Here is a 144,179-nt window from a genome sequence, read left to right on the forward strand (position 1 = left end):
CATAATATATTTGGTTTTTATTTATGCGTGGCCTTGAGCTCGAAAAATTTTATAATTTAGAAAAAAAACTTTGAAAATTGTGTGTGACACCTACCATATTTCTGCAGGGCGAAATCAACACATTTTGGTTGGTATCTCGAAAACTCCTTCGCATATACAACATAGAGCCACTCCCTTTTTAAATACTCATTAACACCTTTCATTTGATACCCATATCGTACAAACACAATATAGAGTCACCCCTGGTCCACCTTTATGGCTACATCTCGAAAAGGCGTCCGCCTATAGAACTAAGGCCCACTCCCTTTTAAAATACTCATTAACACCTTTCATTTGATACCCATATCGTACAAACACATTATAGAGTCACCCCTGGTCCACCTTTATGGCTACATCTCGAAAGGGCGTCCGCCTATAGAACTAAGGCCCACTCCCTTTTGAAATACTCATTAACACCTTTCATTTGATACCCATATCGTATCACCCCTGGTCCACCTTTATTACGAACCTTTATGGCGATATCCCTAAATGGCGTCCACCCATAGAACTATGGCCTAATCCCTCTTAAAATAATAATACCTTCCATTTGATACACATGTCATACAAACACATTCCAGGGTTACCCTAGGTTTATTTTTCTACATGGTGATTTTCCCTTATTTTGTCTCCATAGCTCTCACCTGAGTATGTAATGTTCGGTTACACCCGAACTTAGCCTTCCTTACTTCTTTTATTTTAAGAAACCTTGATACAATTGCTTCCACTCTATTGATAGTTTCGCTGAAGTTTCACCCGACAGACTGGTGTCGAACGAATGCTTTTTTGAAGTGCAATGCTCCAGTAGCAATTATTGTGAAGAGCGGGTGGAGCAGTATTACCTGTGCTGGGTGCTTCAACACTGTCTCCATTTAAGATTCGCTCTTTAATCTGAGCACTCTCTGAACATTGGTTACCATGTCGCCTTTTTCGTTGGGACAGAAAGTTTACCCAGATTTGAAACCTTCCGTCTTTTGCCGAATTTTTGTAGCATTTATAATGTTTGCTATACTCTGTGCCAAATTTTTCGATCGCGTGATCGCCCGTGGCTTTATGGATCTTTTGATGTTTGAACTTTAAGCTGGATATGAAAACATTTCGGGAAACAGTGGGGGTCGATCGTCCTTTCTATGGTTATAAATTATATCGTTTTTGAAGTCGACGCAAAGATTTTCAAAAGATTCCAGCAGCCTTATTAGGCGGTGCCGTGCAGGATAAGAGAGGAGAGAATAGGAGGAGGATAAGAGAGGAGAGGAGAGGAGGAGGAGGAGAGGAGAGGAGAGGAGAGGAGAGGAGATGAGAGGAGAGGAGTGGAGAGGAGAGGAGAGGAGAGGAGAGGAGAGGAGAGGAGTGGAGAGGAGAGGAGAGGAGAGGAGAGGAGAGGAGAGGAGAGGAGAGGAGAGGAGAGGAGAGGAGAGGAGAGGAGAGGAGAGGAGAGGAGAGGAGAGGAGAGGAGAGGAGAGGAGAGGAGAGGAGAAGAGAAGAAAAGGGAAGATAAGATGATATGATGTCAATATTTTGTTTAATCTTTAGTGACATTTCATTGTTCAAAACAGTGGGTCAATCAATTATTTGCAACACATTTTTCGCATGAAATGAATCTGATATAAGCGCAGATATAATGCAAAAAGGGGTTCTGCTTAAGAGTACTATGGATACCGACCCTGGTTTCAGAGCGCTCCAAAGGCATTTTTCAGTTTTTTGGAAATATCTTGACAGAAATAAAATTTTTAATTACCGCTTCGGAAAACTCGTCCAACAATATCGGGAGAGGTGTCAAATGACGCGTCTTTACATTAATATTATAATATATCCAAGAGCGGAAAATATAAAGTGTTTTTTTTACAAGCGTATACGTGCGAGTCAGAGGGCAGTTCCAACAACGAAAGTAGGAGATAAGCCAAAGGGAGATAGCGCTAAGACTCCGGCTTTCTCGGAGGTGCTAAAGGGAGTTAACGCTAAGACTCCGGCTTTCTCGGAGGTGCCAAAGGGAGATAACACTAAAACTCCGGCTTTTCCCGAGAAGATGAGTGACGTGGCAAAGTAGTCACTGACTGTGGCGCTGGTTGATCGTAGCAGTTCTTTCGGACACATGACTACTGAAAGGTGGAGATCTGTAGAAAGGGAGCTTGTTAGAATAATGCTTAAGATAATGCGAGAGAAACAAAGTAAGCCCCTTCCAACCTTTGATTGTGGGGGATGGTATAATGGTGTGAAGATGATAGCGTGTGACAACATCGCGAGCTTGCGGGGGCTGGAGGAAGTGGTTCCAAACCTCCAAAGGTCCATTGGTCCAACATCCATTGAGCTCTGAGCGTGATATATCAAGGTATGATTGGATGGTTCTTGATAGCCCATCTAAAGAGGGTAGAGAAGGGAGGAACCTTTAGAAACCCTAGGTCAACGAACTGAACTAAATTCCAAAAAGAGGTTGAAACAAAACTTGGACATCCCAAAGAGATTGCGAATGTGGAGGAACTGGAGGAGTCAAATGAATTCCTAACAACGACGCTTATGACCGCGTATAACCAAGCTTGCCCTCTAAGAAGATTCAGAGGAAAAGCAAAGCCGCCATGGTGGAGCAATGAGCTGAGTCTTCTAAGAAGACAGGTAAAAGAAATGCAGAAGCTCGTAAAGACCGCGAAAATCGGAGCGTGTCGAAACGAGTACAGGGATCTACTGAGGGTCTACAAGCGTGAAATTTCCAGCGCGAAGAGAATCTAATGGAAAAGTTTCTGTACGGTCATAGAGTGCTCCAGCGAAACAGCACGGTTGAAAAAAGTCCTAACAAGGGGAACATAGTCCAGGGACTAATAAAGAAAGAGAACGGGGAATGGTCACGTAATAGTGAGGAACCCATTGAGGTGCTTTTTGACACACATTTCCAATCAGGAGACGGTTCAGAAGAGCCAGCAAACATCACTCACACTTCGATCACGGAGCGGGTAGTGCCGGGCTTGGTGACCGATAACAAGATCGAATGGCAGTGAAGACGTTTTCTAAGTTTAAATCGCCGGGCCCAGATGGTATATTCCCGGCCGTGCTACAAATTTCAAGTATGGCGGTCGTGGAATGGCTTAAAATAATATTTAATGGGTGCAAAAGGCTGAATCATGTACCGCACTCTTGGAAAACTGCTCGTGTAGCTTTCCTACCAAAGGCGGGGAAGATCGGTCACGTGTATCCCAAAGACTATAGTCCCATCAGCTTAATATCATTTCTGCTCAAAACCTTTGAGGGGCTGATAGATGTGTACATAAAGTCCAACGGGGATGAAAAGTTGCTCTCCACAACACAGCATGCGTACACCAAAGACAAGTCGATAGACACCGCATTGCTTAGGGTGGTAATAAGCATAGAGAAATCTCTGGAATATAAGGAATATACTCTAGGAATCTTCTTGGACATTTCCGGGGTGATTATGGATGGTTTTATTTACATTAATGTACATCCAGCCTTAATCTGAAGGATCGGCTGCATGTCAAATTGCAGGAAGATTACATCACAATGGGGATTGTACGAGGCCACGAAATCAGTGGACAGGGACACGCCGCAGGGAGGGGTGCTATTACGTCTGCTGTGGACGCTGGTCATCAACCAATTGCTCAGGCGATTCGATGATGGACCCGTAAAACTTACGGCTTACGCAGATGACGTTGCAATTGTTATGAGTGGAAAGTGCCTTCCAACGATTAGTTCTTTGATGGATCGGGCGCTTCGGGATATTCATACCTGGGCAACTAATGTCGGGTTGAAAGTCAATGCGGAGAAGACGGATATGGTCTTGTTTACAAAGAGATACAAGGTCCCAAATTGGACCAGGCCTAAGTTAGGAAGGGTCACCTTACAGGAGAAACCTTGCTCAAAAGGTCTAGGAATCATCCTAGACAGTAAGCCGTGATGGAAGTTCAACGTCGAGGAGAGGGTGAAGAAGGCTTCACCGGCACTTTATGCATGTAAAAGAATGCTGGGGTGTACGTGGGGCTTATCGCCCTCTCTTTATCTCTCCCTATTCTATACTATGGAGTTCTTGTTTGGTGGAAAGCCACACAAAAAACAACATACCTCAAAAAATTAGAGAGGGTATACAGACTATCGATGCTTAGCATTACGGGAGCCCTGAAAAAAACCCGACGGCTGCACTTTATACCATTCTGCATATTCCACATGTAGACCTGGTAGCAAAGAACATAGCATTAACAACTGCAACCAGGCTCGGTGCCTCGGGGCAGCTTGAGCGCCGACCATATGGCCATAGTAGTATAGCGTCATCAATCACAAGAGGAACAGACTACCTGATTCCCTATCTGCACTTCGAGGGAGATCTTAAGGCCACTATAGAGGTGGACGGTTGACGCGAGGGTGCGCAAATAACGGACGAGGCGATACATGTGTACACAGATGGTTCCAAAGTAGTGGAATGCGTAGGGTCTGCGGTAAACTGTGCTGATTCGGAAATAAGCAGATCCTACAGGCTGCCAGATTACTGTAGCGTTTTCCAAGCGGAAATATTAGCCGTAACAAAAGCAGTAGAAACCCTGGAAGAGAATAGCTTAAGCTGCAACCGTATTAACTTTTATATTGACAGTCAAGCAGCAATTAAGGCAATAATCTCGCATAGCACAGCATCTAAATGCGTGTTAGAGTGTAAGTAGTCTCTGGAGAGAATCGGTACAGGGAGAAGCATACATCTATATTGGGTCCCAGGGCATATGGGAATAGAAGGGAATGAAAAAGCGGATGAACTAGCTAAAAGGGGCGCATCCCTTGAAGCTTGCTCCGTAGAGGTCCCACTTAGACTGGGCGAGATTAAGCGAAGGCGAGAGGTGCACATGATCGACCAAGCGGGAAAGGCGTAGTTACAAGCGCGGGGCTGTAAAGTGTCGAAGATTATGTGTAGGTCTTACAACCTTAGACTAACAAGGTTGCTTCTATCATTAAAAATAGAGGACTGTATACTCATGACGGATATTCTGACTGGACACTGCCTTCTGACGTTACATGCCTTTATATTAGGCTTGGTCCGTGATAGCATATGTAGGAGGTGCGGGTTGTGCTCGTGCCCTGCACTTGCGAGGCTAATACTCCAGCTATTAGGAGTGATACAGCTGTCATATCTATGAGCAACAAGTGGCTTAAGCCCTAGGAAGCTTCTAGTATTTGCCAAGAGGACAGAGTTGTGGTTTTGATAGGGTTTTTCAGTTTGGTCGTTAAAACAAACTTCTGGTAACACTATGGACTCAATCAGTCTATGTGAGGTCCTCATGGACCGGCCAGTTCAACCTAACCTAACCTAAACGTTTATGCGTGCGCGTAAAAAAACGCTTATCCTTGTTTGGATAATGCTTAGGAGACCCATCTAGCGGCAGTGGTTAAATAACTAGCTACAGAACAGGGTGTACATAAAATCGGAGACTCAAACCTCTGGTGGCCATAATGTATAACATATAGCTGAATCAGTTGTGATGAATAGTGGACACGCAATATTTTAAGAGGTGATACATAGAATTAGTGTAGAGATGAAACATATACACATATTTCAATTACATCTGAGTATAATGTGTGTTGAAATTTAATAATACAAATTTTATAAGCAGCAATTTCAGAAGTTTATTTAAAGGTTGACGCTTAGCAGTCCATAGATGTAAAAAAAAACACAACTAATATCAACACAATTTCTGTCATTTAACTGACGTTCAACATGTTATCAACGTATCAATAAAATTTGTGTTCGCTAGATGCGCCACTGTGTTTAGAGCATTATGCTTTCTCCAAAATTCCGTTATTTGTTTAACCATTTCCTTATAGTGTGGCAACTTTTGTGCACACTGCTCTGCTTAAACAGCTGTTTACCACCATAATCCATGTGCGCTATCAGGCCAGTGGCCATGTTGCTTTGTATTTATTCGCACGGTACAAATGAGTTCGTATAAGAGAGCGAACGAATTTAACAGCAAACGAATAGCGGCTGTGAACAGTGAAAAACGTCAACAAAAGAGAAGCATAAAATCGCCTTCATAATTTTTGCAATACAGTTGCTATTTGATTAAATATACTGTACATAAATACCCAGCAGAAATGTTGAAATAAGTTTGTGCAAGCACCAATTACCAAAAAAATTCATCGTGTAAATGAAAATTAAAGTCATTATATATGCAAAAGTGTGCTTTATCAAAAATACTCCAATCGGAGAGTATGAAGTATTATTTAATCGTTTTATTTGTATGTGCAGTGTAGGCATAGCTCGATATCAAGAGAAAAATACATAAGCAAATGATAAAAGCTGTTCACATTGTATTTTATCTTTTTTACTCATATTACCGTTTTACGTATAGGCAAAGACAAGCAATATTTTGTTTACATAGTCGTGTATTTCCGTAACTACTTAAAATACGGTAGTAACTCAGGTACATTTATATGATCTTAACTGCATAAACAAAGATATGTATGTGTGCATGCATATGAGTCAGTATGAGAATTGGCACCTACAGCAATGTGCGGAAAAATAGAACTAAGCTAACGAAAACAAGGCCGAACAAAAGTTCGAACAGCGGGGATTGGGAACACGTCCTTTTCAACCTCCCATTATATCGCTTCCCCGGTTCAATAATGACGCAAATGTCAATTTTAAAGTTTCGAGATAGCGCACAAAAGCTTTAAAGAGTACTAATCTTTGCTGTGTACAAATTTTAGAATTGTATTACAAATAGTTTCCGCGCTAGACCACTTGCGTCGTTATTGCATTTGCACGGTTTTCTAGTTGGCGCCGGTTCAATAACGACGCAATTGATTAGTTGTGTGAGTTAAAATAATACGCTTTGTTAAAGAGAGTGACGTATATTTTTACAAAACAAGCTACAAGGATGTAGAATGGATACCCCCAGCGGGTTAGGGGATCAGAATATACCGGTGGTAGGTATGCCTGTCGTAAGAGGCGACTAAAGTACCATATTCAAGGGGCTGTGTAGCGCAACCCTTCAGGTTTCCAGCGCAATATATAGCTTCTCCAAACCCAATTTTCAACCTCACCTCAAATTATCTTTGTTCCTACTATATTATATAAGATTATTTGAATTAAAAATAAAATAAATATTTGAATGAAAAAAATGATGGCCACATGTATTACTTGGCGCTTCCCAAGGCAGTCGGTTCTATGTACCGGAGCGACTCGGGATTTTTCCCGACCAAGGACTGTCATTTCAGTGTGACCCCATTTAATTTGTTTCGTCCCTCCCACAAATTGTCATCCTCCCAGCAGCTCCTTGCAGCAGGACTGCTACATATTCTCTTACTCCGGGAAGGTATCGAACCCAATCCGGGTCCGTCTCCTGACCCCGGTCCTGAGAAATGGTTTTGCTGCATTTGCCAGAAAAGAATCTTTTTAGGACGGTCATACTCTGTTCAGTGTGTCTCGTGCAAGGGATGGTTGCATCGGACAGGTTGTTCTGGGCTTGATCCCAAAACCCGACGTCCACGTAACTTTTATAAATCTTTTGTGGCTCCTTGCTGCTCACGCCCAAGGGCGTCCCGAAGTCTACGCCTAAGCGTATCCCCACTACCTTCCAGCAGCTTCGCTGCTCAGCAAGCCACAACAAGTACCCGCTTCTGCTCGCGCCCCACGGCGCCAACAACTCAAACAGCTGATACCACTCATAACTACTACCTTCGTAGTAGAGCTGGTAACAATGCTGAGCATCAGCCCCTGCCCCCGTCTTCTTCTCACCCCCCCCCCCCCCCCCCCCTCTTTTCTGGCAGCAATCGTGCAGGTCAGGGAAAGGTACCCTTAGTCCCTGCCTCCGTTTGCACCGTCTGCCAACACAGAATATATAGGTTTGCGACATCCGCTCAATGCAGCTCCTGCCTTGGGTGGTGCCACTTTCCTAGATGTTCTGGTCTCCGCGACGGCAACCCCTCGACGGGTTTCATCGCGCCATGTTGCCAGGTCGCAAACCCAAATCATCCGGGTACCCCAATGCTTGCCCAAGGGCGCCCAGTCCCAAGGCCACAACAGCAATTGCGTCCTGGCCTTCCACAACCTAGGCGTAGCCACCCCTCACTTACCCCTAGAGTGGCGGCGTCACCCCTCATGCACTTCAGAATTCTGCAGTTAAACTGTAATGGACTAACTGGGAAGATTACGGAGATAGTCGATTTCATGAAGCGGCACAACATCCGCATTGCTGCGATTCAAGAGACTAAACTCACAGCAAGATCTGCATTGCAGACCTGCTCTGGTTATAATGTCCACAGGAAAGACCGCGAGAGCGAAAATGGAGGCGGCCTAGCGTTTATTATACACCACTCTGTGCAATATCATATATTTGATCCTGGCATCGACCGCAGTGACAATGTCTTAGAACGTCAAGGCCTATCTGTCCGGTCAGGCGATGCAAATCTAGAAATCATCAACATCTACATCCCTCCTGTCACCTGTTGCCCCAGTGGATACCGCCCTAATATCGAGGCCTTACTCACTGGCAACAATCGCATTATCTTAGGCGATTTCAATGCCCATCACGACCTATGGCATTCAAACTTGCGGGCGGACAGTAGGGGTGAGATGTTGGCGGATCAAATAGACGAAACGACGTTCTGCAAAATAAATGGAGACGCCCCACACGTATGGTAGGAAGTTGCCATAGCTCGCCAGATATCTCAATCGTGAGCGCAGAACTCGTAAACTGCGTCAACTGGCAGCCGATGGTAACATTGGCATCCGGCCACCTGCCCATACTTATTTCGTTCGAGCGTACCGCCGACTTCATCGTCACCGAAAAACGCACTTTCATAAACTTCAAAAAAGGAAAGTGGGAAGAATATAAATCTGCAACAGACAGCAGCTTTGCTGCCCTCCCTATCCCGACTGATGCCCGCCAAGGGGAGCGTGCCTTCCGTAAGGCCATTGAATCCGCCTCGGCACATTTCATTCCCGCCGGGAGAATTCCCGAAATCCAGCCCCACTTCCCGGCGGAGGCCGGGAGCTTAGCGAGGGAACGCGACCTTATAAGACAGCTTGATCCAGGCGACCCCCAAATAAGGGATATAAACCAACGCATCAGATTGCTTGTGGACGAACACAAGCGGGCGAAATGGGAAGAGCACCTAAGAGGTTGTAACCTCTCTACCGGTGTAGGTAAACTTTGGTCCACCGTAAAGTCCCTATCGAATCCGACTAAGCACAAAGACAAAGTTTCCATCGCCTTTGGCGATAAGGTGCAGTCGGATGCGAAAAAATGCGCGAGCGCTTTCTGCCGACAATATATAATGCATCCTACGGTCGACAAAAATAGACGGAGAGCCAATAGACACGCACATAAACACAAACTCAGTGCGTCACCAATTACCATCACCGCTACAGAGGTTGAGGACGCCATTGGTCGCGCTAAACCATCCAAAGCAGTGGGCCCAGACGGCATAGCCATGCCGATGCTTAAAAACCTAGGGAAAGAGGGTTTCAAATATTTAGCGCATGTCTTCAACCTGTCTTTCCACCTTTGTCATACCCGAGAAATGGAAAATGGCCAAGGTGGTCCCGCTACTAAAGCCTGGGAAACCAGCTAACGTAGGTGAGTCATATCGTCCGATATCTCTCCTATCGCCAGTGGCAAAGACGCTTGAAGCCATTTTGCTCCCTTATTTCCAAGCACATTTGCAGCTAGCCCCTCATCAGCATGGCTTCAGAAAACTCCATAGCACTACCTCCGCGCTAAATGTCATTAGCGCCCAGATAAATTGCGGTTTGAATCAATATCCCCACCATAGAACAGTACTCGTAGCGTTAGACCTATCAAAAGTTTTTGATACGGTCAACCATGGCTCGTTACTGCAAGACCTGGAAGGGTCTACCCTTCCCCCATGTCTTAAAAGGTGGACCGCAAATTATCTGGTTGGTCGGCAGGCATCGGTGCAATTCAGAAACGAAACATCAAAACAAAGGAGAATTAAACAAGGGGTGCCACAGGGTGGTGTCCTATCCCCGCTTTTGTTTAATTTCTACATATCTAAGCTACCTTCACCACCGGAAGGAGTCACAATCGTTTCCTACGCCAATGACTGCACAATAATGGCCACAGGCCCAGGCCCAAAGATCGATGAGCTATGCAATAAAATAAACGGCTATCTCCCTGATCTCTCCAGTTTTTTCGCCTCGCGAAACCTGGCATTGTCACCGACTAAATCTTCCGCGACCTTATTTACAACATGGACGCCCCAAATGTCGACCATATTGAACATCCACGTCGGTGGCACTACGCTACCGACTGTCCTACACCTTAAAATCTTGGGTGTGACGTTTGATCAGGATCTACATTTTGGTGCGCACGCAACCGCAATTGTTCCAAGAATTCAGAGCCGTAATAAAATCCTCAAATCCCTTGCTGGCAGTACCTGGGGAAAAGATAAAGAAACGCTCTTGACCACATACAAAGCAATTAGCCAGCCGATTACGTGCTACGCGTCACCCATATGGTCGCCAAGCCTAAAAACCACCCACTGGAAGAAACTACAGGCCTGCCAAAATACTGCTCTCAGAATCGCCACGGGCTGTCTTCTTATGTCCCCAGAACACCATCTGCATAATGAGGCGAGAATACTCCCCATCAGGGAGAGAAACGAGATGCTGACCAAACAGTTTCTGTTGAATACCCAGAAACCTGGGCATCCCAACAGACATCTGATTGACGAACCAGCACCGCCTAGGGGCCTAAGGAGTAATCTCCGTAAGCATTTTGAGGAAATACGGCACCTGAGAACCCAGCCGTATGAAGCGGAAAAACAGAAGCAGGTCCTTGGTGAACTCCACAGACAGGCGTCGGACCTTTATGCCGGGAATTGCCCGGTGAATCCAGTACTTGAAGAAAAATATCCAGAACTCGCAGAAGAGGAACGCATACTCCCCAGGGAAACGCGTGTCACTCTTGCTCAACTTCGTTCTGGATACTGTAACAGGTTAAACTCTTACCTATCCAGAATCAACCCCGACATACAAAATATATGCCCTGCTTGCAATGTGTCCCCACATGACACCAACCATCTCTTTAATTGTAATGTGGAACCAACGCCTCTAACACCCCTTTCCTTATGGTCCACCCCTGTTGAAACGGCAAGTTTCCTTGGACTCCCGTTAGAGGATATTGATGACAATTTGTGATCGGTCGCGGCTATTAGGTGGGGCGAGCATTGCTACAACAACAACAATACCATACATTTTAGGGGAATAAATCTAGTTCAAGAACGACGCAACTGAAAAAGGGCTGCAAAAAGGGGGTGTATCTTTCTAACTTTAAAAAAATGTGTCAGACTTATCGTAATCATATTTATTAAATCTATTCTTCACAGTATTTAATGTCAATTAAAAAAAAAACAAGCAATTTTATGAGACTTTTTATTAAAATGAACGGATGCAAATATTGAACCTTGCTTCACCAAAACTTAATATTTTACAATTGCGTCATTATTGAACCGGGAAAGCGATATGTTGAGCTGTGTTAATCGGAGACTAATACATTCCGGCAGCTTAAAGTACCAATATAGTTGAAAAATATATGTTCCAAATTTTGTTGCCTTATGCTGAGAGGATTGGAAGCGCGTTCTTTCCAACCATCCTTAAAGGAGTGGCGCCCAGACTCGTCCGTTTGTCACGCTAGTAAATATGCTGATCGGAATCACATGGCATTCCGACAGTATATTCAATAGAAATAAGTGACTTTAACAATGAATTGTATTTAGTAGTTTAAGTTTTAGGGTGTTTTTGCGCGTAAAAAAACGCTTATCCTCGCTTAGATAATGCTTAGGAGACCCATCTAGCGGCATAGTAGCTACAGAACATGTTGTAACGAAAATCGCAGACACAAACCTCTGGTGGCCATAGTGTATGACATATAGCTGAATCAGTTGCGATGAATAGTGGACACACACCATTTGTAGAGGTGATACATAGAATTATCGTAGAGGTGAAACATATACACATATTTCAGTTGCATCTCCGTATAATGTGTATTGAAATTTAGTAGTACTAATTTTATGAACAGCAATTTCAGAAGAGTAGATAAAGTTTGACGCTTAGCAGTCCATAAAAAGTTTAAGCGTAAACGTCTATAGATGTAAAAAAAAACACGGCGAATAATAAATTAAATTAAGTGTGCAGCCAGAGCTCTAAAATGTACTGTACCACTTTAAGATCCGGGTTTTCAGTCCGAATTTAAACTTCAGTTAAAGTTAACTAGTGTTTAACCTTGCCATTTTGTTCGAAAACATAAAATTTTGTTGCTAATTTAAGCAAAGGCGGCCAAAGTGGCAGGGTCAAACTCTAGTAAACTTTGACTAACGTTTAAACTTGCAGTGAGAAACCGGACCTAAGAGCCCTATGCAGTCTTAAGAAAACAAAGAAATTGGTACAAAATGACACTCAAGAAATGCTAAGGAAAATTTCGTTTGTCAAATTTCCCTTGCAGTACGCAGCTATAAATAAATTTCTGCTACTATTTTCTAAAGATCTTTAGGAACAAATTCAACCAGCAACTCTGGTTTTGCAATGAAGTAATTGATTTAACATTGTTAAAAAAATAAAAATAAATAAAAATAGATCTACTCCAGTGAAATGAAAAAAATAAAATCAGCTGTTGAGATGAGCCAACCATATACATAGTTGAGCCATGGAGTAAAAATTAATTTAAATGAACTTTTTCAGAAAAGAAGCTAAATGGACAAAAAAAGCTAAAAATGTAAGGCAACTTTTCAAGCAATTTACTCATTTTTTCATAAAAATCTTAGCATTTTAAACATTTCATACATCTAGTAAAAATTTTAACTAAAAATATTTAAATTAATTAAAAAAATTTAAATTAATTTTTACTAGATGTATGAAATGTTTAAAATGCTAAGATTTTTATGAAAAAATAAGTAAAATGCTTGAAAAGTTGCCTTAAATTTTAAGCTTTTTTTTTTGCCCATTTATCTTCTTTTCTGAATAAGTTCTGGCAACACTGATTACCACATTAACAGGCAGTCGAGGCGTGATGAACTACAAGTATGCTCAGCGAAATTTATTTTTTCGAATTGCGTTTCCTTAAAGATACCATAGCTACGATGGCCCCTATTATTAAACAAATTCGATCTTCGGCTGTGGTCGAAAGAGCTGATCGAACGAATTTACATTCGGTATTATGACACTCATTCGATCAAGACTAGTGTCATTTTTTCGATAATTCGATAAATTCAACCATTCAGAAAAGCACATTCCCATCATCTGTTAAATAAACTAAAAGCAAAATTATTTATTATGAAGAAAAATGCTTAAGTACTGCAACTAGCCAGAAGTATAAAACGCTGAAATGAATTTCAACGCGTAATTGTAGCTTTGTAGACATTGCAACTTTCTCAACATGTTGTTACATGTGTTAAAAACTAAAATTCATAATGACCATAGAAGCGTTCATGGTATTCCAGTAAAGATGAATGGCTGCAACAATGCACAAGGGTAAATAAAGTCTGTTCCAACCTTTTTGAAATTGGCAACAATTCTCAGATTTCGCGCTGGGGAATGTGTCAACTGAACATCGGGAACGAGAATGCACTCGGGATTTTTTCCACCTGATCCTTTCTGCAAATTCCGTTTGTTATAAACGGATTTTGTCCAATTTTTGAAAACAGGCTTCCAAGCAGTTATTTTGTTTTCACGACCTCGGACCTATATGTAGGGTTCTTAAATTATATTGACTCAATTATTTTTATTTAACTTTGTTATTATGTTACTTTGAACTTTGTAATTTTAATATGTTTTACAATATTTAAATTATAAAATTATAATATAACATTTTCTTTTAATTAGTTTTTGTGTGGATATTAATTTTAATAAAAATAAAGCATCCTACAATATATACGATTAATACAAATAGTTTGAAATGACTATTAGGTAGCAACAAAGTAGAAGATAAACACAAAAAACTTACGTTTTAAACAATTTTCTTCTAATTCGATACAGCGCCGATAACAAATTTTTATTCGCTTCAAAATTAGATACACAAAGAAAATTTCGACAGAGATTAGATGTCATAATACCAATTTCAAATTCAGTTTTCGATGTTCGATAGTCAGCGAAGATCGAAGATCGAAAAATGCTCATAATATGTTTTACAATATTTAAATTATAAAATTATAATATAACATTTTCTTTTAATTAGTTTTTTTGTGGATATTAATTTTAATAAAAATAAAGCATCCTACAATATATACCATTAATACAAATAGTTTGAAATGACTATTAGGTAGCAACAAAGTAGAAGATAAACACAAAAAACTTACGTTTTAAACAATTTTCTTCTAATTCGATACAGCGCCGATAACAAATTTCTATTCGCTTCAAAATTAGATACACAAAGAAAATTTCGACATAGATTAGATGTCATAATACCAATTTCAAATTCAGTTTTCGATGTTCTATAGTCAGCGAAGATCGAAGATCGAAAAATGCTCATAATAGGGGCCTATGTTGCAAGAAATTTATTGTACTGTATTATTTGCAACAGAAAATATACAACCTAGGCACGTTTTTTCATGCACCTTCGGTGGCCGCCGTGGTCTGGTGTTAGCGTGCTCCCCTACCACACCGGATATCCTGGGTTCAAATCCCGAGAAAAAATTTGCTGTAATTGGAAAAAGTTTTTGCTAATCGGAGTCGCCCATCGGCAGTAGTTCGGAAAACACTCCGAGTGTATTTCTCTCATGAAAACCATCTCAGTGAAAATGCATCTGCCTTGCTGTGGCCGTTCGGAGTCGGCATAAAACATATGTCCCGTCCCGCCTATTTGTAAGAAAAACTAAATAGGAGCAAATTGGGAGAGAAGTGCGGCCTACAATCTCTTCCGAGGCTATCGCGCCGAGTATTTATTTATTTTATATAGATTAAATTTTGGGGTTGTTTCAATTATTTCAGTATTTTGATAATATGATCACGTTTCTTCTGCGAAAAACAAATCAAAGAAGAGTCTGAAGAGTTTTTCTTTACGAATGTATACATTTATAGGTATGTAAATATACCCAGCAAAAACTGGCTTTAGTGGTTGCAGGATACATGATAAATAGAACCCAACTCTAGTCGATAAATTTTTATTTTACTTGAAAAATTAGAACGCCGATAAAACTAGTTTCAATAAGTCAATATACTTTTTGCTCTTCAGAAGAACTTATAAAAGATATAAATTCCATATTTGTCTATAAATGATCAGCTCTATTTCAAGTCTTTGGTATACATACTGAGGCCGTATCGTGTTATACGATCACGTATGAAGAAACCATTTCACTCAAATGATAAATATGAATCTGTCAAACTATTCGTAAAAATGATAGTAAATTATGGATCTAATGATAAGTTCCTAGTCTCTATTTCACATATTTCCTTAATCCGATCTGAGAGCCATTGCGATATAAAAAATAAGGTAATAGTCTAGTTGAGGGGTCGACTGCTAATACGCTACCAAAAATATCGAGAGAGGTGTCAAACGACGCGTCTTGACATCAGTATTAGTAATCCGAAGGCGGAAAATAAAAATTTTAACGCGTTCAAAAGATATTAACGAAAAACCGAAAAAAGACCCGCGGGTACCTCCGAAACCGGGGGTCGGATCCATAGTATTTTTGCGCAGAACACCTTTCTGCGTTGGCGGCCTTCGGCCCTGGGGCTACGCCATGCCAAGTCCTGGTGTGTGGTATAACCGTGGCTACCGCCACGGTGATGCACAATTGTTTTTGGGGGTACTAACACAACAACAACCACATGGAAATCGCCAACTTCAAATGCAAACATCTCCGGACAGAGATAAAATTTTTCTTTTCCGCCATCGGATTATTGTTCTCGAGATTAATACGCGTCGTTTGACACCTCTCTCGATATTTTTGGTAGCGTATTAGCAGTCGACCCCTCAACTAGACTATTACCAAAAATAACTTTTGTTCACGAACTGTATAACACGATACGGTCCCTGCTTTTTTATCCTTACCACACATTCGCGGGAGCTATGTGTTTCACTCTGACTCGGATTGACATGTGGCAAATGAATTTTCGAAGAAAATATTTTCATAGCTGAGATACACTTTCTGGGATGGCAGAACTAATGTCGATGAGCGATTCGGTTTGGAAAAACTTTCAAAAAGTATTTTTAACTTGAACGTGAATTTTTGATAATAGATAATAGATTACCGGTCTATACTTAAATAAAGTTTTGATGTGATTAAACAGATAAATGGTGATGGTTTCTTATTATAAGTCGTATGTAGACCTTATACATATGTGCAGGAAGACTTTTAATTTGGTTTTAATATGGCGTACATTTCCTCATTCTACCTGATTCATAAACCATGTAATATATTTTTATTTAGTGTACTCAATTTGTCTTAAAATAAAGCCTGATGTAAACCTAATTTTCTTAAGTCCATTAGCCTTTTTAAAATGTGGTGATATTCTACCCAATGGCTTATAATAACTTTTCATGTAAACGTTTTTTATATGGGCTATAAGCCTTTTACATAACGTTATCTTTCAGATAAACCTTATGCCTTTTGACATAAGTACAGCAAAATAAGGATTATTTTAAGGAATACGTCACAGGGCTAATATTTCTGGTGCCATAAGCATTTTGGCTATATGAAATAAGGTTCAAAATTTTTGGTGGGTACTAAAGATATGTATGTACCTATAATCATGTATACTAGCGGTGTCTTTATAATTCAAATAATTAATATTTTTAAACGGTTATCCAGGCTAAAAAAACTATATAAAACAAGTCCCAAAATAGATAATTCTATAATAGCAGATACATATATGTATAATATAAATTAAGATTCCAATTGAACATCGTACACACTTGACTGTCTTGAACCACGATCGAATGGACCCACCCCTTTAGATTAAAGGACTTATAATATTCTTGCGGTCCCGAACGTTCGATGGGTCGAATAAAATCGTTCGCAATCGGGCTGGTAACTAGTAAAAATGTTTGAAAAACTCTACTGAGTAAATTATTTAAGCAATCCACCAGCGATTGGATATGTGATCCAGCCTGTTTACTATTGTGAACGTTCTTTTCAAACATTCGCTACTTGTATGAATTCATAATGATCTTTGTATTACCAGTTGAAGGGTTGAGACTGAAATTGTTTGATTTATGAGCATTACCCTAATATGTATGTACATACGTAAATATTGAGGCGTAAATATGTATGCAAATATTAGTTGACAATACGACAATTTATTTACAAAAACCTAAACACATTTTATTGACTTAACTACTCTTTTGTTTGTATTATATGAACGTCGTACACAAACTGCACAAATGTCTGAGACCCTTTCTACTTGGAAGCGTTGGCTTTATCATTGACATTATTAGTGTCTGGACTATTTATGTATATCCTATTTTGTTCCGCGCTGAAAGTAATATTTTACCACGGTCCCATGACATGATCCCATCGTTCTACGTTCTCTTGGAAGATATTAGACGTTTTCTTGCACCCAGCTCACTAGCTGATTCTAGACCAGGAAATGTAATTCGACATGATTTTGGACACCTTGCAGCCTCACGCTTGGTTTCTCACCTTTCCTGCTTGGTTGTTCATGCGCAGCTACTGCGTTTTTTCCCAGAACATACGCCTTTTCGCTACCATCTTAGCCCATATGACCAGGGTCTTAAAATGAATGTAAGCTTCCCCCTGTTCCAACTCTTCCATGTACTTATTTGCACCCTAGCATAATTCTTGTTACTGGGCTATAAGATAATATCGCCTCAATGACCGCCTGGTTGTCAGTACAAGTGTTTACTGTACTGCGGTTTGCACACATTTCTTCCAGTATCTCTGCTGCTTTGGTTACGCCTTTCACTTACTCCGTCATAGATATTTTAGTGATCTGCCTTTAGTTATCTGCTTGTGGGATGATCTTATTACCGGGCCGGCAGAGTATACCATAGACCATCCCGGTATACTTGCGTATACGTCTTTCGTACCTTCTGACATTTCCACGTCTCCCTGCCCAACCGTTCCACCTGTATGAGGGCTATAAGATTTTCACCGAAGCATTTTTTCAAAGCAATGTAATATACAAATTTGTCTTTGAAAAAGGGTACTTAATCTGTTTAATTATTTAAAAAATTATAAAATAGCTACCCACTCCCTTAAGCGGACACCTCTGTTGAGCGAACAAAAGTTGGCTGACGGTGATTGCCCGTCCAAGGGATAGATAGTAGATGAAAATGCCCAATTTTCATACCCAGCGTGTACTTGTGCACAAGGGTATTATAACTTTGGATAAACGTGGCATAAAGGAAACGAGATACATATAGACTTCCAATTATCAAATCTAGCAGCATCGAAAATATTTTGATTGAGCCATATCCGTGCGTACATCCATCCGTCCGTAAACACGATAACTTGAGCAAAAATTGAGATATCTTTACCAATTATGATGTACCGACCTATCTGGATCCAGAATAGATCTGTATTGAAAATGATTGAACGAAAACAACCCCCACTTTTTCGATATCGAAAATTGCGATAATTCTCTGCCAAAAAGCGTTAAAATAACGAAACTTGGTACGTGAATTGACTTTATGACAAGAAACATAAATTTTTAATAGGCGTGGATCTGCCCACATTTAAAAGAAGAAATTTTCGAGGTTGACCTTGCACTATACATTTATTTTATGAAAATCAACAAAATAGATTAGCGACCTTAAAAAATCAAAATCGAAATTTCGAAAAATCAGTATGTAGGTTGACTTTCGACGAAAAATAGGAATTTGATAAAATTTTGGAAAATGGGGCGTGGTATCACCCACATTTACAAGAAGAAAATTGTTTAGCCTTTAAGCCGTAAATCAAAAGTCGTTCAAGACATCATATCAAAATTTGGCAAGATTGTTGTACGAGGTGTGTTCAGAAAATAACGGGATTTTTTAATTTTCCGCGGGTTTGGAGTGTCCAATTGTCAAAATTTTTTTTTTATAATGTTGATACACATGTCCCTGAAGTATGATAAAATTTTCAGCTGAATTCATTGTTTACTTTGTCAGTGACAGCTGCTAAGGTTAAACGGTTAGGTTTTATAAGGTTAAGTTTTATGAAGTCGGCGATTTTCGTTTGTTAAAAAAATGGATCAAAGGATTTGTATCAAATATTGCCGTAAAGAATGAAGTTAAGTGTAACAAAGTGTGCGAAATGTTAACAAAGGCCTATGGTGAGTCTGCAATGATTAAAACAGTGGAGGCATTCTGGATCGCCAAGCCAGAAAAATGCTCGACAAGTGAGGCTTTTCATGGCTTTTGCACCACGATTATGCACCTGTTCACACTTTATTGCTTGTTCGTGAATTTTTGGCCAAAAACAATAATATAGCGATGCCCCAGCCTCGATATTCACCAGACATAGCTCCTATTCTATTTCCAAAAATTAAGAGAACCTTGAAGGACCGTCGTTTTTCAAGCATAGATGAAATTAAAAGCGCAAAGATTGAGTTTGAGAAGTGTTTCGAGGATTGGAAGAAGCGCTGGCACAAGTGCATAATATCTAATGGGGACTATTTTGAAGGTGACAACATTAATGAAGATGAATAAATAAATACACTGAGCGAAAATAAATGGATTCGGTTGGCCACCACGCCCACCTTAATTAAAATCGATGTAGAAATTTCGAAAAATAGAAAAAATGCGACAATTCATTACCAAATACCAATATAGCATCATGGGTAGCCCCAAATCGATTGAAGTACAATCCGGCCTTAACAAATGCAATGGCGAAGAAGAAAAAGAAGTGGACCTACCTCTATATTTGTATCGTGGTTAGGCTTGAAGTAATTTCGGGTGAAAAATAATATGAACTTCGTTTCGAAGAAAATAGGCTGTTATAAAAATGTCTGATGTTAAAATGATGCCAAATAAAATTGTGGTAGATTTTAAAAAAGACGTGAAATGAGGTGCCAAAAATGTAGTAGGTTTACCAGAATTGTGGTAAAGTGGCTACACTGATGTGAGGTCTTTATAGACCGGCCAGTTCAACATATATGGAGGAAAATCTTAAACACACTTCGGAAAAAAATTTAAAAAATCTATGCAATACCTATAACTAGTACTTTGTTGGAATAAAACTAATCGGGCCAAAACACAGCGTACCAAAAAAAAAAAATTTAGAAAACTTGGAATAGAAAGTTAGAAACTTTCAGATTTCGAAAACGTTTACGAAATTTGCTTCATACAAAAATAGGGAAAATAAATAAAAGGGTTTGATTGGTGATTCGTTGGAAAAAAATTGTCACTGCTATTTTTCTATTCGCTGCTGTACATATGTAGGTACATACATACATAAGCAGAGCTGCTCAACCACTATACACTTGTAGCACTTTTGTTTTTGTTTTGCTCTGTATCATAGGCACAAATTCAAATTCACACTTTGAATATAAAAAAATGTTTCGTAGCACTCCCATATGCCCTCACATATAATTTCGAATCATATGAAAATGCTTGAATTTCTTATGAAAGTGCCAAGAAAAAGCACTCCCGTATGAAGCTCAGGCACTTGTGTATCATGAACCAATAAACAGATCCCGCATTAAAAAATGAGAGAGCAAAAAAATCATATTTGGCTGGGAAATAAATTTTCTTGGCGTGCCGTCACGCTTTTGACATCATGTTTTATTGCTAACTCAGTGTTCAGACTTTATTCCAATCGGAGTATTTTGCTCTGCTCAACCTCTTCTACAACTAGAGTTGAAAACTAAATAGTATCTACCTAATATCTTTTGGTTGAAGTTTTCATTATATACATGCGTATGAAAAGCTGATTGTTTACAAGTGACGATTGGATGAAATGAAGTGAATTCATTGTTCGTGTCTAAAGACATGTTTGTTCACATTTTGCTTACAGTTTTTGTTTATTTTTTATTTCGCACGGAATTAGAATTGAAGAAGTAAAATGTAAGCAAAAAATGTGTCCGAACGTAATCTGAAAATCCTGCCAAAATTCAACATACAGCACTTCTTGAAGTTTTATATAAAAATGAAGAACGTTGAGTTAGTGAGGTCAGCGATAACAGTCGCCAATTGGGAGCACCAAGCGAGGTCAAATCTTCCTCCAACTGTCTCTCGCAACTCAGTGAAGGTCTTTTCTTTCCTCTGTTTCCAAACCGCGGTAACTTTCTTTCTTGGCAGCGTATTCCTCCATGCGCATAACATGTTCTAGCTAGCGAAGCTTCCTGTTTTTATTCGCTGCACTATCGTCATATCTGCGAAAAGCTCATATAGCTCATCATTATACCTCCTTCGGTACTCGCCATCGACATCACGAACAGGAATATTCTTTTCTCGACACCTTCCATGATTCCGAGCCATACATCAGGACAGTTATGATGAGTGACTTGTAGAGCGAGAATTTTGTTCGTCGAGGCAGGACTGTACTTTTCAATTGCTTAAAGAAGCACTTGTTGGCAAGAGGCTGACATTGTTTTTGCTTTTAATGCTGCTTCCCAAATAGACGAAATCCTTCACAGTCTCGAATTTATATCAGTCAACAGTGACGTGGCTACAAAGGCCACGATAACAGCAAGTACTTCGTCTTGTCCACATTTACTGCAAGCCCCACTTTTTTGCTTCTGTATCTTATACCAACTCTTCGCCTCCATGTGTGAGCAGCCCGGCGGGTATCCCGTCATTACTTGGCACCTTGTGATTTCTCAACCGTGATATTGCCATTCTCACTTCGCCAAAGTTGGATGCCGGAGCGTGGTTTTCATCATCGGCGATCGGGGTATCGGCTTCGTCTTCCCCCACACTCTGTATGTCAGGTCACCATTATCATTCCTACAGGAATCTGCCCGGGTCTTGAAGCCTTCTGTCTTTAAAAGAGCATGAAATATGTATGATAAACCGAAAATAATAATAATATTTTTTGCGATAAATATCCGGGGAGATAGAGCCCACTTTTATTGCAGAATGTGGTGTGCTAATGGGAGCATTATTTAGTCATCCTACACGTTTTAGGCCGACTCCATGTGCATCTGATAAGGCAGATAACTTTTTGCTGAGAAACATTACATGGAAAAAACACAATCGAAGGGATTGCCAAGCCACCAAATCAATTTGATGTTGGTTGTTCGCTCGCTATCAAAAAGGAAGAAAAAATATACTCCGAAAATTTTATTTTTACTCCGCGTAGTTGTTTACTCAAGTAACAGTTTTAAATACTCCGAACACTGGTAGCGAAATATGAGAGAAATGTAATAAATCGAAAAACTTCAAAAGCGCAACGTCATCAAACTTTTTAAAATTCGATTACAAATACAACAATTCCGGAATGCGAGATCTTGGCTCATTCGTTTATGCTTGTGTATGATAAAAAAATTTACACTAACAATTTGACAACTAAAAATTATTCAAAAATATTGTAGCACTGAAAAAAATTTGTAATCAAAATTGATTCATAAATTAAATTAAAATAGATACCTAATTGACCTCGGAGCTGATATATATGGGGCATAGTACCAAAGCATATAAGAAAAACTGTACCAAAAGAAGAGGAGCCTATTCTAACTTCATATGATATTAGTTAATTACCCTCAAGGGAACAAAATTCTGGTTCAGAACTAGACCCAGAGGGCCAAATAAGTATTAGTTCGTTAATAGCTAGATTTTGAGTTATAAAATCGACGAAAAAACTCGTACCAGCTTTAACGAGCTGCGGCTACATATGAGTATGCCTCTTTCTCAACACTTTTCCACCAGTAGATACGTAACTATATAAAAAGTATCAAAAAAAATGAGTATATAGTTAGGAACTAGTGCAAAGTTAAAGCAGCGGGGACAATTTCCATAACCATTGACGTAATATTTTAAGCAAATATTTTGTAACATGAAACCAAATATTCAACTTTTTCCGACCTCAAACAATTAAAATTTTTTAGATATGTATATTTTTGGTAATTGTTTACTTTAGCTCACAACTGCTAAAACTCGTCCAAAAATATCAGGAGAGGTTTCAAAAGAACCGTTTTGATCCCAGGATCACGAATCCGAAGGCGGAAATTTTATTTCGTTTCGGAGATATTTGCAAACAAAATTGAAAATTTTCATGTGGTTGTTGTTGTTTTGATGATTTTGTAGTACCCGAAAGAAAAACTGTGGGTAAAAGTGTTTTGCGCGGATATAGTTTTGGTCTCCAAACCGGTGTTGGACCCACCCAGGGTAATTTTTTATAAGCGCGGCCGAAGGCCGCCAATGCAGAAAGGTGTTCTGCGCAAAAATACTATGGATCCCACCGGTTTCGCAGCGCTCCGGGGCCATTTTTCGGTTTTTTGGAAATAACTTTTGACAGAAATAAAATTTTGAATTTCCGCTCTCGGATTCGTGGTCCTGGGATCAAAACGCGTCCTTTGACAGCTCTCCCGATATTTTTGGTCGGGTTTTAGAAGTTGTCAGCTAAAGTAAACAATTACCATATTTTTTAAATACAAAAAAAGTTTCAGTGCACACACAACTTTGAACGGCACTGTACATAAGTGTGGAACAGTATACATTAGCCGTTTTTTTTTTACACGCGTATACGTTTCGTTTGCGCGTGAAAAAAAACGCCTATCCTCGCTTAGATAATGCTTAGGAGACCCATCTAGCGGCAGTGGTTAAACAACTAGCTACAGCTACAGGGTGTACCGAAAAGCGGAGACACAACCTTCTGTTGTATTTCTGTGTATAACATATAGCTGAATCAGTTGTGATAGATAGTGGACGCGCATAGAATACATGGAATTAGTGCAGAGGGTGAAACATGGACACATATTTCAGTTACATCTGAGTATAATGCGTATTGAAATTTAGTAGTACTAATTTCATACGTAGCAATTTCAGAGGTGCATTTAAAGTTTGTCGCTTAGCACTCCATATAAACTTTAAGCGTAAACGTATATAGACGTGAAAAAAAACACAGCTATTATTAATGATTGACAACATCGTTTTTAAATTCTAAAATATTAAAATAAAATATTATTTGGCTTGATAATTTTAAAAATTGTTGAACTTCTTTGTTGCATTGTTCAAACTATAAACGTGAAATAATAGTAAGTAAATAGTGAAGCTATTTTCGAAAACGTGATATTTTGTAAATTCGCTTACTCTTATACATACTTGCATTGGTATAGCTCTATTGAAAACAACAAAAACTTTGACTTTTCCTTCCTCAATTTCTATTTATTCAAGTGTTTCTATTTACATATGTATGTAAATATAAAAGCCGGTTAAAAATGTATGCTCAATTTCAAGTGAAATAACGTGGAAAACAAAAAGAATCACTCTTTTAGTCTCAATAATATGAAAAGTAACGCAACAAAAATTTGAGGCATGCTTAACCAACGAATCGATATCATTTCGTTACGATAATTAACGTTAATAAACGAAACAAAGTCATTTCGTTTCGTTTATTAACGTTAAGAACGTCAAATTAACGAAATGATTTTGTTTCGTTTTCTGCCATATCAAAACGAAATCAAATCGTTTATGCTGATTATTAATTTCAAACTATGCTGGCAAAGCTGATTGATGGCGGAGTCATTAAAGGTGAAAGCATTAGCCAAACTGATTGCAACTTTTCTAATGAATTTTGACAATACGACCATTTCTCAGAGTATTTTTGACATTACCACCAACGAATTACACAAATTACATGGAGTTTGTGTATGTATGTCCGCTCGCTGTTACCACCTTACGGCTTCACCATGGCTATAGCATTGCCAGCACAATTCAAACGTAAATTATCACGTTTTTGTTAACGTTTTTAACGTTAACGAAAGCTTTTCGTTTCGGTTAAAAACGAGATACAATTTATCTTGATAATTTCTTTATCGATAATATTTCGAAGTGTTTCAACGGAAACGGTGGACATTTTTTGATAAACGATTAGCTTAACGTTAAGGTGCATCCCTGAAAAATTTGGTGTAATATCTTGTGAACGAATAAATATGCATTGTAATGCGGCAGTTACCCACCGACGTGTGCCGTACGTAAGGACGTTTGTCGTACGAAGCACGTTTGACCGAACTCGCAAGCCCGTAGGAATCAATGTGTGCGTCCGTGTACATGTACATAACATATTTGTGTGTGTATTGTTTACAGATAAGCACTGTTGCCACTGACCATTTTGCATGTATGCTTATGGAAACATCAACTTTTTCCAATTTAATTTTTGATATTGTAAAAGGCCGGAATACATATTAAATAAGTATAAATAGATTAAATATTTATAATCAGCACTTTTACATAATTATTTCCAATTATTTCCACAATTTTTCAAACTTTAATTAGGTGTTTTTGCATAAAATTGCAAACGGTCAAAAATTAGCGCACAAAAGTTTACTAGGCAACTCTGTCTAGTGAGAGAGCGATCAGCTGACACGTTCTTACGGAAAAAATCAAAATTGTTTTGATTTCTACGTTCCGGGCTACGTACGTACGGGCGTTGCAGGTCGGTGAGTTTTCGTTTACATTGCACACTCATAAGATAGGTCGTGTCAGCTGACACGTTTTTTCTACGTACGTTCGTGGGTAACTGCCGCATAAACCTTAACAAGTAGCGCAACTAACAGCTGATCGCTCAAAATAACCACACACATACACAAACATTACTAATGCCCATATTACGAAAATCTTTAGGAAAATTCACGTTGAATTTCTAAAGAGACATAAACTGTTATAATTTGGGAATTTATAGCATTTAGGACACCTTATTTGCTGTAATTAAGAGAAAATGTTTGCTTAAATTCAAGTTTTTAGTTTTTTTCTACATTTATCTTTAATATTGATGCATAGGTTGAACGTATATTGATGTAATACAACTCTACTCTTCCTGCTGTTCTTCATTCCACTCCATTCTGCTGCCGTTTTTAAGCTGGAGACATTGGTGCTTTATCGGTAACCTTATAACAGCTGATTCTACCAATCTTATGAGAATCAATGCAATCGATTATTGGTGCCGCTAAGGTCATACATAGTACAGGTCTACAAGTAAGATATGTAGCAGCGCGCACATACACAGCCACGCTCACCTGATAAACTGCTTGTTCTTGTTCGTTTTTTGTGTGGATGCTATTTCGCACTGTTGTACTTCTTAGGTCCAAGAAAAGTGTAGTAGCTGCTAACGAAAACTGTCTAAAATTTTTATTGCAAAATTACAAAGAAATATCCTTATTTACTTTCAAATGAGCACTTAATTACATCTTTCTTAAAAATCCATTTGTTTTGGACAATTTTAATTAACAAATTGTGATACTTTAATACCGGGGACGATTGCTACGACACGACCAAAACCGTCGAGGGGGTATTAATAGACGGGTTTTTGCCTCGCTTCCAATAATTCCAATACTTTTTCGCCTTTGAACTATAGATAACAGGACAAAACTCGTCTTTTTATTTCTATTTCCACATTTTTGGACGGGTTATTGCAGTCGACCTCGGTTTCAAACTGTTTTTCGCGGAGAACTTTCGAACGGGTAGAAAAACTTATCACTCGTGTTTCTATTCTTAATATTAATAATTTTATATAATTTTCTGTAGGACCCATATAGGTGCACTAGATTTTCATACTAAATTCGCTCAAAAAAATTTGCCATCACAGCAACCCATATCTGATATTCCGCTCCCTTTTTTGTTTCCCTGCGTCGCTTTCCACGACAGCAACCCCGGTAATTTTGACACTTCGTTCAGTGTCAAACGCATGTTCCACGCAGGTTCCACTGAGTTCCACAATAGTTTTAAACTGACCGAAGTGTCAAACGGCAGTGTGTTAGAAAGAGAAAGGAATTGTTTCCCTCTCATACATATCATACTTGTAAACCTGTACTATGACTAAAGTCGTAACCGTATCGTAGCCAACCAATTGGGTTTTGGTTTACCGTCGTAACGATAAACAGCTGATTACGTTAGGGATACGACTACAGCGATACGACAAACGGCACCAATGACTCCAGCTTTACTTCCTTCCACTCTATTCGCAACATAACCTCAATTTAAGCTGCCAAACTATACAGTAAACAATTAAAGTGTGTGTTGCGCAAAAACAAAAACACCAAATTTAATAAAAATATATAATGGGTTGTATTTTCATGCAAATGTATAATGAGCAATAAATTTAAACCAACGGTTTTTTCAAAATATGTAATAGTGATTGACAGGTCACCTATTTATAAAACATTCATTTACTTAAAGTAGTCACAAAAATATGTTTTGACTAGCATCGAGCTGTGCAAAAGTAAAGTAACATACCAATATTTTGGAAACGGACTCTTCTTTCTTAGAAGGTTATTAGAGTTCCAACCTAAAGGTGTGATTGGGCTTCGTGGAGTGGTCTTAGCTGCTTTGTCGGTGACAATGTGAGGTTGCGCGAGGTGAAGAAACTAGAAAGACCGGAGCTGTTTATTTTTGAAACTAATTCATCCATTGAAGGGCCAGGTCCCGTTGCCATAATCGTGCAGTCGTCGGTATAGGCAATGATTGTAACTCCTGGTATGGAAGAGAGCTTTGATATGTAGAAATTAAACAGAAGCGGGGATAAGAAAACACCCTGTGGTACTCCCTGTTTAATTTTCCTAGGCTCCATCTTTTTAGACAAGGAGGAGGGTATGAGCCTTCTATTTCTTGGAGTTGTTGTTGTTGTTGTTGTTGTAGCAATGCTCGCCCCACCTAATAGCCGCGACCGATCACAAATTGTCATCAATATCCTGTAACGGGAGTCCAAGGAAACTTGCCGTTTCAACAGGGGTGGACCATAAGGAAAGGGGTGTTAGAGGCGTTGGTTCCACATTACAATTAAAGAGATGGTTGGTGTCATGTGGAGACTCATTGCAAGCGGGGCATACATTTTGTATGTCGGGGTTGATTCTGGATAGATAAGAGTTTAACCTGTTACAGTATCCAGAATGAAGTTGAGCAAGAGTGACACGCGTTTCCCTGGGGAGTATGCGTTCCTCTTCCGCGAGTTCTGGATATTTTTCTTCAAGTACTGGATTCACCGGGCAATTCCCGACATAAAGGTCCGACGCCTGTCTATGGAGTTCACCAAGGACCTGCTTGTGTTTTTTCGCTTCATACGGCTGGGTTCTCAGGTGCCGTATTTCCTCAAAATGCTTACGGAAATGACTCCTTAGGCCCCTAGGCGGTGCTGGTTCGTCAATCAGATGTCTGTTGGGATGCCCAGGTTTCTGGGTATTCAACAGAAACTGTTTGGTCAGCATCTCATTTCTCTCCCTGATGGGGAGTATTCTCGCCTCATTATGCAGATGGTGTTCTGGGGACATAAGAAGACAGCCCGTGGCGATTCTGAGAGCAGTATTTTGGCAGGCCTGTAGTTTCTTCCAGTGGGTAGTTTTTAGGCTTGGCGACCATATGGGTGACGCGTAGCACGTAATCGGCTGGCTAATTGCTTTGTATGTGGTCATGAGCGTTTCTTTATATTTTCCCCAGGTACTGCCAGCAAGGGATTTGAGGATTTTATTACGGCTCTGAATTCTCGGAACAATTGCGGTTGCGTGCTCACCAAAATGTAGATCCTGATCAAACGTCATACCCAAGATTTTGGGGTGTAGGACAGTCGGTAGCGTAGTGCCATCGACGTGGATGTTCAATATGGTCGACATTTGCGGCGTCCATGTTGTAAATAAGGTCGCGGAAGATTTAGTCGGTGACAATGCCAGGTTTCGCGAGGCGAAAAAACTGGAAAGATCAGGGAGATAGCCGTTTATTTTATTGCATAGCTCATCGATCTCTGGGCCTGGGCCTGTGGCCATTATTGTGCAGTCATCGGCGTAGGAAACGATTGTGACTCCTTCCGGTGGTGAAGGTAGCTTAGATATGTAGAAATTAAACAAAAGCGGGGATAGGACACCACCCTGTGGCACCCCTTGTTTAATTCTCCTTGGTTTTGATGTTTCGTTTCTGAATTGCACCGATGCCTGCCGACCACCAAGATAATTTGCGGTCCACCTTTTAAGACATGGGGGAAGGGTAGACCCTTCCAGGTCTTGCAGTAATGAGCCATGGTTGACCGTATCAAAGGCTTTTGATAGGTCTAGCGCTACGAGTACTGTTCTATGGTGGGGGTATTGATTCAAACCGCAATTTATCTGGGTGCTAATGACATTTAGCGCGGAGGTAGTGCTATAGAGTTTTCTGAAGCCATGCTGATAAGGGGCTAGCTGCAAATGTGCTTGGAAATAAGGGAGCAAAATGGCTTCAAGCGTCTTTGCCACTGGCGATAGGAGAGATATCGGACGATATGACTCACCTACGTTAGCTGGTTTCCCAGGCTTTAGTAGCGGGACCACCTTGGCCATTTTCCATTTCTCGGGTATGGCAAAGGTGGAGAGGGACAGGTTGAAGACATGCGCTAAATATTTGAAACCCTCTTTCCCTAGGTTTTTAAGCATCGGCATGGCTATGCCGTCTGGGACCACTGCTTTGGATGGTTTAGCGCGACCAATGGCGTCCTCAACCTCTCTAGCGGTGATGGTGATTGGTGACGCGCTGAATTTGTGTTTATGTGCGTGTCTATTGGCTCTCCGCCTATCTTTGTCGACCGTAGGATGCATTATATATTGTCGGCAGAAAGCGCTCGCGCATTTTTCCGCATCCGACAGCACCTTATCGCCAAAGGCGATGGAAACTTTGTCTTTGTGCTTAGTCGGATTCGATAGGGACTTTACGGTGGACCAAAGTTTACCTACACCGCTAGAGAGGTTACAACCTCTTAGGTGCTATTCCCATTTCGCCCGCTTGTGTTAGTCCACAAGCAATCTGATGCGTTGGTTTATATCCCTTATTTGGGGGTCGCCTGGATCAAGCTGTCTTATAAGGTCGCGTTCCCTCGCTAAGCTCGCGGCCTCCGCCGGGAAGTGGGCCGGATTTCGGGAATTCTCCCGGCGGGAATGAAAAGTGCCGAGGCGGATTCAATGACCTTAAGGAAGGCACGCTCCCCTTGGCGGGCATCAGTCGGGATAGGGAGGGCAGCAAAGCTGCTGTCTGTTGCAGATTTATATTCTTCCCACTTTCCTTTTTTGAAGTTTATGAAAGTGCGTTTTTCGGTGACGATGAAGTAGGCGGTACGCTCGAACGAAATAAGTATGGGCAGGTGGTCGGATGCCAATGTTACCATCGGCTGCCAGTTGACGCAGTTTACGAGTTCTGCGGTCACGATTGAGATATCTGGCGAGCTATGACAGCTTCCTACCATACGTGTGGGGGCGTCTCCGTTTATTGTGCAGAACGTCGTTTCTTCTCTTTGATCCGCCAACATCTCACCCCTACTGTCCGCCCGCAAGTTTGAATGCCATAGGTCGTGATGGGCATTGAAATCGCCTAAGATAATGCGATTGTTGCCAGTGAGTAAGGCCTCGATTTTAGAGCGGTATCCACTGGGGCAACAGGTGACAGGAGGGATGTAGATGTTGATGATTTCTAGATTTGCATCGCCTGACCGGACAGATAGGCCTTGACGTTCTAAGACATTGTCCCTGCGGTCGATGCCAGGATCAAATATATGATATTGCACAGAGTGGTGTATAATAAACGCGAGGCCGCCTCCATTTCCGCTCTCGCGGTCCTTCCTGTGGACATTATACCCAGAGCAGGTCTGCAATGCAGATCTTGCTGTGAGTTTAGTCTCTTGAATCGCAGCAATGCGGATGTTGTGCCGCTTCATGAAATCGACTATCTCCGTAATCTTCCCAGTTAGTCCATTACAGTTTAACTGCAGAATTCTGAAGTGCATGCGGGGTGACGCCGCCACTCTAGGGGTAAGTGAGGGGTGACTACGCCTAGGTTGTGGAAGGCCAGGACGCAATTGCTGTTGTGGCCTTGGGACTGGGCGCCCTTGGGCAAGCATTGGGGTACCCGGATGATTTGGGTTAGCGACCTGGCAACATGGCGCGATGAAACCCGTCGAGGAAACCCATCTAGGAAAGCGGCACCACCCAAGGCAGGAGCTGCATTGAGCGGATGTCGCAAACCTATATATTCTGTGCTGGCAGACGGTGCAAACGGAGGTAGGGACTAAGAGTCTGTTTCCCTGACCTGCACGATTGCTGACAGAAAAGAGGGGGGGAGAAGAAGACGGGGGCAGGGGCTGATGCTCAGCATTGCTACCAGCTCTACTACGAAGGTAGTAGTTATGAGTGGTATCAGCTGTTTGAGTTGTTGGCGCCGTGGGGCGCGAGCAGCAGCGGGTACTTGTTGTGGCTTGCTGAGCAGCGAGGCTGCTGGAAGGTAGTGGAGGGGCGCTTAGGCGTAGACTACGGGACGCCCTTGGGCGTGAGCAGCAAGGAGCCACAAAAGATTTATAAAAGTTACGTGGACGTCGGGTTTTGGGATCAAGCCCAGAACAACCTGTCCGATGCAACTATCCCTTGCACGAGACACACTGAACAGAGTATGACCGTCCTAAAAAGATTCTTTTCTGGCAAATGCAGCAAAACCATGGCTCAGGACCGGGGTCAGGAGAGGGACCCGGATTGGGTTCGATACCTTCCCGGAGTAAGAAAATATGTAGCAGTCCTGCTGCAAGGAGCTGCTGGGAGGATGACAATTTGTGGGAGGGACGAAACAAATTAAATGGGGTCACACTGAAATGACAGTCCTTGGTCGGGAAAAATCCCGAGTCGCTCCGGTACATAGAACCGACTGCCTTGGGAAGCGACCGACTTTCTTGGAGTAGCGTGCCGTGGTTGACTGTGTCAAAAGCTTTTCATAGGTCAAGTACCACGAGCACCGTCCTGTTATGAGGTTTTTCTTGATTCAGTCCGCAATTTACCTGAGTGTTTATGGCATTTAGCGCGGTGGTGGTATGCATTTTGCGGAAACCATGTTGGGTGGCTAGGTGAAAATTCGAGGTGAAATGAGGGGCCAATACGGTTTCCAATGCCTTCGCTACTGGCGAAAGGTCGATATGACTCGCCTTCGTAAGCTGGTTTACCAGGCTTTAGTAGTGGAATTATCCTTGCCATTTTTCTTTTTTCGGGAATGACAGAGGACTTCAGCGACAGGTTGAAAACATTCGTGTTTATGTTTATGTGTCCGTCTGTTTGCACGATGTCTGGCCTTGTCTACTGAACGATGCATTATAAATTGTCAGCAAAAGGCGCTCGCGTTTGCCTTTGTTCTGCACAACACTGTATACATACAAATATTTTCGATTAAGAGGCATTTTACCACATTGCGGAATCGGTGACGGCTGGAATTCAGCTAATTGATATCTACTTTAATATGATGTGACACTTCAACTTCTGGCCTATTATGATTTTGAAATTAATCCATCGATTTACAAAAACAGAGTACATGGAATTTTTCCCGCCTTGTTGTACCGCTTACGTTTTATGGTACAATTATGTGAGTCGGGTCATGGTTTGGTTGAACTGGCCAGTCATAAAGACCCCACAAAAAACTGAATTTGAGTTATGTTGCGAACAAGTGCTACTTTTGACTGAGTAGGCAATTGAAAGGTAATGTCCTGTCTCGACGACCAAAAATTACGCTCTACAAGTTGCTTATCACACCTGTTCTGATGTATGGATCGGAATAATGGACGGTGTGGAGAGAAGATGAGATGGCTCTTGGAGTGTTCAAGAGAAAAGTGGTCTGGAAGATGTTTGGTCCTGTCGATCATGCCGACGGCGAGTATAGAAGGAGGTTAGGCATAATGATGCACTGTATGAACTTTATGCAGATATGACGGTAGTGCAGCGAGTAAAACTCCAAAGGCTTCGCTGGCTACGTCATGTTATGCAAACAGACGAAGACGAAAGTATTGCAATCGACACCGCAGTTTAAAAGCAGAGGAAGGGGGAGACCTCCACTGAGTTGGGTGGTGAGCAAGTGGAGCAAGACTTGGCCGCCTTTGGTGCTTCCAATTGGCGTCAGTTATCGCGAAACAAGAATAGCTGGCGTGACTTGTTACGAAACGGCCAAAATCGCTTGGGCGGTTAATTAATGATGATGGTGATTATACTTATCGAGACATCAACGGTGAACCAACAACGAAAACTGGTAGCTTTGTCATTAAAATGTCTTTTATTTTGCTGATAATTTTATTACGTCACACTAAAAAATCAACATGTCTGTTTAAAGTACGATAAAAGTGGTAAATACATATGTATGGCGAGCGCCCTGGTGTATTGGTAACGTACTGGGCCTGCCACAGTGTATGCCCCGAGTCGAAGCTCCGTGCAAAGCAAATCAAAAATTTAGAAAAAAGTTGTTTCCATTAAAAAAAATGTTTAGCGGCGTAGCCCGAGTGTATTTCTGTCATGTAAAACATGTAGGTCTCGTCTCACCAATTTGTAGAGAAAATTAAAAAGGTGCACGGCGCAATTTGGAAGAGAAGCTAGGCCTAAATTTTCTCGGAGGTAAATCGCGCCATGTATTTTTTTACATATCTATCGCGAGACTTCACAGCAATTTACAGTTTGCGTTAAAGTGCTTCTGTTCTTTATATCTCTAAATATTGGTTCACTTGACTTTTGCTTGTAATAACATTTTCGTAAACTCACAAGTCTTGATGAAAGTATCTCTTGCTATATATTGTAACGAATTTCCTGAAATTCCTCTTATTTGCAACCTTCTACTAACGTTCGAATCACTAAACTGTTGAATAAATAACTCCACTACTCAAAAATGCAAAAGGGCATTTATTAAAGTACTTCACAATAATACTTATACTTCGCAACTGATAGCTTGCTTAAATCAAACTGATCTTTCGTGCCTCAACTGTTGCCGCTTTTATACTCTCCGGTCTCCTCGCCGACATATTTCTAGGCGCTTCTATTTCCAGAATTTACTTCTCGTTTACAAGCTATAAATTTCTCAGCTATAACTACAGATGCACGATTTTATAGCTTCTCTCATAGCCCATGCGCGTGTATATGTGAGTGATACTTGCACAAATGATTGCATACTTTTGGGAGTATCTCATGTGTTTGTGCGTTACTCTCCGCTGCGTGTACGTACATATGTCTATACATAATGATTGATTCGTTTATGTAGATACAAGTGACTGCCTGCTTTATTGTTGTTATGGCTTCATTTACTTAGCATCAGACTAGTGATGTGAGTATCACTTAGTGTCACTAATATTCGTCACAATATTAATAGTAATATGGACATTTTTTTTGGTTGGAGTAATGTATTCCTACGTAATGGACAGTGTTGCCAATTCAAATTCCGAACGATTCGAGTTTTTTATATACATAAGTTGGGAACTTTTGAAGGAGATCTCATATCTTATTATACTCGTAATCCAACTGCCTCATTACATTTGACGCTATCGTGTCCAAACTGTGTATAACACAATTACCAATACCACAGGTAAAACGATAATCAACACGATAATAGCCGAATCTTATGTTATCTCAGCATTCTCTTTAAAGGCCGAGCCGCGATGAAGCTTTTCTTATAGATGCGTTCAACGCAATCTTATGCATACCACTGACATCGGCATAATCACACATGATGTTGCTTTTTTAAATATAAAGGGACTCAGACTTAACAACTGAAGTTTATTTCGCCTTCCCCATTCTCATTCAAAATTTCGCGAAGCACTGTTATAAACATTCTCACTATACAAGAAAAATACTTGCTAACATATTTTGTGCTCAATTCATTTGTTAAATTGCATATGTTATAGAATAACTCTGTCCTCTTGGTAAATACTAGAAGTTTTCTAGGGCGCAGCTTAATTGCTGCCTCAAGATCTGGCAACTCTGCCGCCCCTAATAGCTGGAGCCTGGCGGGCGCAGGGCATTAACACAGAACGTCCTGCAGCTCACACTTTCTACACTTGCTGTCCACTGACGAGGCCTAACTTATAAGCATGTGACGCCAGAAGGCAGTTTCTATCCAGTATGCCCATCGTGAGCCTTAAGTCTTCTCTCTTCAGAGATATGAGTCACTTTGTGAGTCTAATATCGTAGGCTGGGTTTGCACATGATCTTAGAAATTTTTGCAACCCCACGCTTTTGTCCACGCCTTTCCTGCTTGATGGTCCTGTCTCCTTTTGATTTCTCCTAAACGGATTGGGACATATATCGTCGACTCAGCGAGTGTTGCACCCTCCTTTGCCAACTCATCGGCCTTTTCGTTACCTTCTATCCCTTTATGACTTGGAACCCAGTAAAGATGTATGGTCCGGCCTGAGCGAAGTTTTGCCAATGCTTCTTTGCATTGCAGAACACTTCTTGATGAAGTACTGTGTGAGATTATTGCCCTAATCGCAGCCGGACTATCAATATAAAAATTGAGGCGACTGCAGCTTCAGCACGCTTCCTCCAGAATTTCGGCTGCTTTCTTCACTGCTATTATTTCCGCTTGAAAAACGCTGCAGTAATCTGGCAGCCTGTAGGATCTACTTATTTCTGGGTCAACACAGTAAACAGCAGACCCAATCCCTCCCATTAATTTGGAACCATCCGTATATACTAATATAGCATGTTCTGCCATTTCTGCACCCCAGCACCAACCCTCCAGCTCAATTGTGGCCCCAATATTTCTTTCGAAGCTCAGTCACGGGACCATATATTTCGTTTGCCCGATATTAGATGGCGCTATACTGCTGTGGCCATAAGGCCTGCAGTCAAACCGCCCCAAGGCCTTAGGCCTTGTTGCCGGTGCTAAAGCGATGTTTTTGGCCGTTAGGTCTGCAGGCGGGATGTGTAGAATGGCATTAAATGCTGCTGTCGGGGTAGTTTTTAAGGCTGCCGTTATGCCAATCATTGATACCCTGCATGCCCTCTCAAGTTTTTTGGTATACGTACTTTTTTGTGTGGCTGTCCACCAAACAAGAATAGTAAAGTATGGGTTTGACAATACCAAATGAGAGAGTTTGGGTGATAGGCCCCACGTGCATCCTAGCAACCTCTTGCATGCATAGAGTGCCGCGGAGGCTTTCTTCGCTCTCCCTTCCACATGGAGTTTCCACGACAACTTACTATCTAGTATAACTCCTATGTAGATACTTTGTGCTATATTTTTCTTGCAGGGTCCCCCTCCAAGCTAAGGCTTAGTCCAATTAGGGTCCTTATACTTCCTAGTGAATAATACTACATCTGTTTTTTTTTCCGCGTTGGCGATTAACCCGACTCCAGATGCCCCGGCATGTACATCCCGAAGTGCTTGATCCATCGGAGAGCTGAGTGTTGTCAGGTATCTGCTGCTTGATGACAGAAACGTCATCTGCATATGCCGTAAGCTTGACTGGTCCTCCGCGCACCGCTTAAGCAATTTGTTTATAACCAGCGTCCACAGCATTGGTGATAAAACCCCACCCTGTGGCGTTCCTCTCTTTAGAGATTTCGTTGCCTCGCACAGACCCCATTGCGTTTTGATCATTCTGCAGCTTAGCATAAAGCTCATCCAATTTGCTAAAGCTGGATGAACTTCAATCGAGTTGAGACTGTCCATGATTGCTCTTTTCGAGACATTGTTGAAAGCTCCGGCAATGTCCAGAAAAACACCTAGGGCATATTCCTGGTGTTCCAAGGCCTTCTCTATATTCATAACCACCCTATGCAATGCAGTATCGACTGACTTGCGTACTTAACACCAATGTGTAAGCATGTTGAGCTGAAGAGAATAATTCCTCGTTCGTTTTTGATTATATATGCACATCTATTAATCTCTCTAGGTGTTTCAGTAGAAAAGATGTCCAACTAATAGGCCTGTAGTCTTTCGGGTGCACATGACTGGCTTTCCCGCTTTCGGTATGAAGACTACTCAAGCCGTTCTCCAAGATTGTGCAACCCTCAAAGATTATTCTCAGTCATTTATAATCGTTCCACCGACTGTCTGCAGCATAGCAGGGAATACCCCATCTGAGCTCGGCGATTTGAACATAGCAAACGTATTTATTGCCCATTCAATTTTGGTCTTTGACACCAATCCTGGTACCTCTCGCTCCGTAGTAGGACTGTAGACGTGGTTACATAACTCTTCCGCATCGCCTCCTGATGGGAATTGTGTGTTAAGTAGCGCCTCAAGGAACTCTTCACTACTGTGTGACCATTTCCCGTCGTCCTTTTTTATCAGTCCCTGGACTGCATCTCCTTTAGATAGCACTTTCCTCAGTCTCGCGGTTTCGCAGGAGCATTCTATTTCGGCACTGAAATTCTTCCATGAAACGCGCTTTGACCTGCTGATTTCACGTTTATAGATCCAAAACAAATCTCTGTATTCGTCCCAGCACTCTTCGCTTTCTGCAACTTTTGCCAGCTTAAAAATCTTTTTTACCTACCCTTATTGAAGACTCAGCTCATTACTCCGACATGGTGTCTTTGGTTCCCCTTTGAATCTTCTCAGAGGACAAGCTCTGTTGTACGCAGTTGTCAGCGCCTTTAACAAGAAGTTGTTGCACTCCTCCAACTTCTCTACGGTGGCAAGTTCTTTAGGCTGCCCCAGTCTTCCTGATACATCTTTCTGAAATGTGTACCAGTCCGTTGCCCTAGGGTTTCTAAAGGTTTTAGCCTTCTCTACCCTCTTTAGGGGGATTCCGAAGCTGATATATACATGGTCTGAGAATAATGGCCTGTTAAGGACCCTCCATTGATACCCCGATATATCATGTTCAGAACTCAGTGTGATATCAAGCACATTGCTTGACGTAGGACCAACATATGTAGGCACGCTACCCCTCTTGGCCACCTGTAGACTACTCTGTAGTATGAAACAAAAAAGGGACTCAACTCTATCATTAATATCGTCCCCATCCCATACGCTGTAATGCGCATTCGCATCCGCACCTATGACAAGCCGCCCTCTGCACCCTTCTTGATCCACCAGCCTTTTGAACTCCTCTGGTGGGACTTCCACGTCATGGGCCATGTAGCAGGATGCCAGGAAGGGGAAGGTTCTTTCTTTCCCTCTATTGCGACTACCGCTAGGTCTTCGGTGCTGAGGTTAGATAGCATGCACGAGTATAGGTGTTTCCCTACCATGACTGCAGCTCTAACCCTGCTTTCCGTCTTTGCGTAATAAACGCTGAATCCGCGAGCGCTAAGTCTAGAAACGAACCCTCCTCAAGAGTCGCCTGCTCGATGGCACTTTACTGTGTTGGATGTTTATCTGTAAGACTCCCAGCGCCATTGAGCTATTTGTCTCCCTGCAAACAATCCGCCACTGCCTCCCGCAATGCATTTTTTCCGTTGTTTTCCGAGTGTTGAGGTCCGTTTCTCCCTCCCCTGTTCAAAGCGTCTTTGTTAGACTCGCAGCATCATTGAGATGTTTGTCCACTTCCAATATCTCCGCCTCTACGCTTCTGCTACTTCCAGGCCCTCGTGGTTCTTTTCCACCTCTCCTGCTTTTACCATGTTTTGGTTTTTCTTGAGGTTTTCAGCACCACTGATTTGCTCGTGCACCTCTACCACTGCGCCTTTCCCCCCATCATTTTCCACTACTTTCAGGTTATGTAGGCCCTTTTCCACCCCCTGCTTTTAACGTATTGGGGTTATTGTCCCTTAGGACTCCTCTTTTTAAGGCACATACATATACTACCTGCGCCCCAGAACATTTTCCCAAGCTGTGAGTGCAACAGATCCTCCGATTCCTTATTGATTTGGAGGATGTAGTACTGGCCCCCCTCCACGCGTCAGGATACGTGGAGCACCCTCCAATCCCGTGTTGGTATGTTCGGGTTCTACCGCGGCAGCATGCTAAGCGTGTCTTCCGCCTTCACCACTCGGGGGATCCAAACCATGGCCTTTGATATCGTGGGGATAAGTGCTCTATCCACCACCTTCAACATTACGCCACTCTCCGCAGCAGGCTTCTCATGTATGTCAGCCCATCGCTGCCTCTACGATTCGGTTTCAAAATTGAGGGTTGTTCGCAGCAAAGCTTTCGTCTTTGAATTGTCTTCGACATTCTTCCACTGTCTCACGGGCCCATGCCAAGCGATCGCTCTCATCGTGGGTTGGGTGAACCACTGGGCCCAAGCGCTGCATAATTCTTAATTCAGCCCCATATTTTGAGAGGATAAGCTCCCTGTCTCGTTTTTCCCGTTCTAACATTCATTCTTTGTCCGGGCTATATGCCGCTCCTTTAGCGAGCGCACTGATTGCACACTATCACCGCTATCCGCGTCCGAGTCATCGCTGATAGCGATTTCCTCTTCCCCGGCTTTCGACGCCATCGCATTTTCCTTCTCGTCCATACTTTCTCTTAAAGTTTTTGAGTTCATTTGGTCGTACGCCCACCTGCCCACAAGGCGGGCTCAGCGGTATAATGTCAAAAATGGGGATAAAACCGTCCGCCAAAACAGCGCCCCTTGCTGTGGTAAGGCCATCATTACTTATCGAGGCGGCCCTCTATCAGGAAGGTTCCGTTCAAATACAGCCAATATATCCCCTGGCTGCAAATCATCCAATAGGCACGGTCCTCATAACACCCTGGATTAGGGGGTTGGCAGTTCTTGGTCACCGACATCTCGCCGCCCTCCTATGGAGCGAAACGGCGTACATTCAGGCCCTAAACCGCTCAGCCCCATAGTCGGGTGCTATGGAGTTCGGCTAAGCCCTCACTCCAAGGACAAGGTGCCTGCTATAGTGAGGGGTGGGAAAAGTAATTTCACTTATAAATTGTAATAACTCAGTAGGATGCCGGTTGTTTTCTTCGATTTATTAATTTTCCACATGAAACACGTCTTGTCAATCCAATATTAAGAAAAAAAGAGACCGGAAAGACACGGTCTGTCACTTGACAGTGACAGTAATTGTGAAGAGGCCGAGGTTGCCACCAGGGTTGAGGCTGCCACTGGCCGGCAACTATTACAACTCGGCCTTAACCTGACAATCAATCGCCCCGATTGACCCTTGCGACTCCGCGACCTCCTCCAAATATTCGTAATCAATACAATCAACATCATTACATACAAAGTTAGGAATATCCTCCTCCAAATACTCAAAATCGATACAGTCGTTATCATTACATGCATAATCAGAAACATGCTCTTCTGGTATCGTCGAGTCGTTGCCTTCGCAAGTCGCATCACTGTTATTTGGGCTGGGCCGCACCCAACGGGGAAGCCGGCTTGAATCTAGGACACTACTATAAGGAATCTGCGAATTTTGGCAGTTTTCTATGTCTTCCACCACGTATCGGTCGTGCCCTAACAGCTTCCTAATAACGCAAGGGCCTTTATACTTGGGGGTAAGCTTTTTGTTTTTGCATACGGTTGTATATGGGGTATTCCATCCCATTTCGACCAATTTTGAACCCGACCCCTATAGAATTGGCTGAAAGTTTTTCTTCTTTTTCTAGCTTACGAAAGACGTTTTTCAGAATTTTTTCAAATTTTTTCATCCAACTCAAAAAAAGTTATGAATTTTTAAAAAAACACCGTTTTTGTTTTCAAAATGCTATAACTTTTTCAAAAATTGACCGTTTGGATCTTTTGGTCGCAATGGGATGGAATACCCCATATACATTCTTGATTACGACGAACTCGCCAACTTCAAAATGCGGGGCTGGTTTGTGGGTGCGCCGGAAATAGCGCTCGTTTCTTTTCTGTGACGCCTGAATGGCTTCGTCTGCTTGTTCCCTAATTTCTGACAGAGCTGTATGCCCACTATCATACTCATCCCGGAGGTACTCAGTTAGCTCATTAACCACTTGCCCCCGCTGTTCTACACCAAATAACAATCGACTCGGAGTCTGTTTAGTGCTACTGTGCACGGTATTGTTTATTGCAAATTCGACATCGACTAGCTTCTTTTTCCAGTCTGCTTGCTCGATGGGCTCAGTTAGCTTGGCCAACATACTTTTTAGGACACAGTTCACCCGTTCCACCTGCCCATTGGACTGATGAGAAGCCGCAGCATTCAAAACATGCTCTATGTGATGTAGTCTGCAAAATTCTTTGAACTCAGCTGAAGTGAAACAGGACCCCTACCACTGATAATTCTCCGCGGACGACTTTAATCTGTAAAATACTTTCGCAAAGCACACACAGTTTCCTTGGTGCTGGTGTTCACACCGTATAGTTTAGCCAACTTGGTAAACGAATCTACAACTACTAAAATATGCCGGTGCTTAGACCTGATCGTCTCAAGGGGGCCGAAATGGTCAATTTGGAGGGTGTCCCACGGCTCTGGTTTCTTCGGAATAATATACAAACATCGCTCGTTATTCCGGGATGGCCCCGAATAATAAATGCAATTCATACAATTTGCAAGGAAACTCTTAATCTTCGCTTTTATTCCCGGGAACCAATAGTGCTTCCTGATCTGGTCATAACATTTATCGACCGCTAAGTGGCAATATGTCTCGTGGACTAGTCTAATCACGTTATCTTCCATTTCTCTGGGCACGTAGAGCTGTCTCCCCTCATCCTCTACACGGAATACCAGTGCGCTCTCCATCTTAAAACCCGGGACCTCGGCATCTTCCAACCTCTTTTTCAACTTTCTAATTTCCGGGTCTTTCATCTGTGCGATTTGTATGTTTACATATACTTCGTTTTCTTCCACGACAGCCACACACGTTGACCGACTCAGCGCGTCCACGTGTGTCATCTGCTCCCCCGACCTATGTCTAATTTAAAAATCAAATTCCATCAATGCTAATGACCATCGAGCAATCCTTGAATTAATTTGCTTCTTCGTCAGAGCCAAGACTAACGAATTACAATCGGTCACAATGGTGAATGGAATTCCATGGACAAAAACTCTAAATCGCTCAAGGGCTCTAACTGTCGCCAATGTTTCCAGTTCGAAACTATGGTAGCGTGTCTCGGCTTCCGTGGTGGTTTTTGAAAAGTATGCTATCGGATGGAACTTGTGATCATCCTGCTTCTGCAACAGAACAGCCCCATAGTGAAAAGTTTGATGGAATAAGAAGACCTTGCAAGTTAAAGGTTGCGACTTAAATCTTCACTTTATTGAATAAATTCTTGTCTTTTATACTAATTTGCTTAACCTATACATTAATAAATATTGTAACGAATTTACTTGCAAATCCTCTTATTTGCAATCCTCTGCTAAGTTCGAATCACTAAACTGTTGAATAAATAACTCCAATATTGAATAATGGAAAAATGGCCTTTATTAAAGTACTTCACAATAACACTTATACTTTACTACTCGCTGGCTTAATAACCAAACTGATTGATAACTCAAATTAAACTCTACTATTGGCCGCCAGATCGCGTGCTTAATCAATAACTGATTGATTGCTCAACTCAAACTGAATTACTTCTTACTCGCTTGCCCCGCTTTTATAGTTTACGCTGCATACTTCTAGGCTCTTCGATTTCCAGAACTTACTAGTTGTTTCGGCTACAAAATCGCCAGCCACAACTACGTGCACAAATTATTGCTCTCTCTTGTGACAACTCAGATAAGATATATGCATGTGTTTGTGCATTGCCGCTCCGCTGCTCGTATACGTACATACATATGTGTAGACGCAATTATTTATTCGTTTATGTAGATACATTAAGATTGAATTATTGATGTGAATGTTTGTAGTTTACAGTCTCTCGTGCGCACATAGGCATATAAGTAAATGCGTCTGTGTGTGACATCTCTCTGGGCTGCCTTATATATGTGTATACTTGATTTGATTATTAACGTAAATACTGCTTGGCATGGCCTTAGCATCGCCTTAGTGATGGGATAATTTAGTGATGCTAATATCCGTGACACTGCCCTCCACATAAGTTTGATCGTCCCGATCAGACAAATCTCTCCATCTAAACGTTGCTAGCCTTTCCAAATGGACCACCTTTATTTTGGTTCGTGGTTTACCGATGGTTTGTATGCGGTACACTACATCGTTGACCCGTTTTACAACTTTGTATGGGCCTTCCCAATTACACTGCAATTTCGGGGACAAACCTTTTTTACGTTGTGGGTTGTATAACAGCACCAAATCTCCTTCCTGAAAACCTTCTGAATTAATTGCTTTATCATATCTGGCTTTCATCTTGTCACTCATAATCTTTGTTCGTTGCCTTATCAGATCATGTATTTCTCTTAGCTCTTCTTCCAAATCACTAGTGGATTTCCTGACATTTCTCTCCGCATTGGCATCTATCCCAAACTTCAAATCAGCTGGCAGTCTAAGGTCATTGCCAAAAATTACTTTTGCAGGTGTTTGGCCCGTTGTCTCATGCACTGCTGATCGGTAAGCCATCAAGAATAATGGTATGCGGGTATCCCATTCTTTATGGTACTTGTCCACTACTTTCCTTAAGTGCTCCTCCAATGTTCTATTGAATCGTTCTACCATACCATCGGATTGAGGATGCAATGCAGTTGTCCGTGTTTTTCGAATGCCCAATGACTTACACATTTCCTGGAACACAGCTGATTCGAAATTCCTGCCTTGGTCAGAATGTAACTCCATTGGTACACCATACCTTGCAACCCAATTGTTTATAAACACTTCTGCTACCGTTTCCGCTTCTTAATTTGGGATTGGCTATACCTCTGGCCATTTGCTGAAATAATCCATAACTACCAGTACATATTTGTTTCCGCAGTTGCTAGTAGGAAATGGACCGGCGACATCCATAGCGATCCTTTCAAATGGCGCACCTGAGTTATATTGCTTCATCTGGCCATGACTTCGTGTTCTGGGCCCTTTCGCTCTGCTGCAAACCTCGCAGTTCGCAATCCACTCAGTGACCGACTGACGGCAACCAACCCAATAGAATCTCTGTTTAATCTTCTCGAGCGTCTTCGTGATTCCAAGTTGACCTCCGCTTGGACCATTATGCAGCTCGCTGAGCACGTCAGGAATCCTCTTTCTGGGAACAACTATCAGTTTATTCTTGTATTTATCATCCTCACTCTCCCATACTCGATGAAGGCAACCGGATATCAATTCTAAACTGTTCCACTGTGCCCAATATGACTTCGCAATGGGACTCTCTGCTGACATCTCTTCTCTGTTTGGTCTTTCATTTCGTTCGAGCCCTTGCATAACACGTGACAGATCTGCATCTTCTAGCTGACACTTTCTTAGTTGTTCCTTGTCCCATTCATCTGTACATGTTATATTCATTAGCCGGACATCTATAATGTCTTCTTTAGCCTCGGCTTTTGAACAGTGCTAGCATTCCAGGCTACATGGTCTTCGTGACATTGCATCAGCATTTCCATGGGTACTACCTTTTCGATGCTCAATGGAAAAGTCATAGCTTTGTAGTCGCTCGATCCACCGTGCCAATTGTCCTTCCGGATTACGGAACTGCAGAAGCCATTTCAACGCTGCGTGATCTGTCCTGACACGGAATCGCTTGCCGTAGAGGTATTTGTGAAAATGTTTAATGCACTCTACCAATGCCAACAGCTCTCTCCGCGTAACACAGTAGTTCCTCTCTGGTTTTCCAATCGAACGGCTGTAATATGCAACTACCTTCTCCTGTCCATCGACCAGTTGTGATAAAACGCCTCCTATAGCATATCCACTCGCATCTGTATCTAGAATAAATGTTGCTCCTGGAATCGGATATGCTAACATTGGGGCAGTGCACAAACGCTCCTTCAATGTTTGGAAAGCCACTTCTTGCTCCTTCTTCCATTCAAAAGCTTTGTTTTTTCTTGTAAGCTCGTCGTCCAGGTACACCAAGCATGTTTTCCAATGTAGTCCTTTCAGTACCTGGTCCATGAGTCTCTCAAAAGTAGCTGGTGCATTACAAAGTCCAAAAGGCATCACTGTAAATTGCCAAAGACCATCACCGACACTGAAGGCTGTTTTCTCTTTATCTTCCTCCTTCACCTCCACTTGCCAGTAGCCGCTTTTCAAGTCCAGCGTGGAAAACCATTTCGTACCAGATAGCGAGTCCAGAGTGTCGTCAATTCTTGGCAATGGGTAGCTATCCTTTTTCGTTACGTCATTCAACTTCCGGTAGTCCACGCAAAACCTCATTTTTCCATCCTTCTTTTTTACAAGTACTACCGGTGAGCTCCATGGACTAGCTGATGGTTCGATGACGCCGCTGTCGCTCATTTCTTGAATGATTTGACTCACAACTTCCCGCTTCGCTAGTGGAACACTACGTGGAGCTTGACGGATCGGCCTCGCATCTCCAGTGTCAATTTGATGTTTCACAACGTTGGTGCGGCCTGGTTTAGAATCATCCTGGTCAAATATGTTCGCGTACTTTAGGAGCAGTTGTTTTGCCTTACTATGATATGCTTCCTCTAGCCCCTGCATCCATGCCGTGATGTCATTTTAAAGATCAGTATTACTAGCTGAAACGTGTTCCTGGAGCTGTTCACAGTTAATAACTACTTCAGCCTCTTGGCATCTTCCCAAAATAGCTCCTTTAGTCAGTTTGAGTGGTGACTTGAACTCATTGAGTACTCTTACCGGAATACGTCCATCTTCTTTTGTCATAGCCAGGGTTTTTCCTACAAGTATATTTAGTGCTGATTTGTTTGCTGCTTCGACAACCCACAATTTGTTTGTCCCACAATCTCCATCAACCTTTGCCCAGATGACTGCTTCGGATTTTGGTGGTATTTGCTGACTCTCTTCCACCAGCACTCGTTTACTGCTGTAGCCTCTCTCGTAGCCGAAATTAAGTGGTACATCCATGTTTTTATATCGCATCGTCTTGCTTTGCATGTCGATCTTGATGCCCTGGTCGATTAAGAAGTCCACTCCAATTATGATTTCATCAACAATTTCTGCCACTATAAAATTGTGTACTACCGTGACGTTCCCAATTGCGACTTCACATTCTACTTCTCCAATTACCTGGGTGTCCTCTCCCGTGGCTGTACGTAATCTTGCTCCAAGCAATGGTCTTATCTTTTTGTTGACTAAATCCGCTCGAATGATGGAATGAGATGCACCCGTATCTACAGTCAGTAACCGTTCCTTTCCATCCACATGTCCTCCAACAGTAAGATTGCTCGATCTTCTTCCAATCTGCGAGATAGAGATTATGGGGCATTCAATTGCGGGAGCCAGCTGTCGCCCCTTGCGGCTGACTCGATTTAGTTTAACGATTGAGTGGTCTTGGATATTTGCTCATCACCTTCTGCTCTGCGTTTACGACCACCCACATTTTTGGAGCTATTGGGACCGCTGGTGCAATGTCGTGCAATATGACCTGGGTTGCCGCACTTGAAACATTTAATAACTCCGGCATTTTTCTGTTGTGATCCCTTCAGTGCTTCCAAAATAGTGTCTACCCAATCTGGTCTTTCCACTTCTACACGATGAGCTTTGTATGCTGGTTTACTCAATAGTGAGGCCGTTTCCTGAGTCAATGCATGTGATAACGTTTCAGCAAATGTCAGCTTTGGGTTTGCGTATGTAGCTCGCTTCGTTTCCACGTCCCGTATGCCATTTATGAAACTCTGGATTTTTACCCTTTCAGTGTATTCCACGGGTGCGTCCGCATTTGCAAGATGAGCCAATCTTTCAATATCTGAAGCAAACTCCTGCAATGTCTCATTTGCTTTTTGGTAGCGATTTTGCAACTCAATTTGGAATATCTGTTTTCTATGCTCGCTTCCGTAACGTCTCTCTAAAGCGCTCATCAATGTTTCGTAATGGTTCCGCTCGTACTCTGGGATGGTCTGTAAGATTTCCGCGGCAGGCCCTTTCAGTGCCACGAACAGAGCTGCAACTTTATCTTCAGCATTCCATTGGTTCACTGCTGCGGTCTTCTCAAATTGTAGCTTAAAGACCTGAAAAGGAACAGAACCGTCAAAGGATGGTGTCTTTACCTTTGGATTACTCGCTGAAAAAGCTGGGCAATTTAGTTGTAACTGCTCCATACGACCTTTTAAATCATTTACTTCTGCCTGAAATTGAGCCATTTTTGCATCCTGCGCTTCCAGTTTTGATGATACCTGTTCCAAAATTTCTGCCGACATTTCAGATATACGTGCCTCTTGCGCTTCCAATTGAGATGCCATATATGTTTTTTGGTCTTCCAGTTGAGATGACACTTGCGACGTCATTTCTGAAATACGTGCCTCCTGTGATTCCAGTTGGGATGCCATATATGTCTTCTGTGACTCCAGTTGGGATGTTATATTTGTCTTTTGTTCTTCCAGTTGGGATGTTATATTTGTCTTTTGTTCTTCCAGTTGGGATGTTATATTTGTCTTTTGTTCTTCCAGTTGTGATGACATGTTGGTGGATATTTGTGATGACATTTCGGACATTTGTGCCGATATTGCAGCCAATATCATGTTCAAGTCTGTTTTTGTAACTGTCTGCGATGTTTCGTTTTTCTCTTCAATTTTTGTTGTTGTTTCGCCCCCATCAGGATAAAAGACAAACTCGTCCACATCAATTCCTTGCGACTCCATTACCTCTCATAGCCGTGCTTGAAGTTCGATCTTATTGCCGGTTGTATTTAATCCACGGTTCTCCAACTTCTTTTTCAGTTGCTGGATCTTCAATTCACTGAACTTTGCCATGTCCAAGTTGTATTCCCAATCTTCGGAATTTATTCAACAATCCCACTTCTGACACCAATTGTAACGAATTTACTTGCAAATCCTCTTATTTGCAATCCTCTGCTAAGTTCGAATCACTAAACTGTTGAATAAATAACTCCAATATTGAATAATGGAAAAATGGCCTTTATTAAAGTACTTCACAATAACACTTATACTTTACTAATCGCTGGCTTAATAACCAAACTCATTGATAACTCAAATAAAACTCTACTATTGGCCGCCAGATCGCGTGCTTAATCAATAACTGATTGATTGCTCAACTCAAACTGAATTACTTCTTACTCGCTTGCCCCGCTTTTATAGTTTACGCTGCATACTTCTAGGCTCTTCGATTTCCAGAACTTACTAGTTGTTTCGGCTACAAAATCGCCAGCCACAACTACGTGCACAAATTATTGCTCTCTCTTGTGACAACTCAGATAAGATATATGCATGTGTTTGTGCATTGCCGCTCCGCTGCTCCTATACGTACATATGTGTAGACGCAATTATTTATTCGTTTATGTAGATACATAAAGATTGAATTATTGATGTGAATGTTTGTAGTTTACAGTCTCTCGCGCGCACATAGGCATATAAGTAAATGCATCTGTGTGTGACATCTCTCTGGGCTGCCTTATATATGTGTATACTTGATTTGATTATTAACGTAAATACTGCTTGGCATGGCCTTAGCATCGCCTTAGTGATGGGATAATTTAGTGATGCTAATACTAATAACTAAAAATAAGTACAAAGGGAATGGAGAATGCATACATGTCTGTTTGTATACAATCTTTGTATACATGTATTTTTGTATGCATAACTCCATACATGTAGTTTTGTACATTTAGCAGCGTCAGCAGATCAGTTTGAGTGTTTCGGTATTTTCCCAAAAGAGGCTTGTATGTTAGTATGTATAATTACAATGGGTTGTATGTTTATATGTATAATTGATTAGCTGTGAATGGATATAGGTCTCATGTTCGGCATTCCATATCGTCTGGGTTAGTTCAATAATTTATGTTGGGAAAAATATTGTAATATGATTATTACTAAAATATATTTGGAATTTATACAGCGTAATACCGCAAGTGTGTTACAGTCGTTGTGAGGTATAATGGTACCTTACAGTGGGTATGACTTATAATGCTACACCATCCGTCTTAGAAAAAGAGTTTTGTACAATTGTTTTGTGACCAATTGTATGAGACTCTTTGTCATGTTTTCAATGATTTTGATATTTTATTGGTGTAGTTAAAGAGGTTGTTTGCTTTGCGTTTGATCTGTTGACCTTGCTATTTTTATTGTTATAATTATTGTTTACTTTTTACGTATATATATTTTTTTTTTGTATAAGTCCATTTTTTTTTTAAATTCTAGATTTTTAGATGTAGAAATTTTTTAAATCTTACTTATTTTAATTATTTTGTTTATATTAAAATTTTATACAATTGTTTTGTACAGCCGGTCCTTAAATGCGTCGACTCTCTTAAAAATCGTCATGTTCTTACAAATCAAGTGAATTGGAATATTTATTTATTAGTTTCTAAATTATTTTTATAGTTTCTACCATTATTTATTCTACCATTACTTATTAACTTATGCAAATCATTTTCCTATCGAAATAATTTTTATTATTTATCTACCTAAAGTTAAAGAAGAAGAAACCTTGATATTAATATTTTCTAATCTATTGGGGTTAAGGTGAGCTATTTTCTTAAAAAATATGACCTTATAAGACCTAGGCAATAAATGAATGTATTTATTTTATTTTATCAAACTAATTCCGCATATTATTCAAGGAAAAGATTTCTCTTTTTTTTTTGATATTTTTCATTCATAATAAGGTAAATTTGTAATAATTACATAGATGATAGAGGGGTTGCTGATGGAAGAGCGGGGTAGCTATGTATTGATAGTAGTTCTATTAATGGATAAGTGGAAGGTACAGTGGGTGCAAAAAAATGTTCGTATCTTTAATGTTCTTTTTATATGGATTCATATTTTCCAGCTATTTCTTTGATCTTATTTGTCATGCGATTTCTGCGGCGGCCACCAAGACAGAATCGTCATGACTTTTATGAAGAATTATTTTTATACCGGGATTTGTCACTTTCACAACCTTTTTGGGTTTGTGCAATTGTTTGATCTTAGAGAATTTGGGTACCTACTTTTGTTATTTTTAATTTGCCTACTCGAGTAAATAATCATTTTTCACCAATTTGTCCATGAGGACAACTGTGTTTTTCATATAAATACCAAGTCCTGTATTGGCGGCATTTGTACAACGTGTGTACAGCCTGATAAGTAATTGTCCTAAGTCAATTTTATCATCTACAATCAGGTTTCTTGTATTTCCTACGCTACCATTTTTCTATCCTAAGATGAAAATGAGCGCGACATGTCTTATTGCAAACTTGTATAGCGCTTCACTTATATTTTTATAGATTCTCTTTGTGTTCTTAGTTTTTGCCTATTTCCACTGTCCTAAAATTTCCTATTGCTTCATTACTATTTTTGTCAGGAGCCATCAAAGGAATTATGCTAATTTTTTTTTTTTTTTGCTTTGCTGTTCGCTTTAGGCAGGGTTGCCTTTACTGTCGATTGTGACATTTTTGGGTTTGAATTTATCGCTCTTCCTCAGTTTTGGTTTGGTACTGGTAATGGGTTAGATACGAGTTGTGGCGGGTTTTACCTGCCTAAATTTGTGCTTCATATAGTTTTTGAGGATCATGGCTATTGTGATGATCAATAGCATGAATACGCAACCTATAATTGCTAACCAAACATCCGGGATGTTCGGAGTACTTTCTGTATCTACCCTAGTTGATGACTCGTACTTGATTATTTTGTTATCTCTTGTTTCAGAGCTTTCTTTTCCTACTTCATAGCCAGCTATGGCTACCATAATGACTTTGGCTATTTTTGTCCACCAAGGCATCTTGAAATTTTCCTCTGCTTTTATGAGAGTTGAAATAAAAAAAAAATTTTTGATTGTATTCTTTATTTTATGCATTCCATTTATTATTTTCCCTTATTTAGTTGGCATAAAAGTTTAAGAAAAATTTTGTTGGAAAAAATTTGTTTAATTTTAATGTAAAAAAAAAATTTTTTTTTCTACGCCACATTGGGCTTCAATATTTTTTTCTAATTTTTAGGTTGAAAACGATTTTTTTTTTTATTTTTTTATTTTTTTTTTTTTTTTGATGCTACTTAGCATTTGGCATCGTTGGGGAACACTTTCCTCATCATTCGCATTATTTCTTCCACCCTGGTAGTGGGGTTTATAATGTCCTCAATTGTGGGTTCCCGTTCCATACCTATTATCTTCCACAATTTCTTTAAACCTTCTAGTTCTTTGGGTAGATCCCTAGTGTGTCGGGTATTTTCATCCCACCAATAGAGAGGAAGATCTGAGGGGTTTCTTTGCATTTTAATAGTAATGGACAGAGTAGTTAAAATTTTTAAATTTTATTAAAATGTTCTATGGGATTTCTCTAGAGGTTTTAGAAGTGTCCTAAATATTCCAATTTAATTTTCTTTTTCTATAAAAAATTTTAGTTTTTAAATTTTAACTGAGTAAATTTTTATATTATATTTTTTGTTTAAAAGAAATTGTTTGTACATACTTTATAATATTTATTTTTTTTTTTTTTGTTTTTTTTTTTTTTGTTAAATAGTACAGATTTTCAATATTTCAAAGGAAATTTGTTCAAAAAAAAAATTTTTAATTAGTTTTATTTCCTACTAAAAGAAAAAAAAATCCTAAGCAAAAACTTTCGTTTTTGCTAATGGTTTAGCGTCCGTAAGGCCGCTCAATTGATTCTAAAATTTTAAATATACTTAACGTTATAAATTGTATACCTACTTTAGTCTAAATTGCTGCCATTTAGTATTTTGCTGGTTATCAATGTTTCATATCTACGCTGCCAGTGCTGATTTTATTGTTTTATGTCCGCTCTCCAGTTTATGCTGTTAGTTGTATCAGATTGCTCAGGTTTATGCGTTTTAAAAGATGTGCATATTGTTGTCGAAACTTCTCGCGTTGGTTGTTAATGCATTTTATTAGGTTGTCGATCATAATTTCCTTTGCTCCCTTTTGCTCCTTCTGTGTTACCAATATTTGCAGGATTTTTAATAACTGTGTTGTTTACCCTTTGCTCCTTTTGCTCCTTCTGTGTTACCAATTTTTGCAGGATTAATAACTGTGTTGTTTATCCTTTGCTCCTTGCCAAATTTGCAGGATTTCTAATAACTGGCTGGATCTTAGAAAAATTTTTTATTGCTTGATCAGCAACTTTTTTTTTTTTTTTTTAATTTAACTGGCAGGATCTTTTCCAGTTAGATCGTTTTTAGCAGTTGTGCTGATTTGATCTAAACTGGCAGGATCGCCATTAAAAGTTTGATGGAATAAGAAGACGTTGCAAGTTAAAGGTTGCGACTTAAATCTTCACTTTATTGAATAAATTCTTGTCTTTTATACTAATTTGCTTAACCTATACATTAATAAATATCTAAATACTAATAACTAAAAATAAGTACATAGGGAATGGAGAATGCATACATGTCTGTTTGTATACGATCTTTGTATACATGTATTTTTGTATGCATAACTCCATACATGTAGTTTTGTACATTTAACAGCGTCAGCAGATCAGTTTGAGTGTTTCGGTATTTTCCCAAAAGAGGCTTGCATGTTAGTATGTATAATTACAATGGGTTGTATGTTTATATGTATAATTGATTAGCTGTGAATGGATATAGGTCTCATGTTCGGCATTCCATATCGTCTGGGTTAGTTCAATAATTTATGTTGGGAAAAATATTGTAATATGATTATTACTAAAATATATTTGGAATTTATACAGCGTAATACCGCAAGTGTGTTACAGTCGTTGTGAGGTATAATGGTACCTTACAGTGGGTATGACGTATAATGCTACAATAGCCATAGGCACTGGCATCTGTATGTACATAGCTCAGTCTCTCGGCTGGGATCAAATATGCTCAGAACGGGCGGTTCCGTTAATCGTTTCTTTGGTGTCTGAAAAGCTTCTTCGCACTCAGCCGTCCATTCAAATCTGACATATTTCCCCAGCTGTCTCAATGGTTTAGCTATTCGTGAGAAATTCGGTACAAATCTCCTAAAGTATGAAAATAAACTATGCACTGTTGAACTTGCTTCGCAGTTTGTGGTTTCCTGAAATTCTTAATGGCTTCCACTTGTCTTTCACTGGGTAGGAGGATTCCCTTCTTACTTACTTATACCCTAAGTACTCCAGCTCTTGGTATGCGAATTTACATTTATCTAAATTCAATCTCAATCCAGCCTTTGCTAATAATTCTAGCACTCGCCCTAATACAGCACCATGCTTCTGCATGTTCTCTGTGGCCACTAGAATATCGTCCAAGTAAACCACGACTTCACCACGACTAATCAATGGTCGAAGCACTTGGTTAAGTAGCCGCTGAAGAACAGCCGGGGCGTTAGTTAGCCCAAAAGGCATGAAATTGTATTCATAATGGCCCATCGGTGTCACAGAAGTGGTTAACGGAATCGAATCTGCATGCATTGGAACCTGGTGATATCCATTTCGCAAATCTATCGTACTAAAATAGCTCTTACCGGCCAAATATGCCAAACAATCATCAATTTGTGGTAAAGGAAACCGATATTTTATAGTTATTTTGTTCAATTCGCGATAGTCCACACACATACGCAACTTCCCATCTCTATTCCTAACTAAAACTATGGGTGACGCATACGGCAACTCGCTGGTCCTTATGACCCCCTGCGATAATAAACTGCCTATTATTTCTTGTACTTCATTTTTCTCTTTAAATGATAGCCGGCGTGGGACACTATATTTTGGAGTATCATTTTTCACCGAAATCTTCATAAAATAATTATTTACCAGTTTACCCTCTGCTTCTTCATTATACTCCTGCAGAAGTACTTTCTCTATAATGTCGCGATCTGCCTCTGCCAATTGGTCACTTATATCATACGCCTCCACTGAGTCGTTCCCCCTCGCCCCTATCACGTTTTCCCCAATCAAGGCAACCTCAATTTCTTTTATTTCCGACAGACTTCCTACTGGGTGCATCCCTTGCCAAATCCGTGTCCGAGTTTTTTAAAATTGTTAACAACTTAAGTGCACTGATTTTTTCTTCTTGGAAATCATTTATTTCTATTTTATTACGTAACGACATTAATTCATTTTTATTATATTTCAATGCAGTCGTTTTACATAGATGAATGCCCATTCGGCCTAGAAAATCCCGTCCGATCAGCAATGGAACAATAGCTTGATCATCGGGTAAAATAAAAAAATTATGTTCGAATACACCGCCTTTAAACAAGACTCTACATTTTATTGTGCCATACGTGTGCAACCGTCCGTTTCCCATACCCCGATACACTGTTGCTTGCCGTTTCTCCCCAACATCGAAAGGCCCGCACGACTTCTGCACAAAACTAACCGGACTACCGGTGTCAAAAAGAACATTATATTTTATTGGATCAGTGCACTTATTTTTTAATTGGAAGGCAACTCATCCTCATGTTGTTGATCGACTACTGCCGCTGCCACTCCGCTGGTCTTCTTCTTCTTCGGGCATTGGGATCTTGTGTAGCCCACTTCGTTGCAGACAAAACAAGCATATGGATTACGTTTGGGCTTTGTGCAGGTGCTTTGGTAATGTCCATAAGCGAAACAATTGTAACATCGCACCTGGTCCAATTTTGCAGCAGCTCACGAGGTACTCTCTGCTTCCTTCTGGTTGCCTCCCATAATTGCTGTGCTCACTGAAGGCAACTTAATACGTTTTTTCTTTTCATATAGCTCCATTAACATTTTGAGTTCGCTTATGATGGTGGCACTGTAAAGCATCGATGACTGTGTAGTCTTATCGTGTTATATCGTTATATCTATCAGCTCTATTTCTGGAATGCTTGCGCGACTGGCAATAAGCTGCATCTCGATAACGTATTGTCGAGGAGTCTCATAAACTTTAACTGGCCGTGCCCTTAATTGTGCAAAAACATCTTGCATGGAGAATGCTCGGTCGTACTCTTGCACTACTGCCGCCTTAAAGTCACTGTATGTGCGCGTTGTTATAATCGACGCGAAACGCTTTGCTTGCCCGGCCATCATGTGCCGTGTCGCCACAAGCTTTTCTCGTTCAGCATAGTTGAATGCCTCAAACACATTTTCCAGATCGCCAATCCACTTCCACACATCTTGTAGCTCCGAGCCATCAAACTTATTGACCATAGCCTCCAGCACAGCCAAATCTATGCGCTTATCACTACTTGAGCTGAACTCCCATTGTAGTACACTCAGCTCCTGTCGTTTTCGAGCAATTGCTAACTGACGATCCAAGAGTTCTTCTTACTGTGCTTCCAACAAACATTGACGAGTTGCATCCATTGATACTTCCGGCACAAATGTTTGCTGTTGAATTCCACATAGAGGCTGTTGTGGGGCTTCTGTAGTGAGTAACGCACCTGGCTGCTGTGGCGCATCTCACTGCTATTGTATAGTTGCATCCTGTGCTACACCTGGCTGCTGTGGCACATCTGACTGCCGTTGTATAGTTGCATCCTGTGCTACACCTGGCTGCTGTGGCGCATCTGACTGCTGTTGTATAGTTCCATCCTGTGCTACATCTGGCCGCTGCATTGCATCTGTCTGCTGTAACTGCTCTGATTGTTGCTGCTGTAACGAAGCACCTTTTTGCTCCTCTTCATAAAGTGCACGCAATTGCACCACCGTTGCTTCACTGTCGAACTGAACACTCATTTCTTTGAGTGCAGCTATTAATAGATTCCGCGTCATACGCATCGTCATTATACTCAGTTGAGCAAAGCTCACAGAGTATATTAACTTTGATTGGATAACGGTTGGTTGTACAGGTATAAAGGAATCGAGATAGATATAGACTTCCATATATCAAAATCATCAGTATCGAAAAAAAATTCGATTGAGCCAATCCGTCCGTCCGTCCGTCCGTCTGTCCGTTAACACGATAACTTAAGTAAATTTTGAGATATCTTCATGAAATTTTGTATGTAGGTTCCTGGGCACTCATCTCAGATCGCTAATAACCACGCCCACTTTTTCGATATCGAAAATTTCGAAAAGTCGAAAAAGTGCGATAATTCATTACCAAATACGGATTAAGCCATGAAACTTGGTAGTTGAGTTGTATTTATGACGCAGAATAGAAAACTAGTAAAATTTTGGACAACGGGCGTGGCACCGCCCACTTTTAAAAGAAGGTAATTTGAAAGTTTTGCAAGCTGTAATTTGGCAGTCGTTGAAGATATCATGATGAAATTTGGCAGGAACGTTACTCTTATTACTATATGTCTGCACAATAAAAATTAGCAAAATCGGAGAACGACCACGCCCACTTTTAAACAATTTTTTTTTTTAATTCAAATTTTAAAAGAAAAGTTAATATCTTTACAGTATATAAGTATATTATGTCAACATTCAACTCCAGTAATGAATGGTGCAATAAAATACAAAAATAAAAGAAAATTTCAAAATGGGCGTGGCTCCGCCCTTTTTCATTTAATTTGTCTAGGATGCTCTTAATGCCATAAGTCGAACAAAAATTTACCAATCCTTGAGGCTTAGATTCTAGGACAATAACTGCTTTCTGTGAAAAAGGGCGAAATCGGTTTGAAGCCACGCCCAGTTTTTATACACAGTCGACCGTCTGTCCTTCCGCTCGGCCGTTAACACGATAACTTGAGCAAAAATCGATATATCTTTACTAAACTCAGTTCACGTACTTATCTGAACTCACTTTATATTGGTGTAAAAAATGGCCGAAATCCGACTATGACCACGCCCACTTTTCGATATCGAATATTACGAAAAAAGAAAAAAATTCCATAATTATATACCAAATACGAAAAAAGGGATGAAACATGGTAATTGTATTGGTTTATTGACGCAAAATATAACTTTAGAAAAAAACTTGTTTAAATGTTTGTGACACCTACCATATTAAGTAGAAGAAAATGAAAAAGTTTTGCAGGGCGAAACCAAAAGCCCTTGGAATCTTGGAAGGAACACTCTTCGTGGTATTACATATATAAATAAATTAGCGGTACCCGACAGATGATGTTTTGGATCACCCTGGTCCACATTTTGGTCGATATCTCGAAAACGCCTTCACATATACAACTAAGGGCCACTCCCTTTTAAAACCCTCATTAATACCTTTAATTTGATACCCATATCGTACAAACACATTCTAGAGTCACCCCTGGTCCACCTTTATGGCGATATCTCGAAAAGGCGTCCACCTATAGAACTAAGGCCCACGCCCTTTTAAAATACTCATTAACACCTTTCATTTGATACCCATATCGTACAAAAAAATTCTAGAGTCACCCTTGCCCACCTTTATGGCGATATCTCGAAAAGTCATCCACCTACAGAACTAAGGCCAACTCCCTTTTAAAATACTCATTAACACCTTTCATTTGATACCCATATCGTACAAAAAAATTCTAGAGTCACCCGCCCACCTTTATGGCGATATCTCGAAAAGTCATCCACCTATAGAACTAAGGCCAACTCCCTTTTAAAATACTCATTAACATCTTTCATTTGATACCCATATCGTACAAACAAATGCTGGAGCCACCCCTGGTCCACCTTTATGGCAATATCTGGAAAAGGCGTCCACCTATATAACTAAAGCCCACGCCCTTATAAAATACTCATTAACACCTTTCATTTGATACCCATATCGTACAAACAAATTCTAGAGTCACCCCTGGTCCACCTTTATGGCGATATCCCGAAAAGGCGTCCACCTTTTAGAACCAAGGCCCACGCCCTTTTAAAATACTCATTAACACCTTTCATTTGATACCCATATCGTACAAACAAATTCTAAAGTCACCCCTGGTCCACCTTTATGGCAATATCTCGAAAAGGCGTCCACCTATAGAACTAAGGCCCACGCCCTTTAAAAATACTCATTAACGCCTTTCATTTGATACCCATATCGTACAAAAAAATTCTAGAGTCACCCCTGGCCCACCTTTATGGCGATATCTCAAAAAGGCATCCACCTATAGAACTAAGGCCCACTCCCTTTTAAAATACTCTTTAACACCTTTCATTTGATACCCATATCGTACAAACAAATTCTAGAGTCACCCCTGGTCCACCTTTATGGCGATATCTCGAAAAGGCGTCCACCTATAGAACTAAGGCCCACGCCCTTTTAAAATACTCATTAACACCTTTCATTTGATACCCATATTGTACAAACGCATTCTAGAGTCACCCCTGGTCCACGTTTATGGCGATATCCCGAAAAGGTGTCCACCCATAGAACTAAGACCCAATCCCTTTTAAAACACTTATTAACACCTTTCGTTTGATACCCATATTGTGCAAATGCATTCTAGAGTAAAACCTGGTCCACTTTTATAACGATATTCCGAAAAGGCGTCCACCTTTTAGAACCAAGGCCCACGCCCTTTTAAAATACTCATTAACACCTTTCATTTGATACCCATATCGTACAAACAAATTCTAGAGTCACCCCTGGTCCACCTTTATGGCGATATCTCGAAAAGGCGTCCACCTATAGAACTAAGGCCCACGCCCTTTAAAAATACTCATTAACGCCTTTCATTTGATATCCATATCGTACAAAAAAATTCTAGAGTCACCCCTGGCCCACCTTTATGGCGATATCTCGAAAAGGCGTCCACATATAGAACTAAGGCCCACTCCCTTTTAAAATACTCATTAACACCTTTCATTTGATACCCATATCGTACAAACAAATTCTAGAGTCACCCTTGGTCCATCTTTTTGGCGATATCTCGAAAAGGCGTTCATCGTACTCATTAATACCCATATCATACAAAATAAATTCCTCTTAAAATACTCTTTAATACCTGCCATTTGATACGCATGTCATACAAACACATTCCAGGGTTACCCTAGGTTCTTTTTACAACATGGTGATTTTCCCTTACTTTGTCTCCACAGCTCTCAACTGAGTATGTAATGTTCGATTACACCCGAACTTAGCCTTCCTTACTTGTTTTATCTTAAATAATGTCTGGAACAATCTTTTAACTGCGTCGGATTGAACCCCACACCTGAACTGTAATAACTCAGTAGGATGCCGGTTGTTTTCTTCGATTTATTAATTTTTCACGTGAAACACGTCTTTTCAATCCAATATTAAGAAAATAAGAGACCGGAAATACACGGTCTGTCACTTAACAGTGACAGTAATTGTGAAGAGGCCGAGGTTGCCACCAGGGTTGAGGCTGCCACTGGCCGGCAACTATTACAAAATTGTAAAAGCACCCTTAACCAAAGCAAATGTCGAATTCTTCTAATGCTTCGCTTGCAACAAAAGTTGGAAGTTGGCTGTTTTTCATGTAAGATGGCGCCGGTGTTCCTCGATCTGCCGTTCTCCATAAAAATGCGTGCAATCTACTCACCATGCATAAGATTGCGTTAAACGCATCTATATGAAAAACTGCTCATGTGACGGGCTTTCAACGCAGAAGCGCGGCTGCAAATCAATAATAGATGGAATGAAACAGCAGCAAACAGAAACTAAAATGATTACTCTTAAACAAAAGTTCCGGACAACTAATTTGTTCCGTCGGGTTTATATGAATTTTGCAAATATCTTGCACTATCTTTCAGAATTTTTCTTTCTCATGTTGCATGTTATTGAGGTCTGAATTTTGTCCAAAGCTTCATAACTGTGGCTAAACTGGAAGTTACTATAAATTGTATGGTAAAATTCCTCCAGTTTTAGCCCGGTTTAAAATTCTATTATCCGTGATCCACTCAGAAGTTTTTTTTGCACAATGATTGCAATGCTACATGATTCTAAACTTTTAATTTAGTTTCAAGTTTCTAGCTAAACCAGTTACAAGTTACTTCACAATTGATTGCTAGACTCCAAAATCCGTTTTTTAATACCTCAAAGCGTACGCAACCTACCACAAGTTTGTATGATGCTTCATAGTAATTTCCCTTTAAAAATGTATTCATATTTGGAAAAAAAAACGGTTAAGATAAAAAGCGACCTTTGACGTTTTTTATATGAAACACAAACATATTCAAAGTTTTTTCATACAAAACACCTTTGCAAAAACCATTTAAAGCAACTAAAGTACACCTACAAACATAATGATCCGTAATCATAGTTTAAATAAAATATAGTTTTATTGGTTTAAACATGGTTCTAAATTAAATATCATTTTAGGTCTGTTATAGTCCACTTAAACACTATTTTATCTCTAAAAAAGTATTTTAAATTTAAAATGACATGAGCGCGATTTTAATTTTTTAAAATAGGTTTTAAGTTGGTGGTCTGCTGTCAAAAGTTGCGAGAAATTAAACAATTTGCTATTTCAACGCGATGAACTTAAATGGAACTGAAAAAAGGCTTCCCCGGCAAGGAAATTTACGCCAGGCGCTAATTTATTATACCTAGAATGCGTATTAATATGTTTGTGACGAAAATTAGCACAATTTTAAAACGAGCGATGGTTACTTGGCTCCACATATGCGAATTCTTTAATTAAGACTATACCGCATTCATACATATTTGTGAGTTTTGATATTTTAGTATCTTTTGAGGAAAAGGTAAGCATCCTATACTGATTTTGGCATTAGATTTAGAAATAAATATTCAATAGAAGGAAGTATTTACCACAGGCGTCGATTTTTAATACAAGTCAAAAAATGTCGGGAGAAGTGACGCATTTTAATTTCGGAAGCAATAATCCGAAGGCGGCAATGTAATACTTGCACTCTGTCAAGATATTTATGCAAAAAAAAGTTCTAAGACTTTGATGTGGTTGATGTAATTTTGGTGATATTTTTGTACACAGAAAAGAATTAACTAAAAAGGCATTTTGCGCTGATACAATTTTCACCAGTTTCGCAGCCGTTTTAGGGTAATTATTCGGTCTTTTGTGAATATCTATTAATAAAAGAAAAATTTCTTATTTCCGACTTCTAATTATTAAATTACATTACAGAATTCTTGAATTCAATTCTGCTGGCATTTCCTTTTGTGTCTTCTATTCCCCTTTACATTTGCCAATTCCTCTTAAAAGAAAGCGTGAAATAAAACACGGAATACAACAAGAATTAGCAACAAAAAATGTAAGAACTGCTTGGTACGGGCGCTGCTGAACTACTTCCCCCTCATTACCCTCTTAGTCTATGTCATGATCGACTTGAGTTCAATGTCTTGCTTATGTAAAAGGGACCTACACTTTGCAGGTCCATGCACAATGACTCAACATTCTAGGTCACTTCTTTCCTATGGAAAACTATCTAAACACCCTTCATTTATGCTGACTTTGCGAAGACAAACCTAAAGTTGATTTAACCTGATTATCATTGAATGTCCTGCGTACTTATTAGTATCGAGGTTAGAGATATCCCTATTCGGTTTCGGGTCTATTAAATTAAACGGCTTTAACGGTTAGGGCCACCTAACATTTAAGGTTTGCATCATTTTGGCCGTCACATTTGTCTTAATGCAAACAACTTTTCTTTACAACATTCCTACAACCTATATAAACTATTCAACATGAATACGAGTGTGTGAGTGGATAGCCTTGTTGCTTCCTTTGCTTTAAGGAGCCCGAATCCGCTTTAACTACTTATTTGTTTATGTTGCGAGATTTAAATAAGAACGAAATTAAGTAAATTTTCTTTAAATAAGTATGTTCATGTTCAATTAAAAGATTCTTCACTAAATTTTAAATTGACGGCTGATAAAAAAACAGCGAATTTTTACAAAACGTTTGTTAATAACTTTTAAATAGAATTGAATTATAATTATCCGCCACCGAATTATGAACAAAACGCGTTTTCAGCTACTCCTTTGACAATTTTTGTGCTATTGTAAGAGTTTTTGTCAAGTAAAAAATTACCATTTTTTATACGTGGAGTCAAGCAACCACGGTTGTCATAAACGATGAACTTTTAAAATTTCTAAAAAAATTCTTCATAGCGCCAATCAATACCTTTTTTTCATGCGGATACCCTGTCTGTGCTTATTTTAGCCGAAAAAAGTGTTTAATATGTCTATGACAGACCAGAATTTTAAATCCCATTTTTAATTTAGGCAAGATTTTAACTAAAGAGTATTTTAGTCAGCGACTATGATTACGGGCCAATGAAACTTAATAAAAATATATTCTACTTACTTTCTCCTACAATGTCCATATTAAAGTTTGTTCTTTAAGTAAACACTTACGAGTAAGATTTCAAACCACTTAACATTTTACATCTATAAAAAAAATTTCCAAACTTAAACATTTTAGTGAAAAGCCATCGTTATGGGTTTCATGTACTCTTGCTCATGCGTTATTAAGAATCTCTTGCCTTTGTTAAATATTAAAGCTAAGTTTGTTTAACAACAAACTGAAAACCACTATCAAAAACCAGGACCTATGTTATAAAATAACTCCGTCCTCTTGGCAAATACTAGAAGCTTCCTACGACTTAAGCCACTTACTGCTTCTAGATCTGACATGTGTATCACTCCTAATAGCTGGAGTCTTAGCCTGGCAAGCGCAGGGCACGAGCACAGAACGTGCTCCAACGTTTCCTCCTCCAACCCACACTTCCTGCATCTGCTATCACTGCCCAAGCTTAATTTAAAGGCATGTGACGCTAGAAGGCAGTGTCCAGTCAGAATACCCGTCATGAGTCTACAGTCCTCTCTTTTTAATGATAGAAGCAACTTTCTTAGTCTAAGGTTATAAGACCTACTCTTGAACGCCTCGCGCTTGAACCCACGCCTTTCCCGCTTGGTCGATCATGTGCACCTCTCGCCTTCGCTTAATCTCGCCCAGTCTAATTGGGACGTCTACGGAGCAAGCTCCAAGGGATGCGCCCTTCAACATCTCTTCGTAATAGTTCTAGTCGTCTTTTGTCTACTAACCGACTAACAAAACTAATTAAATCTTTTTGAAATCAATAAATAATAGTTTAAAAAAACTAAAAAAAACACGCTTTTATGGCTAACCAAACTAAAAAATAGAAAATAATTTTCAATTAAAAAGAGTTTATATAACAGTAGTAGACGGTCAAACAGTCATTTATAGTTAATCACCTCAAAATAAAATTATAATAAAATTTAAGTTATTAACAGAATAACTTAATTCAGATTAAAAAGCGTGGGGTGCATTTGACTACATTTCATATGTTTCCTCTCAAATAGTTGCCAATAGAATGATTGTAACATTCAACATCAAGCATCCCACGCTTTTTACTGTGAATTAAATTATTCTGTTAATAACTAAATTTTATTATAATTTTATTTTGAGGTGATTAACTATAAATGATTGTTTGACCTTCTACTACTGTTATATAAACTCTTTTTAATTGAAAATTATTTTCTATTTTTTAGTTCGGTTTGCTATAAAAGCGTGTTTTTTTAGTTTTTTTAAACTATTATTTATTTTTAATTTTTTAGTTCAAGTAATTTTAAAAGTTTTAGTCGAGAGTGATGAAACCTCGAAACGCCAGCGGTCCATGGATGAATCCAACCGCACTGCACCGAACGGACGCTGTCTTTCGCCGAAATTGCCAAGGGCCGGAAGATCATTGGCATTATAGACGAGAGCAGCGAAGATGGCAGGATCCCAAAACAACAGTGGAAGTGGATCGAGGCCGCGCTCGCTACGGTGGCCGTTAAGGGTAAGAAAGACAATCCTGGTCCACCGCCATCTTACACCGATGCAGGGTGGTTCCAGGACAATGTCAAGCTGTGACCGACGCCAGGTCGGTAAACCTCTATAGGGCCGCCGTCACGCTGATAGGGGTGGTATATCCGGGCGCGTTCCTCAAGGTAGTGGAGGCGCGTGATATCCCCTCACGACCAAGGACTAGAGCCTGGGTTGCAGTGACGTCAACGGACCCAGCTGACATCCTGGAGCTGCTCCAGGAGTACAACCCGCCAAAGGTTTGGAAGTCAACCCGGATAAAACCTAGCTTGTCCTCTTCACGAGGAGGTACAAAGTACCAAATCTTACACCGCCAAGAATTGGGGGTACGTTCTTAGCGTTTAGCGATCAAGTCAAGTATTTGGGAGTCATTCTGGATAGGAAGCTATTATGGAGTGACCATATAGTGTAGCGATCCAAGAAGGCAGTAGCAGAGCTGTTCACCTGCAAGAGGGTAATTGGCACCTCCTGGGGATTCTCCCCTAAGGTGACCTACTGGATTTACACAGCCATTGTGCGCCCGATTCTTCTTTATGGTGCCTTGGTCTGGTGGCCTACACTAACTAAGAGTACCTATCTTAAAATGCTTCAAAAGGTGCAACGGAATTCGGAGCTCTGCATTACCGGGGCTCTCGGCTCCACTCCAGATTCCGTTACATACATACATGGATACATATGTAGATACATAGATAGATACAGGCCAAGCTAATAAAAGCGTGTTAAAAAGAGCTCCAGTATGCTCTTTCGTAGATGTGCCATGCATCCACTTCTATCATTAATAAAGGAATGCGTTTTTCGCATTTTGTTCAAGGTTTCAAATCTATGGTCATTTGGAGTGGTCATAAGTTCAATTGACCTTACGTCCGTTAACCTTATGTCACCCCAACATCACATCATTGCATTGTCAAAGAGCCTTGATACATGTGCAAAGTTTCAATCAAACATATGGCCATTTAAAGTGGTAATAAGGCCAATTGACCTTATGGCCGTTGACCTTATGTCACCGCACCATCACATTAATGCATTGTCATCGAGCCTTGATATGAGTGCAAAGTTTCAATGAAACTTATGGCCATTCAAAGTGGTAATAACGCCAATTGACCTTATGGCCGTTGACCTTATGTCACCACACTATCACATTAATGCATTGTCATCGAGCCTTGATACGTGTGCAAAGTTTCAATCAAACTTATGGCCATTCAAAGTGGTAATAACGCCAATTGACCTTATGGCCGTTGACCTTATGTCACCACACTATCACATTAATGCATTGTCATCGAGCCTTGATACGTGTGCAAAGTTTCAATCAAACTTATGGCCATTCAAAGTGGTAATAAGGCCAATTGACCTTATGGCCCTTGACCTTATGTCACCGCACCATCACATTAATGCATTGTCATCGAGCCTTAATACGTGTGCAAAGCTTCAATCAAACTTATGGCCATTCAAAGTGGTAATAAGGCCAATTGACCTTATGGCCGTTGACCTTATGTCACCGCACCATCACATTAATGCATTGTCATCGAGCCTTGATACGTGTGCAAATTTTCAATGAAACTTATGGCCATTCAGAGTGGTAATAACGCCAATTGACCTTATGGCCGTTGACCTTATGTCACCACATCATCACATTAATGCATTGTCATCGAGCCTTGATACGTGTGCAAAGTTTCAATCAAACTTATGGCCATTCAAAGTGGTAATAAGGCCAATTGACGTTATGGCCGTTGACCTTATGTCACCGCACCATCACATTAATGCATTGTCATCGAGCCTTGATACGTGTGCAAAGATTCAATCAAACTTATGGCCATTCAAAGTGGTAATAAGACCAATTGACCTTATGGCCGTTGACCTTGTGTCACCACATCATCACATTAATGCATTGTCATCGAGCCTTGATACGTGTGCAAAGTTTCAATCAAACGTATGGCCATTCAAAGTGAAATAAGGCCAATTGACCTTATGGCCGTTGACCTTTTGTCACCGCACCATCACATTAATGCATTGTCATCGAGCCTTGATACGTGTGCAAAGATTCAATCAAACTTATGGCCATTCAAAGTGGTAATAAGACCAATTGACCTTATGGCCGTTGACCTTATGTCACCACATCATCACATTAATGCATTGTCATCGAGCCTTGATACGTGTGCAAAGTTTCAATCAAACTTATGGCCATTCAAAGTGAAATAAGGCCAATTGACCTTATGGCCGTTGACCTTTTGTCACCGCACCATCACATTAATGCATTGTCATCGAGCCTTGATACGTGTGCAAAGTTTCAATCAAACTTATGGCCATTCAAAGTGGTAATAAGGCCAATTGACCTTATGGCCGTTGACCTTGTGTCACCACACCACCACATTAATGCATTGTCATCGGTCCTTGATACGTGTGCAAAGTTTCCATCAAACTTATGGCTATTCAAAGTGGTAATAAGGCCAATTGACCTTATGGCCGTTGACCTTATGTCACTGCACCATCACATTAATGCATTGTCATCGAGCCTTGATACGTGTGCAAAGATTCAATCAAACTTATGGCCATTCAAAGTGGTAATAAGACCAATTGACCTTATGGCCGTTGACCTTATGTCACCGCACCATCACATTAATGCATTGTCATCGAGCCTTGATACGTGTGCAAAGTTTCAATCGAACTTATGGCCATTCAAAATGGTAATAAGGCCAATTGACCTTATGGCCGTTGACCTTATGTCACCGCACCATCACATTAATGCATTGTCATCGAGCCTTGATACGTGTGCAAATTTTCAATGAAACTTATGGCCATTCAGAGTGGTAATAACGCCAATTGACCTTATGGCCGTTGACCTTATGTCACTGCACCATCACATTAATGCATTGTCATCGAGCCTTGATACGTGTGCAAAGATTCAATCAAACTTATGGCCATTCAAAGTGGTAATAAGACCAATTGACCTTATGGCCGTTAACCTTATGTCACCGCACCATCACATTAATGCATTGTCATCGAGCCTTGATACGTGTGCAAAGATTCAATCAAACTTATGGCCATTCAAAGTGGTAATAAGACCAATTGACCTTATGGCCGTTGACCTTATGTCACCGCACCATCACATTAATGCATTGTCATCGAGCTTTGATACGTGTGCAAAGTTTCAATCAAACTTATGGCCATTCAAAGTGGTAATAAGGCCAATTGACCTTATGGCCGTTGACCTTGTGTCACCACACCACCACATTAATGCATTGTCATCGGTCCTTGATACGAATGCAAAGTTTCAAATTAAGCGTGTTAAAAATCCAAGTTGGCGTCGAGGTTTCGAAGCAGATGAAACAGCCAGTTGAATCGAATGCTAACACACTGAACTTAAGCGATATTAGGTTAATGTTTGATGTTTAATAAAGTTTTTATGCCTCGATTTCTACCTACCATAACGCAAGAATGACAGGCGCCGTGGTGAGATGGTAGCATGGCCCGCCATCCACACCGTATATCCTGGGTTCACGCCCTGGGATAAGCAACATCAAAGTTTTTGAAACAAGTTTTCCCAATTAGAAGAAAATTTGTCTAAGCAGGGTAGCCCCTTGGCAGTGTTTGGCAAGCACTCCGAGTGTATTTCTCCCATGAAAATCTTCTCAGTCAAAACTCATCTGCCTTGCAGATGCCGTTCGGAGTCGGCATTAAACAAGTAGGTACTGTCCTGCCAAAAATTAAAAAGGCATTACGCAAATTGGAAGAGAAGCGCGGCGGTTATCGCGCCTTACATTTATTTATTTTATAACGCTAGAATGTTTTTTTAATAACGCTAGCATTATTTGTTTTTAAGTCCCGAAAATTTTTAGCAATGTTCTTACAATTGAATATACGCCAAACTGTTTATATAGATTTTCTAAAATTCTCAAGCTAAACAGAGAAAAAGAGCTTAATCTAGCTTGAAAAAAACTAAAATGGCAGCACAGGTTGTGATGACTTTCAGCTCACCTGTCAGCGCAATTCTCGAATTAACGAAAAATCGCAAAGGCTTATAGACTGCGGCTCGAAGTGGTTTTGAAAACTACATAGATTTTTAAAAACTGTATAAAGTAAAGAGATATTAACAAAACGCCTTTGCAAAATAGTCATATTTTGAATGATTTTGTTATACATACTAGAGATATACGCTGCCGAAAAAGCAAGTTACCGTTACCCGAAAAAAGTGCCGATTTTTTCAAAAATTCTATATTCCGATTGGGTAAAATAATAAGCGAAATCAGTGATACAAAATCCTTTAGTAGGTTCCAGGGGTTTAAACAGTCCTTTGATATGATTCTCACCTCATACTCAGGTTAAAGATATGTATGTGTGCGTAATAGAAACGTTTGAAAAATCGGGAATTCGGGAATTGCCCGGTGAATCCAGTACTTGAAGAAAAATATCCAGAACTCGCGGAAGAGGAACGCATACTCCCCAGGGAAACGCGTGTCACTCTTGCTCAACTTCGTTCTGGATACTGTAACAGGTTAAACTCTTACCTTTCCAGAATCAACCCCGATATACAAAATGTATGCCCCGCTTGCAATGTGTCCCCACATGACACCAACCATCTCCTTAATTGTAATGTGGAACCAACGCCTGGTCCACCCCTGTTGAAACGGCAAGTTTCCTTGGACTCCCGTTAGAGGATATTGATGACAATTTGTGATCGGTTATAATTTTATTAATGCCAGAAATGGAACAAAAATCCACCAATCCCAAAGAAATTTGGTATAAGGATGGTTTTTAAACAAAAAGCATAATAGAAATTTAGTCAAATTTTGGGCGTGGGACCTATTTGCAATTTTGCAGAATTATTGTTATTGGAATTGTAAATAGATCTGAGAAAAATTCGTCAGATACCACTCCCATTTTCATTAAAGCTTTGAGTGATTGTTCAAAATAGAATATGTATTTACCCGCACTTAACCACTCGCTTCTTCGCTGCGTTAACTGGCGCCAATTGACCACACCAAGAGAGTTTAAAACGTTTTCCACCTGGTCCTTCCAACGGAGTAGGGGCCACCCACTTCATCTGCTTCCATAGGCGGGTTCCGATAAAAATACTTTCGTAGCCGTTGCGTTTTAATGTGCTGAACTATGTTGATGTCTGTGTAAAGCTCGTACAGCTCATTAGTATTATAGATATGTTGGCGCACGAAAATTATATCAGATTTTTGCCTTACTGAAGATTGCGATTTTTTGAGTTTAAGTTTGCGATACGTAATTATTTTTCTTAGAACCATAGGAATATGCATATATGTGTGAATATGTAAAAACATGTCGAAATTAGTTTCTGACAGGTGATTGAGTGCTTAAGCTTAGCTCAATTCGTCCACAATACAAACAAAATTTATTTAGACTACATGCGTGATTCTTTAAGTACTGCGCATTTTGGTATGAAGATATCAATCAGCAATTGAAATGGTTGGTGTAAACTGTACAACCAAAATTATAGATAACATAATACAATATATTTATATATCTTTCATAAATATATGCGTGTATATATAAATAAAGAAGAAGCATCGCCATCAAAAAGTTTTCGTGCGGTGAAAAAATCGATTAATCATGTGCATCTGTGAGCCCTGGAATCTGGTATAACACAATTAAATTTGTCATACATTAGCACCCAAATCGCAAAGCCATTTATTATGTATTGGTACAAAATTGGATAAAAAAGCGTATCAATTATTATAAACGCAAGGTCGAAAATTAGGAAATTGATTTAAGTTTTCATACGCTCAAATTTACCTACAATCTTGAATGCTAAAGCGTTTTGGAAAAATTCTCTTAAGGATCTATGAATTGAAATTTTGATAAATAAATCGATTCATTAATTTTTTTGTACCACTTTACAAGACGGTGCCAAAACGTAATTTTTATCCAAATTATCGAAAGGAGTATCAAAAGACTTGTTTTAAGAACCTAAGCCGAAATTAAAAAATACGTTTTTACCAAAAAAAAATTTGGAAAAAACTAAAAAATGAGCACGCGGGATAAAAAACGGTGGTCCTGTCCACATCTTTTCCGCGCACAGCACCATTTTCCATAAGTAAGTCTATGTATTAGAGGTTTACGCCGATCACTTTATCGGCGGCGTTGCCGGCGTACGCCGGTGTTCTTACTTTAAAAAGCTTAATTTTTTTATTTAAAAAAATAATATTTAGACAAGGTTTTGTTTGTAGATATGTATTTAAGGAAATCTACGTTTTTGCCATTTCGGAAAGATCCGGGGTTTTTGCCTCAAAGTGTCGCGGATCGTTCAAAAAATGTCAGGAGTAATTCCTCGCTGAGGGACTGTCCTTCGTTCACTTACTCCATGGAGGCTTTGAACCTAGCCCCGGTCTAAGGGACTGGTACTGCTGCGTCTGCCGAAAAAGATTTAAGTACTTAAAATAGTCACACTTTTGTCTGTATGTCTCATACAAAGCGTAGTTTCACCTAAGGAGATGTTCTGGGCTAACTCCTAATACTCGTTTTCAACACGATTTCTTTAAATCATTTGTGGATCCCTGCTGGTCACGCACAAGGGCGACTTACGGTTGCTATTAATGGTCATTTAATACTCATGACTTTCGTCGCACAGTTTTAACGATTAGCACCAACGATGTTGATCGCGCCAAAGGGCGCCTTCAGTTTTTTGGGCTGTTTTAGGAGCTATAATTCCCGATGTGCGAACAGTAGTAATCCTGTTCACCACCAGGCGCTACCACGCCTCCTGGCTCTAACACCACATGCCAACACATAAGCTATAGGACTGCAGCTTCGAACTCATACCTTTGTCGACTTCACTTTCCTAGAAGCTTTCTAACGGATTTTTTTTTTTGTCGCACTATGCTGCCGAGCATGATTCAATTACTAGAGGTTTGTTCTTCAATGATGACAATTCTTTGACACTCCCAAATTGAAAAATCTGGATGGGTTGCTTTTACGAAGTAAGGAAAACGGGGAATAATTCAATCCCCATCAGCGAAATTGCAGTAGACAAATATCTTTGGTAATATATTAGAAGTGATAATAAATTTGTAAATGCCAAAAGTGTTTGGGGAAATAATTCATTTTCGTCTAAATATTTCGTGTTATGTTGGTTTGGTCCTTCTTTCAGAAATTGTTTGAAGAATGCCGTACGTTAGAATTTTATTCAAAAATGCACTATCTCAAAATTTGTTTCCAGAACTCCCTACATGAGCATAAGTTCAATGCATTTTGTCATAACAGGTAGTTAATGAAAAGTATTCTGAGATGAATCGTTCTTTAATCTAACTCTAATATAGGGCGGTTTTGTGACAAATCCTAAATTGGGAAAATTTTTAAAAATATTTTGAGATAGCATGATTTTGAACAGGCAGCCGACATTGGGTGATATGCTACTCAGTAGCCGCAATGAAATGATAAAAACAAAAATAAAAGAAAATGGTTTATTGTCTTAGAACTTTATGCCTACCTTGATTTTGACAGAAGAGTTAAGCTTTTGTTCGAGAGTAATCACCTTTTTATTCTGAAATTTCGGAAAGCTCTTTTCCGTTAAGTATTCACGGAATCGTTCCGGATAAACCATTAATTTAGAATATTCGGAATACGTTCATTTGATACTACCTCACGAGGTCCAAATATGTATAATATTCCAAATATAATCCGATTATCCAAATTTTAAAATGGAGACGAATGTTCCGAACATACGGAATTAATAGAACAGAAGGTCGACTTTTAATACGCGCCCAAAAATATCGAGAGAAGTGTCAAAAGACGCGTATTGACCTCGATAACAATAATTCGAAGGCGGAAATTAAAATTTTAGCTCGTTCAAAAGATATTGGCGAAAAACCGAAAAATGACCCCAAATTGCGGCCTTCAGCCGGGCTTATAAAAAATTACCCTGGCCGGTTCACTAATGACGTGGGATCAAAATTAAATGCGTGCAATATCCCTTTGTACACAAAATCTTTTTCAGTGCACAAAAACATTACAACAACCACATGAAAATTGCCAAATTCAACTGCAAATATCTCCGGACAGAGATACAATTTTTCTCCCCCGCCTTGAGATTATTGTTGTCGAGGTCACCTCTCTCGATATTTTTCGACGCGTATTAGCAGTAGACTCCTGTTCTAGACTTTTACCTGAATAAGTTAACATGCCCAATGAGTACATTTCATTATGGCATCTCGATGTTTACTAATGAATCGATTTAATAGTCGAGGTTTTGACGTTGAACGATGAATTTTGAATTAGTTTAGGTTTCGTATTCATAGGTATACGGAAGTACACGATTCCTTGGTGTCCGTACTTTTCATAAAACCTATGTTCAGCCACACTAATAGATCATGGCATAGTTAATAAATTCATCATAAAATTAAAATAAATGTTCTAAGGAATTATGCAGTTAAGTACTTATCGTACTTATTGTAAACTAATTGCTTCCTATTTCTACTACTATTATTCTACTACTATTCTACTACAAAAATTCGCAAAGAAACAACACAGTTAACGGTTGTCAATTCGATTTGGGAGCAAAATGGCTGCAATTTTCAAAAAAATGTGTCTGTCGAGCAAACCTCTTGTGATTGAATCATGGCTGCCGAGCACTACCAGAGAAACAGCTTGAAACGTTAGGGAGTAACTATTCAGCCAAGGATGCCGCCCTCGAAATCATAAGCAGTTCAACTGGATATTATTGCGTAACTCATGGGTGAAAATAGTATAATCCTACATAATTTAAATTTTACAAGGACACTGGATACATTTTTTTTAATGTAGACCAAATATTGCAGACGGTTGTGTTCGAAACATTGATTTCAATGTCCTTGGCCTTGAAAAATCCCGAGTCGCTCCGGTACATAGATCCGACTGCCTTGGGAAGACTCAATAAAAAAGCTTTGTACAAGAGAAGTACAATCCAATACTGTTTTTACTTTTTTTAATGATAAAAATACGGTAATATAACATCAAAGAAGGTTGTCAACTATTTAGGAACAAGGTTAGACTCCCCCGATTTCTTTCACTTTAATGTTCACTCCGCGACAGTACGCATTTTTTTCCTGAACTAATGGATATCTAAGCAATCAGACGAAAACTTATTTTTTTTTTGCATCAAAATAAGCGACTATCATTACTTTTGGATCGCCCACATTCGAAAAAGTTTGACACAACCGTCGCTGTTTGGTCTGTCTTATTTGCGAGAATATGCTGCCCAGACGTTAGGAATCTTAGTAGTCTACTACTCGAGATGAGATCTTCCCTCACTCCACCCCCGAAAGTGGTTACATATAAGATGGGAGATGAGTGGAGCTAGCACGTTTTTAAATCAATATCTCTTAGAAAACATCGTTTTACCCATTGTTTCAATAAAAAATTTTCGATTCATTTTCTTTTCTTGATTTTCCGACAGGGTGGATAATTGATGTATATTAAAACGATTTTCCGTCATCTCTTGCCCTATTTGGTTGAAGACCAGCCGGTTTCGGTATTGTGCCATCTTCAGTGTCATTTTTCGTACCTATCTGTTGTTGTCGCTGGTCTTATTATTTTATCTGTTTGGCCGTTTTGCGTGTTGGTTGATTTGGTTCGTTTATTGTTTTATTGTGTTAATTTGTTGATACGCGTTTGGCTGTTGCACCTGTGTGATGACTATGTTTTTTTTTTCTAAACAAGTTTTAGAGGCTTCAATAATGTGTCATAAATAGTGTTTGTCTGTTCGTTTTTCATTCTACCGTCGAATATTTTTTGTTTGTAGATTTCCATGTTTTCGTGTTTTATTGCTGTTTGCTGAGGATTTCGACCACGTGATTCGCAAACTTGGGCTGTGGTATGATAGCTTGATTCCATGTTTTTATACTCAGCGTGCTTTGCACACAGAGTATATTAACTTTGATTGGATAACGGTTGGTTGTACAGGTATAAAGGAATCGAGATAGATATAGACTTCCATATATCAAAATCATTAGTATCGAAAAAAAATTTGATTGAGCCATGTCCGTCCGTCCGTTAACACGATAACTTTAGTAAATATTAAGATATCTTCACCAAATTTGGTACACGAGCTTATATGGACCCAGGATAGATCGGTATTGAAAATCGGATGATAACCAAGCCCACTTTTAATATATATAACATTTTGGAAAACACAAAAAACCTGATTATTTAGTAAATAATACCCCTAGAATGTTGAAATTTGACATGTGGACTGATATTGAGTCTGGATAAAAATTTTAGAAAATTGTTTAAAATGGGCGTGGCACCGCCCACTTGTGATAAAATCAATTGTACAAATATTATTAATCATAAATCAAAAATCGTTAAACCTATCCTAACAAAATTCGGTAGAGAGGTTGCCTTTGAAGAAAAATTAACGAAATCGGTTAAGGACCACGCCCACTTTTATATAAAAGATTTTTAAAAGGGTCGTGCACAATAAAATAAGCTATATTTTTGCAAAAAAGAGCTTTATATCAATGGTGTTTCATTTCCCAAGTAGATTTATAACAATAAATTTGAAAAACTTAAAATTTAAAAAAACTGGGAGTGGCGCCGCCCCTTTTATGACTAAGCAATTTTCTATGTTTCTGGAGCCATAACTCGAAGAAAAATTAACATATCTTAATGAAATTGTGTACACATATTTTCCTTATGGCAGAAAATATTTCTAGTAAAAATGGACGGGATCGGTTAAAGACCACGGCAACTTAGATAAAAAACAAGTTTAAAAGGGTCGCAGACTAGAATAATTAGCTAAAACTTAGCAAAAAATAGTGCGGTGCCAGGTGTTATGTAGAAAAGTAATTTATCTGGAATGTAAAGGTGTCTAAGTTCGGGTGTAACCGAACATTTTATACTCAGCGTGAGCTTCAATTGTACATTTCATTTCAGAAAAATTACCTTTCTACATAACACGTGGCACCGCACTATTTTTTGCTAAGTTATAGCTAATTATTCTAGTATACTACCCTTTTAAACTTGTTTTATATCTAAGTTGCCGTTGGTCTTTAGGCGGCCACCGCGGTGTGATGGTAGCGTGCTCCGCCTACCACACCGAATGCTCTGGGTTCACACCCCGGCCAAAGCAACATCAAAATTTTAGAAATAAGGCTTTTTAATTAGAAGAAAATTTTTCTAAGCTGGGTCGCCCCTCGGCAGTGTTTGGCAAGCACTCCGAGTGTATTTATGCCATGAAAAGCTCTCAGTGAAAACTCATCTGCCTCGCAGATGCCGTTCGGAGTCGGCATAAGACAAGTAGGTCCCGTCCGGCCAATTTGTAGGAAAAATTAAAAAGGAGCACGACGTAAATTGGAAGAGAAGCTATTGATACAAAGCTCTTTTTCGCTAAGATATTGCTTATTATTTTCATCTACGACCTTTTTAAAAATCTCTTATATAAAAGTGGGCGTGGTCTTTAACCGATATCGTCCATTTTTTCTAGAAATGTTTCCTGCTATAAGGAAAATTCGTGTACCCGATTTTATTACGATCCGTTAATTTTTCTTCGAGTTATGGCTCCCGAAACATAGAAAATTGCTTAGTCATAAAAGGGGCGGTGCCACGCCCATTTTTTTAAATTTGAAGTTTTTCTAATTTATTGTTATAAATCTACTTGGGAAATGAAATACCATTGATATAAAGCTCTTTTTTGCAAAGATATAGCTTATTTTATTCGTCCACGACCCTTTTAGAAATCTTTTATATAAAAGTGGGCGTGGTTATCATCCAATTTCGCTCATTTTCAACACTAGTCTATTCTGGGTACAAATAAGCTCGGGTACCAAATTTGGCGAAGATGTCTCAATATTTACTCAAGTTATCGTGTTAACGGACGGACGGACGGACGGACATGGCTCAAACAAATTTTTTTTCGATACTAATGATTTCGATTGGCGGCCACCGTGGTGTGATGGTAGCGTGCTCCGCCTACCACACCGGATGCCCTGGGTTCAAACCCCGGACAAAGCAACATCAAAAATTTTAGAAATAAGGTTTTTCAATTAGAAGAAAATTTTTCTAAGCGGGGTCGCCCCTCGGCAGTGTTTGGCAAGCGCTCCGGGTGTATTTCTGCCATGAAAAGCTCTCAGTGAAAACTCATCTGCCTTGTAGATGCCGTTCGAAGTCGGCATAAAATCATGTAGGTCCCGTCCGGCCAATTTGTAGGGAAAATCAAGAGGAGCACGACGCAAATTGGAAGAGAAGCTCGGCCTTAGATCTGTTGTTGTTGTTGTTGTAGCAATGCTCGCCCCACCTAATAGCCGCGACCGATCACAAATTGTCATCAATATCCTCTAACGGGAGTCCAAGGAAACTTGCCGTTTCAACAGGGGTGGACCATAAGGAAAGGGGTGTTAGAGGCGTTGGTTCCACATTACAATTAAAGAGATGGTTGGTGTCATGTGGGGACACATTGCAAGCGGGGCATACATTTTGTATGTCGGGGTTGATTCTGGATGGGTAAGAGTTTAACCTGTTACAGTATCCAGAACGAAGTTGAGCAAGAGTGACACGCGTTTCCCTGGGGAGTATGCGTTCCTCTTCCGCGAGTTCTGGATATTTTTCTTCAAGTACTGGATTCACCGGGCAATTCCCGACATAAAGGTCCGACGCCTGTCTATGGAGTTCACCAAGGACCTGCTTGTGTTTTTTCGCTTCATACGGCTGGGTTCTCAGGTGCCGTATTTCCTCAAAATGCTTACGGAGATGACTCCTTAGGCCCCTAGGCGGTGCTGGTTCGTCAATCAGATGTCTGTTGGGATGCCCAGGTTTCTGGGTATTCAACAGAAACTGTTTGGTCAGCATCTCATTTCTCTCCCTGATGGGGAGTATTCTCGCCTCATTATGCAGATGGTGTTCTGGGGACATAAGAAGACAGCCCGTGGCGATTCTGAGAGCAGTATTTTGGCAGGCCTGTAGTTTCTTCCAGTGGGTAGTTTTTAGGCTTGGCGACCATATGGGTGACGCGTAGCACGTAATCGGCTGGGTAATTGCTTTGTATGTGGTCATGAGCGTTTATTTATCTTTTCCCCTTAGATCTCTTCGGAGGTTATCGCGCCTTACATTTATTTTTTTTTTTATATCTATCTCGATTCCTTTATACATTTACAACCAACCGTTATCCAATCAAAGTTAATATACTCTGTGTGCAAAGCACGGTGAGTATAATGATCTGGGCGAAAAAAGAAATTCATTTAGCCATGTCCATTCCTCCGTCCGTTTGTCCGTAAACACAATGACTTGAGTAAATTTTGAGGTATCTTAATGAAATTTGGTATATAAGTTCCTGGGCATTAATCTCAGATCGCTATTTAAAATGAACGAAACCACTTTTTCCATTTTTCATTACCAAAGACGGGTAAAGCGATGAAACTTGGGAGGTAGGTTGAACTTATGACGCAGAATAGAAAATTAAGAAAATTTTGGACAATGGGCGTAACACCGCCCACTTTTAAAAGAACGTAATTTAAAAGTTTTGCAAGCTGTAACTTGGCAGCTGAGTATGTAATGTTCGGTTACACCCGAACTTAGCTTTCCTTACTTTTTTTTTTTTTTGTTGTCATCTCTAATGTGTTCTCTGAACCTCGTTCTTACTTGTCGCCCTGTTTGTCCTATGTTACTGTTTCGGCAGTCGCAGGTACACCGTGGTTGGTAAAAGGAACTTCTGAGTAAGTGTTAGTTGCTTTTTTAAAAAGGTCTGCCAATTTTATGTTGCCCTTCCAGTATACAAACTTATGTCATTGCCGCCCAAGTGTTCGTACTTTCCTCTTTATTATTTTTTTTATTCTCCATGATTTCTTCTGACTTGTATCTACTAGTGCTCTTTTATTGCCGTTGTTTGCAGCAATGTTATATGGTACTCCAATCTCTCTCTAATATGCTTCTTGTGTAAGAGGTGGTCTTTCAAGCCTATGTACCAAGTGCCTTAATGCTAAATTGGTATACTGTTGTCATCACAGATACACGGATCACGGATCAACAAATTAACAGAAAACAATAAACAAAACAGGTCAAACAAACAGTGATACCCATCCCCATTTCTGAATTAACACATAATACAAACATATACATACACAAGCATCCAATTTGAACTGCATATACCTGCTTCTGCACATACAAACCATAAATATTGTGGTGAATATTAGCACCCCTATGCTGTTAGTAAATAAACGCAAAGACAGTAATCCATTTACATACTTACACACATAGAAGGCGACGAAAAATATTTCACACACATAACCAACAGCTTGAAGCAAAGAGATTATTTCACATACACATATGTACTCATCAGCTAAGAGCAGAAGTTGTTACTCACACATATACACGCACATAAACTGCAGACATAAATGTATATAGCTAAATAACCAAGTATGAGATACATCTGTTTCAGAAGGCGTGTTCGTGAAAAGTCTAGAAATTTGGAGAAATAGGTGAACGAGGCTAACTGAGAGCAGACAAGCGATAATCAATCAGTGTGATTTTAACACGATTTTAGCGAAGTACGCTAGTATTGTAATTGTGAAGTACTACTACTACAGTGGAGTTGTAAATAAAAGAGATATTGCTATACTGAATATTTGACTTATTTATTCGGCAGTTCAGCGATTCGAACGATAGCAGAAGGTACAAATTAACACGGAATTCCCAAAATTCGTAACAATATGTATAAGACAAAGAACTACAACAGATCAGAACGAAGATGACACTAAAGGTTGAACAACGCCGAAATGGGGTTGTCTCCAAACGAAAAGGTTTGACAAAAAATTTGTTCCAATATACTTAAAAAAATAACTTTGCTAAACCGAATCCATAAACTTCACATTTTGAATCCTATTTATTACTGGGATAGTTTACCAGATCTTGAGTTTCTAGAAGTTCTTTACACGCTACGGTACGAGTGCTGGCTCTTTTCAAAATATACTTAAATAAAATAATTTAAAAAAAATTTTTAAGTTAAACGGTTTTATTGAAAACAATACTTACATGAAGTAATAATAATACGAAAAGCTAGAAAATAATTAGGTAGGTCCTAGGTACTAGTCATCACACGCCTTATCAATCTATGGCGTTGATCAGACAATTAAATAAAAGCGTTGGGCCCGTGAAATTTCTAAAAATGTGACTGATTAAGGTTCAGTTAGTTTTACTTATGACTATCAGTACAAATATGACGCGTCCAACGCTTTTATTTAATTGTCTGATCAACGCCATAGATTGATAAGGAGTGTGATGACTAGTACCTAGGACCTGCCTAATTATTTTCTAGCTTTTCGTATTATTATTACTTCATGTAAGTATTGTTTTCAATAAAACTGTTTAACTTAAAAAATTTTTTTAATTATTTTATTTTCAAGTTTTTAGTCTTTATTTAATTGCCTATTATTTCTCATTCTATGTAGTTCATTTAGTGACTCATTATTACAAGGACTCTTTCCTGACAATTTGTTACAACCTAAGTCCTCAATACATAATCCTTCCAAAGACTTTACTCGACTCTGCGCCACGTATGCTTGTCCCTCTTCCAACTCCAAAATATTTTGATGTCACTTCTACCGGACTGTATGCAATATTTGTTCCAAATATGAGCCAAATCGGGCATCATAGGTCGCTTTCTATTCATGTATCTATGTATTATGTGTTCCAAATATGGGCAAAATCGGACCACAAATATGATTTTTGTGAATATCTCGATCCTTCCGCCACCTAGAGGCGATTTTTTTTGATAGGTCGCTTTCAATTCTTGTATGTATTAAGTGTTCCAAATATGAGCCAAATCGGCCCACAAATAGGATTTTTGCGAATATCTCGATCCATGCGCCACCTAGCGGCGATTTTTTTCTTATTATTGCATTGTCATCGGGTTCTGAACTATATTCCAAGTTTCATGCTTGTAGCTTATCGGGAAGTTACTTAAATTTCAATTACAAGATTCGTTCACAACGGCCGTGCAGCCGTGCATGCGGCCATGCGGCCTGTCAACTCAAGCTAAATAAAACCGTTTAATAAAAATGGTAATTCTTTACTTCAGCTCAGAACTACTAAAACTCGTCCAAAAATATCGGGAGAGGTGTCAAAAGAGGCTTAAAGTAAAGAATTACCAAAAAATAATATTTTACTGGCCTGTTTAACAAAAACTATCTATTTTTATAATTATTTTTAATATAAATTTTTATATTTATTGCAACACCCTACATTTTTCCTTTTTTTAAATGGAATTCAATAATCAAATTTTGGTGCATAATTTTTATTAACAATTTCGATAACCGTCAAAAATAATTACTTTAAAAAACCTTTTTCATTGCAGACTTTAAAAACTATTTATAAATTGTTTCTAGTGGGTTAATTATTGAATCAGCAACATTGAATCCTTGGAAATTGTTAGTGATACATCGCGTAACAATATAAAAAGCGCTGCGTACCTGCTGCCGAATTCGTTTGAGGCATTTGATTTAAATGAAAATTTTTATTGTGATAGTTGCGTTTTGGACCAACAGCTTCTAAGTTAAATACTCATATAGATTAAGGAAATCTAATACCAAAACTAGAATGAATATCAGCGGAAATTTTATGGACGAGCAATTCAATCAAATTTATACACATATGGTGCAGAAGTATGTGCCGGACTTTATACTCACCCTCGGAAACCACTTTGTGTATACTCCGTGGGTATTTTCATTACTTGGCTCGATGGTAATTGGATTAGCGGGTATTTTACCCTTGTTCATTATACCAACGGGAGAAAAGCTTAAGGAAGGCGGTTATAAGGATCGTAAGTGTACAAAACCATAAAAATTCTAAGATTAAAAATGTTTATTGTAAACCGTTGTTTTTTATAGCTGCCGAGTCCAAATGTCTCAAAGTGTTGCTGAGTTTTGCTGTGGGTGGTCTTCTGGGTGATGTTTTCTTACATTTATTACCGGAAGCTTGGGAAGGTGAACAACAAAGTAAGTGTAGATACTGGGAACCGAAAACCAATAATGCAAGCATTCGAAACCTTTTTATCTTTCAAAATCTAAAAGTTATTTACATTTCATAACAAGGTGACCGCAACGCGATAAGTCGCATAGGAGTATGCGACTATTGCTGGTTTCGAACTATGAATGGGTTGAACTAGAGGTACTTTCTGGACAGGTCCTCATGTCATTCCTCTTACGGGCACTGTTGGAGAGTTCCCTTTTGGTCTTATTGTTTGAACATGTCGTATGAAAATACTAAATGTATTCCTTTATTCCTGAATTGGTACATTTCCTACGGGCAATCTCGGAGAGGACTTTTTTCGCATACAGATACGGCTGGACAGATCGTTATTTCATTCGTTTATCATTTTTACAAATTCTATCAAGAGATTAAAACGCGTATTTTGAATCCTTCCTTTCCTCTGATGCCATGTTTGAGTATCTATATGAATTTGTTAAACGCCATTGGAATCACAGAAGTTTTTTAATCACTCTGAAATTTTTTTGGAATACTTCAAGGGCGGAATATATTTTCGACGCCGTTAATGATTGGTGTGATGGTGTGATAAATGGCGTTTAGAGCGTAATATGTGCAGGTCGAGAGGGGACTTTTACTTCTCAATTGTCTACTTCATCCAAATAAGCTCTTATTAGCACGAGTGATGGAATTCCATTTCACTTTCTCAAATGGACGCTACCTAAGACAGCCGGTTCAGTACCGGAGCGACTCGGGAATTTTCCCGACCAAGGGCTGTCATGTAAGTGTATCCTCATCTTATTTGTTACGTTCCTCCCATACGCGGAGAAGCTTGCAGCTGGACTGCTCCATACTATTTTACTTTGGCAAAATATTGAACCTTACATCGGCCAAGGAAGGGGTTTTCCTGCATCTGCATTAAAATACTATATTTAAGGCGGTTATGCTTCTGTCTGTGGATAAGATCCCAATATTCGTCGACCGAAATTTTTACAAGACTTTTGTGGCTCCCTGCGGTTCGCACACAAGGACGTCTCGCGGCTCACGTGTAATTATACCTTTAGCACCTTCTAGTAGCAAAGCCGCGCATCAGGTCTTATCAGCTGCCCTCTGCTGCTTACTGAAAATACCTACAACGTTTAGATTTTCTGGATTAAGCAACTGTAACCCTCGGACGGGTGCATTTCTTGCACCATCCCACCAAAACACGAACCAAACAACACCGGGTGCACCGGCAATGCGTGCCCACCCGTCTTTGATCCCCAGAGTGACGACTTCCACATTGTCTTACATCAGAATTCTGCATTTAAATTGTATCGGGCTAACCGGAAAATCACGGAGATAACAGATCATAGGAACAAACGTAATACTAGAGGCGAATGAATATAAGTATGTTATACTTCTGTATTGCTAGTAAAAACAAAGTACACTCGCAAACATCACAGTGCCGATATACTGCCTGTTAATATTTTTTTTTTTTCAATAAGGAAATTCACCATGATACAAATAAAGATATAAGATGATAATTGGCACTCCCTTTTGAAACAGCGCTACCATATTTTAAAGAATAAACACATTCAGTCAAGGCCGTGCCCTTGTTGTTTCTTTTCCGCGATCGGATCTTAAGCCATTGCTAGGACAGGCAGCTTGTCACTGATGTAAGAGCCCTACTATGTAGCTGATTGGCTTAGGCGCTTGCACGCGTGAATAAAGCTGTATTTAAACAGAGCCTTCCCCTCGCTGGTCCGCCTTCCGAAAACAGTGGCATTATCGCAGCAAAGGGCGCTACTACTACGAAGTGATTGATAAGTGTGGTCATACAGAGACTCCGGTTTTACTTTGAGATTCTAAAAGAAGCAAAATGCTGCGACTCCAGTTGTCCATAAGAAGAGCTTCTCAGAGGCGAAAAGTGTTTATTCTAGGTGACTTTTGCGCCCACCACGACCCCTGACATTTCAGTTTACCAGCTGACAGTAGAGGCAAGGAATAAGCGCTCAGTAGGTACGATAAATAGGGATGCCCCGCTAATCCCCCAGCGGGTTAGGGGGGTCAGAATATACCCGCGGTAGGTATGCCTGTCGTAAGAGGCGACTAAAATACCAGATTCAAGGGGCTGTGTAGCGCAACCCTGCAGGTTGCCAGCGCAACATATAGCTTCTCCAAACCCAATTGTCAACCTCACCTATCCGCGGCGAATCCTGTTCCACTAACAGACGAGGCTCTGGCGACCCTAAGCTCCTTATGGAACTTGGGGTTGGGGAGGGAGGGGATGGCCTGAAGGTTTAATGTGGCCACATAAATCGTTCCCGAGATGGTCGGGCCAGCACCTTAATGGTGCTGTGGTACCGGAGCGTACCGGATCTGTATTCTGCAAAGGACCATCACATCGATAACACTCTCCAAAGCCTTCGGGGAGCAACCTTATCGCTACAACAACAACAACATGCCCCGCTAATACCAGGAAATTGTCTCAGCTCGCCAAATATTTCCATCGCCAGCGCAGGGCTCACTAACTGCATTGACTAACAGTAGATGCTGGCTTTAGTATCGGACCACTTTCCCATAATCCTCTAGATACAACGATCTGCAAATTGTATCACCTCTGAACGGCGCACATTAATGAACTTTAAAAAAGCGAATTGGAAAGAGTACCACGGCATTCACAGATCCCTCCATCGCGGAGGTGTCAACTCTGCTGCCTTTCAAGCCAAAATTGTGCCAGTGAAGAAAGCAGCAGCAATTGTGGAAGGAGCGTGCTTAAGATGCGGTCGTATTAATATAGAGGCGGCATTCAATTTGGCTCTTTCTGCCACTTCCCGGCACTTTATTATCTTTTAGCAAGTTTATTGCTATTCTAACTTCAGCATAGTCGTGTGGAGGAAAGTGTATCCCGTCGTCAGGGATAATTATCGGGTTCGTCGGCTCCCTTTCTATATAGCAATCATACTTTGTACCAGGAATTTACCCCCCTTTATTGAAACCTTCGTTAGCCGCCGGATTTTCTGGAGAGCTTTCGGCAATTACTCTAATCAGCCACTCAAAAAACAAAACAGCATAAACTACGGAAATTATAAGCAGAAAACAAATTTCACTGTTTTTACGTGCGCTGAAAAAACTGTTTTTTCATATTCATTGACGCAATTCAGGGGTGAATATTTTGAACTTTTTTCTCTTTACATCATAGTATTCTTTAATACGTATTTATTTTTTACCGAAATCCTGTCATAATATTTTTTTACAACATTCATTCTTTTTTAGATCCTTCCGAACATCCATCTTTACGTTCCGGACTGTGGGTTTTATCCGGGATTCTTATCTTTACCATTGTTGAAAAAATTTTTTCCGGCTACGCAAATGCCGATGAGGAGAATCCACAACCAAAATGTGTGGAGATCGCAAATTGTCTGCTCCGTAAGACTGGTGGAAAAATACCGGAAGGTAAAACCAGCTCCGAAGGTTGCGCTAGATCATGCGACATAGAAGAAGTGCCAAATGGTTGTTTTTTGCGCGAACGCGAACAAAAACAAAAGGAACAGCCGAAAAAAGTAGCTGGCTACTTAAATTTAATGGCGAATTCAATTGACAACTTTACACACGGCCTAGCTGTTGCGGGCTCATTTTTGGTTTCCTTTCGGCATGGAGTTCTAGCCACTTTTGCAATCTTGTGTAAGCTCGTCTTTTATGATAATACCTTTTTATTTTTATTTAATACCTTCTAAATTTACAGTACATGAAATACCTCATGAAGTTGGAGATTTTGCTATTCTTTTGCGATCTGGTTTCAGCCGATGGGATGCAGCTCGTGCCCAACTCTTAACTGCTGGCGCCGGACTAATGGGCGCGTTAGTTGCTATTGGTGGCTCGGGTGTTACATCAGCTATGGGTAAGTATATGTGCACATTGAGATAATTGGAATAATGCGATAGGGGCTTGAAATATTCCTTTACATATACATATGTAGGCTATCGAATGTATTTTTCCAGAAAGGTGAAACGTTCTCTGTTTTCATATCCTTCAATAGAAAACAAATATGTAAATGGATATAAAAAATGTCTACACATATTAGCCGTATTTTTTTTGCATGTATATAAGTACATCTACATTTGCGGGTAAAAAACACTTATACTTCTTAGGAAACCCATCTAGCGGCAGCTATTGCAGACTTGCGACAGTGATTAAATAACTCGCTACAAACAGGGTTGTGCTTAACAGTGGAGACACGCACCTCTACTGATCATAGGGTATAACCTATAGCTGAATCGCTTGCGATGAATCGTGGACACACACACTTTTTGGTCATAGAAGTGGAGAATAGCGTAGAGATAAAATGTAGAAACACATTTGTTGCGATTGAGTATAATTAGCAGTACTAATTTTCTGCGCAAAAATTTCATAAATGTAGATCATTTATGCATATAAAATTTATGTGCATATTTATACACATGTAAAAAAACACAGCTATTATAGTGAATAACTCCCAGTTTTTCTTCCTCGACTAACTAAGAAATTATTCTAGATCCATACTGAGGTATTCTAGCCTAAGAGGGGAAAATGCTCTGAACTTTTGTTGTTTTCAACGCTTAGTTCACTTTTATATTCTTAAATTTATGTAAACTTGAATGTAAAAATTTTATATTGTAAAAGCGGACTTATGTTCAGTTTTTCAGTACGAGTTCAAACTCCAGTTGAAGTTGAGTACACTTTAACCCTGCCACTTTGGTCTATACGTAGTATTATACTGCTCATCTTAGTTTAAGCGGCCAAATTATATATACCTTTGCATAAAAAAGGTAGTAGGTCTAATATTGAGAACTGCAGAGGCATAGCTAAACTCTCAGCTATCCCTAAAACTTCTGAGCAGATAATTACATACCAGCTTCAATATCTGTGTAGCTCTTTAATATCACCTTGTCAACATGGTTTTGTGCGTTCGGAGATCAAAAACTACCAACTTGCTTCATTTTACGTCTTTTGTTATGAATGGTGTTTTAGATTGCAAACAAACGATGTCATTTACACCGACTTTAGTAAAGCGTTTGACTCTGTTAATCACGAGCTCTTAGTTCACAAACTTGATCTACTGGGCTTTCCAATGCCTTTGTTAAATTGTATTTCAAGTTTCATATCTTGAAAATATGACGACGAGTTTATTTCAAAAACAATCTTTCATAGTCAATTGATGTAACTCCTGGCGTGCCCCAGGGTAGCCATTTGGGTCCATTACTTTTTACCCTGTTCATGAATGACTTACCACAGGTTATATTACATTCTAGAGTGATGATGTAAAACTTTGTAGATATGTGTGCTGTTTTGATCTGCTTCAGGCCGATCTTGACTCATTTCCAAGCTGGTGTACTGCAAATTTACTTTTTTTGAATTGCTCTAAATGTAAGCATATGACATTTCACCGGGTGAAGCCGGTCCTGACATCTTATATTCTTAACGGCAACCCTTTGGAGCGGATATCTGTTGTAATTGAACTAGGTGTTATTTTTGATCCGAAATTAAGTTTTACAATACATATTTCAACTACTATAAACAAAGCAACTGGTGTACTAGGATTTATCAAAGAGTTTGATGACCCTTATTTCACCAAGATTCTTTATATTCGCTGGTACGTCCTATTCTCTAGTACTGCTCATGTGTTTGGTCTCCAATCTATAAAAACCATATAGTCGGTCCAGAGACAGTTTTTAATTCTTGCAGTACGAGGTCTCAACTGGGATTCAAGTACTCGTCTTCCAACATACAGGAATTATTATTATTAATTGGTCTGGAAGCACTGCGACCTTTGTGCAGATATTTTGTGCAAGACCTTTCAGTCTAATTTTGTATCTGGAGGCTCTTGATGTATCTAAGTACCTCTTCAGGCTTTTTACTCCATATAACATAGGGATTAAGAGTCCCACCACCTAGATAGGATAGTCTCTGCCTAGCTAGAGCGACGCATTCACAGAGAATGTGAACCGGCGTTTCATCATCCAGCTCACAGAAGCAACAAATTTGGGTATCAGATAGATATAATTTACTTAGGTGATATCGTAGACCGCAGTGTCCCGTGTAGTACCCAGTAAGAGTTCTTAGGTCCTCCCTGCTTAGGTTAATGAGTTTGGCTGATACTTTCGTTGCCGGAAGTATAAACAGTTTAGCCTGACTTTACCCTGGGCAATCAATCCAGTGACGTCTGAATTGTTTAGTTTCCCAGTCACTTATAGTTTCCCTGGTGTGCGCCTTTGTGAGTCCACAAAAGGGCTTTGAACCATAGAATGCTGATATAGCACCCTGCTTTGCTAGATAATCTGCATGTTCATTACCTCATGCCCCTGATGTCCGGGAACCCATCCCAACAAAACCTTGTTTTTGGCTCCCAGGGCATTAAGGATTGCAGTGCATTCAACCATCAGCTTAGGTGTAACTATGTAGGATTGCAAGGCACGCAGTGCCGCCTGGCTGTCCGACATAATGTAGATGCTCTTCGATGTTGAGCCTCTCCGCAGACATTCTCTACCACAGACCTCTATTGCATGAATTTCTGCCTGAAATATGGTGGGCTAACATCCCATTGGTATCGATTTTTTGAAGTTTGGCCCATAGATGCCAGCTCCCGTTCTTCCGTCATCGAATCTCGATCCATCCGTGTACCAGACCTCTGAGTCAGGGTCGTTGTAAGGATTCCCTATTTCCCAGTGGGTCCTGTCCATAATGGACACTTCAAAGTTCCGTGAGATTTTGAGCTTAGGGGACATTACTTCACGCAGTTGTAATGAGGGATTTCCTATGAATTTTCTTATTACTTTCATATTTCCTTCCTTCAACTCAGAAATATTTGAAAGTCTTAGTGCACCTAGTGTTGCCTCTTTCTCTATCAGAATAGGGAAGGAGGTATTCCCACTAAAGCACTAAGTGCGTCAGCAGGGGCGGTTCTCAGCGCACCCGTTATTCCAACGCAAACTAATCGATGTAGTTTGCTTAGTTTAGCCGTTGCCTTTGCGTGGCCTTCTGCTACCAAACTAGAGAAGCATAGGTGACTATTGGCCTTACGACAGTATTAAATGTCCAATATACCATTTTTGGACAAATCCCCCATGTTTTTTGAGACGAGTACAGGCGAAGAAAGCTCTGGTTGCCTTGTTTAGGATAGCATCCAAATGAGCATTCCACGTGAGGGTCCTATCCAGTGTGACCCCTAGATATTTAGCCTCCATTGAGAATTGTATTTTTGTACCACCCAGGGATGGTTCTGGGATAGATACTTTCCTTCTCCGGGTGAAAGGCACTATAACAGTTTTGTTAGGATTTATAGACAATCCTTTGATATCGCTCTACGTCTCTATGATGCAAAGGGCTTGTTGCATGCGATATGATATTGTATCTTCGTGCATCCCTGTAATGCAAATAACTAGGTCATCTGCATATCCTTGTGTGTCAAATCCCTTGGTTTTCATTAACTGAAGGAGGTCATCAATGACCAGGGTCCACAGGAGAGGGGAGAGCAAACCTCCTTGTGGGCAGCCTCTTGTGGCCGCAATTAATTCAGTTGTCCCTCCCAGTTCCAAATGGATTTTTCTACTCTTTAACATAGACAGCACCCATCGTATTATTATAGGGCTTATGTCCTTGTCAATCATAGCTTGACGTGTTGTGTTATCGAAAGCCCTTGATATATCAATAAAAGCGCAGAGGGCTATATTTTTTGACTCTAGAGCCTTTTCGATTTTTACCGTGAGACTATGAATAGCCGTCTCCGTGGATTTCCCTGACTGGTAGGCGAACTGATTCCTACACAGAGGGAGTTTATTTAGATTGACCTCCCTGATATGCTGATCTAAGATTTTCTCCATATCTTTTAGGAGAAACGAGCTCAGGCTTATTGGTCGATACGACGAGGGCAGTAGCTCGGGTTTCCCTGGCTTTGGTAAGAATACTACCTTAACTTCTGCCCACCTGCTCGGGATATGGCCGGCGAGTAGTGATGCCTTATACAAAGTGGAAAAGACTGGAGCTATATGCTTTATCCCTTGCTGTAACAGACAAGGGTAGACCCCATCCCGTCCTGGTGACTTGAATGGGCTGAAATTAGACAGAGCCCATTGCACTCGTTTCACAGTGGTGAGCTTTGTTGCTAGGCTTTTTTCATTACCACTGATCGTTGGCAAATCTGCCATTATGGGTGGTGATTGATAGCCTGCTGTGCAGTCAGGAAACTGTGTTTCGAGTAATAGTTTGCTCGTCTCTTCCGGCCGCGTGGTGTAGCTCCCATCTGTTTTTTTCAACGTGCCAATTACATTTCTGTGATCTCTAGAAAGGGCTTTTTGTAATCGAACCGCTGTTGGAAGATCACTAATCTTTTCACAGTGTTCTCTCCAGGTAGCCCTTTTAGATTTCCTAAGTTCTTTATTGTAAGATGTTAGAGCGACTTTGTTTGAATCCCAGTCGCCCGTAGATCTCGCTTTATTGAACAGCTTCCTAGCCTGGTATCTTAGCTGCCCAAGCTTTTTGTTCCACCAAGGCACATCACGTTGTGTACGTATCTTTCCTTGGGGGCAACTCTCATTGAAAGCTGTTTTAATGTCCGAGTGGAGCTGTTCAGCTTCCTTCTCAAGCTCTTGCACGGTGGTTATAGGTCGCTGTAAGCTGTTACCAGCTTCCTCAATAATAAAACGGAAAAGCTCCCAGTTCGTTTTCCTGGGATTTCTAAAAGCTGGCATGTGTTCCGGAAAGTGACCAATGTCGAATAAAATGTGTTTGTGGTCCGACATTGATTCCTCTTATGAAACATGCCAGTTAGTGACGGTGTTGGCCATGTTATGGCTGCACAAGTAAGATCTAAAACTTCCCCTCTAATAGCATTTACAAAGGTCGGTTCATTGTCCCGATTGTTAATGTTTATATTATTACTACTGATAAAAAATTCAAGGAGGTACTCACCCCTGTTGTTGATGTTCGTACTACCCCATGTTGTATGATGGGAATTTGCGTCACAGCAGAGGATCCATGGCGTGCCACTCTGCTGACAGTTATAGTGTTAACTACTTTGTACTCTTTACTTTAATTTTTAAAATAATTTTAATTGAGTTTTCGTGTTAACTTAAAATTTTGAATAACTTCAAAAAAAGAAAATTCTAATTAGTTTGAAAATATCTAAACTCAAAAATAAATTTTTATATTTAAAATCAAAATAAAAGATTTTTTTAAAATATCAACTTGAATGTTGATATATCTTGGAGGGGGAGTAAATATAGTGTTAACTACTTTGTACTCTTTACTTTAATTTTTAAAATAATTTTAATTGAGTTTTCGTGTTAACTTAAAATTTTGAATAACTTCAAAAAAAGAAAATTCTAATTAGTTTGAAAATATCTAAACTCAAAAATAAACAAAAATAAATTTTTATATTTAAAATCAAAATAAAAGATTTTTTTAATATCAACTTGAATGTTGATATATTGGCGATCCTACCAATGATCCTACAACTTTAAAACGAACTTTAAACCAAACTTTAAAACTAAAATCAACTTGGATCATAGACGAATTTATTTTGCTTTTATGTGATTTCGCAATATATGGTAACGTGATGTAATTAAAGAAAACTGGGATCATTAATGTACATAACTATCCCTCCATATTTGTTATAACTAAAATAGCATAATGCAGTACGCGCTGAAGAATTAACTAAATAAAAATTTAATAAATAGCACTATTGAAATTCTTGTGCATATAATTTAACTATATTTGTGTTCCCTATACATTTGTGAACAAGAAGCAATACAACAACATTCTGTGCAAATTTCATATAACAGTCGCTGTAAATTATATATACGAAACATTAAAACATAGAATAAATGTTGAAAATCAAATTAAAAACATAAAAAACTCTAAAAACGTGTGTGTAAACAAAATAAAAACAACCTAATACTCTTAAAAGCAACGATTGAGTTATCCAAACCACAACAACAATTTTGCACGCAATACACACAAGAACAGATTTAAAATGAAGACATCACGATGAAAATTAAGAGATTTACAAAGAAAACAACAAAGCCATTGCATATTTTAAAAGCATTACGATATCAAACAATCCAGATATTAATTTCAAGATATTTTTAAACAATCATCAATCAACTACTTATTAATTTTAATATTCTTTTATTAAATTTAATTTTATGTAAGTATAATTTTTATTTTAATATTAAATTTAAATTTTTCAATTATAATTTAAATTAAAATTTTAAACCTTTTAACTTTCAAATTTATTTTAAGATTATTTTTATATCTTAAAAATTTTAATATAAGTTATTTAAATTTATTTATTTTTTATATAAAATTAAATATTGTATTTAAATTTTTAACTCCCTTTCCAAAAAATTCTTAAATATTTTCTTATTTTCAAATTTTTCATTTAAATTTCTTTTCATATGGTTCTACGTTCACCAATACGAACTCGTAAATTTACAAATTCAGAAAATCAAAATATCAACCATACAAATAACATCATGACTCACAATACAACTCAAAATTCTAACATTAATACAACACAAAACAACATCTCTAATACAACACAAAATACTTCAACACAAGATAACTTTACAAATTTTCCTTCTACTAAATCTATTAAATTACCACAATTTTGGCAAGATTGTCCTGATGCCTGGTTTTTGCTTGTTGAAGGACAATTTGAACTTAACAATATCAATGATGATAATTTAAAATTTCAAAATATTCTAATTACTATTCAACGAGATACTATATCTAAAATTTTAGATGTTATTAACCCTCCTCCTCTTTTTAATAAATATGATACAATCAAAAAAGTTCTATGTGAAAGATTTTCTCTTAGCGAAGAAAAACGATTAGAACAATTATTTTCAAAAACTGAACTTGGTGATCGTTCACCATCTGAATTATTCAGATTTATGAAATCACTTATAGGTTCTGCCTCCATAGTTAGCCAAGAATTACTCTTTAAATTGTGGATTCGTAAATTACCACAAGAAATACAAATTCATTTGACTTACAATAATAATCAAAACAGAGATGAAATTATTATTTTAGCTGACAAACTTTTTGATTTAATCAATAAACCTCATTCTTCCAAATCTCCTGTAGTCTCAAGTATAAATAATAATATTTTAGAACAATGCGTTAAAAATTTAACTGAATTAACTACGGCTATTTATCAAAATTTAAATAAAATTTCGAATGATATTAATCAATTACAAATCCGTTCAAGATCTAAAGATAGAAATAGATCTAAATCTCGAAATTTTTCAGGATCAAGAAATTTTTCAAACAATCGTAATTTTAATTCACAAACAGCTATTTGTTGGTATCACAAAAAATTTAAGAATAACGCTCTCAAATGTATACCCCCATGCAATTTTAATCAAAATCATAATTCAAATTACGAACAAAATTTAAACTGAAACGATCCATTATGACGGTGACGGATAATGGAACTATTATTAAACCTACTCGTCGCCTATTCATATTTGATAAATTCAATAAACTTAATTTTCTTATCGATACCGGCGCAGTTGTATCAGTTATTCCTTTTTCTAAATTTAAAATTTATAAAAGAAATTCGGATCTTACTTTGACCGCAGCAAACGGTTCTTCAATTGAAACTTTCGGTACAAAACTACTTAAAATTGATTTAGGTTTAAGAAGAGATTTTGAATTTCCATTCATTATTGCGAACATTGATACACCAATTTTAGGAGCAAACTTTTTAGAAAAATTCGGAATTATTGTCAATATTAAAAATAAAGAAATAATAGATTCTACTACAAAAATTAAAGTTGCTGGATCTTCTGGATTTTCTGATATTTTCTCACTCAAAATTCCTATTGTCGAAAATAAGTTTTCAAAATTACTTAATGAATTTCCATCTATTACCTGTGAACCAGATTATACTAAAAAAGTTAAACACCATACGGTTCACAGGTAGAAACAAAAGGTATTTTACCATTTTCGAAACCCAGACGTCTTGATCCAATCAAACTTAAAATTGCTAAAGCTGAATTTGAATTTTTAGTTAAAACGGGTATATGCAGACCCTCAAATTCTCCTATTGCATCTCCACTTCATCTCGTTCCTAAAAAAGAACCAAATGATTGGAGACCTTGCGGAGACTATCGAAGACTTAATTTTATTACTACACCAGATCGGTATCCTTTACCACATATTCACGATTTAACAATTGATTTAAAAAACAAACAATTTTTTTCCAAAATTGATCTTGTGCGTGCTTACCACCAAATTCCAATGGCAGAAGAAGACATTCATAAAACTGCAATAACTACCCCTTTTGGAATGTTTGAATTCGTAAGAATGCCTTTCGGTTTACGAAACTGTGCTGAAACTTTCCAACGCTTTATTAATGAAGTATTTTCTGATTTAGATTTTGTATTTACATACATTGATGACATTCTTATTGCCAGTGATAATGAAGATCAACATATAAATCATTTAAAATCAATTTTCAAAAGACTTGAAGAATATAATTTAAATATCAAACCTTCAAAATGTACTCTCGGTGTAAATAAATTAAATTTTTTAAGTTACGAAATTTCAGGCGAAGGTATTAAACCATCTTTAGATAGAATTGAAATTATAACAAATTTTGAAAAACCAATTTCTATAAATAAATTACAAAAATTTTTAGGTATGATAAATTACTATCACAGATATATTAAAATGTTAGCAACAGAACTTAGTCCTCTGCATGAAATGTTAACACATGCAATTAAAAACAAACTCAAACAATTAAATTGGACAAATGAAACCACAACAGCTTTCGAAAATGTTAAAAAACTTTTTTCTAAAAATACCTTACTTACACATTTCGACAAAAATGGTACTTTATCATTAGCAGTAGATGCATCAAATGTTGCTATTGGAGCAGTTCTTCAACAAACTAGCAATAATATACTAGAACCTTTAGCTTATTTTTAAAGAAAATTAACTACAACAGAAACTAAATATTCAACATTTGATCGTGAACTTTTGGCAATTTATAATTCAATTAAACATTTTAAACATTTTCTTGAAGGTAGAACTTTTACAATTTATACTGATCATAAACCTTTAATTCATGTTCTAAATTCTAAAGTAGATAGATCTCCTCGTCAACTACGTCATCTTGAATATATTGCTCAATTTACAAATGATATTCAATATATACGTGGAAAAGACAACATAGTTGCCGACACACTTTCCCGTATTCCAGAAATAAATACAATTTCAACTCAAGATATAAATTTAGAAACTTTATATAAAGAACAGCAAACTGATACATTTTTACAAAAAACCATTTCTGATCAAAATTCTAAAAATAATTTAAAAGAAATTCATATTCCAGTTATTAATTTAAATATATGGTGTGATGTTTCTCTACAACCTTTTCGACCTTATGTTCCACATTCTATGAGAAGAATTATATTTGACAAAATTCACTCATTATCTCATCCAAGTATAAGAACAACTAGAAAATTAATTCAAAATAAATATTATTGGCCTAACATGCGTAAAGAGATTAACGATTTGACTTCATCTTGCATCAATTGTCAAAAATCCAAAATTTCAAGACATACTAAATCTCCTATCCAAAAAATTCAAATACCATCAGGCCGTTTTGAACATATTCATATGGATATTGTTGGACCTCTTCCAGTTTCAAATGGAAATTGTTATATTTTAACAATTATTGACAGATTTTCACGTTGGCCTGAAGCTTATCCGCTTAAAGATATTTCAACAAATACTATAGTAAAAACTTTTATTCAAAATTATATACCACGATTTGGTATACCATTAAATATTACAGTAGATCAAGGTTCACAATTCACCTCAAAATTTTTTACAGAATTAACTAAACTTTTAGGTTCTCATAAAATTCATACATCTCCTTACCATCCCCAAGCAAATGGCATGATAGAGAGATTTCATCGAACTTTAAAAGCAGCAATTATAGCATCAAACGACTCGGTTCATTGGTCTGACATTTTACCATTCATTCTACTTGGTTTACGAACTTCTATTAAAGAAGATTTAAAATGTTCATCTGCTGAACTTGTTTATGGCCAAACACTTAGAATACCTGGTGAATTAATTATTTCAAATAGTAATAAAGAACATGATTTTTCTAATGACGCTCTTCATAAAATAAGAGAATATTTTTCGCTTGTTCGTTCTAAAGTTTTTCATCATAACAAAGAAAATTTTTTCGTTCCTAAACAATTAGAAAATTGTGAGTATGTTTTTGTTAAAGTTCTTCGTAAATCTAATTTAGAATCACCTTATGAAGGACCTTTTAAAGTTATATCTAAGAAACATAAAACATTTACAATTCAATACAATAATACTATTAAAAATATTTCAATTGATTTACTTAAACCAGCAAACATACTTATTAACACTAATTTAAATACAAATACATTAAACAACAAAAAACAAAAAAAGGTTACATTTAATATTAATTAATAATTTGTTTGTTTCAAATTTTCTTGGAGGGGGAGTAAATATAGTGTTAACTACTTTGTACTCTTTACTTTAATTTTTAAAATAATTTTAATTGAGTTTTCGTGTTAACTTAAAATTTTGAATAACTTCAAAAAAAAAATTCTAATTAGTTTGAAAATATCTAAACTCAAAAATAAACAAAAATAAATTTTTATATTTAAAATCAAAATAAAAGATTTTTTAAATATCAACTTGAATGTTGATATAACAGTATTTGATGAGGGCTATTGTTTCGGTTCTTGGGGCCGTTTCTTCCTCCACCGGAAAGTAGGCAGAGGCCAAGATTGCCTCTTGGGGTTGGAATTTTAGCCCAAACTGCTACGAGATCAGCCGTCATAAACTGTAAAAGTGGAAGAAACATTAGTTGGTTGCTTAAAAGCATCGCCGATCTTGGGCGCGAACTGGTGGCATAAATTAACTTACCATCAGTACTGTTCAGGCCTTTTACGGCACCGTGTTGAATCCAGGGCTCCTGGATGAAGGCTATTCCCAGACTTTCTTCTGCAAATTTTTTAATTAGGACGTCTGAGGCTGCATTGGCATGGTGAAGATTCACCTGAAGGCATTTCAGACGTCTTTGCTTTTGGGCTTTGATAGGGAGGGGGGACACTATTTATGGCCTTTGCGGCCACGTGTAGCCACCTTCCTTGCACTATGGTAAAGCGACATTACGGCTTCTTCGGCCGTTCGTCCTCGTCCTTTTTTGGTCCCTTTCCTGACATTGGGGCTCCCACGAAGTGGTTGCCTTGTTGCCGGGTTTTGGGGAACTGGCTGGCGGACTGTCGCTGCCTCGTTTGGCCTCTGTGGGCCAACACTAGACCCAGAAGGCCTGGGCTCTTCTTGAGAAGGATTTTGGGGGGTGTCGGATTGACTCGGCAAATCCTGCTGTTCAGTAGGTAAATGCCTACTAGATATCTTCTGGTTCGTCGAAGAGCATGATTTGTCATCGTCAGCCGTATCATCCCCGTCACCCTTATTGTCACTGCCGCTGGTATTTTTATTTACCAGGGGCAGGGATTGCTTGGTTTTGGGCCTTAACTTGACACTGTCAAACCCACAGAATATCAAGTAGTTGCATTGGTTTAATAGCTCCGCAGACAACGGATCGACGGCTATAGTAACTTCCGCCTCCATGGACTTTCGAATCCGGTTGAGGATTCTCCAGTTCCTGGTATTCAAGCCGACATTTTGGGCCTCAGCTAACCTCAAGATGTCGTCGTTTCAGGGGCATTCCTCTTCCTTACCCCACGAGAATGATGCGACGTGGTATATCCGCATCAGATACCACCTTCAGCTTGGCCATGGAGTGAGCTTTGGGGCGATAGCCCTTAGCCACTCCGCGGTGGTTGCATCCCTGCAGGTGATAGAAGGCCAGCCTGGGCGAGTTGTGCAACCGCTAAAGGTGGGCTTTATAGCACCATCTTTTTGGCTCAACACCTCCCAGGATGGCCTTCAGTTCCCCTGAAGACCAGACCGTGGCTGGATAGTCGGGAGGTATAATGCCCAGCCTTACTCCACTCAGGACATCCCTGAAAGTTGCCGACTGCTTGGTTGTTGCATCACGATAGGGAGGCATGGTTGCCTCGACATTTGATGCACAGCTTTCCACAGGCTTCATTGTAGCTAATCCCCCTGGCCAATAAACGCTTTAGACGTTTTCGAGCGGCACCACTTTGCATTCCGGCCAGGCAGATCGCTTTTCGCCGGAGAGGCAAGGAGCCCCTCTTCATCCTCCGGCGAGACTGTGGATTGTGACTCTACCCGATTTGCATCATGCAGAGTCCCCACATCTACCATCTCCACGTTATGCAGGGGACTATTCGGCCCAGGCAAGTCTGTGGCGACAGCTGATTCGGCTTGCACCGAAAGGTCACATTCGACCTGATCTATTGGGAGCTGTTCAGCTCCATTTTGGTTGTTTTTTGTATTATTTTTATCCATAAAAATACCCACGAGTATGGGGGAAGTTAGGTCAGCTGGGACATAGCCCCCAGTATCCCAGCAAGACTAATTACAACCAGAGGGCGTCAGGTATCTGGAGGTCACCGTTATAAGACACTAACATAGTGCCATTCATCCCATGAGCACGGTTCGGATGACACTCAGAATTACGGGTTTAATCGAGTTGTCCTCTCTAGATCCGCCATATTTGTTAGCAAAGCTTGGGCACCTTATTCAGGGTGTGACTCTTCGCCACGTAAGGCCGTTCTTGAACTAAAAATAGCACCTTTTTATAGGAAAACTTGGCCCAGGGGAAACGGAGTGCGGATGGGAGATGGGAGAAGAAGGGAAATCTGGTTGAAGGGAGGGGAAACGGGTCGCCGCCGAAGCGTTACCAGGTTTCACCGCGAGGAGGCTCCACCCCAATGTGGGGGGAGGGTGCAAGCACCTACGAGTCGACGTTTTGGGATGACACCGGTGTGTGCAAGGCGAGACATCCCCATCTTATATCAGTGAGTTAGCGAATATTAATATGTACCAGTAGGGTACTTAAGTATTAAATGGATATATTTACTTGAATGCTTATAACTTTTGTATTGGTCCATCGATTTTGTTGAACGAAAGCTCTTTTTTTTTTTGTAATAAAACAGAGCTTAGAGAGAAAACAAAAAAATCTGCAAAAGCTAACTAACTGATATACGAATACTAACATATATGTACCAGTAGGGTACTTAAGTATTAAATGGGAATATTTACTTGAATACTTATAACTTTTGTATTAGTCCATCGATTTTGTTGAACGAAAGCTCATTTTTTTTTTTAATAAAACAGAGCTTAGAGAGAAAACAAAAAAATCTGCAAAAGCTAACTGATATACGAATACTAACATATATGTACCAGTAGGGTACTTAAGTATTAAATGGGAATATTTACTTGAATACTTATAACTTTTGTATTAGTCCATCGATTTTGTTGAATGAATGCTTGTTTTTTTTTTTTTGTAATAAAACAGAGCTTAAGGAGAAAACAAAAAATCTGCAAAAAAATAAAAAGTTTTCGAGATCCTTCCTCGCAAAGTACAATTTTTTTTATATTTTTACAAAAAAAATTGAAAAAATCCGTAATGATTCTTCGTTATCTTTGAATCTGCAGGGCCTTATTACCTTTTAAAAGCTTCAAACCCTTTTGGAATTGCTGAATTCGTTCTTGAGATATATATGTATGATTAAGTGGACCCAAATTTTTTTGAAATAACGGTAATTCGTAAATATCTCAAAAACGTTACCATAGAATTAAAAATAACCTTGATTTTCAGAATCAGGAGTGATTTTACATTGGAATTTCATAATGGCGTCTCTGGTGTATTTTGGCTGTAAACCAGTGTAATTAGTGGACCGCTTTGTGTTTGCGTCGACTTTAAATAAATAAAATTAAATCCCTTCATGACTGTTTAAGGCTTTAGGGGCTGCATCTCTTTACAGCTATTGTGTTAATAGCCATTTAATCTGTTAACAGGCATATTCCGTTATTATTCATAATTAACTCTGCTGCGCAATAGTCGAAAGATGTTGCAGGCGCAAACTTCGGTGGAAAGCAGCGGAGCGTAACAAAATTCTAGTAGGTCACTTTCACCACACAAAAAACTTTAAAACAATTTTTAACATAATTTAAGCACAGAAATACACTGATTGGAGTTTTAGAGCAGGGATCGCCACAAGTTTCTTATGAAAGCGTAACCACACCTACTTTAAAAAAAAAAATAAATAAAAATGGCGATGGAGCTAGTAAAAAGTACACTGTAAAAACTTCGAAAATTCTTAAATGATCTTATTATAGAAAGAAAATTATACATTTCGTAATCCTGATAGAAGGTAAATTCATTCGATTTTTTTTAATTAAATTTTTTATATTTTTTAAATTTTTTTTATATTTTTATTTATTTTTTTTTATTTTTTTTTTTGTTTTGTTTCGTTTTTTAGAAACAAAATAATATATATAAAAATGATTTTGTAATTCTGATAAAAGAAGTATTCATTCAATTATTTTATTTAATCTTTTATATATTTTTTTTTATTTTTTGTATATTTAAAAATTTTTTTTGTTTTGTTTTTAATTTTTTTATTTAATAGTATTTCGGAAAGAAGGATTAAAGTGGAGATATTAACCTGCTGTAAATTGTCCGCAATTAATTTATCTATATCTATTTTGATGTTTGTGGTTGATAATTTCAGAAGCGCTTCTAAATGCTGATTTGTAACTCTATTTCTGTTATTTGTTTTTATTTGCTTAAGGAATGAAAAGGAGCTTTCACAAATGTACGTACTACCAAACATTGAATAAAATTTTAAAACTTCTTGACGCAGGAAGGGATATTTCTCCTTGCTTACACCTTTCCAAAAATTAATGCCTTTTAAAACTAGTAGCTGTAGTTCAGAGTCACATTGTAACTCGCATAGCTCCATTTGCAATTCTGGGCTCTGCTCATTTGCATCGCATGTCATGGGTATAAAAAGAATTGGTAACATTTTCCTGTTGCTGAGAGCTTTAAAGTAATTTTTATTTTGATATTCGCTTTAGTCGCATGAACCTGTCAAAACTGATAAATATGCATGCATGCCGAAATAAAGACATGAATTAATAATACCCAAATACCTATTTACATACGTCCCATTCGATTTGCTTGAAATATGGTATATAAATTTGCCTATATTAGTATTTACTATCCTTTTTTCAGGGAAGTAGACCAGAGACGGACTGGGACTGGGATTAGGACTAGGTCTGGGACTGAGACGGGGAGTAGTACTGGGACTGGGACTAGTAATGGGACTGGAACAAAATACATACCACCCTCTGGGACTGGCAATAAGGGATGAAGAGGAATGAGAAGAACTTGAGAGCAGAGAAAAGAGAAAAGGAGAAGGAGACTGTCATCGAGTTCTGAACTATATTCCAAGTTTCAAGCATGTAGCTTAGCGGGAAGTTACTTAAATTTCGATTAGAATTCTTTTCGCTAAATAAAAAACCGTTTAAAAAAAACCCGGCTATTATTTATTATATCCTATTAGATAAATGAGTGATAATCTTGAATTATCTGCTCCGGTTAATAATGGTGAAACAAAGCATGCATGTACTTCAAACTTATCAATAATATGTATATTCCATATTCAATTTTTAAGTTCAAGTGAGACCAAATAAAATTTTGTCAGTGCACGTCTATTCATCATTTTGTTTTCTAAAAAAATAGCTACAACTAATCAGCGCAGGTCTACTTTCCATTTTGTTTTCTAAAAAAATAGATACAACCAATTAGTGCACGTCTATTTTCCATTTTGATTTTTTAAAAAATAGCTACAACCATTCTGCGCGCAGAAATGGCGCTGGCAAGTTCACAAACCCAGTCGGACTTGGTAGCTTTCAAAATTAGCGCATTGCATTGTTTTCTTGAATGCTTTTAAAAATACTTCTACATGCGTTCAATTCAAATTAATTTAATTATTAAATATATCAAACAAAGTTTCATTGTTTTGGTACAGGTGAAACAAAAATATACCCAAAAATATTACTTCAAAAGTAATTTTACACGAAATTAAAGCAGTTGAGTTCCTAATGGGTACAACAGAATACATACGGTTGTGGGCGAGATGATAGAATGCCTGCGCGCGGGGATGTGTGGTGCGCTTGCCTATGTGGTGCGCATGCCTGACCGTTTTACAAAAGCAATTGCGTGAAAGCGCTTATGGAGTGACGACCCCTGTTTTAGAGAGTAAAAGTTGAAATTCTGAACACGTTACCTAAATTAAAAGTGTACAAATAATTATTAAATTACAAATACAGACAGTGGTAGTTAACAAATTCTGCTGTGGTAAGTGGTGAATGTGACCTACTAGAAGTTTTGTGAAGCTTGCTTGACACGATTTTTCGTCCCTGCAACATCCTTACTTTTCGATAATTTTGCAAGCACTAAACTCAATGCCACCAATAGCGCAATAACACCACCAAAAGCCACTGGTAAGCAGCTAAGCAGCGTCAAAAATTCGCTTGGTGTTATAGTGCTAAGGCCAGGTTTTTCAGTGCGAATTTAAACTCCAGTTAAAGTTGACTAGAGTTTAACCCTGCCACTTCGGCCGCCTAAGCTGAGATGAGCAGCAAAGTTGTATGTTATCGAACAAAGTGGCAAGGTTAAACTCTAGCCAACTTTAAGTAGAGTTTAAACTCCCACTAAAAAACCAGGAATAACTCACTGAGTTAATAACGGCCTTATGGCCGAGACACAATCAATTTGTTCATATAGATGCGTTCAACGCAGTAATATCGCCACAATCACGGAAGATTTTGCGTTTGGAAATATAAGGAACTTCAGGATCGGCAATTGAAGTTCATTTCGCCTTGCCCATTCACGTACAAAATTTTTCGAAGCAAGAAAAATACTTGCTAAAATATTTTGTGTCCTATTCATTTGTTAAATTGCAGAGTTTGACTGTGAAAAATGTGGGAAAAAAATTACCAACGAGTGGAGAGAATAATTTCACTTGCAAATTGTGAAAGCACCCTTAGCCAAAGCAAATGTCAAATTCTTCTTTTTATACTTTACATGCAACAATTGAAAAAGTATAGGTATATTAAAGGCCGCGTTGCCAACCTAAAAATAAGTAATTAACAAATTATCTGGCTCACAAATTGAACCAGACTTCTATCTCGATTTATCTGGCTCAAATCGTTGTTGCATTTACATGCAAAATTATTTATCTGGCTCAGGATTTTGCATCCGGATGATAGCTATTGACTTCATCTGTCTGGTTTTATTGTGCCATGTGCATGCATATACATATGCTCATGGCGGAACAATACAAGGTGGCAGCATGGTGACATAGCTACAAACATAAATAAAAGTTACATGCAATTTGTTTTTATAAATTCGATGGACAAATGTCAAAATCGTACAGCGCCGGAAGTTGATGTATCAAATCAAATAAAAAAAGTTTATAATCTGTCCCGTGCTGCCACCTTGTATGGTTCCGCCATGCATATTCCAATATTCATGAAATTGGAAATTTTTAATTTCAGAGGCGCGCACATCCTGGATTATGCCTTTCACAGCTGGAGGATTTTTACATATTGCACTCGTCACAGTATTACCAGATCTATTAAAGGAAGAAGAAAAGTTGGAGTCTCTTAAGCAATTACTCGCACTATTATTCGGTATAATGTTAATGGCTTTTATGACAGTTTTTTTTGAGTCGTAAGCGGAAATTTAAGAAGCATATATTTATTTTTCGTATTATTTAACACTGTACTAAATTATTGTACCGATGTACAGATGTGCATATGCACATAAATCTAAAAATAAATTACCTTTTAAAACTGTTTGGTGCTCGCTCGAACATTGTATATAATTGGGGTAGTTACAGTACATATGGTATCATTACCCAGCGAATACACTCCATCTGTGAGCACCCTTCTATAAGTCAATATTTTATAAACATTAAGTTATATTAAAAAAAAATACATATGTGACCTGAGGCCCTATTCAGAACTATGAGTTCTGAAATGTACATTTTTCTTTCATACAAATTATATGAAGAAAAATGTACATTTTAAAACTCATAGTTACTGAATAGGGCCCATGGAATCATGAAAGGGACCTATTGTGCGAAAATACCGTTGTTCACTTTTTGAGTGATTCTTATAGGAAATTTCCAATGGATCAAACCGCAGTTTTCTATCTTTATTAGTTTTTTCACAAATCGCATTTAAAGCCCAATCGGACCACAAATAGGGTTTTTTGAAATATTTCGATCCATGCGTCACCTATCGGAGATTTTTTTTCTTATTATTGCATTGTCATGGGGTTCTGCACTATATTCGAAGTTTCAAGCTTGTCACAACGTTCGGCCGCTACACAGAGTCAAGCTAAACAAAAACTTTAAACGTGTTTTTTTCGAAAACTTGTTTTCGCACAGGACCTACTTTCATGATTTCAGGTCACATATATATTCACACTTCAACATTATACAAACTTACTGAATCTTTTTGAAGTTTGCGCTTCTTTTGACGTAAATACGCGATGCGAGATGCCAGTTTAACACAATACAAATACATAGGGCTGATCGAGTTATGTTTGGTAAAGCAGTAAAATATGATTTGAAAGTAAAATTTTAATTTCAAAAGGTACTAAAATTTTACAAAATTTGCATTAGGTTTTTTGCCATAGTCGTATAAGCCGTTTTTCTGGCAAGCATACGTATGTAAGCTGTTAAATTTTTTATGTACACAGTGTATATTCAGAAAGTCAGTAACAAATGATCAAAATTTCGAGAACATAACTAAGCTAAAGACACACAAGAACTAGTTCTAAAGGTAGAAATTCCACTACTGCAAAAACTGGTCATTAGAATCCACTTTGAATTGAACACATTTGAAAAAGTTCACTATTATTAAAGGACGTATATACGTCTATGTTTGCGGGTAAAAAACCCCCTTATCCTCACTTAAATAAACGAAATAGATTTGGTTAGTATATTTTGGACCCGTTTGGGACTATGCTAAAATCGATTATTTTCAAATATTTTTCGGAAAATCACCGAAATCTGACAGAGAGTTCAAGACTAACACACAAACAAATAACCACATGAAACAAAATTGAAACCAAAAGTAAAATTGATAAGAAAATTGTGATGTAGTGATCCCAGTAGTTCTCCAGGTCCGCCACTAATGTCATTGGAGGTGACATCCTGCCACACGAAGCAGACTAAAGATCTTGAGAAATATCACACCGTTGCCCTTACGTCAAGGGCGATCTGCCACACAGGCTTTAGGTTATACACTCCACACATTGTAAACTAAACTCCTTTGAGAAATATACACCGCAGAGGTTTGATAATAGGCATGGTATCTTGGGTATCTTGCCCCTGCTAGAACAACAGGGATGTTATTGTATACGAAAAATGCATAAAGAAGTATCGTCACAGAGGGTAGATTTAATAATAGCCACCAGCACGTTACTTTAGCTCGATGTCTTCTCATGGTAGACGCGTGAGGTACATGCAAATTAACAGCATATTTTAGGAGGTGTTTTTGAAAAATAATAAAACGTATTTTCGAGTGGTTAGTTACCGAACGTAACGTTGACACCAAACTTACTTTATTCTTCTGACTCACTCTTATTTATAACTTAATTTTAGCTTATTGAGTTTGATACCTAACTTACTTTAATATTTACAATAACTGGACACTTAGCATAAGCATTGCATCAAATTCGCTAATGAAAACCGATGCGTGAGAAACGGAGTATTTGTTTATAAACATTTCGATTGGTATTGCATCCGCTTCTCTAATGAAATTCTAGTGGCTTGAGAAGTGGAATATTAGTTTATAACATACATGTTAAATTCCAATTAGAATTAGCAATTGATACAATTGGTTTATATTCTCTAATTCATTAAACAATTAGAAATAGTTCAACTAATTCCCATTAGATAATTGAAATTTTTATTCTAATGGTAAATATAATTGCAATTAATTGCCATTAGCAAAAAAAATTGGGTTACCTTTACAATTAGAAATCTAATTGACTTCTGCTAATGCAATTAAAAATTCAATTAGCTCGAATTAGAATCAATTATTTATATTTATTTACATCATTATTCGTTCACTTCAATAATTCTTTGAAAAAAATTTATTTTTATCAAAATAATTGATTCTAATTCGAGGTAATTGAATATCTAATTGCATTAGCAGAAGTCAATTAGATTTCTAATTGTAATTTTTTTTGCTAATGGCAATTAGATTTACCATTGGAATAAAAATTTCAATTATCTAATGGGAATTAGTTGAACTAATTCTAATTATCTAATGAATTAGAGAATTTCGCAAATGAAGGTTAATTAGCAATCATTAGCATTATCTAATCATTACTTAACATCTATGGTTTATAATTGCCATAAGGGTACTGTGTACTGATAACCCCCCCCCTTCTTTAAGAGAATCGTCCCGATTCTGTAATTTTATTTGTAAGTTTATTAATTTTAACAGTTACTCATTAAAAATGTCTTCTTGTTTTATTAACTGTCTATTTATTTTTTTTAAATATAATTATATTACATGTTAATACAATAACAATCCAATATACAAGGTGTGATTGTATTTCATTTTTTACATGGTTGATCAGAATAATGTTTTCAAATTTCAAATTGTAGTCTTTTGACTCAAAGTAATCTACAATTTCAAAATTACTTACTTTACTATTCCTGACATACTGAATTTTTGAATCTATATTTTCGTATGTAACATTGTCAATATTTGTTTGATTTTCAAATGTAACTAAGCAAATTCAATCTACTTTCTGATTATCAATAATATGCTTCCTTGAAACTAATATAGCACCTTGTTTTATTTCATCTATTTGATTATTGCTTTCTTTAATTTTTTTACATTTAGCTTTATTTCCAGTTAAAATATCTGGCAAGCAAGTATTTGTATTATTAATTTTACAATAGGTATTTATTAATTCTTTTTTACAATTTTCAACATTTACGTATTTGTCGTTACATTTGTCAATTAATAGCTTATCATCTACTTCAAACAATTTACAATGAAATATAATTTTTGGATATTTTATGTAAATAACTATTAAATCTTTATTTTGCAATATTTTAAAAGAAGATATGTCTATTAAATCTGATATAGACGTTCGTCCGTGCTCGTTTTCGAGTATATTTTTTATTTCAAAAAAATTTAAAATTACTGGATTTAAAATTCCTACTTTTGCCATTGCTATAGTATTAACGAGATTTTGTAATTCCGATATTAAAAATTCATTTCTTCGTTTTACAAGTAATTTAACATATTCATCTCCATTTAAACTTCTTATTGTTTCGGTTAATCTATAAATTTCTTTAAAAAATTCCGAGTTTGTAGTGTACTGTTTGTTATTATTATCAGCTTATTCGTTCAATTTGTTATTTACCAACACCAAATCATCATGGTCTGGTGATCCTGGTATCCATTTCCATATTGTCCCTAATTCATTAACACCCTTTTTATTTCTTCCATTCTGTAGCCCATGAATTAAACAACCACGCTCGATTTCACTTAAGAACTGAACTTTATTGCATCACCTTTTCTTGAAGATTGTCTGATATATCAGTACGCATACATTTTTATACTCAGTTGAGCAGAGCTCACAGAGTATATTAACTTTGATTGGATAACGGTTGGTTGTACAGGTATAAAGGAATCGAGATAGATATAGACTTCCATATATCAAAATCATCAGTATCGAAAAAAAATTTGTTTAAGCCATGTCCGTCCGTCCGTCTGTCCGTTAACACGATAACTTGAGTAAATTTTGAGATATCTTGACGAAATTTGGTACGTAGATTCCTGGGCGCTCGTCTCAGATCGCTATTTAAAATGAACGATATCGGACTATAACCACGCCCACTTTTTCGATATCGAAAATTTCGAAAAATCGAAAATTTGAGATAATTAATTACCAAAGAGGGATAAAGCGATGAAACTTGGTAGGTGCGTTGAACTTATGATGCAGAATAGAAAATAAGTAAAATTTTGGACAATGGGCGTGGCACCGCCCACTTTTAAAAGAAGGTAATTTAGAAGTTTTGCAAGCTGTAATTTGGCAGTCGTTGAAGACATCATGATGAAATTTGGCAGGAACGTTACTCCTGTTACTATATGTATGCTTAATAAAAATTAGCAAAATCGGAGAACGACCACGCCCACTTTTAAAAAAAAATTTTTTTTAAGTGAAATTTTTACAAAAAATTTAATATCTTTACAGTATATAAGTAAATTATGTCTCCATTCAACTCCAGTAAAGATATGGTGCAACAAAATACAAAAATAAAACAAAATTTCAAAATGGTCGTGGCTCCGCCCTTTTTCATTTGATTTGTCTAGGATACATTTAATGCCATAAGTCGAACAAAAATTTACCAATCCTTGTGAAATTTGGTAGCGGCTTAGATTCTAGGACTATAACTGTTTTCTGTGAAAAAGGGCGAAATCGGTTGAAGCCACGCCCAGTTTTTATATACAGTCGACCGTCTGTCCTTCCCCTCGGCCATCAACACGATAACTTGAGCAAAAATCGATATATTTTTACTAAACTCAGTTCACATAATTATCCGAACTCACTTTCTATTGGCATACAAAATGGCCGAAATCTGACTATGACCACGCCCACTTTTTCGATATCGAAAATTACGAAAAATGAAAAAAGTGCCATAATTCTATACCAAATACGAAAAAAGGGTTGAAACATGGTAATTGGATTGGTTTATTGACGCAAAATATAACTTTAGAAAAAAACTTTGTAAAATAGGTGTGACACCTACCATATTAAGTAAAAGAAAATGAAAAAGTTCCGCAGGGCGAAATCAAAAGCCCTTGGAATCATGGCAGGAATACTGTTCGTGGTATTACATATATAAATAAATTAGCGGTACCCGACAGATGATGTTCTGGGTCACCCTGTTCCACATTTTGGTCGATATCTCGAAAACGCCTTCACATATACAACTACCACCACTCCCTTTTAAAATTCTTATTAATACCTTTAATTTGACACCCATATTGTACAAACACATTATAGAGTCACCCCTGGTCCGCCTTTATGGCGATATATCGAAAAGGCCTCCACCTATAGAACTAAGGCCCACTCCCTTTTAAAATACTCATTATCACCTTTCGTTTGATACCCATAATGTACAAACGCATTCTAGAGTCAACCCTGGTCCACCTTTATAACGATATCCAGAAAAGGCGTCCACCTATAGAATTAAGGCCCACTCCCTTTTAAAATACTCGTTAACACCTTTCATTTGATACCCATATCGTAAAAAAATTCTAAAGTCACCCCTGGTCCACCTTTATGGCGATATCACGAAAAGACTTCCACCTATAGAACTAAGGCCCACTCCCTTTTAAAATACTCATTAACACCTTTCATTTGATACCCATATTGTACAAACAAATTCTAGAGTCATCACTGGTCCACCTTTATGCCGATATCTCGAAAAGGCGTTCACCCATAGAACTAAGGCCCACTCACTTTTAAAATACTCATTAACACCTTTTATTTGATACCCATATCGTACAAATTAATTCTAGTCACCCCTGGTCCACCTTTATGGCGATATTTCGAAAAGGCCATAGAACTAAGGCCCACTCCCTTTTAAAATACTCATTAACACCTTTCGTTTGATACCAATATTGTACAAACGCATTCTAGAGTCATCCCTGGTCCACCTTTATGGCGATATCTCGAAAAGGCGTCCACCCATAGAACTAAGGCCCACCCAATTTTAAAAAACTCTTTAACACCTTTCATTTGATACCCATATCGTACAAATTAATTCAAGAGTCACCCCTGGTCCACCTTTATGGCAATATCTCGAAAAGGCGTCCACCCATAGAACTAAGGCCCACTCCCTTTTAAAATACTCATTAACACCATTTATTTGGTGTTCATATCGTACAAACTAGTTCTAGAGTCACCCCTGGTCCACCTTTATAACGATATCCCGAAAAGGCGTCCACCTATAAAAATAAGGCCCACTCCCTTTTAAAATACTCATTAACACCTTTCATTTGATACCCATATCGTACAAACAATTTCTAGTCACCCCTGGTCCACCTTTATAACGATATCCCGAAAAGGCGTCCACCTATAGAACTAAGGCCCACTTCCTTTTAAAATACTCATTAACACCTTTCATTTGATACCCATATCGTACAAATAAATTCCAGAGTCACCCCTGGTCCACCTTTATGGCGATATCTCGAAAAGGCGTCCACCTATAGAACTAAGCCCCACTCCGTTTTAAAATACTCATTACCACCTTTCATTTGATACCCATATCGTACAAACAAATTCCAGAGTCACCCCTGGTCCACCTTTATGGCGATATCTCGAAAAGGCGTCCACCTATAGAACTAAGCCCCACTCCGTTTTAAAATACTCATTACCACCTTTCATTTGATACCCATATCGTACAAACAAATTCTAGAGTCAGCCCTGGTCCACCTTTATGGCGATATCTCGAAAAGGTGTCCACCTATAGAACTATGGCCCACTCCCTCTTAAAACACACTTTAATACCTGCCATTTGATACGCATGTCATACAAACACATTCCAGGGTTACCCGAGGTTCATTTTCCTTCATGGTGATTTTCCCTTATTTTTTCACCATAGCTCTCAACTGAGTATGTAATGTTCGGTTACACCCGAACTTAGCCTTCCTTACTTGTTAACATATATGTTTGCACATGCGTAAACACGAATAGTATATATTATTTAAGAGACGTGATGAAACATACATTTACATATTCGTTAGAGTGAATTACTATACAATAGTTACAAAGTTATTAAGAGTAAAAGAGACAATATATAATAAGCTTGAGCTAACGACTATTATTTAAATTAATACTGTGGTACCACTTATTTATATACGTATAGCATATATGTACATGGATTGGGTATCCACAATATATACATACATGGGCTAACTTGCTACAATTCGTCCATTCTGACCATTAGATCACCTGAACTTGAGTGTTTTTTAAGTTTTTACTATTATTAAGCCATTGTCATATATTTGTAACAGCCCAAACTCCTTTATAAGGTATCCTGGACTGTTGGAAACCTTCCACATCCAAAACGTATCGGTCATTACGTAAAACTTTTGAAATCTTATAGGGTCCTTCAAATTTAGGAATTAACTTTCTACTTACACCCACAGTTGAATCAGAATTTTTAACCAAAACATAATTTCCTTCGCAATCCGCCGTTTACTGTTAACGTACGTATTATTATAAAATTGTAAGCGCTTTTCGTTTTCTGCAGCTTGTGCTCTAATCTCTCTATGACTTTGTTGGCGGGTTTGGCTCCTTCTGCTATCAGTTCTTCACTAAGCAAATCTACGACTTTTCCTCGTTGTTTAAGACCAAACAGCATTACGCTTGGATACTGCTTTATTGTTCTGTGAATGGTATTATTCAAAGTGTATTATTCAGAGTGTTTCAACCACATTGTCCCAATGAATATTTCGCTGTGTGTCGCATAGTTTGGCTATCATTGGGCCTAGACTCCTATTCACCCTTTCTACCTGACCTTCGCTTGGGGAGACCCTGTAGCTAATTTTATATGTTGAATACTATCTGAATCTAAAAACTGCGAGAAGTCGTTTGAGGTAAAACAGCTGCCTCTATCTGATATAATTGTTTTCGGTTTGCTATATGAGCGGAAATAATATGACCATGATTATGTGTTCTTTTGAATGCGAATTATCAACCGGACCGAAATGATCTACATGTATTGACTCAAATGGGTCCCTGGCTTTTGGGATATTATGCAAAGACCCTTATTCCTTTCCTTGATTGGAGGAAAACACAATGCATTTCAAACAATTCTGTATGTGATTTGCCGTTTTTTGTCTCATTTTTGCAAACCAATAGTTTTTTGATATCAAATCAACCGTTTTGTCTATGTCAACGTGGCCCATTTCATCATGATATTTGAATAAGACGTTCTTTTCCATATCTTCTGGAACGCAGAAAAGAATTTTTCCATTATCAACATTTCTGTACAGTACCCCGTTCCTCATCTCATATAAACTGTACTCACTAACCTGTAACAAATCACGCAATTCTTTTAACTTCGCATCTCTCGCTTGGCATACAATTAGATTTTCCTCAAACGTATTAATATCTACAACCAGCACATTGTTGACGCGACTTAAGGCATCCACATGCTGCATACGTTCACCCGATCTATGCTCCAGCGTGTAGTCAAAATTTTGAAGTTCTAGCGCCCACCTAGCTATTCTTGGGTTATGTTCCTTTTTAAGTTCCTTGTTGTTGTTAAGTTCCCTTTTGGTTAAGTTCCTTAATGGATAAAGTTTCTAGTTCGAAACTATGATATTTCGACTCTATCTCACTAGTACGTTTTGAAAAATAAAATATTGGGTCCATTTTTTTGTCTGCCTTGCGTTGCATCAATATTGATCCGAAACCTAGTGCACTTGCATCGCAATGCAACTCCGTTTCGTCTTTTGGATCGTAAATCGCCAATATTGGTGATTACAATAGTTTCTGCTTTAATAACTCAAAACATTTCATTTCCTCAACACCAGATCTAAACTTTGTATCCTTCCGCGTTAAGTCGTTCAAAAGTTTAGCTATTATAGAAAGATCTTTAACAAATCGACTGAAGTATGAACACAGCCCTAAGAAACTTTGTACTGCTTGAACCTTAGTTGGCACTGGACAATTTTTTATTGCTTCTAGACCTTTTTCATCGGCTTGAATGCCATTTTTCGAAACCGTGTAACCTAGATATTTTAGCTCACTTTGTAGAAATTCGCATTTATCCACCCTCAGCTCTAAATTGCTATCAATTAGTCGTTTGAGAACTTCTATCATGATTTCGAAATGTTGCTTTATATCTTTTGTAGCGATCATTATATCATCTAAATAAATTATTACTTTATTTTCTTTAACCATGTCCGAAAATATTTTATTTACAAAACGTTGAAAAGGTGATGGTGCATTTTTAAGCCCGAACGCCATGCGCAAAACCTAACTGGCGTAAAGGTGTAAGAAAGGAAGTATAATTGATTGAGTCTTTATGCATGAATATATGAAAAAACCCATTCTTCAAATCTAGCTTCGTAAAAATTTCTTTATCAGACATCCTATCGAGCAAATTGTCTATTAACGGAATCGGGTAATTATCCTTAGCCGTTACTTTATTTAGCACCCTGTAATCTACGCACATTCTCAAATCACCGGTTTTTTTACGTACCCGCACAATTGGCGATACAAATTCAGACTCGCTTAGTCTAATTATTTTCTTTTTTAGATAATCATCTAATAAGTTTAGCAACTCGTGTTTTCAGTGTACGACAAACGTCTTGGAGAACAACTGAAAGGCTTCAGATTTTCAACAATTAGCTTCATTTCACTCTTAATGTTAGGTTCATTGGAGCGTTTAGTGTTATCATAGTACTTCCCAAGAATTTCGTATAGCTTATTTGTGTGATAAAAACTTAATTTAGAACTAACTTTTAAATTTGGTCTCTCGTTATCTTCATTACAAATTAACAAAAGTTGTTTGGTAAAATCTTGTTCGTCTTTCTTATCAACTTAACAACTTGAATCATCAATTACTTCAATTACTTTGTCAGCATAGTACTGTTTTCACACAGAAACTTAATGATCTCATTTCACCTAATGAAATCGTAAATTTTTTGCTTTCACACAGAAGTAACTGCTCGATTAGTATGAAGGATGAAATGTCAAGCGAATAAAATGACAACGCTATATGACAGACAATGACATTTAGTTTGACAAATGCCATATTTAAGCACTAAGCACACCAAAAACTAAGAAACTGAACGCTCCCAACAGAGTTGCATTGTGCTTTTGACTTCAATAGGCATTCGATTAGTCACTAATGAAATAACTATAGATTCGAATTTTGTAGGGAATATTGAGCTCAATAAGCGTCTTAATGTAGAAAACTGCCATTATTATTCAATAAGCCGTCTGTGTGAAAACTGTATAACACTCGTTTTGTTTTAATCGTGAAGCATCATTTTTACTATATGAACTTCGTTATTAGTATCACAAATTATTTTGTTGTCGCTTTCCATGCAACTTGATTTACATACATTCGTTCATAAACGATATATTTTCTTCAACTTCACTCTCTTATTAATTTAAACTTGCAAGCCTCTAAAAAATCTCTGCCCAACACTGCCTTATAATGCATGTTACTGTCATCAACTATTATAAAATTTATTTCGAAAAATTTGCCATTTATTTTAACGTGACATAAAAACTTGCCATAAGTTACAATTTTTTCGTTATTTAAACCAAAGTATGAATTATTCAAATTTAATATATTATTCATGTCCATTTTTCCGCTCCCCAGGACCGCTTTATAAAGCTGATTGGGCTTCCAGTATCAATTAAGCATTCTAAGGAAAACGAAATGTTTTTGTAACTTTTAATGACAAAATTAAACAATCTTACATAATCATCCACCAAATGTACACCTTTCTTCATGTCACAAGCTGCTGCCCGATGGTCTTTGCTACCACACGCGTAGTATGCTCCTAAATCTTTTTGGGTTTCAGACACTTAGCTGCCAAATGCCCACGTATGTTGCAATTGTAACACCTTAGTTCACGTAAGCCACCTGCTGTTGTTGATGTGATTGCTGCCGCTTTGATTTCCACCTTGGAAAGGGCCTTTATGAGTTGGGCCTTCGTGGTGTAGCTTTGCAAGTATGCTTGTGTTCTTAAACGGTACTCGGTTATGCCTTCTATTGCACACTCGACGATTTCTTCCTCTTCAAGCTCCAGGGGGTTTGCCAAGATTACTTTGTCATTTAAATAATGTGCGAACTTTTCTCCTGCTTTCCACTTTCTTGCCTCCAATTTTCGGCGCAATATGATTCGATTTTCTTTAATGTCGAATATTTCTCCCATTTCTTCTAGTAAGTTATCTATAGGCTCCGATAGAAAGTTAGCTTTGCTTTGTAGCCAATTTTCCGCTTTGCCCTTTAGCTTGCTTAGCAATAGCACATGTTGCTCATTTTGTTTAATATTGTATGCATTCACAATGTTTTTAAATTGTGCTACCCACACTCCAACGTTTGGACCACCCTCATAATCGCGCAGCAAATTTTTTAGCATGTCTATTGAAATTTTTGTCTGCGCTGCAGGTGAGTAATTGTTCCAATATCACGTAGCAGCAAGTTCTCCTTTTCTAGCAAATGCTTTTCACGCCGGAGCAAGTCTGCTTCCCGCTTTAGCATTTCGAACTCAACTACATGAACGGATGTTTCTTCGTGTTGCCGCTCTGTTTGCTTTTCTGCTTGCTTCGTGGTGCCAAAGATTATCGCAAACTTCGGTGGAAAGCAGCGGAGCGTAACAAAATTCTAGTAGGTCACTTTCACCACACCAAAAACTATAACACAATTTTTAACATAATTTAAGCACAGAAATACACTGATTGGAGTTTTGGAGAGTAAAAGTTAAAATTCTGAACACATTAGCTGAATAAAAAGTGTACAAATAATTGTTAAATAACAAATACAGACAGTGGTAGTTTAACAAATTCTGCTGTGGTAAGTGGTGAATGTGACCTACTAGAATTTTGTGAAGCTTGCTTCACACGATTTTTCATCCCTGCAACATCTTTATTTTCAATAATCTTTGGTGGTGCCGCTCGCCACTTGATGTTCTGGAGTTGTTTCGTCTTCTTCTTCTTGTTCGTTAGCATCGTCGTTATTTATAGCGTATGTTTCGTTGTGTGTGTTGTTGAGTTCTATTGTTGGACATTCTCCTCGTTTGTCTGCCGGCACATTAATGAGACGTATAATAAGTATACTTTTGTTGCCGTTCGACGGCAACTGCAAACTACGTAGCCAAACACGTAGCTGAAGTACACTATAAGTTGAAATATCCTGATCTTCCATGTTTTTACACTGCTTTTCTAGTTTATTTCGAACATTCCTTTTTATAGCTTTATTATTTCAATTGTCTTATAGTTATTTAGCTTCAATTCAGTGTCCTACGTCAATTATTTTCAACACCGCTTTTCTAGTTTATTTCGAACACTCCTTTTCATAACTTTATTATTTCACCCAGTTTTCTACCCAGTTCTAATGTATTGAATTTAATTATATGCCACTGTCGTTCTAGTTTTTCGGACGCGAATTTATGTACTTTGGTTTTTATTGCCAAAAGAAAGAAGGAAACAAAAATTTTATATTTGTTGCAGGCGACGGGACAATCTCACTTCTGAGATTAATTAAACAACCACGCTCTTCCGATTTCACTTAACAACTGAACTTTATTGCATCATCTTTTCTTGAAGCTTGCCTGATATATCAGTACGCGCACATTTTTAACAAAGCGCTAGATATATGTTTGCACATGCGTAAGAACGAATAGTATATATTATTTAAGAGACGTGATGAAACATACATTTACATATGCGTTAGAGTGAATTACTATACAATAGTCATAAAGTTATTAAGAGTAAAAGAAACAATAAATAATAAGCTTGAGCTAATACCTACCCTGCTAGACGGGTATCCGTCGTTTGAGGCATCAATTGACAGGTATGGCTGATGGAAATTTACATCAGGCCGTAAAGCAAAGTTTCTATCAGGTTGTTAGAAGCGACATGACAAACCTGATGTAATCATTTGTATACGTGTATGGTTTTCCGTCTTCTTTTTGCACACGAGAATTGGCATATCGCTGTCCTTGTCATTGCCTACGACCTATTCCATCATCCCTGATGTAAATATACATAAGGTATGTATAAACAAAATCAGCAAACACAGCTGATGTAGAAACCAATCTAGTGATGGACGATATGGCGATTTTGAGCTATCAGTGAAAATAGATATGGCTATTTTTGAATATCGGCTATTTTTTATAGCTATAGCGATCGTTTTATTTCAACAAGCGATTCCATACAGAAGAGCGATTTTGAGCTATCAGTGAATATAGGTATGGCTATTTTTTACAGCTATGGCTATTTTTTACAGCTATGGCGATCGCTTTAATTTATCTTTAATAAGCGAATCTGCAATTATTTGTATACTTGTATATAAAAAATGAATGTTTTAAGTCTTTTTACCAGAGTAGATTGAATGTTATACATTAATTTATACTAAATTAAATTTTATTAGAATATATGAACCAAAATTGGAATAAAAAGAAAAAAAGTATGTACCTTTAATTGTAAACTAATGTAATGTGAAATTCTAATTTTCTGAGATGTTATGATATATATTATTAACTGGCTGACGACAATATGTTCAGACTCGTATTACACTCAATGAGATGAAACTAGCTGAAATAAATGTATATGCATCTTTGTTTCACAATGTCGTCGTTCTAGTTGTTGCACAAGTTTGCTTTGTTCTGTTCGCTGTTTCGGAAAGTAAAGCACACAGATGAGCAATGATGAACGATATCTCACTATCGATGATTGCATCGCTGCTATTAGTATTAGAATTTCATGCTGAAGGAAAATCGCCAATCGCTATAATCGCTATTGGCGATATTCTGCCAGAGGTGATTGTCATTCAAAAGAATCGAATGAAGGAAAATAGCCAATCACTGATATATTTGAATTGCAATAGCTATAGCTATTAGCGATTTGTCAATAGCGGCGATGCAATCACCAATAGCGAAATATCGAGCCATCACTAAACCAATCAGACCTGTATAAATAAAACCAGCAGACAGCGCTGATGTAGAAATTCGTCAAAATTGTATAAATAAAATAAGACCATGGAAAACCCTTTCACATTTCAAATGTATCGTTTATTTTCATACAAAATTTTATAATTTAATATATTAAATCACATAGTAGATGTATATAATGTGGTATGCTTGATGAGCTCGAAGCCACAAAGTAAAACACAATGTTTTTACTCGTGAGGTCATATTGGGACTAACAATATAAACAACAATACGAAAAACCAAATATGTATAAATTATATTATAAATAAAATATATAAGGATATATATATATATATAAATTTATAAACATGTTGTATTTATCTATATATTTATACATATGTATAGCTTATACATTTTATTTTTCATGTAATTTATACATTTTTGGTTTTTCGTATTTTTGTTTGTTTTTAGAGTGAAGTCGAAATTAAGGAAATTATATAATAATAAGAATAAATACAGAATATTTCAATTTACTTGAATTCATTCATTTGAAGTGACTTAAAATTTAGGGAAATTATATAAAAAATCAAAATGAAAAAGTTTTTCAATTGTGTAATAACTATCTGAGGTATACACACTTGCAAACAGTAAAATAGCAGAGGCAATTTTTATAAGTTTTCGTCAATCAAATAATTTTATTTTTTTTTCCGTAATTTCAACCGAAAACTTTTATTATTGGTAATTTGTATAGCCTAACTAGCTTTACCAGGCGCACGTTGTAACGCCCGAGATCGAATGGATGTTGCGTTATTTTTTCTGTTTTGTTTGTTGATAATTTAATTTATTGTTCTGTAAATTGAATTGAATTTTGTACGCATATTTGGTGAAATTTTCTGTTAAAACATTTTATTCTTGTATCTTATTTTATATTATTGTATTGCTTTTACCGCTGATGATTGTTGCTTTGATTACATTTCGAAGAAGCATGACTGGTGAGCCAATTTTCAAAGTTAATATATGCGCAGGCATTCGTTTGGTTCTAAGGAGTATAGAAATTCATTTGGATAATTCACAATTTTATCTTCATCTGTAACTGTGTCGATCGATTTATATTTCGTCACTTCACCGGGAAATTGATTTTGAAAGCGATCATTGATTTTGTTAACGTGATCATTTTTGGGAGCTAAGATAGTTCTTTCGCATAGCCAAAAAACAAAAACATTTAAATTTAAAATTCTTAATTCTGAAATATGAAATATGAAAAACTTTCGTCTTGATCGAAGGAACCTCGAGCCAAAATTTGGTGATGATCGAAGTATAGCAAACACGTTTTCATAGGGAACACACACACAGAATTTGATTTTTATAGAAGATGTAGATAGACTGAAGCTAAACAATTTTTTTAACAGCGGCAGATTACTAAACGTCCAAAAGGCATAACAACTAAACTCAACAATGCAGTCAAACTTTAGTTGTTAAAATAACTTAAGTTTGTACGGCAACCATAGTTTTTCCCCATTCCAAATTTTACTGGAGGTTTTAGGTCTTAACGTTACATAGCTCCTTACCAATTTTAATTAACCTACCATTACGACATCCAGATATATGCAGTGCCACGCCTCCTTTTCCCCAATTCCATATTTTCTTGGTGGAGTTAAGGATTGACCTCAAATAACTCCTTACTTAATTTCAATGTTCTGGCATGTATACCTTCAAAGTTATGCAGTACCAAAGATTCCATTTGAATGGGAGGTTCCACGCCCCCTTTTTCCCAATTCCGCATTTTCTTGGTGGTGTTAGGGATTGACCTCATATAACTCCTTACTGAATTTCAATGTTCTGGCATGTATACCTTCAAAGTTGTGGTACCAAAGATTCCATTTGAATGGGAGGTTCCACGCCCCCTTTTTCCCAATTCCACCTTTTTTTGGTGGTGTTGGGGATTGACCTCATATAACTCCTTACTGAATTTCAATGTTCTGGCATGTATACCTTCAAAGTTATGCATTACTAAAGATTCCAATTGTATGGGAGGTGCCACGCCCCCTTTCTCCAAATTCCGAATTTTCTTGGTGGTGTTAGGGATTGACCTCATATAACTCCATTGAATTTCAATGTTCTGGCATGCATACCTTCAAAGGTATGCAGTACCAAAGATTCCATTTGTATGGGAGGTGCCACGCCCCTTTTATATATCGTAATTATTTTTAGCCTAAAACCTTCCCGTTGATCGAAGGAACCCATAACCAAAATTTGGTGATGATTGATGTGTGGGAAATACGTTTCCATAGCGAACACACACACACAGAATTTGATTTTTATATATATATATGGCTAAACCGATTTGTGATTTCAAAATCAACTAACCATCATCTCTCCTTCCTGTATCTTTCCTAAAAATTGCATGGCAATCTGTCGAGCCGTTCTCGAGTTATGGAGTGACAATCAAATGTACACTTCTTTTTATATATATAGATACGTTTATGTTGTGTTAATTTTATGAGCTAAAGGCCTTTGGTAAAATAAAACACAATGTTTAAAATTGAATTGGTTTTAATTTGTCGATATTTGGGCTTCAATCTGAAGCAATCTTCAAGAACATCGAAAATTATAAAAAATAAAATAAATAAAACTATAAGCCTGTCGTATGGAAGAAAAAAATGATGAAGAATCAATAAAAATTTTCATAGACCTATAACTTATACTTTGTTAGACTAAAATTGATTGGACTTTAATAATCAAAAAATTCCGAAAACTATAAAAAAAAGTTCAAGATTTAAGAGAAATTTTCTCGAAATTTCGAATTGTTAGTTCCTGTGGTTGCTTTGCATAGTTTCAGTTAGAAAATTACTAACATTTTTTTCTTAAATTATCAAAAATAAAAAGAATTTAATTTACAAAATTTGATAAAAATTGACGCTGCTATTGTCGTATTCGCTGCTATAAACGTAATGTATAGAGGTATTGATATAAACTAATTGAATAAATTATACCATAGGTTTTAAATATCTTAACTATTCGCGCCGGTTTCTGGTTTTGGTCGTTTATCATATTTTTTTTGGGTCATTCTATGGTGGCTTGTTTTTGCTTGAAAATAATGAATAAAAATTAATTAGAAAATGCCATGATAAACTCAATATGAACACATACATTCGATACAATAACATGCATCATTTCCAGCAGTTGGTCGAATTTCCTGGTGCTGTTGACTTCGGCTATCTCCACAGCTGGCGATTCAGCGTCTTTAGCACATGCAGTCTCGTTGAAACTGCTGTTGGTAGCAAAACTCTTCATCAGGGGATTTTCTGAAAAATCATACATATTATATTGTGTTTGATCTTGTTTCAAAAATGATTTATAGTTACCGTTGTTTTGGGATGACATGTTGCTATTAAAAGTGGTATTATGAAAAGAGGGATTTTTAAAATTTTAGAAGTATGTATATGAATAAAATAAAATGGAAATTAATTAACTTTAATACGATAAAATAAATTTACTTGGCGGAATTTGCGGTTTAGTTGGAGAAGTCATGAAATAGGTGGTGAAGTAGGGGTATTAGTAAAATTTTTATTTTGGTAAGGAATACAGAAATATTTATAATCGATATCATCTTTTCTAATTTCCCTTATATCAGAGCTAAGTTTGCTTGCTATTATGATACCTAAACTGACAGACGGTTGAACTAGCTGTTCAAAGAAGTTTTCAGTTTCGTGGAAAACTTGACCATAAATCATTTCAGAGCTTCTGGTTCTACAAGGTCTATCACCTTAACGTGGCCTACAGTCTTGCAGAAGCAATAACAATCCCTTTCCTTTCTAAGGTCAATGTCAAACGATCCCATCTTAGAACTCTGAACTAAATGTACATTCTGCCTTTCATCAAGCCTTAGAAACAGTTGCTGAAGAATATCACTTGGTTTATTTATAATTTTTTTTTTTTAATTGAATGTAGTTTTCAAACCTATATGCAGAAAATGAGTCCAACGGACCAAAACTTTTAACACATTCTGACAAATGAAGTAAACCATGAGTATTAAATGTAAGAAACTCGTCTCCTAATATACTAGAAGAATGAATAACAAAGTGGTTTAAGATTGGTTGGGCCACATCTGCTTCTGTATAACACGATTTCTGACTGGAAAGTAATCGAATGCCACTATGTAGAAGAAAAAAGAGGGAGTACAAATTATCGTCAACGCATCCTTTTAAAATATAAATGCCTGTATATAATAAAAACTGTCTGAATTCAGTTGCTGCAGTTGAGCTACTTCACTCAGATTTCGGGAAATGCGGCAGAACTCGGACGGAAACCAATTTTTGACAAAGTGTATTTTCTCATCCATCATAGCGACATTTCCCTTTTTTATTACGAATTTTAAAAACTTTTTTACACACCTAAGTCAACAAGGTGCATGCAGTCTAGAGGGAACTGGGAAACCATTCCAAATCCCGCAAATTCTAATACTGTTTTTTTGATTCCTAAATTGAGGACTATGATGCAAAGGGTGAAGCCTCATTTCAAATGATGTATCCGATCTAAAGATACATATTTCTGTGGAAACCCCTTGTACCCAATCGCCCAGAATCTAATTAACTCCCGTAAATTAATGTCCCCACTAGAGTCAATGCACTCCGCATTAGTATTTTCCTCTAGAACAGTATAATTTTCCCCACCATAACTGCACGCACCATCGTTGAACCCCGCACTATTTTCACTATCAACGATATTTTGAATTAAAGGACCATTCGTACTTCCACTTGGACCTATAAAAATAGAAATCCCACTATCGCCCTCAGAAACCGCACATTCCACATTTTCCGCGTCGAGCAAGCTTTGGAAATTTGTACAACTGGCTTCAAAGAGCCTTTTTTCACTGCTAAGGTAGTTTTTGAAGTGCCTCTTATTCATTTTTCACACTGTACTGCACAAAGATCGCAAGAATAGAGAATTTAATTAATTTTTAATAATTTGTATGCAAGAATACAAATTCCACGCCTGTACTCGTTAAATGTCGCGTTTTTTTGACTTTCTGCTCCTTCTTCTTTTTCTTTTATTAAGAAATGTCAAAAGAAAGAGGAACAAAAGAAAAATTCATGCAAGTGTGTTAGTGATGTCAAAAATTCTGTTAATGTATTGGAGTTTCCGTCAGCTCTGTCTAGCAGGGTATATGACACTACTTTTTTTGTCTTGGATTCTAAGCTAGAAAAGCTGACGAAACTTTATCGGATCTTCAAAATACAAAAATAATTTCTACCATGAGAAAACGAGACCACTATTCCCATCAAAATTAGTCAGTTTGACATGTTTTTATTTACGTTTTAAATTTAATTTCTTATTAACATTTTTAACAATAAAACCAATGAAAATAACACGGGAAAATGATTTCGGTCTCTGATGGTTCACTTTTTTCAGAAGGAAGTTGATTTTTATTGTGTTTTTTTGCACAAAACTTTCAAACTAAAAACAAAATTCGAACCTTGAATGACAAAATTTTCATTTGTCAGAAAAAATCAAGAAAAAACGGCCGAATGTCAAAAAAACCTACCGAAATACAAATACCTATATGACACTACTTTATTTTCGTGTATTTTTTCTTGTATTTTATCTTCAATTTTTTGTCGCACTCCCTCCTAATACGGCTTCAGCAATGGTGTAAGTGTGTAAACTATATTTCAAAAAACTAACGAAATACAAGGAAAATACAATCTAGTTCATTAAAAACAAACGGGCCAGTTTGTATTTCGATATGTTTTTTGACATTCGGCCGTTTTTTCTTTATTTTTTTCTGACACATGAAAATTTTGTTTTTAGTTTGAAAATTTGGTGCATAAAAACACAACTAAAATCAACTTTCTTGTGAAAAAAGTGAACCATTAGAGACCGAAATAATTTTCGCGTGTTATTTGCATTGTTTTTATTTTTAAAAGTGCTAATGTGAAAATAAAATGTAAAAGATAAACAAAAACATGTCAAACTCACTAATTTTGGGGGAATAGTGGTCTCGTTTGTGTTTTGAAGTTCCGATAAAGTTTCGTCAGTTTTTTGAGCTTGGAATCCAAGCAAAAATAAAGTAGTGTCATATGTGCTAAACTGGCTCGTTTATTTTTAATAAACTAGATTGTATTTTCCTTGTATTTCGTTAGTTTTTTGAAATATAGTTTACACACTTATGCGGCAGTTACTCACGAACGTACGTACCAAAAACGTGGCAGCTGACACGACCTATCTTATGAGTGTGCAATGTAAACGAAAACTCACCGACGTGCAACGCCCGTACGTACGTAGCCCGGAACGTAGAAATCAAACCAATTTTGATTTTTTCCGTAAGAACGTGTCAGCTGATCGCTCTCTCACTAGACAGAGTTGCCTAGTAAACTTTTGTGCGCTAATTTTTGACCGTTTGCAGTTTTATGCAAAAACACCTAATTAAAGTTTGAAAAATTGTGAAAATAATTCGAAATAATTATATAAAAGTGCAGATTATAAATATGTAATCTATATATATTTATTTAATATTAATTCCAGCCTTTTACCACACCAAAAATTAAATTGGAAAAAGTTGATGTTTCCATTAGCATGCATGCAAAATGGTTAATGGCAACAGTACTTATCTGTAAACAATACACACACAAATATGTTATGTACATGTACACAGACGCACACATTGATTCCTACGGGCTTGAGGGTTCGGTCAAACGTGTTTTGTACGACAAACGTCCGTACGTACGGCACACGTCGGTGGGTAATTGCAGCTTTACACAGGTACTGACACCGTATTAGGAGGGAGAGCGACAAAAAATATAAGAGAAAATACAAGAAAAATACAGAGAAAATAAAGTAGTGCCATATAGGTATAACAACTATTATTCAAATTAACACTGTGGTACCACTTATTTATATACGTATAGCATATACATGCTTCACATGTACATGGATTGGCTAACTTGCTACAATTCTTTCTTTGTAGTTGCCGCAATAATGTTTCTATTAAACCATTTTCAAATTCTAAGTCTGAATTTTTAATATCTGGTACTTTAGACGTTTCCTGTAAATTATTATATCCAAATTTTGCATTGTACAATTTTTTATCTTCCATTAATAGATTTTCAAAATAAGTTAAATTGGTTATGTGAAAAATTGTTCGAAGGCTGCGGTATAGGTCAACATCACCATCTTCTATTAGTATATAATCCTCCCGTGTATATTCTACTAGGATATCGCTAGAGCAATTAGTGATAAAATTATTACTGGCATCATCTAAAAAAAATATATAGTTAAGATCTTATATTAGGGGGACTCATGTAACCGTATAAATGCCTTATAAAGTGTGTAAACGTATAAATTTATCTAGTGCGTAAACGAGCTGTCAAATTTTGTATGAAAAATCATTTACACAATTTGTATAAATTTACGCGCACATTTCATTGTGTAAACGCGGTAAACTCAAAGGAATGCAACCTTGCAGACATTACAGCAGGCATTTTCATCAGAAATCTCCAACATCAGCAAGTAAAGGCGTTTTAGTTTTGATTTTTCACTTAATCTTGGCATTTTTTAATTTGTATAACAATCAAAAAAATTTTGTTTCGCAATAAGACAGCTGATAAACAATCAAGTTTATCAAGAGTATTACTAGGTGCGTTCATATAACCGCGTGTGTAAATTGATATAATTTTACACCTTATAAGTTTATACGCTTTCATGAGTCCCCCTATTATCTTTGTGAACTATTCTGTTTCTTTGATTAATATTAACCCTATTGCTTAAATCCCTCTTTACTATCTGTTTCTTATACTTAGGTCGTAATTTATTTCTCTTTCCTATGATTTTCTCGTTTATAACATCGCCACATGAATATGTTTTCATTTCCCTCTTTTTGTTTTGGCTATCTAACATCTTTTCTTGTGCCAATAGTAATTTTGATGGCACATTATCATGTTTAACCTTATTGTAAAGTACCTCAAAGGGTTTATTTTCAATTACGTAGTGTATGCGTTATTGTATTGACGAACCCTCTATATATTGATTCAGAAAAACTGATCAAATCATATTCCTGCTTCATACATCTTGCAATCACAATTATCGTTGAATGAATTCCTTCAACCTGTCCATTTGTTGTACTGTGATTTGGGTTACAAAATTAAACCTCAATATGAAGTATCTGCATCAAAGTTTTAAATTGCACAGTAATATATCCTAGTTATTTATCTAGTGTTATCATCTTTACATTAGGAAGCCCCTGTAATATGAATACTTTATCTTCCAACTTAATCTTATCCTCAATTTGTTTAATCACCAAAAACTTGGAATATGCGCCAATACATGTAATAAATTTCCAAGATTGAGCATAAAATATATCCATATGAACTTGTGTTCCTTCCTCGTTAGGTATAGGAGCCTCTCCAGTCGGTATTTTCTTCGGGTGCCTGTCATATTTATTTCCATTACAAATATCGCAGTTTCTAATATATTCCCTGAATTGCTTAGGCATTTCAGCCCAACAGTACATCGTACAAATTTGTTTTATATTTTCTTCAAAACTCCTGTGTTCTCTGTTATGTGTTTGTTCTATTATCGCGCCTTGGTCCTCCCTGTTTGTTACATCTATAGGAAAATTTCTGGCATACAAAAGTGTATTTGTAAGCGTTTCCTTTAATTTAGTTTTAATCGCATAGAGATCTTCTGGTGTACAGTGAATTGCAGAACAAGATTTGGTTGTATAAATTCTTTTAAAATTGTTATCAAATTTTCCACCTATCTTGTTCAATAAGATGTCTTGTCCTACCAAAGTTTATTTATTTATTTAAATTGACTCATGTATGGTAAAACGTCCTTTACTCAGCAATATCTGCTGTTTAAACTGATTCGAAGGTTTTTTTGTCTCCGGAATTTCCACACCATCTGAGCTTTCCGCAGAATGCTGCGTAGCACGATCTGATGAGTAATCACATACCTCATTCAAATATTGTCTAGATAATGCATCCGCTACTATATTCACTTTACCTGGCTTATAAATTATTTTCGGAGCATATTCTTCGGTTATAGTGTGCCATCATTTCATTTTAACATTAAGTTTTCTTGGAGAAACTGGAAAAGATAATGGCTGATGATCTGTGTAAATCTCCAAATCTGATACCCCATAGAGGTAATTTCTTAAAGTTTTCAATGCTTAAACTATGTCACAAAGCTCCTTTTCGTTTGTTACATAATTTCCTTCTGTCGCATTCAATGTTTTCGATATAAAAGTAATGGGCTTTCCTTCCTGGCTTAATACTCCTCCTAATGCGTCATTTGAGGCATCTGTTTCCAATATAAATTTCTTTGTAAGATCCGGCTGAGTTAGTTCGACTTGGTTTGCAAGTAATTTCTTTAATCTCTCAAAAGCCATAATTGCGTCTTGTTCTAATCTAACCTCAATTTTTTTAGACATGTCCATTTTTCCCTGATAAATGCTTCGTCAATGGTTTCGCTATCGCTGCATAATCTTTAACAAATTTTCTATAATAACCTGTCATCCCCACAAAACTACGAAGTTGTCTCACTGTTTTAGGTAATGGATACCTCGAAATCACTTCAATCTTTTCCCGATCAGTTTTAATAATATTGTTTGCTACAATATACGCCAAATATTCTACTTCCTTTCGGTAAAATTTCCTTTTTTCCTATGAAATTTTCATATTTGCTTTCTTCAACGTATCAACAAACGTCTTTAAATTCTCCGTGTGCTCCTTAAATGTTTTGGAAAACGCAATGATATCATCTACATATATATAGGTGACAAAATTTGCCAATGTAATCCCTAAGAACGTTATCCATAGCTCTTTGAAAAATACTAGGTGCGTTTTTCAGTCCAAAAGGCATTCTTAGAAATTCATATTTCCCGTTGTTAACTGAAAATGCTGTCTTTTCCACATCACTATCCTTCATCAAAATTTGGTGAAATCCCGACTCAAGGTCAATTGTAGAAAAATATGTAGAGCGCCACAAATTAGACAGTATGACATTGCTGTCTGGAATTGGATATTTATTCGAAACTCTTACTTCGTTTAATTTTTTAAATTCCACAACCATCCTCAACTTTTGTGTACCGTCTTCATTTATGCCTTTTTTTTGGTACAACCCAGATAGGTGAAATGTATGGGCGTTTACTTAGACGAACCACACCATCTTGCAACAAAACCCTGATCTCCTTATTAACAAAGCTATTTGGAGCTAGCGGATATTGATACTGCTTACTCCAAACCGGAGTATTTATTAGTCGTAGTACAAAAAGCCGCTTTAACATCTGTTCTAAACGTTAAATTCATATCTATTCTAGAATGAATTTTCTTAATTTCCGCTTTAATTTTCCGGATTTTCCGGATGCTTTAAGTTGCCGGAATATACATTGGCTGGTGCTTCAAAGGATTCTTCCTCCAAAGTAATTGCATTCAACGCCCCTTTTCCACTATTTATCTTGTTGGATAATTCAACGACTGGCATTTCAGGGTCTTCTCCCGAAATTTTTGTATTAAAATTATTTCTATTGACGTGTTTTACTATATAACTTGCCGGAATTCCCTTCGGCTGGCGTTTCAGGATTTCTTTGTCCCGAATGTTTTCTTTTTTATCTTTCTTTCCTTTGCTGGTATTACCATAGGCTGGCACTTTAGAAGTCCATGCTCCCAAAGTATTTTCATTTTCTAAAGTTTCCTGTCGCTTGGATTCACTTCCCAAGCTAAATATTTCTTCTTCTTTATCATTATTTATTATCAACCTCTTCTTTTCAAGATTAATGACCGCTTTTATATCTCTCAAAAGCGTATATACGATTAATAAATCTGCTTCTAAGTTTTCAATTTCATAAAAAATTTGCCAAAATTGAATAGCCATTAATTGTTTTAACTCTTTTTTGTATAGCCAATTCATTTCTACTCTTGTAAATACCTGACATTATATAGCAGCTAGGTGCTCCTGTGTCAATTAAGATTTTAAAATGTTTACGTATTGCCCTGTCATACAAGAAAATGTATGGGAAAGCTAATTTTGGTCTAAAAAATGATCCTCCTTTACAAATGATCCTCCTTTACACGTAATGTTTTATTGGGCGGTTGCACGGTCTGCTGCGTGCTTCCATGTGGCCTTTTTTCTATATTACCACTTTGATTGTTATTATTTTGGTAATTATAAGCAGGTTTGAGCTGCGGCCGATTTTGTACCCTGATGCTGGAATCAACATCCATTGCGGTCGGTCGGGGTTGCACTCTTTCAATTCTTTGGTTAAAATTTCTTTGAGTTTGTGCTTGTGCAAACCTCAGATTATTATTGAAGGTTTTTTATGGCTATAGTTGTTTTGCCCATTATTTGCTGAGGGCGAAAAATGGGTTGGCCTACCGAAATGTAAAGCAAAATTTGCTCGCACGTTATTCGCCTCCAACTACTGGGCCTTTGCCAAAGCGTTCCGCAAATCGCTTGGCGACAATGAAAACAGGATATTTGATAAATTCCCATTCAGTCTGGTTATAAATATGCGTAAAGCATCTCGCCTATTCTTGGCATTAAGTTCCTTAGTGACTGAGCTGTCAGTAACGTAGGTCGTGATCGTTTTGTTAATTTCTGGTTAACCTTATTGTAATAATCAATTATTGAATTAGAGCCCTGTCTCAGAATTATCATCTCTTGTTCAATGATGTGAGCTATCCTCTTGTCGGCGCATACAAAATCTAATCGTGCCAAAATGGTATCAAAAATTAGTACTGTGCCCTGATTTGATAACAAATCATTAGCTTTCTGGGCGATCTTGTTTCTCAATATCGTTAGTGCAGCAAAATACCTACAGCTGCCTCTAACGTACAAACTCATCGTGTTATTAGCGGATTCCCTCCAACTAACATAGTTGCTTTGCTTTCCCGTGCATTCGGGCAAAGACTTTATTATTTCCCTGCAAAAATCGCGAGTACTCCATACATGCATGCATGGATCAACCGAGTACTCCAAAATTAAGCACAATTCATACAAAAAATATGGTCCAATTAACATGGCGATGTCCTAGGACTGGACCATATACGCCAGCTTCGCATTACATCAGAGTAATCCATGGAGTACCCACAGTCCAATAAACATCGTGTAGTGATTACAGTCGTTAAAAACGAGTAATGATCGGCTTACAATGTGTTCGTGTAAAAACATGAGTTGGTCCATTGCTGCATTACAGTGGAGTATAATGGTAAGTACTCCAGTGATCCAACGATTTTTGCAGGGTTCTAAAAACTCCTCGCATTTTATTTGCTGGTTGAGAGTCTCAGGCTTGTACTCCGCAATGGTAGCTGCCTGAATCATCCCCTCGATTTGTCTGCGCAACTCCGCTACCTCTAATTTCAAAAAAGCGTTAGTTGCGGCTATTATCCTAGCCACTAGGGCTTCATTTTCATTTTCTAATGACATATTCCTAAAAACTTGTTTTAATGAATCCACACTTAAAATTTTTAATAATTGTTTTTAAATAGCGTAAGTATAACAGGGAATTCTTAGTCACTAAACATAGTAAGCATAAAAATTAATCTTACTTTACCGCCTTGTTTTACACGGTCATCTTTTTCATCCACTGCTGCTCTAACGGGTCCCATAAGTGCAATTCTAAAATGGCTGAATCAATTATATCCTTGTTTGTTGCGTTTGCTATAGTTCCCAGTACAATTGTTGCTTCTCCTGCGTTGCAAAGATTTTTTAACACACGCACAAAGAATTCTTTATGTCACAACTTTCTTTTGTGCTATCTACTGTTTTCAATATTTGGCAGAGTATAAAATGTTTCATTTTGAGTTTCACGTGTTTTCCTCCAATAACACGGCCACTGCATCCAAAAATCACGACTTCTGTCTTTTGAAAAAAATTTCACTTTTTATGTGAATTAAAAAAATTGGCTTAATTTTTTAGCACAGTTCTTTTTTATTTCATTTTTTTAGCTGTAGCAATTTTGTTACCGTTGCTGATTGCGGTTTCATTAAATTTTACGTCAAGTTTTTCTTCTTGCGTTTTTTTGTTTTCTTCTAGTCCCGTGACGATACATATAGTTTTTTAGTGTTCTCCTCCCGTGAGGTTACTTGGAAAAATTTACAACGAGTGCCCCACGTTTGGCGCCAATTAACAGCCTCCTATTTTAGGAGGTGTTTTTAAAAATTAACAAAACTTATTTTCGGGTTGTTAGTTTCAAACGTAACGTTGACACCAAACTGACTTTATTCTTCTGACTTACTCTTATTTATAATTTAATTTTAGCTTATTGAGTTTACTTTAATATTTACAATAACTGGACACTTAGCATAAACATTGTATCAGATTCGCTAATGAAAACCGATGCGTGAGAAATGGAGTATTTGTTTATAAGCATTTCGATTGTATCTCTAACGAAATGCCAGTGGCTTGAGAAGTGGAATATTTGTTTATAATTGACATAAGAGCACTGTGGGAAGTGTACTGTTAACTTGCATAAAATTGCTTTCTTTTCATTTTTTGTATACATAAACATTCTCGATAAAAGTTACTTGTTGGATATTCGTATTAAATCGGTTCTCTTTGGGATGGCCTTCTGTAGTTCGATAATCGACATTCATAGGGGTTAGATATCGAACGCGCACTACTTACTATTCCAAAAACAAAATACAATTTTTCAAATTTAAAAAAATTAAAAAATAACAATAATTATCATTAGAAAAAAATTATTGTTCTGGCCTTGAGCTCGAATCGAACCTTGAATCATTTATCAATAGGCCGATAAAAACAAAAACAAATGTTAATAAACCGTGAGCACTTGGGAATGTCAAACAAGGTAATTGACAATAAACAAAAATCCAGCATTATCAGTGATTTGCACCAGATGGCGCAACACTGAATAAATATAGTTGGTAAAAAGGAATAGAAGTAGCAAATTTGCCAGTCAAACAAACCACCGCTGTATAGCTAAATGAATAGCGCAGCATGCCTAAAGCGTACTGATGATGAAGGCTTAGCACCTTTCGAAATGGATCTATCTGCGCAGCTATGGCAGGTGGTCTGAAAAATTTTCTACTTACTATTCCAAAAACAAAATACAATTTTTCAAATTTAGAAAAATTAAAAAATAACAATAATTATCATTAGAAAAAAATTATTGTTCTGGCCTTGGGCTCGAATCGAACCTTGAATCATTTATGAATAGGCCGATAAAGACAAATACAATTGCGCACCCCAGTGGTTTAGCGGGCTGAGAATATACCCGCGGCAGGTATGCCTGTCGTAAGAGGTGACTAAAATACCAAATTGATTCAAGGGGTTGTGTAGCACAGCCCTTTCAAGGGGTTGCCAGTGCAATATATAGCTTCTCCAACCCAATTGTCAACCTCACCTACCCGTGGCGAATCCTGTTTCTTTGACAGCCGAGGCTCTGGCGACCCCAAGTTCCTTATGGATCTAGGGCAGGATAGCCTAGAAGGTTTCATGTGGTCATACCAAATCGTTGCGAAGATGATCGGGCTAGTACCTGTTACGTGGCTGACTGTTTGGGTGGTGAGGAGCGGCGGCAAGCAGGTATGCTTGCGGGCCCAGGCTAGCTCGTCGTCTTGGGCGGGGTATTGCACCACCGACCTCACCCGCAGCCACATGAACAAAAAGAGGGTTCATACCTGCATGTGTATAGAAAGGAGAGAAAAAGCTGAAAAAGATAGAAATAAACGTGAGGGTCGAGTTAAGAGGGGAAAAAGATGGGGGCCTGTCCTGTCAGGTGGGGTCTACCCTCCCTCTGCAGTGCAACTTGCACCGCACCGTGGGCCCTGTGCTGACTCCTATCTACTTACCCCCAAACCTGACACTAGTCTGTCCGTCTGTCAATTGGTCATTTTTCTCTACCACTCACCTTCACCTTACCTTGCCACGCACAAGCGCAGCACCAACACCAAAATTCGACTTAGCCCTGCATTATTGAAAATATTAAAATTTCATCCAAACATAATTCTTATGATTTATTTACAAAATTTTTGGTTTCCAAATTACCAACTAATACCCTACTATCAGTTCCATAATTTCAACAAAACTTTAAAATCAAAATTTACTACAAAATAATTTGTCAAGAATTCCAAAAGGCTTAACTAGTATCAATTTTTAAAGCTTCTATTTACTCAAAGTAAACAAAAAATGCTCAAATATAATACTGAACCTTATTACTAGCTAACAGTACAAATTCATGGGAATGCAGGAAGAAGTAGATAAATTTCAAATTCCATACAATACAAGATACTTATGGCTAATAGACAAAGTGTCTGAACTCAAATAAAAAAAATTAAACTTTTAGGGCCACCCTAATGCCATATTATTACCAGGAGCTAATTCTAAATCCTAAAATTACAAATTCAATTAAAATTAAACAAAATAAGAGGGCGAACAAAAAAAAAATCCAAGTACCCTAATCTCGGACCTACCGCAACCGCTCAAGTAAACATAAGATCAAATATGTCAAACGCAAAAGTAGGTCATCAAAGCAAAAGAATTTATATGTTTATGAAAACAAAAGGTATGTATGTAAGTACAAATGTACGTTTGTGACGTTTTTCATGCATGTACATATGTTCGTTGCAATCTGTTTTTATTTTTCTGATTTGCTAATTCCTGTTCTATTTTTGCAAGAGCAGGGATCTGTGCTAACACATGTACATACAACTAAACAGGTGTATTAGGAAAAATATTGTGCTCAATTTTCACTCACCCATATACTCGTACTCCAACGGCGGCGGTGCGGTTGAGTGGATGTGCTGAATTCGCTGAAATAGCAAGAGTCAAAAACATACATACATATGCTCACGGTAGCCACCCTCAATCACTCAACCAGATCGCTCGCTTGTAACCTTGGTTATTGAGTATTTTGATAGTATTAATTTTACCAGCGCGATGGTTAAATGTAACAATACAAAAAAATTATATTAGCCGAGGAAAAATTATTATTAGTGCTGAAAGCACGTTATTATGTAGAATCCCGGGGTGTGAGGCTAACAGAAAGGTATGGTATGTTAGAATTGGCCATAAATCATGAAAAATATAAGTGTAAAAAAAATATAAAGCAAAATTCAAAATTCGAAAATTTTGAGCTGGTACTACCATAGGTAGACGAAAACGCGTGCAAAAAAAATGTGTATATTATAAAGAAAGGTATCAAACGACCAAGAAAAATTTAATGTCAAACCGAAGTAGACAAAATTAAAAAAAAGGAAAAAAAACAAGAGAATGGAGAAACGAAAAGAAAGAACAACTTATAAACTTATAAAGTATGGTGTGAGCGTGAAACTCAGAGTGCCCCCCTTTTTGCCCGTTTCCTACCACTATTATAGTACTTAAATAAAAACAATATAATAATATGAAAAATATACAAAAAATAATAGTATATCCAAACTCATATAACTCCGGAACAGCTCCTCCCTCTGCCTGCGTTGATCGTGGTTTATGGATCAGGATTAATTGCGCCGGCTCAAAAATGCACCAAATCTGTCGCCAAAAATGTGTTGTGGTTGTTGCTGGTGTCTTCCTTTAGTGTATTTGCTCCTGTTTTCCACTTTGCCAAACTCAGCTTGTATATATATTTTTATTTTATTTTTGTTGTATGTGGTGTCGTGGCTGTCGTTGTTGCGACTCAACGCCGCTGGTAAAAATTTTATATGCAACGTAACGAAGTTCTTGTAGATGGTTCTGTGGTTGTTGTTGTTGTGGTGAGCGCCGGCAAACAAAATTATAGTGTAGTGCTTATGGTTATTTAAGATGCATATACGTGTTGTTGGACGGTACGTCGCCGAGATTCAAATGTGCACAGGTGCTGGTTGGACGTTACGCCGCCAATCTAACAAAAATGGTGTTGTTGTCGCCGGGAAGTATGGCGCCAATATAATATAGTTGCAGTTTGGCGGTGTTTCGAGAATATGAGAAAGATGGTGTGGGGATTGTCGGGCGGTATGTCGCCAAGAAAGAAATAAATACCGGTTGTGGTTAGTGTTGCGCCGCCAATATAGCAAAAATGGTGTAGTTGTTGTTGGGCGTTATGCCGCCAATGTAAAACAGATGATGTTGTGGTTGTTGTTGGGCGGGATGCCGCCAATTTGGCCTTTAGGCCGCTGACTGAAACTTTCAATTGCGTGCCCAGTGGGTTCTGTCCAAAAGTGCCCTGGAACTTCTGCTGCTGCCTTGCGTCGGAAACTGCTTGGTGTTTGGCCAGAGATCCCTGGCCTTTATCCTTTACTGCCTTTCACGTTTCGCGAAAACTATTCGGCGCGCACCGTACCTAACATCACATTGAAAGGATTTTTTTTTTTTCACTCGATTAAAAGCGCGCACAACAAACTTATAACTTTGAAAAGTTCTCGGGGAACAAACCTTTTATTAAACTACACTCACTCACACTGGGCACTGATAAAGTAATACTTTTTCCGTTGCCTAACGTTGTGCCCTTTTATAGCTACCGCCGTGGCAGGGAACGTTACTCAGAAACGGAAATTTCCTACCTATACATGCCAAACTTTCTTTTCGGCTTTCCCGTATTTTTCATCCATATGTTCATACAATCATGCACTCATACATTCACACGCTTACCGCTCCACAAAACGAACACCTACACAGATACACTTGGTTCGTGCCTTGACCGCTCACACTGATGCATTCACACGCTCATAGCCTTGCACCAATACACATCCCCATACAGAATACCGAACAAAGCAAGCACATAGGTGCATGACATTCATCAATGTTGCTATGTTGTTAGCAGTATGGTGACATTTTATTTGTTATAACAGCATGATGCCAAGCAACACATTATTTCCGCTGCAACATTGTGTTCACTATCGGTACAATGTTGTCAATGTTAATGTCATTATGTTAATATGATGTTGATGGCAACATTGCGGCCAAGGCACGGACCTGGACACAAAACACCTAAACACATAGTCACATATACACGCAGCCACTCATTCAAGCCAGTATGGAGACAGGCTGTCGTTACAGGCTCGCAACCGCCGATGGTGCCTGCATTATGGAGCGTGTGCGTAAAAGGTTTTCAGCGTGGCCTGGCGAGTATCATTTCCCGCGTCCAACGTGTGGCCTCGACCCACGACTCAATGCCGGGCCTGTATCTACCGTAATGCCTGTATTTCATTTATCTACTGACTAAGTACTGGGCTATTTCTACTCCTTATACCATACTACAACTATCTCACAGATAAAAGGTAAAAAATAAGATAAAATTAATCTTTAAATATCACGGATAAAGATGTTGAAAATAAAAAAATAGAAAAAAAAATAAATAAAATATCACAGATATATGTAATCTAAAATCTAGATAGGATCTAAAATAAAATGTCACTGGTAATAGAAAAGATGAAATAAAAGGATTAAATAAAATAAAATATCACAGATAGCAGAACCATAAAAAAATCTAAAAAATAAAATATCACAGATGGCAAAAAAAACGTATAAAAAAAAAATATCACAGATCAAATAGTCAAGTAGGTAAAATAAATAAATAAATAAAAATAAAAAAAAAATAAATAAATGCGAAAATAATCAAATAAATAAAAAGGTAAAAAAAAATGAATAAAAATAACTTAATAATATAATCACATACGTCAATAAATTAATAAATACAATACGTCGATAAATAAATAAATAACATAGAACGAGAGTACTAGCACTACAAAAAACATTAAACTATTTTGCAAAAATGCCTTTAGCGTGGTATACGCCGATCTTTTTCCCATTGCTGTCGCCAAGCTCGTACATTGCATTACCTATAGAATTAAGTACGATACACTTTACTTGTTTCGGAGCTAGCTTGGCGTTGTAGTTATCGACCTGGGAACTTTGCTTAAAGTTTCGGCGATATACCACTTGTCCAATTTGAAACTTAACATCCCTACTCCTAGTGTCATATACCTTTTGGCTTCTTTCATGGGCCAACTTCAGCTCTTTCATAATTTTGTTCCTAATTAGTTGCAGTTTATCACCTGAGGCCTCTACCTCGCAATCCACATCCTTCACCGCTGTCAGCTTTCGGTATAGCTCATATGATGCAGCATGCTGTATCATAGGCATACCGAAAGTGGCGTAGTACGGCGACATGTTGATTGCTGCATGTGTAACGCTGCGGAGTGCAAATGCGGCATCACTGACGCATTTGTCCCAATTTTTCTGACTCTCTTTTATAAATGATCTAATGATCTGTAGGACAGATCGGTTTACCCTCTCCGCAGCGTTACCCTGAGGTGAATAAAAGGCCGTTTTCACATGTTTTGTGCCATATTTCTCTAAAAAGTTACCGAACATCTCAGAAACAAACTGCTTTCCGTTGTCCGAATGTACATATTCGGGCACGCCAAAAACATGAAAAACATCCTTTTACAAAAACTTGACCACCTCAGCTGAAGTCGCCCTTTTCATGGGTTTTAAGAACACGAACTTTGAAAAATGATCTAAACATACAAAGACATACACATTACCATCACTAGAACGTAGATAGGGACCCATAAAATCAATGAAAAGACGCCGGAAAGGTCGCTCTGTGACTTTTTGTTTCCCCATTAACGGTTGTTTAAAAACGTTTTGTGTCTTATTTGCTTTGCAAGTTTCGCAATCTTTTATATGGGCGCATACATCTGTGACCATTCCTGGCCAGTAATAGTTCTGACGTAGTCGGGACAGCGTCTTGTGAATGCCACCATGGCCAGCGGACGGTGAGCTATGAGACGACTCTACCAGCCCCGGTCGCAGTTCCGACGGAACCCAGAGCTTCCAGGTCTGGTCCGCTAGAAGGTCATCCCCCCTGTCGAATTGCGTCCTTTTGTAAACGTAACCTTCCGATAAACACAAATCCGGTAACTTGTCTTTGTTCTCGGTCACCGTCTTTTTCAACTCCGTATACTCCTCCGACTCGAAGCACGGTGACTCGAGACATACGTCGATGGATCTGTCGTTAGTCTGTATTTCGTCCATGTGCATTCGTGAGAGTGTGTCGGGAACCACGTTTTGCGCACCCTTTCGATGTTGGATATCGAAATCATAACCCTGGAGTTTCAAACTCCACCTTGCCAACCTCCCAGAAAGATCTTTCTGATTCATGAGCCATTTGAGGCTGGCATGATCAGTTATGATGGTGAACGGGGTTCCTTCCACATAAGGTCGAAATCTTTTAACACTCACGATCGCAGCATAGCATTCTAGTTCTGTTATGCTGTAGTTCTTCTGCGCTTTATTTAGTTTTGCCGAAACGTAGGCAATCGGTCTTTCTTTCTGGTCATCGTCCAACTGAAACAAAACCTCTCCCACTCCGTCAGTTGATGCATCACATTGAATATAAAAACGACGCTTAAAGTCAGGATGTGTGAGCACCGGTGCCGAAACCAAACTCTGCTTTAAAATGTCAAATGATTTTATTGCTTCTTCCGTCATTGCAAACCTTTTGATTTTATCTTTCTTGAGGCAGTCGTGCAGCGGGGCTGCAATAGTCGCATAGTCCTGTATAAAACGTCGGTATCAGCCCGCCATACCCAGGAACCGTGGTAGTTGCTTCGGGGTTTTCGGAACTGGGAAGTCCCTCACAGCTACCACTTTAATGGCGTCTGTCCTAATACATCCATCCCTGACTACGTATCCTAAATAGCGAACCTCTTTAAAACAAAACTTGCTCTTTTCTACATTTATAGTTAACTTAGCCTCACGAAGACACCGAGCGACTTTTTCCAATAAACACATATGGGACTCGAAATCTACAGAACAAACTAACAAATCGTCAAGATAAACAAAAAAACATTCACGTAAAGCGGCCGGAATGACCTTGTCCATGAGACGACACATTCGTTGTGCTGCATTGCACAACCCGAAAGGCATGACGGTAAATTGGTAAAGGGGTCGGCCAGGGACAGTAAAAGCAGTATTTTCTCTTGACTTCTTCTCCAGAGGAATCTGCCAGAAAGCGTCCTTCAAATCTATCGCGGAAATAAATCGTGTATTTTGTAGTCGGCTGAGGATTCCATCAATGTGTGGTAAGGGGTAGGCATCCTTAATTGTTCGTTCGTTGACTTTGCGAGCGTCAAGGCACAAGCTGTTTTTCGTCCCTTTTATTACCAGCGATACCGGCGAATTCCAGCTGCTGTTGGACTCCTCGATGACTCCCATGCCCAACATTCGATCTAACTCTGCGTATATGAGTTTTTGAATAGCTGGTGAAATCGGGTAATGGCGCTGCTTTACTGGCAGATTCTCGTCAACCACCTCGATGACGTGTTCCTCCCTATCTGTTTGGCCTAACCATAATACCGCGAAGGACGGGAATTGGGCTTTTCACGCTCCAACCTATTATTTTGCTCCGGCGTTAAAACGTGCTGCACAGCATCGAAAGACAAGTCACCCTCGGCGGGCACGAGCTCCGCCACACTGGCACCATTCACACTACCACTCCCACCCTTACTCACAACACTCATACCGAAAGCCTGCCAAAAATCTATCCCAAAATATACTTCCTGTTGTAGATCAGGAACTATCAAGAATTCAAATTCCCTGGTCGTATTATCCCACTCGACTGGTAACTTTATGACCCCTACCACGGCGGTTTCCTCCCCGTTCGCGGTTCGGATATTTTGACCCCTGATTGGCACAATCAAGGCCTCTTTACCGCACAGGAGTGCCGCTGAGCCTTTTCCTAAACAGCTGGCACTCGCCCCTGAGTCCAAGAGAGCTAAAACTTCCCTACCTCCTATCGCGGTTTTTGCAAAAAATCTATTGTCACCTTTTACAGTGACAATTGTCGCGACAATTTTGCTGCGCAACTTCTTAAAATATCTCCTTTTCTCCCTCATCTTATGAATCTTCTCAAAATGTCTCTTTTTCCTAGTAGTACTTATGGTTTCACAAAATATCCTTCTTCTTGCTTCTTCATACTCTATCTTTCTTTGGTGTAAACTCTTTCCCTCGCGTTTTTCCACCGTCCCTTGTGGTTTCCTAACCTCCTCTCTCTGTTCTATTCTTTCTTCAAAATTTTTATTTCAGGTCTGCCGGGTTGCCTAACTCCTGGCTGGAGTCCCCGGTCAACTCCGCCAGCCTCGGGTTTCCCTGTTTGGGCTTAAACACGCAAAAGGACGAATCACTTCCACACGCAAAACAGACCATATTGTGGAACGAGGACGAACATTTATTTGGTTTTTGTGCTTCTGCCGGGTTTTTCACAAAGTGATCCACCGGCATACCGCAAGAAAAACACAACATCAAGTGGAAGGGTGATGCACAAAAGGAATTGACGGTACAGTTGGACACGGAAGGACTAACAGAAGGACGAACACTATTGGGATTGGCTGTGGTTTGGTGTTGGGGTAAGGATTGGGATTGGTGTTGGGGTTTCCTATCAAAGGCTTCGACTTTTGTTGCCTCTCCTAACCTTGACTGCTCAAAATCGACCTCGTTAACTACCCTAGTCCTACTCTTATTCTCTTTAATAAGTTTTTCGGCTCTCTTGCATTCCGACTTGAGCTCCGCCAACGAGTCCATTTTTATGGCGAAGGTCAAGTTGGCCAGGTACGGTTTGAGGTTGCCCCTGATGATGCCAACCAACTCCCTCTCAAGGATCCTCTTCCGCAAACGGAATGTCATATTGTGGACTTCGGCATAAAAGTAATCAAAAGCTTCCGCGGGCAGCTGTTTCCTTTCCATGATTTCACGGATGATTTCATAGTCGGACTCGGCGGATTTGAAGTGGCTTAGCATTTCGGCTTTCAGCCCGAAATAGCCGAAATCGGGTTCGTCTGCGTGGTCTTCAAGGACCTGCCAATACCACTTCAAAGCACCGCCGGAAACCAGAATATGAAAGTCCGTGAAGATCTGGAAGTAGGAAATATTATGCTGCTCGCGCATCCTCTCGACCCGAAAGATGAAGCTTTCGACGCTTATACCTTTACTGGTCCCATCGAATTTGATGTGCCACTTTTCAAGGTCGAGCTTCCTCCACCTGGGAGGATCGCTGGCATGTTGTTGTTGTTGTTGTTGTAGCGATAAGGTTGCTCCCCGAAGGCTTTGGGGAGTGTTATCGATGTGATGGTCCTTTGCCGGATACAGATCCGGTACGCTCCGGTAACACAGCATCATTAAAGTGCTAGCCCGACCATCTTGGAAACGATTTATGTGGCCACGTTAAACCTTCAGGCCATCCCTCCCTCCCCATCCCCAAGTTCCTTGAGGAGCTTGGGGTCGCCAGAGCCTCGTCTGCTAGTGAAACAGGATTCGCCGCGGATAGGTGAGGTTGACAATTGGGTTTGGAGAAGCTATATATTGCGCTGGCAACCTGAAGGGTTGCGCTACACAGCCCCTTGAATCTGGTATTTTAGTCGCCTCTTACGACAGGCATACCTACCGCGGGTATATTCTGACCCCCTAACCCGCTGGGGGGAGCGCTGGCATCTCGCCCGGTACTGTAACTGACCGTTGGCTCATTGACGCGCTCTGCGTTTCCCCCCTCCGGCTCCGAGGCTCAGGCGTAGATGCCAAGGCGGACCGATGTACAGACGCTTGCGCAGTCGTTTCTATGTCTGCTACGCGGCCACCAAGGTTATCGACACTGACAGTTCCGAAGATCCGCGACGTACACCTATTAAAATAGTCCGTAGGGACAAAGGCAACGGGCCTCGGTATACCCGTGTCAATTTGGTTAAAAACTGAACCAACTATTTGGTTTTCTAGGGCTCGCGCACGGCTCCTAGTTAGACGCCTCTGGGAGTCGAGGATACCCAATCCCCCAACAACTCTATTTTCGACTTCCTTCTCCGACATCCACTGTCGGTATGTGAAAAAAAAATTTGACCAAAAAAAAAAAATAATAATATCAACTAATATAAAAAAAAACTCAATATGAAAATATTACAATTAAATTTAGTATGAATGCGTATATATATGTGTGTGTGTAAAAATTCCGGTAATGTGTATATGTGTATCTTAAGGATAAAGGAAATTCAAGTTTGAAACCAACAAAAAAAAAAATATTTTTCTAGTATATATACTAGAAAAAATTCAAGTATCGAAATTAATAAAAACCAAAATTAATTTCAACCCCTATATTTGCGGTAAAAATTGCCAGAAAAACAATAATAAAAGGAATATCTGACAATGTATGGATGTATAGGATAAATGTAGAAAATAAAATAATGCAACAAAAAAACTAAAAGCAAAAACACTATAAAAAATTGATAAACTCCAAAATTTCTAAAATCAACGTGGACACTTTTTGAAAATAATCTTAATGGATATGAAATAACCAACAACCAAAAAAAAAATATAAATAAAATTAATAAAACTGAAAATTTAAAAGTATCGAACTTAATGGTTGAAAATAGGTTAACTGAACTTGAATATATATGTCTTGGTGTTTTTGGTGCTGCCTTGGCGAAGGTTCGGTGAAGGCAGTATGTCCGTCCGTATCTAAACATCTAGTGTCAAGTCCGCCGTCATGCTGTCCGTGGAAGTGGGGCACATCACGATCATGGACTTATCCCTAAGAGTGGATGCCACACCTCCTCTCCTAACTATCGTGGCGACGACTGTAAACCTCACTTACCGAGAATGCTGGACTCCCGGTAAGGTAGCCTGGACAGCTCGCCACGATCTCCTACCTAAGTCCGTCACTAGCTAAGTGTCATACCATGTACCACTTAGTCAAATTGCAGGAACCCGCAGAAGGCACCCTGGTATGAGCACGTCGCTAATCCCTATCTAATTGTCATGATGACACTTGTCGGCCAGGCTAACCCAAACGACGTTGCCATCATGACGGTCCCTGTCCAGTCAAAAGACGGAAATAAGGATTGGGTTTGAAAGGAACATGGGATAAAAAACAAAAACAAGGAAATCTGGAATAAAAGTGGGAAGATTAAAGAATAGTGACAAATAGAGTTACTTGAAAAAAATGTGGGAAATAAAAAGATTATCGAGCTATTAACGTTGGGCGCCATTGTTACGTGGCTGACTGTTTGGGTGGTGAGGAGCGGCGGCAAGCAGGTATGCTTGCGGGCCCAGGCTAGCTCGTCGTCTTGGGCGGGGTATTGCACCACCGACCTCACCCGCAGCCACATGAACAAAAAGAGGGTTATACCTGCATGTGTATAGAAAGGAGAGAAAAAGCTGAAAAAGATAGAAATAAACGTGAGGTGCAGAGTTAAGAGGGGAAAAAGATGGGGGCCTGTCCTGTCAGGTGGAGTCTACCCTCCCTCTGCAGTGCAACTTGCAGCGCACCGTGGGCACTGTGCTGACTCCTATCTACTTACAGTGCCCCCAAACCTGACACTAGTCTGTCCGTCTGTCAATTGGTCATTTTTCTCTACCACTCACCTTCACCTTACCTTGCCACGCACAAGCGCAGCACCAACACCAAAATTCGACTTAGCCCTGCATTATTGAAAATATTAAAATTTCATCCAAACATAATTCTTATGATTTATTTACAAAATTTTTGGTTTCCAAATTACCAACTAATACCCTACTACCAGTTCAATAATTTCAACAAAACTTTAAAATCAAAATTTACTACAAAATAATTTGCCAAGAATTCCAAAAGGCTTAACTAGTATCAATTTTTAAAGCTTCTATTTACTCAAAGTAAACAAGAAATGCTCAAATATAATACTGAACCTTATTACTAGCTAACAGTACAAATTCATGGGAATGCAGGAAGAAGTAGATAAATTTCAAATTCCATACAATACAAGATACTTATGGCTAATAGACAAAGTGTCTGAACTCAAATAAAAAAAATTAAACTTTTAGGGCCACCCTGATGCCATATTATTACCAGGAGCTAATTCTAAATCCTAAAATTACAAATTCAATTAAAATGAAACAAAATAAGAGGGCGAACAAAAAAAAAATCCAAGTACCTTAATCTCTGACCTACCGCAACCGCTCAAGTAAACATAAGATCAAATATGTAAAACGCAAAAGTAGGTCATCAAAGCAAAAGAATTTATATGTTTATGAAAACAAAAGGTATGTATGTAAGTACAAATGTACGTTTGTGACGTTTTTCATGCATGTACATATGTTCGTTGCAATCTGTTTTTATATCTTTCATGAAAATGAAATGGTATATTAATTTCGTCACGAAACCGAAAATTGTAAGTCCTTAAAGGAAAATAGATAGACCCACCATTAAGTATACCGAAATAATCAGGTTGAAGAGCTGAGTTGATTTAGCCATGTCCGTCTGTCCGTCTGTCCGTCTGTCTGTTTGTATGCAAACTAGTCCCTCAATTTTTGAGATATCTTGATAAAATTTGGTGAGCGGGTGTATTTGGGTGTCCGATTAGACATTTGTCGGAACCGACCGGATCGGACCACTATAGCATATATCCTCCATACAACCGATTTTTCAGAAAAAGAGGATTTTTGTAATATCTTATCCAATTTAACAGATTGAAGCTTCAAACTTCACCATATACTTTCGTATATTGCACATATTGTTGCCTGAAAAAATTGATGAGATCGGTCGTATATATAGTATATATCCCCCACAACCGATTGTTCAGATAAGGAACTTTTCGTAATTACTGCCCCATTTTAAGAGCTAGAGGCTTCAAATTTCATCGAATGCTTAGGTATATAGCATACATTGTTGTCTGAAAAAATGATAAAGATCGGTGGTATATATAGTATATATATGGTGGTATATATAGTATATATATATAGTATATATATATATTTTCGCAAATTTTAGCCCCATTTTAACAGCTAGAAGCTTCAAATTTCACCGAATACTTACGTATGTAGCATATATGGTTGTCTGAAAAAATCATAGAGATCGGTTGTATATATAGTATATATCTCATACAACCGATTGTTCAGATAAGAAACTTTTCGCAATTTCTACCACGTTTTAACAACTATAAGCTTCAAATTTCACCGATTGCTTACGTATATAGCATATATTGTTGTCTGAAAAAATCATAGAGATCGGTTGTATATATAGTATATATCTCATACAACCGATTGTTCAGATAAGAAACTTTTCGCAATTTCTACCCCATTTTAACAGCTATAAGCTTCAAATTTCACCGATTGATTACGTATATAGTATATATTGTTGTCTGAAAAAATCATAAAGATCGGTTGTATATATAGTATATATCTCATACAACCGATTGTTCAGATAAGAAACTTTTCGCAATTTCTACCCCATTTTAACAGCTATAAGCTTCAAATTTCACCAAATGCTTAAGTATATAGCATATATTGTTGTCTGAAAAAATCATAGAGATCGGTTGTATATATAGTATATATCTCATACAACCGATTGTTCAGATAAGAAACTTTGCGCAATTTCTGCCCCGTTTTAACAGCTAGAAGCTTCAAATTTCACAAAATGCTTACGTATATAGCATATATTGTTGTCTGAAAAAATCATAGAGATCGGTGGTATATATATTATATACTTCATATAAACTGTCATTTTTGCCCCTTTTTTACGGCTAGAAGCTTCAAAATTCATCAAATTTCATCTAATAGTTACGTTTACGTCATATAGTTTTGAAATACATGATTCGTAGTCATAGTTTTTACATGCAGACCACAAAAAACGTGAAGCTTTGCATCCTCACACAGATTACCTACCTATTTTTTATTTTATATTTATCTTAAAAATTGTTTAGATATGTTCAAATTTCACTAAATGCTTACGTGTATAGCATATATTGTTGTCTGAAAAAATCATAGATACCGGTGGTATATATAGTATATATCCCATACAACCGATTGTTCAGATAAGAAACTTTGCGCAATTTCTGCCCCGTTTTAACAGCTAGAAGCTTCAAATTTCACCAAATGCTTACGTGTATAGCATATATTGTTGTCTGAAAAAATCATAGAGATCGGTGGTATATATATTATGTACCCCATATAAACTCAATTTTTGCCCCCTTTTTACGGCTAGAAGCTTCAAAATTCATCAAATTTCATCAAATAGTTACGTTTACGTCATATATTGTTGAAATACGTGATTCGCAATCATAGTTTTTACACGCAGACCACAAAAAACCAGAAACTTTGCATCCTCACAAAAAGTACCTACCTGTTTTTTATTTTATATTTATCTTAAAAATCGTTAAGGTATGCAGATCTGTTCACTATATATTTCTTATCTTATACATCCGATTATTCGGAGATTACGAACGGGATAAGATTATTGTTCAGCCCCATTCATGAAAGGTATGATGTCTTCGGCACAGCCGAAGACAGTCCCGTTCTTACTTGTTATTTTTCTGATTTGCTAATTCCTGTTCTATTTTTGCAAGAGCAGGGATC

The 144,179-nt window shown here is 38.2% G+C and overlaps 1 protein-coding gene across 13 annotated transcripts; it reads left to right on the forward strand.

Moving 5' to 3' along the window:
* Nucleotides 1-5,926: 5,926 nt before the first annotated feature.
* Nucleotides 5,927-101,999, forward strand: Zip99C (Zinc transporter Zip99C). Of its 13 annotated transcripts, none has more exons than XM_067760449.1 (7): nucleotides 5,927-6,229; nucleotides 6,372-6,443; nucleotides 79,546-80,010; nucleotides 80,078-80,185; nucleotides 83,433-83,840; nucleotides 83,902-84,057; nucleotides 101,700-101,999. In XM_067760449.1, the coding sequence occupies exons 3-7, from the start codon at nucleotides 79,788-79,790 to the stop codon at nucleotides 101,876-101,878; spliced, it is 1,074 nt and encodes a 357-aa protein (XP_067616550.1). In that variant the 5' UTR covers nucleotides 5,927-6,229; nucleotides 6,372-6,443; nucleotides 79,546-79,787; the 3' UTR covers nucleotides 101,879-101,999. The 13 variants fall into 13 exon arrangements, with proteins under 13 accessions (XP_067616550.1, XP_067616556.1, XP_067616549.1 ...); XM_067760455.1 differs by lacking the exon at nucleotides 6,372-6,443 and adding an exon at nucleotides 59,869-60,123 and having other exon boundaries at nucleotides 5,927-6,163; XM_067760448.1 differs by lacking the exon at nucleotides 6,372-6,443 and having other exon boundaries at nucleotides 5,927-6,258.
* The last annotated feature ends 42,180 nt before the right edge of the window (nucleotides 102,000-144,179 follow it).

Source organism: Eurosta solidaginis, chromosome 1 (assembly GCF_040869045.1).
Source record: "Eurosta solidaginis isolate ZX-2024a chromosome 1, ASM4086904v1, whole genome shotgun sequence".
NCBI classification, from domain to species: Eukaryota; Metazoa; Arthropoda; class Insecta; order Diptera; family Tephritidae; genus Eurosta; species Eurosta solidaginis.

What these genes read in the sequence shown, in the direction of transcription:
- Zip99C (XM_067760448.1), top strand. Translation starts at nt 79,788, where the DNA reads ATGAATATCAGCGGAAATTTTATGGACGAGCAATTCAATCAAATTTAT. An exon ending in GGAAGGCGGTTATAAGGATC is followed by an intron (nt 80,011 to 80,077) that starts GTAAGTGTACAA and finishes TGTTTTTTATAG; the next exon opens with CTGCCGAGTCCAAATGTCTC. An exon ending in TTGGGAAGGTGAACAACAAA is followed by an intron (nt 80,186 to 83,432) that starts GTAAGTGTAGAT and finishes ATTCTTTTTTAG; the next exon opens with ATCCTTCCGAACATCCATCT.